This window comes from Prinia subflava, chromosome 7 (assembly GCF_021018805.1).
Source record: "Prinia subflava isolate CZ2003 ecotype Zambia chromosome 7, Cam_Psub_1.2, whole genome shotgun sequence".
Lineage (NCBI taxonomy): Eukaryota > Metazoa > Chordata > Aves > Passeriformes > Cisticolidae > Prinia > Prinia subflava.
The window spans coordinates 37,038,956-37,183,134 of NC_086253.1; the positions used below are offsets into that span (position 1 = coordinate 37,038,956).

The following is a 144,179-nucleotide window of genomic DNA, read 5'->3' on the forward strand; positions in this document are numbered from 1 at the left end:
AGTGGCTTTCACTCAGAACTCTGCTAAATTTGGGAATACAGTCCTTCACTTTTCTCTTGTTTTTTGTATGTCTTGCATATGCGAGTCGAACTAGTAGCTAAGCCTGATTACTGTAAAATTAGCATAGATGATAGACAGAGATGCAAAAGCACACTCTGTGATACTTTGGAAGAATATTTTTTTTAAAAGATTTTGCAAAACTAAGTGGTCAATGACAAATATAAATAGCTTAATTTTTAGACCTAAAATTACAAGTTTCTGAAATACATTTATCTTTAAGAAACTATTGGGCATTTCAATTTATGTCTTAAAACTATTGAAACTTCTCTCAATTTTAATTTACCAAAACACCTCTCCTGTTAAGAATAAATATGAAACTTTTAATATTACTGTTCAAAAGTAAACCACATAAAAGACTAGAATTACAAATCCTCAAATTTGAGACTTCTTATTGCCTGATCAGGAACAGTTACATCTTCCATTCATAAATTTATAGAATATCTCAAGTTGGGAGGGATCCATAAACATCATCCAGTCCAACTCCCTCCTCCTCACTCCTTTGGTGATATTTAGGTAGTAATACAACAAATCATGGTCCGAAACCTAAAGAAAAAGTGGCATAATTGAGACTAATTTAAGGATTCACTAACTCTTGCAACTAAATGGATCAAGCACATTTATGTTTCCTACAACCCCTTGCTTATATCAACCCTAAGCAAGCAAGCTACCTCAGAGAATACATGGGTACACACACGGTGACTGACAGGCTCCTGTTGTGGAAATTCAGTGTTGAGCTCACTAAGCTGGAGACATACAGGGAATCACACCAGAACCTGCAGAGCCTGGCAGACATCGCTTTAATGTCACGTAGAGAACCTGATTGTTTACTGAAAAGTAGTCAAATTCCTCCTCAAATGTTCTTCAGATAGAAGCTTGCACAGATATTCTGCCATGCTGATTTGTAGTATTTGTTTTACTATTAATAGAATACAAGCAATTATTTGAAGACAGAACATTCACATTCACTTTTTGTATCTGAATTGCTCCCAGTATAAAGCGCAATACTTTGAGGTACTTAGTAACACTTCAAGAATAAACTCAAAAGTGATTGTGGCTGTATTTCAGACCTCTTGTGTCTGAAAGCAATCACTGTATAGCCCTCATTTTTTGTTTAAACTTTGCCTCCAGTAGCATTCTCCTAGCCATGAAGCTACAAATGTCAAAAAGGCCATCTGTACCACAAATGAACTTCAACCAGAATGGGGAATCATGAGAAAATTCTACAAATGTGTCTGCCCCAACAACCTCACTCATAGAATCTTAATATATTTTAGACTGGAAAAGATCTGTAAGGTCACCAAGCACAATCACAGTAGTCAACAGTCTGTCCACTTTCTTCGTGGCAAGCACTCACGTCTGAGGGTTTTATCTTATATCCCAGAGTCACATGCTTTTCTAACACATAATTATGGACATCAACTCAATAATTTTGTTCTAAAATTAAAGTTACTATGCTTAGATCTGCAAGATCTGGTCAAGCGTTGGGAAACTATATTGGTGTTGGAATGACACCTGGAAAAACCACGTATTGTTCACTCTATCAAAAGAAAAGACACAAGAAGACAGGGAATGTTGCCTGCAACTACAAGAGTCATTAGTGCTTATTATTACAGCATATCTTAGTATCACACATTTAAGATTCATGTTACTTTACTGAATGTGCAAGATATTTTAAAATATGAATACAACAAAATACGCAGTGCATATTAAAAAATATAAATCTAAAAAAAAATATGTGCATATGTATCTTAGTTATTATATATACAAAACCAGTTTTCCAGAAGGATTCTTTAAAAGAAAAAAGAAATTTAAAACAAAAAAAAAGTCTGAGGGGATAGAATAAAGCTCAAAGGTTAGCAAGCAACTTTTTGCTAAATATGTCTCTTTGGAAATCTGCTGATTACAACAGAAAATTTCATGAATTTAAAGAAAGCCTTCACTTGGTAATTTCAAGAAGAACAATATATTTGATTTATCTCTTGGATACAGTTCCCCTCTTTGGACAGTCTTCTAACTAAATATTTCAGTCCTTAGTATTGTTTGATTTTTTTTTACTTTTTGATATATCTGTTTACATCATTTATTTTTATTTGCTTTAGGAGGGGACAGAAACAGGACTTAAGAGCAGTCTGATATTTTCAGCAGTTATTTCATCATGTATAAGTGGATTACATTAAGATTCAGTATGTGAAAACACCAAATAATGATTTTTGAAAATTTTTAAATCATATAAATTGTGCATGAAACTTCAAACTTTTTTTTTTTTTTTTTTTTTTTTTTTTTTTTTTTTTTTTTTTTTTTTTCCTTTGGTGCTGACAGGTAAATTGAGTCAGTTTACATTTTGGAGACACAGCTTTCCCTCTTTTGTTTCAATATATATACTATAAATGCAATTCTAAAATACAGCGTAAATCAGATCCGAGTTAAGGAAATAGTATTGGAGAAACAAAAAAATCCTGACTTCTCTCATTTGTAAGCAAAATTGTTCCTGGGCAAGTAGAACCTTCAATAAAATGTTTTTCTCTACGTGGAGCTGTGTGCCTTTCAGCACTGCTTCTGCCAAGGAGTACCCAAAAGGCATTTGTTTGCTATACGTGCAGCAGGGCTCCTGCCTATGGGCAAGTCAATCAGATCTAGATGATCTTTAGGATCCTTTTCAACCCAAACCACTGTATGACTCTCTGAACTGTGTGACCAACATGATGGTACTAATTCTTGAAGTAGTGGTCAGCCAGTTTCTATTTGGCCTGTTCAGCCAAATTAAAACCTACCTTTGTGTATTATATTAAAAAATGCAAAGAAATTTCTTCTTGTGGGAAGCATAAACACAGGAAATCAAAAGATGTTGCTACAAATCAGCCCAATATTTCACTGTACATTTTTCTGTTACAATTAGAGCCAATAATGCTGAATCCCACTAACTTATTTTCAATAACTTTCAAAGCCCTGGGAATTAGCTGTGTTTTGCAGTGCAGTGCTCTTATTCTGGAAGCAGGAAGGGAGAGATTTCAGCCACCCACATGAGAATTTGCTTTGTCACTGTTACAGTCTCAGAACTGGAAACTGCAGCACCACCTGCAGCAGGTGAAGATCTGTCATTCTGGGTCATTTTGTAAGTCTAACACCATTTGCCTGTCACTGATAAGCTATGACTTCATCCAGATGTAAATGCTACAAAACTTCTGTTTCTACTCGGACAGCTTAGATGCTGCTCAACCAACACCCTTGACCAGGCATCCTGCTAAACACATCAGAGAAGTCACTTAACACCCTATCTTTTAAAAAGGATTTTACAAATTCATAGCACATTAACAGCTTTCCCTGTTACATACTACTTGGAAATTGGCAGTTAGGCAACATAGTGTCAGTAATCTCAAGTGCAACACCATATGTCAGATCTGTTAGAATTAGCAATAACAACAGATAAACACTTACAATCTCCAACATGCGCATGCTCCGGAGCACACAGGGAGTCATTACACATTAATTTTTACAGGCTGTGAAAAAGATTCTACAAGACCTTGGTGAAATAATACCTTAAAACTCATTCATAGTATTCAGGAAAAAAAAAAAAGTGAGGGCATTCAGTGTTGCTTGCATTTCTGTCCCTCAATTCCTCCACTGAAAACCCAATGTAACAGGGAATTCTCTTCATAAGATTTTATAAGCCATGAAAATTTATAGCATTGTTTCTTCAGGTAAGACCATTTTGTGCATCTGGTAGTTTTTTAATTACATAAACAAATTTCAGTAGTGAGAGGATATCAAAAAAGAAAGGAACTTAGTCCATTAAAGAACAGTTTTCCCAGAGTAAATAAAGCATATTCAGCAGTTTTCATTTGCTCTTCAGCTTTTCCATAGACTTTTTTCTATTGTTTTATTGGATGCTAGATAGAGCTAAGAAGGAACCTGGCCTACATTTATGCAAAGCCTAGTCATATTTCTTCTTTCAGAATATTTAATTAGAAACATATACAAATAGGTTTTTTTTTCAACAGACTAGGTGGTCCTATATTCATGTTTAACAGAAATATACATATGTACACACACACACATATATATATACACCCCCTCTAAAACAGGAAGCTGTAAAGAAGTTATTAAATATTCAACTTCTGGTTTCTACTGGAGAAAATAATCTTAGATTTTATCTTACAGAAAAAGCAAGATATTTTCCTAGTCAGTTTGCCTTGGCAAATGCAGTGACAATTGTTATGTGTCTATTTAGTGTCCTTCAGAGTTTGGTGAAAGATATTTGGAAAAATATCTGAGAAATAATCTGGTACTGAATGCTAAATTGAGTCCATGCTTAAGTATTTTCTTAATTTCACAGACTGTTTTTGTATGCCACTTTCAGGCTTTATCTGTAGGCACTTCAAGTCAAGAAAAGTCTGTTACAATCTCAGTTATTTTTATGACCTGGCAAGGTCTAGACAATACTATCTTGGCAGTATCACTCTGTCTTAGAGCTAATCAGTTAAGGATAATAGTAATAGTACAAACTTCTCCATAAATAAGTAGATCCAACTCACAATGGGTAGTTTGTTGTTTGTTTCACTATCTGGAAAACAAATTATCACAGATAAAGAATATCAATCACTACTGGTCATAAATTACTGTTGACTTTGACAAGCTGTCAGTGAAAAAAGAAAAAGTCCTATTTCAAAACTGTTATATTAAGACAAAAAAAATTTCTTCCCCCAGCAGTAAACACAAACCCTTCAGAAGTCTCAGAGAAGTATCTACACCTGAAAATGATGAGAATGAGACCCAGTTCAACACAAATCTTGTAAAAGATATCTATTCCACAGCAGTAAGAACAGCCCAGGTTGGGAGGGACCTTGATAGATCATTTGGTCCAGCCTTCCATGGGAAAGGGAGCCTAAATGAGATTATTTAGCAGCATCCACTTACATCCTGAAAATCTTTAGTTATGAGGACAGATAATGGTCATATTCCTGAGGAGGCTGCCCCCAGTATTCCAGCATTTTATGAGATATTTACAGCATTCTGAAACTCCTCCCATTTGCATTAATTCAATAAATAATAGATTTTTTTAAAAAAAATCACAGTTTGTAGCACAAAATAGTTGTGTCTTAAAAACTTTTCTGAATGCTATGCCAAAAGAGGAAAACTGGGGTACACGAAGCCATCTTCCTTACTACATTCTAATGTCTGTTTGAGAGGAGCTCCTTGCAAATATCCTGCTTTTTGAGAAATTTTTTCAGAGAACTGAATTTTGCCTTTCTTGTAGCTGGAAAGAAATTCTGGTTCTCTGTAATGCCAGGTCCAAATGTCTCATGGTTGCCCAGGTGTTTCCTGTCCATTGGCTTTGCAAGATGTCTGCACTGTATTTAACTGCAGAAATTCATTTATATGTACGACCTTACAATAAAGGATATTATGTCTCACTACTGCCAATAGGCATGAAGTAGCTTTGTTATTAACTCTGGTAGCTCAACAATTTTTCCATTTTACATTTCTTCCACCTGATGGCCTTCACTTATTCAAAGTGATTCCCGCAGATATCCAGGCATGCATAATAATGAAAAAACATTTTTCTGAAGTAATAGTCCATAAAATACTACCTTAAAGAAAGAGCACTCTGGTGGAAGAAGGGTCATGCTGTTTATACTGAATTGAAGCTTTTTTCAAAGCATACTCCTTAATCTCAGCTTTAAATACAACCATTTAAATGAAACGTAACAGTAAAACATAACTGCCAAGATAAGTCTAAATACATTTCTAAACCCTTCCTCCTCATGCTGCATGGACTACATAATTATAATAAAAAGAATCTCTCTCATTTTAATATTGAAAGAAAAATAAACACCATTGTTGAAATCTGTATTCTTGAAAAACACTGCTCAGATATTTCAAACGCAATCCTTTATCTTATTTTTCACTGACATCAGAGTTCACTCCTTTCACTGCTAATCTTTGTGAGATACTGAAACAGATTGTGAAACAAGGAAACAATTACTATTGCCTAAGGAAGTAAAGAATTGAGATGCTTTCAAGAATCAATATTAATTAGCTTGGATTTGCTTTTTACAGAATTTGTATCACCACTTTTTCATGAATGCCAGACATAGCTTGGTTTTGTAGCACAAACAGAGCTTCTGAACTATGTCAAAATTTCTTTTTTACTATTGCTGCTGAATCCCATTTAAACTAAGTGAAGGTAGTAGTAATCTTTTTCCTAAATGTGCTTTGATTTGTTGCCTAATCTGCCGACAAGGATGTCATGAAAGCTTCAAACCTACCACCTTTATTAAAAGTTTTTGATGAATGAGATATTTTTGTGAAGAGGATTTTATACAGCAAAAATATTTTGGACCTTCCTCTAACAGAAGTATCTTGATATTAATGAAAAAATTAATAATATTTCCAGCAGATCATGTCTGCTTGAAAATCCCATATATTAGTAATGTCTCAGACATGGGATTTCTTCTTTGCCTCCACCATCAGAGTGGTATTCAACAACCTGGATGGAGACTACATTAAGCTATGCCAAGAAGCAGACAAGCAAGTATTTTTACTCCCATTTTTGAGTTTGGAAAGAAAAAAGAAATAGTAGTACTATAGAACAGATTTTAAAAATACTATACACATTCTCAAGGTCAGATGCAAAAATCTCCAAAGCATTTGGAGACTCTTCATTTTGTCAGAGAATTAAAAACACAGTTCTGTTTTCCTAAAAGTGGCATGAACCAGTGCCACAGAGACAAGAACAGAAATGTTGACAGGATCAGTTTTTCTCTGTACTCCTGAAGAGTGCATCCTATCTCTACTAAAGCCTGGAAAATGCAAGGCTTTAGTAGGGTTTGCTTTTTACCATTACTACATTCCTGCTCCCTTGGTAATGGGCCTCATATTGTTAGATATCCTCATTTCTGAACTGACACTCTACATTTGTAATGCAAGGCTATTCAAATTTGTATTGCAGTTTTTCATACAGCTTCCTTTATTCCAAGGAAGAGGTCACAAAAAAATCCATTATAGGATTACTCATCAGCCAGAGACTATTTGAGTTCTGCATATTTATGTCTCCAGATTGAAAGTATGAATCACTCTTCAACATCATTTCTGCATATAGACCACAGCTCCCTATCAGGAAATAGAAATGAATTTGAATTTGATCCACCTGAACCTCATCTGTTCCAAAATCCCACACTCAAACAACTGGCGTATTTTTCATCTGTGTCTCATCTCCTTAGCTGACATGCAAGACCATTTCTTCAAAAAAACCCAAAACATAGTTTGATGACAATTACGGCCAGAAGCACTCTTACTGACAACAAAGAATGAAAAATAACATTTATATACAAATGAAACAGTGATGATAAATTGACCCTGTTAATTCTTTCAGTATCTGTGGAGTTGTTCAAGGTTCAAACTGAAAATTCAGTATTAAATACATACCAATACTACACTTTTGCCACAGTTTTATGATTTAAGTTGAATCTGAATTTTCATGTCTACATCTTTGACTAAAATAGACTTGCTTCAAGTTCTGCCTCTCCTCAGGAAAAAAACTAAAGTGCAAAAATATACAAGAAACGTCATTCAGAATGAAGAATCTTGATACTCCACATTTGATTGCAAGTTAACATATAAGCAGAGCCAAGATTTTTCCAATGAAAGAAGCTTCTTAATCCAGTAAAAACCCTTCTTCATTAATGACTCAAAGGAACAGTAAGCAAGTTTGCTGATGATACTAAACTGGAAGGAGTTGTCAGAGAGGCCCTGCAGAGGGACCTCAACAAATTAGAGGGCCGAGCAATCACAAATCATGTTTAGCAAGGGAAAATGCACCCGGGATGGGGCAGCCCTGGATGTACAGATGGACAGGAGAATGGGAGGCTGGAAAGCACCACCAAGGAAAGGAACATGGGAGTCTTGGTTGACAGAAAGTTGAACCTGAGCCAGCAGTGCTCTGGCAGCCAGGAGGGTGTGACTCTTGAAATGTCCTGTGCAGGGCCCGGAGTTAGGGTCAGTGGTCCTGATGGGTCCCTTCCAACACAGAATATTCTATGATTCTATGATTGCCAGTCTTCAATATGGTCAAAACTCTGAAATGCATGGGAATTTGCCATCCTGCCAACAAACACAGAACTCCCCTTCACTGGGACAGTTTTGTAGATGGAGAAATGTTGTCATTCAGAAATTCACAAAAATTAAGAACTTTTGGAAACTGTTAGTTTCCAATCCATTAGTTAAATCATTGAAGCTACAGTAAAATTTAGCCTATAAAGTGTATGTGTTGTAACTGTTCCACATAGAAACATCCTCTGTTTCAACAGAAATACGACACGGAAAGAACAAAATGTTCTGTTTACTTATAGAGCAGGACACATTTTCTTCTCCATGGGGCAGGACCACAGGATTCTTCATGTGCCTGTGCTTTGCAAGCATCCACTTAAGGGCAAAGCAGATATTTTATGAGTACTCAACACATGCACGACTTAAGTGAATGGGAGTCTCTGAGTAGAGTACCTCTTCTGTTTCCCAGCATCTATCTTCTTCAAGTGTTTTCATTAAGTCCCCTAAATAGTTTTATCTACTAATGCAAAACCTGTATGAGGACAATGTCTTTCTTCACATTAGGAAAACATTTAAGTAAAGCCTTGAAATAAAAATCTCAATTCTACTGCCATTTTATATTGTTTAATGGCTTTACTGCAAGTGAAGAAGAAATGCACTTCTATAAATATTGCATGCAGTGCCTGCTCTTTTCTGAAATTCATTATCTTAGTTCATATGTTTTCTTTATTAATAAATGAAATAAAACCTTAAGTTCTATATCAACTTTATATCTACACCTGAATTAAAATTCATGTCATATTGAAATAAAAATGCAGACAAGGATGTTATATGTGAAACATATATGTCACTAAAATATAATGCTTTTATGATTCATTATCACTTTATATTTCCAAAGAGTCTTTCAGTTTGTAGTTATGTAATGTTAGATTGTAGTTATGTTGTAGTTATGTCAAAAAAGGCACTTAAAATTTTTGACATTGTCTCCACTCAATGATAACAGAGATAATAAAAAACAAATATTTGAAATTAAGGTATAAACATTGTCAATCATTAATTCAAGATGAGGCTTTAATATTTCTTTTGAACCATATTTAAGACAAAACTTACTGCTGTGTCATATTTAAGCATATACAGTAGTGTATTTATGCATGTGCACACAAGTCACAAATACACATCTAATTCAGGCCATGTAATAGTCAATAAAACAGAAAAGAAACAAAACACTATCTACAGCTAAGTAGTACAAGCTGTCTGTCACATCTGAGCCCCACATACAACTTGACAATAACCAAAGCAGGACAGTACTCCAGCCTCCTTTAAATGTCTGACCATCTCTCTGACCTCCTGCTGTTGCAGCATCTAGGAGCACAGAGTTCAGAATTTCTGTAATTGGATCATCCAGGAATGAAATAATAGCCATGCTGGGCCAGAAGGCTGGCAAAAATAAGCTGAAATAAAAACAAATTTGTTGTTTTAGATTTTTATCATTCATTTAAATAAATGCTACAATGAGTTCAATGAGATTCAGTTTGTTATAGAGCCTTTAGAGGTGATATGCATCATGTGAATGATCAGCACATACATGTAGGAAATACTGAGCATTGAACAGAGATTTTAAAACAAAATTTACTAGATATAGATTAACATTTATTTCATAAAAATGAAGAATGCATTGGAAACTCAATGAGTAGCTTTGAGGAAAAACCCTTTGATTACAGCACGTGTGGAGAGGAAAAACAGTTTTTCTAATATATTCCAAAATGTACAAGTTACAGAAGCAGCAGTTAATACTGAGCTATTATGAGACAAATAAAAAGCAAAAAAAAAGTATCTTTAATAGCATTGTTTGTTAACAGCCTAACCTATAACAGCTAAAACTGCTACCTGTTTTAGGTAGCAAAAAATAAAGAATATGTATGAACTCACATCTTAAGGGATGAAACAACATATATTTAATAAGTGCTACTTTGCAGTCAATATCTGGTAGAGAGCTATTACTGAAATAACTTCTTCACTGTGACACCAACATATTCTGTCTCAAAAAAAAAATCCACCTTCAGAAACATGCAAGCTGTTCTTTGCAAGACTCAACAGTAATGTGTTAAATGCACTAGTGCAATAGTTTTCCTCTGCCCTTACTCTTAGAGGATATCACAATGAAATGTAGCTCTGGTAAAACCAAAGATGAGCTATTGGATATGGATACTTGAAGGCAACATTGCACAGATATTAGATTCAGAGATCAGGTCAGGACAATCATCTTCACAGCTCTATGAAGACAGCTGTTGACTTGGAATCATAACCAGCTATATAGTTTCTTGTCAGTAAATAGAAGAATTTTGCATTCAATATGTACTTGCAAATGATCACTTAGGCACCAAATTTAACTTAAGCCCCATATTTTGTATAAGTTATCATCAAATATATGCTCAACCAAGTTGAAACTCTAAGTATTTCATAGTATCATTTAGAGCAATAACATCATTACCCTTAAGAATCTGACCATAAGCCAGTACTGGCCACCAGTGAACCACATCCCCAAGTGGTTTTTCCTATCTACACAAAACTTCCTATCTACACAACTTGTAAATACCTCCAGGGATCATGTCTCCACCACTTCCCTGAGCATCCTGTTTCAATGCTTGTCAACCCTTTCAGAGATGAAATTTTTCCCAATATCCAAGTTAAAACTGCCCTAACACAACTTGAAGCCATTTCCTCATGGCCTATCACTTGTTACTTGGGTGAAGAGACTGACCTTGCCACTGGTGGGATGGTTAGAGAGAAAGTCCCCCTGAGTCTCTTTTTCCCCAGACTAAACACCCCCATCTCTTTCAGCCACATATCATCAGGCCTGTGCTCTCAACCCTCACCAGTTTTGTTACCCTTTTGTGAGCAGCACCTCTGTGTCTTTCCAGTAGTGAGGGCCCCAGAACTGAACACAGCATTTGAGCTGTGGCTTCACCAGTGCCGCGTGCAGGGGGACAATCACTGCCCTGGTCCTGCTGGCCACACTATCTAGTGCAATCTAGTGTACAATATTCTCAAAACTATGTCCCATATTCATTTCTCTTTAAAGCACACATGCTGAAGAAGAGCCCTGCAGGTTGCACATGCCATTCCTAGAGAAGTGAGCCTCAAAAGGTAGACAAACTTGCCCTAAGACATAAATCAAACAGGGCACCTTGAAAAGTCAATGAATTAAATTTCTTCCCATTTTCTAATATTGAAGAATTCTCTGGGCACAAAGTGCCTGGCACAGCTTTAGCATTGCTGGAAGTTTATGCTTTCAAGACTTACATGATATTTTCAAAGTTAAGTTATCAATACATGATTGATTCACCCCTTCCTCCTTTCCAGAAGAATGAGGCTGAGAAAAAAACTCATTAAAAGTATGGCCAAATAGTTGCATTAAATGAATCAACAAAACAGGTGCAATTGTTCAGAATTATGTCTCTCAAAACTCTCCCCATATAAAACAATTTGCTACATACAAATGGACAGTGAGTCAAGAGTAGCACATCTTCAAAAAAACTCCAGTGGTCAATTACTGAAACCATCTTCTCCCAGTGTCAAGATACTGTTAGGCAAAAAATTACAGTACGTCTACACACAGTTCAGTTTTAGTTGTACAGTTGAATTTCAGAGGACATCATGAGTGCTCATGAAAAAGTTTTTGCACTTAGCTTAGAATTAGACCTACCTAAATAGCTTTCATTCAGAGTAAAATCAGAGAGAAAGACAATGCCAAAGAATTCCTAGAAATAATTCCAAAATACAGGCACAAACCCAATACTGACCTAGGAAATGCTGTGCTACCACCAAGTAATTATGTTACAAGCCCATCTCATATGTGCTTCCTCTCACATCTGTGTTTCAGTGGTAAACAGCACTAGCTAGAGATACAGTAGAAAGTAATACATAAGAGAAAAAACAGACTATCATTTTGTTTCATGGGAAAAAATAATCAAATAATTAAACATGATCCTTTTCAAAGGTGTGACAAGTACTGCAAACTTGAAATAAAGAACAAGACAGTAAAAGCTTGTTTTACTTAGCTTTTGCCTTAGGAGGCAGACTAATTTGAGTATTAATAGAATGCAATGAAACAAACAACAAAATAATAGCAACATGGGAAGTCCAATAAACATCTCTGCCTTTTTCCTAATAGTAGTCATTATTACACCTAGTGCAAATGATCCAGTCATCCAAGCCCTTATAAGCAAGTCAAAATATGTTATCAAGCACTCATTCCATATAAAACATAATGAATATAAAACCAATTAAATGTAATTGATTATCACAAAAATAATACATTTTACAGTAAATTAATTAGCTGAAACAGATCAATAGATGTAAAAATGTGTTTAAGAAAAGCTACTGGTGAAAGAGTGGGCAAAAATAGTTTGGCTTTGACTCACAACTCTGAGAATCAGTCTTGAGTAACAATATTTGTAAAGAAACAACCAGCTACCAAATTAAGCTCCCCCAGATCTTACATTTTGGAATCACTTTCCAGATCATTATAAACCACTTAAGTCCTATAGGAATTCAAAGTGTTATTGAATGTTTGTACAGCTTATAATATCCTTGCTAGATTTTTATCTTTCTTTTTCCTTATGATACATGTATTGTGTACAGTCAGTAGAAGTGGAGCTGAACACAAACCACAGTAAGAGAGAGATCAGTGGGAGATTTTCCACTCTTCTATGTCTTTAATATTTACTCTCTACCTAAATTCATATTTGAGTTTCTTAGCTCCCAGGACATACTGCAAAATCTCTATACTCTCAAGATGAAGAAGAACAATGCTATAAAGTACAGCAGGATAAGAAGATCTGGGTGTCTAGCTTTAATTCCTCTCTTTTTACATACACTTACTGTCACTATTACTTACTTTGTTCATGACCACTGAGAAATGCTTTTAGAAAGTAGTTTGGTTTGGACTTTTTTACGTTTTAATGTATAATACTCCAGTAGAAACAAAAGTAGCCCAGCCCTAACAGATTTCAAAAATATCTATCTAAATCCTTTCTTTCAGCACAAAAAAAAACCAACATGGCCTAAAATATAAAGCATTCAAGTGTACTCATAATAAGTCTGCTCACCACAAGACTCACAGATTTCAACTAGTTTAAAAAGTGGTCTCAATCCATACTACGTTTTACACATGCAAGCAATCATATTTCTAGCATCAAAATCCAGGGGATTTAATTTGTACAGGTAAAATATGCTTCTCTGTTATATTTTTTTGCATGAAAAATTATCCCATGGGTGAATTAAAACAAAACCACTCAAGCAAGCAGAAAAAACTGAAAATAGCACACTGGGAAAATGGCAGGCTGCTCTGGATATTTAAGAATTGTTCTGATATGATTACATGCAGTAATTAAATTTAAAAAAAAGGAGCACTTGCTAACTAGCAGGAATGGTCTCCCTTGAGGGTTGAGCCAGCAAAACACTCACAGGGCTGCTGACTCCAGCAGAACAGCTCACTTGCTCTGAGCTAAGCAGAGTTAAATGGATTGAACCCTTGATTAATAATGGAGCTAATAACAAAGTCGGAAATTAACTAGCAAATCTTTCTGCTTTTGATTGAACTATGCACACAATGGTTCATAGATATTTCTACCCTCTTTTTAGACTGTTCTGATTTTGGTGGTTTTTTTGTAAAACAGAGAGAAAATACTAAGTTCCCATTGATTCTTATTTTCTAACAGAAATTATAGGCACATAAAGAGAAGATCTGATTTTGCTCCAGGGCACTCAGGTCACCACAGAGAGCAGATCAGGTACACCTCAGAAATTCTTTTCAGTGATGACTACTTTTGGAGTACAAACTCATACTGTATTTATATCCTTGCTTAGTTGTCTTCCTAGAAAGTGAATACACACAGACACTTAAATTAGAAAATTAAATTAGAAACCATTTCTTTGTATGCAAAAATTAAATTGTTATTTACAAGATGGTGAGGGTTTTCATGTGATATATTATTACTTTGAAATAAAATTTACATATTACACTGGAATAACTCTTAACATTGACTTAGATCTTACACTAAGTAAAATATAGGCCATTTATCTGCATTTTAATTTCTGTTACCTCTCGAGATATTGCTGCCTCATATATATTAGCACAGATTTAAATATCATGATGGATAAAACTGTTGCCACTGGAACTCCTTCTGACTCATGAGAATTAAGGCTTAAGGTAAATGTGTTTGAGAAGAAAAAAGTCTGAAGAAAAAATACATGCAATCTGGTGTTTCATCATTTGTTAAAAGACTGAAAGCTTAAATAACCATAAATTAGAAACCATTTCTTTGTATGCAAAAATTAAATGCAATGGCCAGCAGTTCATCAAACCAAACTAAAAAGTCTATTTATTTAAGCTATCCCAAGTCTTGCTTTTGTAGTAATACATTTTCAGAATGTTATGTTTCAGCCTTGTGGTGAACACCAATATTTTTTGGAGAAAATTGTCCAGCAAATGATTTTATAGAGACTCCGCTTCGTTTTCAGAGACTGAAATACATTTCTAAGCCTTTACTTGCGTGTTGAGGCATATTGAACAAATACATTTTTCTTTTTTGTGAAGTTACTCTCATGTTTTATAAATGGTCTTTCTATTTTAGGACTGTGTTTATTGAAAAACATTTATTCTATTTGTAGTTTTGTGTTTAGTAATAGGTCAAAGCCTCTGGGGTTTCACACTTGAATGAATTACATCCTGGGGAATCCTGTGTACTGAGAAAGCCAGACTAATTAACATAATCAAACATGTCTCACTAAAACCAGTATCTAAAACTACAGTGATGTCATATCCCATTACAACACCCTTTTAAAATGCTAAAATGTACAAACTTGCAATACAAGTGTGGTAAGGACTATATACATGAGGTCTTTATTCTTTACCATTATGATATATATGGTTTTAACTGTCAGTTTGGAAGCCAATCTTATAAGACAGTAAATAACTCTGTAGCTGATTATATAATTATAAAACATTTTGGGGTTATAGATTCACATGTTTTAACATTGAAGCCATGGCTGACTTGAACTGAATCTCAAGAATCATCAGATTTTAACCCAGTGGCTTCTGGACCAAACCCAGAACATGCAACTGACCAAAATCTAAAGACTTTAAAGGTGATCAGTTTTGCTTCCTCTTTAGGTATTTCAATCATTTAACTGCTTCAAAGCAAGATTATTCTTCTTCTATTCTGAATTCATCTTTTATCAGGTTCCAGTCTTGCCAATTTACTACCTCTAACTATTTCAAAGTTTAAAATTTTTACTTTGATTTCATAATTGCTTTTACCTCATACAGGTGTCTAAAGACCTTCAGTTTTTATAAGGTGAAGTTTAATCTTATATTAAAAAGTATTCCAAGCTGTAACATTCTTGTAGTTCCTTCAGAAAACTTTCAAATTTGTCAGCTGCCTTTTTACAGAATGATTAAACATATTGAACCATAATGTGTTTATGATTGGGCATACTAAAATAATAATAATTTCTCATGTCTACAACTATGATATATTTGTCTTAATAGTCCAGAATAATGCTATCACACCAAAAATCACATTAATTAATCCTTCCACTCATATATGCACTTTGGTTCCTCTGTGTGAATAACTTGAACCAGCTACAGTATCTTGCATTCAATTGTATAAACTGTTAATAAACTGAAGTAGTCTATAATATTGACCTATCTTCTTTCTTGCTGTCCTAATATACAAAGTTTTTCAAGTATCCCCATTTTTGGAACCAAAAAAAAAAAATATAGTATACTGTTATGATCCACATAGGAGCATCTTCTTTCAGTAACCTTAAAGCATTTTTGCCTCACAGGTTACTCTTGGTGAACGCTTCTCAAGCTAATAAATACAAGTGGTTTACTTTCATATATACCTAAATTGTGATTGAATCAGAGATATAGTAGCTATGCAGCCTGCTGGTTATAAATAGAATTAGAGATTGACATTAGGATATTTTGGTGAAAACTTCTTTTCAACATACTGATGTTTTCCATTTGTAAATAATGTACTTCAATTAACCTCCAATACTACTGAAAATAAATGATGCAGCTCAGTTTTGTATGCATATGGCACACACTTACCAGCTATCATGTTTTGAATTTTGAGCAATACTGTGTGTTTTTTATCCCGGTATGTCAGGCATATATAAATAAACAACATTAATATTTGAGACAGAAGCTCTGTGGATTCTGATTTTAAAACAGACATTCAAACAGGTCTGACCTTTCAATCCAGTGTAACTGCCAGAAGTATCAAAAGATACCATAAAGATCTTCTAAAGATGGCAAATAACCATTGGTTTAGCTTTATATAATAAGCAGTATTATATTATATACTGGTGTTACCAGTAATGATATGGAAACACTAAAAGGACAGCAATTAAGTTAATAGTTAATGAAAACATTTGTAACAATTAGGAAATATTTTATCAAAGTTTGAAGTCAACAATATATATGCCTGAGTGTTTTGTTGAATTGGAACCTTTTATAAATCAAGGTGAGTGGTTTGAATTCAGAAAAAAATATTTTAATATTCAACACTACCAGCAGAAAATTTTCAAAACTTTGAAAAGAGTCTCAATTAGCAGGATAAAATAATGCAGCAGTAAACTGGCTACCTAAAGCACAAGCAAGCGTATATTTTTCCCACAAGGATTTTGAGAAGCTTGAACTCTGCATATCTAAAGAATAGCCTGCATTTATAATTAATAGAACTGTTCCTATTGGAGACATGGAGAGTTCGTGACAGTAGTTTCAACTAAGAGCACCATAAGAAAAATGCATTTGACTCAGTGCAAACAAATGAAATCAGACCAATTCCCTGTTGAAGTACATAATGCACGGAGATAAATAGCTCCTGGAGAAGCAGCCTCACTGCGTACTCATTTTAGGGAGAAAGACAGGAATCAACTCTTCTAAATATGAAAAGAAAGTACTCCACTGATTCTGTAGAGCACCTACATTAACAGATTGTCCCTGAGCAAATAGAAGGCTTCATTAGTTTGTTTGTTATTGTGTTTTCAGTTGAAGGCTTTAACAAGTTTCTTTCATGATCGTTGTTGACGTTCAGGGCTACAGAGAGAACAAAAACAAAAGGATCAACTGTTTGCAAAGTGGACCTAGAAACTTCGAGCATCTCTTTCTTTATGTAACCACTACTAATTTTAAAAGTTCAGGGAACAGAGGAAATTTTGTTAATGACATTCTAGTGCATTCTTTGCCATACACTTGATAGGTACCAACAAAAAAAATCCCAACTGGCTCTAAAATGTGTGGTAGGCATTAATATTTGGTGATACCAAACCTGAAGAAGAGCTAAAAAAAAGAATAGGGATATTGTGGAAATGGACAATGTAAATGAAGAATTGTGGTGAAAGACACATGTGGGGTATTTATTGAAATTAGAAAGAAAAGGAAAAGACAGTATACCTCCAGATGGAACATGTGATTACTTTCAAGGTTTCTAATGAAACATCTTATTTCTAACTCACACCTATCTTTGAATATAAGCAATGCATAAAATCCCTGTTTCTTATTTCTTTTCTGCATCTCCTCTACTTGACGACCTTTTAATCAGTTTTTTTTCCTATTCTGTCTTAAAAGTTCCTCTATATTTCACTCTCTTTCCATCTTCCTTTTTCTGTAATGAGTTTATTACACTTCCCTCAAATGTCAGTTTCTTTTTCTTTGCTTCATGTACCCTATCTTGCTAAAGCTTTGTTTTTTTCCACATCAGCTTGTGTCTTTGGCACTTAAGTTTTCTATAGCTTTTTAGTTTTAATGAGATAATTGTGTGGGCTGTGCAATTATTGGAGCTGCACAAGTATTGGGGCTGCCATGTAACACAAGTTAGATGCTACAGAAAAAAAAGCAGGCAGATCATACTGAGGCAGTCAAGGAGAGTGAGATAGGCCCAGTTAAATGCTATTCAGAAATGCAGAGCTCTGTCCTGAACTGGTCCTCACAGATTTCTCTTTCCAGTGGGTTTCCCAGGCATGATGTGGGAAAGGCCATTGTCTTTTAGGTTTACAAAGCAGCCCTACTTTACAATCTCATATATATTTTCTCCTTCTGCCGTTCTCTAGGTGTAGCCCTTCCTGACAAATCCTTCATTTGACTTTGTGCACAAACCATACAGACTCCCAGAAGAATTTCTCAAACAATATTTCTCAACAGCAACTCACAAAGCCTTACCCTTGCTAAGGAAAGCAGCCCCTGGTTTGCCTGAAATGTTTGGTTTCTCTGACAATAAATGTAATAACTTTCCTACTGCCACCTGTATTTGTAACCTTATTCTCTGTCCCCTCCGTTTAATGAGTAACTTTTCAGTTTCCCACTTCAAATGGTTTTTCCCTAGTTCCTTCTCATAATCCCTTCCACTTTCCTTCCCGGTCAAACTTTCAGACTCGTTAGGTTTCCCTATTAGTCCACCCTATGGCTTTAGATCATCTTTCTTTTCTGAAAAAGTCAAATAGAACATGATATACTTTCTCTGTGTCAATCAGCACTGTACTTTCAAAGAAGAGACTGAAATACAGAGATGGGTTTCTCACTCCCGCTCGCCCATTTCCTAGGAAATAGCCTACCACCAGATCTACAGTCAAAGCAGAAGCGCCCCTCTTTGCCCAATCTTTTCCGAGACCCGGGGTTCAGTGAGTCCGCCCGACCTCTCTGACGGTCGCTACCCCTCGCAGCCATCGGTTCCGCCGCCCCTCTCCCCGCGGGAGGGCCGGCGCTCAGGCAGGGCCGTTCTGGGCACACACTTCCCCCTCCAGCTCCGGCGGGGCATTCCCCGCTCTCGAGGCAGCCCCTCCAGGGCGCCCCCTCGCCGCCGCCGCCGCCGCTCCCGGTCCCGCCCCGCGCCCTCAGCGGCGGCCGCGCTCTCCGGGGGCGGCCGTGCCCGGCCCCCGCCCCGCGTCCCGCCCGCCCCGCCGCCGGCCGCGCCGCTCCCCGCGCCCGGGATGCGTCCGGCGGAGGAGCGCCGGCTGCCGCCAGGAGCCGGGGGCAGGCGGGCCGGCAGGGGGGCTCCCGCCGCCGCCGCCGCGGCTCGGCGCCGCCGCCGCGGCTGGGATTAGGCTCGCACTCGGCTGCCATGCGGAGCGTCGGGGCGGCGGCGGGGCCCAGCGGGCGCGGGGCGCGGGGCGCCGCCGGGCGCTGAGGCGGGCGGCGGGCGAGGAGCCGCCGGAACTCTCCAGCGTGCTGGGGCGCTGCCCGCCCGCCCGCGGGAGCCGCGCCGCCCGAGCCCGCCGAGCCGCACCGCGGAGCCCCTCCGATGCCTCCGACACCGCCGCTGCCGGGCTCCGCCGCGTCTCCGAGCAGCATGGCCCGGATTAGGTACCTCCGCGCGGCTGTCTCGGGCTTTTATCTCTGGGAAGCTGCGGTACTGCTCAGGTGAGTTGCTTTCTTTGGGGAACTAGAGGTTTCTCCCTTCCCGGGTTTCGGGCGACTGAAATGCCTGGGACGGGTGCGGACGGCCGCCGCGGTCACCGCCTTTCCTCACCAAGAGCGCCCGGCTACCCTCGGCAGCCAGGCTGTGGGCACACGAAGTAAATGCGTGAGCTCCGCGCTTCCTGAGCGGCTTCATAACATTGCGCTGTCCCGAATCTCATTTTGCATTTTACGAGCAGGAGTTTGTTTACTTCCTTCACTTGCTCGCAGATAAGAGTTTCCCTATAAGATCTGTGAATTTTATCACTGTTTTTAGCAGGAATTGTAACATCAATGATATTGAAAACCCTTGAGGTGCGAAGTGTCTACATGTAAAAGTTGCAGAAGATGATCTGAGTTGGGAACATATAAACTTCTTTACTACTGTCAGTTCTTTTCAGGAAAAGGAAAATCACAGATTGAGTTAGGTCAGAAGCCTTGTGCAGAAAGAGAAAAGCACTAGCTGAATGAAGAGAGGATGTGGTCTACAGAAGTCCTTTAAGAGGGAGAGCATTTGCAGTACTACTGACAGTCTAGGATTTGTATTATGAAAGATAGCAACATATCCATAAATTATGACCTGAGTAGAAGACTGAGGTTCATACAGCTTTCTCTGCCCAGCACACTCTTTCTAGGTAAAGTGGTGTTGTTATATCAGTGTAAGCTTCCTTTTAATATATAGCTCTGGAAGTGTGGTGATACCAGGCTAAAATGAACTGGACTCCTCCATGAGGGAAAACTTTAAAAGAACAATATCACATGTAAAGAAAGAGACTTCACTGTCATATATTCACTGCCAATGCAGTGAGCCATGCTTGTTATCAACATTCTAGCTCTGTATCACAATAAACAAACTATGGCGTATAACGTGACAGTGCTGGACTATTTTAAGAATCATGTTGTTATTTAGCAAAGACAGAAAAGGAAACTTAAATTTGAAAAGGGAGTTTGGGGATTACACATGTAAGGGATTTATAATCATGAAGTTAAGTCAGCAGCATGTAGTGTCCCAATGATGGCACACTTCACAAGTGCGCACACATTTATAGCAAATATTTCCTTTTTGAAGTTAATTTAATAACATGTTTTGTATCAATATATATAACATAAATAGTTTATAACACGATTTTATTGTAATTGTGCTGAAAGAAGGAGATTTTAAAAAGCTTGGTCACATGGTATGAAATTGACACTGCAAGGAAAGATTCAATGCATGTATATTACACTTTAAATTTTGCAGTGAGTATTTAATGGTCAGTGTATATGACCAAACACTTGTGTGGTGTAGGCAATACCAGCAGCACTATGCTATTATTATTCTATTTCAATGTACTTATGGAACTTATTTTTCCTCTGCTTCATATTCCATGCAAATGCCATCCTACTGCTGAATTGTTTATCCTTTATTTTAACAATATAAAAGCATTTATTCCAAGGGCGAAAGAAAGCTATAAAGTCAGTTATCAAAAGCATATAGGTATTTTGCATCACATAAATTTGGACTAGTACTGAATTGTTTCCAAATGTTTACAGATATCTAGCATAAATTCAAACTATTCTCTTCAACGTCCAGATAACTGTGGTGTTGTAATAGCCTTTTTCTCATAAATAGTCACTTTATAATAATGAACATGGTTACTGTGCACAAAGGACTATATGGTTGGAGAAAGAGTTCAGAAAGCTGCTCAGAATGCATGTTTCTCTTCTGTATCAATCTCAAGACAAAGACTGCTGATGACTTTAGGTCTAGAAATAATACATGAGAAACCTGAGGCTGTTCAAAACACATAGGAGTCTTCTCCATGCTTTACAAATGGGGGTGAAGTGAAAAAAAAGATTAAAATATTAAAAGCAGTAAAATTCTCAATCCTCCTGGAGCCCTTAATTCTATTTCTTTTCCAACTTAAACCTTGTGAAATGATTTCCATTGGAGCAAAGGGACAAGGAGCAATAGAATGCTGCTTCCACTCTGTTAGACACAGACTCCACCCTTAGCACCTATATAACACTTGATGAGAAGATGGATGTGCTATGGATTTCTAGGAATAGTCAAACCTTAAGTGGCTTACTTGCTCACACATTTTGGAAGAAATTATGTTATCTTCTCTTACATCGTGCAACTTTGAAACTTTTCTGCTCTTCCTTCATTAGGAAACTGAGGGCTGTACCAGAAAAATGAATGAAACTGACAAGAGAAGCCTTCGTTATTTGCCCAACAGCCCTGAGGCTATTTAAAATTAAGGTTTAAATTATATGCCTGTGAAGACAGAAAAAAGGTTGTTTCTCAGTGTAAATTTAGACTTGCTGCTTTAACGAGCAGTCTTGAGATGCATGCTTCACAAGAAGAAACTTCACCTGATTTTTTTTAATAATTAATTTTTCATTCCACATCAAAAGATCCTTCAAATTGCAATGACTGAAACAAGATGTATATTGGTCATTATAGGATCTAGTTATTAATTTGATCTCCAAAGGATGTTGTAGAAAAAAAAATAACAGCAATGAAGGTGGGAAAGGGTCTAGAGAGCAAGTCTTGTGAGGAGCAGCTGAGGGAGCTGGGGTTGTTCAGTCTGGAGGAAAGGAGGCTCAGGGGAGACCTTATTGCTCTCCACAACTGCCTAAAAGGAGGCTGTAGCCAGGTGGGGATCAGCCTCTTCTCCCTGGCAACAAGCATCAGGACAAGGGGAAATGGCCTGAAGCTGTGCCAGGGAAGATTCACATTGGATATCAGGAGGAATTTCCTCATGGAAAGGGTGGTCAGGTATTGGAATGGGCTGCCCAGGGGCTTGGTGGAGTCACCATCCCTGGTGATGTTCAAGAAATTACTGGACACGGTACCTAGGTGTGGGGTCAAGTTGAGAAGGTGGGTGTTCAGTCAAAGATTGTCCTTCATGATCTTGAGGTCTTTTCCAACCCTAATGATTCTGTGATTATCCATAGTCTTTCATATTGTGCGTGTTTGTACTGTTATGTCACAGATTAACACACATATTGATGATGTATTAATAGATTTTAAACATAAACAACCATTAAAGCACCTAACACTCTGGTTTATGCAATGTATTAGAGGATGGAGAGAAAATCCATTATCAGACCCAAAATAAAAAAATACTACTTACTAATATTAATTCTAGTCTGAGTCTGAGTGGGGTACTAAGAGGGTCCAGGTGCAAAAAAGAGGCAAAATCTAGGGAAAATAATGTAATGTAGCCTTAAAATAACTGTAATTTACTATGAAAGAAAGAAAAAAAATCTGAGATACAGTTTGAAGTTATAATAATATTTAAGACTGTGTATTCTTCAGAGTTTTCAATAAAGTAATAGTGTTAACAAAAAATCCTCTGGATCTGCCTGAATTCCAAGAGGTCACAATGAAAGCAAGATCATATTTGTAAAGTAAACGGGAAGATCAGATTTGTGAGTCAAAACCAGTTTCATAACAGCTCAGGAACTTTCACAGAGACCAGCACTGATCTATTAGAACTATGTTGTCAGGGACTTGACAGGGATTTGCTTTCTCCTTGGAGGGTGTAGTGTATCTATTTTATATAAACTTGCGTATGGGGGAAGAACAGCATCAAAAGATGCACTGGGGAAATGGAAAATAGATTCTCCCTATGTGGTATTTCTTTATTTATCCGTATTAGCATAGACCAAGAATCATGCTACAATTAGATTATTGCCTCTTTCCTTATTCTTTTCACTACTCCATTGGACTTACATTGAAGGAAACAGTATCACAGACACAGATAATTGCTCTTAAAAAACAGATTTTTGTAGGGAAAAACCTTCATGCAACCTAACTTTGGGCATATCTGAGTTTACAGTTAACTGATTTTGAAATTGTTCCTGCATTTCATTGCAAATTGATTTCAGGTGAATAGCTATAAGAAGCAGAAGTCATTCTCCTTTAAGCCAATATTAGTTCTTTCAAGTTCCTTCAAATAATGAAAGAGAAAAAATACAACATAATAAATCTGACACAGCATGACAAACATCTTTGAAAATAAAGATTTTCAGTTGTTCTAATGAAGCTTCAGAAGCTTACCGATATGTTAATAATTAGACTTACAATGCTACTCCAGAAATTAAAGTGTCTGTTCAAAACAAGTTGCAAATAAAGGTGTGTAAAAGAAAATCCACTAATGCAAGATGACAGCACTGAGGCACAATACTTATCCTCAGCAGCCCAGATTAAATTGGAAAGATAGTTTCTGTGGAATAAATCAGTTGACAGATTCCAGGTTCAACAAAAAGCACTTAGGACATCTCATGGAGTGGCAAAGGAAGGGTAAGCGAGCTGGGAGTTCAGACTCACAGCAACACAGGAAGGAACAAGATTCTGCCATAAACCTTTGCTCTTCCTCAGTACTTGTGCAGGAGAAGAACAGTTCAAAAGTTCAAATTGATGGGCAAAGGTGGAAATGAAGAGGTATGTCCATGGTCTAAGCCAAAGGGTCAGGTCAGCAGGTCAGGATCACGATCAAAATTATGAAGGTGCAAGACTGGTGAAAGTACGCTTGTGCATTAGCTCATGTAGAGACCACAAGGAGTCTCCCCAGAACTTCTGAGCGTGGAAAAAAAAAAAAAAAAAAAAAGGAAAAACAAACACGGTTAAGAGAAACAAAAACAAGTCCTCAGAGAAGAGAGGTGAACCCCTGCTGAGGGCTCTGCAAAACAAATACAAACAGTTCTGTTTCAAAGTTGAGTTACCAGAGCTCACACTGAGGCCAGCCAGTCAAACTCCTGTGATGAAGGGTCCTTCTAAAAGTCTAGGAGTAGAGCATCAGTACCTTTTAGGAGGCATTGTACTTTCCAAAACTCAGACAAAAGCAACAAAAGGGGGGTTTGTGACCAAGAATATATAATTCAGATTCTCTTGTATTTCAGCTCTATCAATTTCTCTTGTATTTCAAATATACCACTGAAGACACTGAAATCCCTTTGTACCAAATAGGAATTTCTTCACCAGTACAAATTTGATCAGGGCTTTAGTTATCCATTCTTTATTTATATAAAAACTTTGTTATTTTTCAAAGTTATTATCATCTTTATCATTTCAGGAAAGGAATATATATTTATATATTATGTTTATATTTTTATAATTACAGTATTATAGCCTTTAAGAAAATTAAATAACACTTTCAGTTAAAACCATGAATCTTTCAATTCTTACAGTGCTAGTGACATTTTCTTACTTTTCAACTTCTTTTAATTCATTCCTAGCCAACTGATGATAACAACAACTGAAAGCAAGTAATACTGTGAGACAAGTGCTGTGCTTCTGTATGGTGATAAATGTAATAGCTCCTCTATCAGATTAGTTTTGTCTAGGCATCCTAGGAAACATGACAATCAGAAAAAAAATGAAAATTTTTACAAGATTAAAGCTTCTTGTTTTAACAGATTCAGAATACATGCTTCAAATGACCTTACTGAGTGTTATATAATAATACCTATAGGGAATTATTCCTGCAAATCAGCTTTTCTCAAGTAATGAATGATGAAGAGCCCTTTAGTGTGGTGTTGCTTCTTGTCCTCTTTACTGCTTTTCCTACTAAACTTCATGATGTTTAGTGAAAGAATCAGTGAAGGGAGATAGGAAATAGAAGGTATCACTTTCACTGTTAAAAAGGCATCATGAATAGGTCAAGTAAAATGCACCTTTTTGAGGATATCAACTACCAGCAAAACAGGAACATCTCAGAGAGCAGGAAAATACACAGCAAAAAACTATGTTTAACGAGAATGCAGGACTGAAAGAGAAGAACGAGAAGAGCATCAGAAAGCAAAATAGTTTGAACAGTAAAGCCAAGAGAAAGGGTGAGAATTTTAAAGACTGTACTTTTTTTCTAGCACAATCCATTATTTTTTAAGGCTTCTGAGGTAATATTATCCTTTCTGTCTGACACCTTTAGATGATGTGGCATTGGAAATGTAAGTAGAGACAATAAAAAGAAAGAATGAGAAAAAAGTAAAAAAAAAATATAATCTAAAGATAGTGATATATATTTATACAAGTATAAAAGAATGCATTTCATTATTACATTTCCAGTCAGATGTCTAATGAATTGCTCCAATACACATTATTGAATACAACAGCAAACAGGGTAATAACACCTGATCTACATTAACTGGACTTTCCACATAATGAACAGAATCACAGAATCAATTTGGTTGGAAAAGATCTCTAAGATCATCAAATCCAACCTATGAATGAACACCCCCATGTCAACTGGACCATGGCACTAACTTCCAAGTCCAGTCTTTCACTAAACATCTGCAGGGACAGTGACTCCACACTCCAACATTTTTTATACAGTTTTTCTGTACTACCTACCACCCTGTTACTTCTCTGGGCTTACCACTGATGTACAAAATGAATGGGGACAACAGGGAGGGTCAGGGCTATTTCTAGGTAGGAACTTCCCTAAGATCAGTCCTCTTCAATACTGTTATTACTGAAGTTTCTTTCTGGTGACATGAAATATTAGCAAAATGCAGTTTCCAGTTTCTGTGCTTGAGACCACAGAAAAGGTAGAAAATTTCAAGAACACTCTAGTCTGACATGATTATGGTCACTGATGGGGCTGTTGAAAGAGTGGAGCTGCACAAGTAGTGGGACTACTGGCTAATACAAATCAATGGTTAGAGAAAAAAGCAAGGCAGCGGATTATCCCAAGGCTCTTTTAGTGAAACAATAGAGTAGAAGTCAGGAATACTAAATTTTCTCAAACTGTTACTTAGGTTGAGTTAATTGCTATTAACTTGCATGGGATTTTTACAGTTAAAACTAATTTAGGGAAAGTATAAGCAAAATCAAAATAGCTATGAAATTTTAAAAATTAAACTAATTTTTTTTTCTCTAATAAAATTCAAGCAGTATATAACTCTAAATAAGCTTGTAGTTATAACTACATCACCTACTGCCTTAATATTTTGCTCTTTGTTGCATTCCCTCTTTCATATAAGATATATAGATAAACACATTTATTGTAAAAAACTGTTGGCTTATGCTACCCATCACAGCTCAAGGCTTCATGCACTATGTACAGTTTACATTAAGATTCCACTATGTGTAGAGTTTATCTCCAGTTCCTTACAAAATACATTCTGAATGCACTCCCCCTTTCTTCATTTTGAAAGATAAAATATGAACCTAATGTAATCCTAGCATCTCTGAGGATCCACAAGTACCAGAATATGCAATTTCACAGATGACTTTCTACAAAATTGGCCATTTAAAGTTTTGTATGATTTTTTACCAACTTAATTAATTTTAATTTCACAAGTAACCACTCAGCAGAAATACCTAGCTAATACAGTTATACCAGCACGTTTCTCAAAAGTTTCTTTTCTTTCTAAAACTATTATGACTTTGCATCTTAGTGGGAGACTGCTGAGCTTACAGACTATTTTGTGAAAAGTTGGTTTATAATTCTCTGGCATAGAGTGGGACTCAGTTTCTAAAAGGATCCTGAGTTTTTGTCCTGTAAGTCTTGTAGTTTTGTAAAGTGTTCAAAATGTCACTGTCCTTTATTAGATTCAGTAATGCACAGGAGAGTCCATTCCCTGGGCTATATAAGGCTAAGACATCTCCAACTTCAGGGACCACCTAAACTTCCAGGTTTGTGAGCAATATATGTCCTGGCTGAGAGTGCCCTACTAGACAAAACAAATGTCACAAAGTGGTAAACTGCAGGCAAAAAACCCCCACTTTGAAACCAATCATGACTAAAGCACTGACTTCTCAGAGCAAAGCTGTGCCTAACTCCTGTGTTCTAAGGTAAAGGTCAGTTCTGTGCCTAAGCACATATAGAAAACTTCTGTGAAAGGATGTGTATCTGTGGGATGTTTTCCCTGATGCTATTGGGTCAGACCCATTACCTCTGACTCAGCAGTATTAGAACTAAATTCAAAGTGGGCAAATTTCAACATCATATTTGGAATCCATCCCCTAAAAGACTTTTTTTTTTTTTTAATCTGTAATGGTTTTTTTCATTGTTTTATTCTGCTAGAAAGAATTCTTTCTGGATATTTCTTTTCTTTTCTTTCTTTTCTTTTTTTCTTTCTTTTTTTAAGGAGCAGATTTATCAGTTTGCCTAAACTCCTAATTTGCAAGAGTTAAAGTTGAATAAAATATCTTGTAGGTTCCCTGAGTTCTCATACACTAAAAATTGATAGTCAATTGTTTTGAACATAATATTGCAAGTTTTTACCACACAAAATGAATATGAAATATTCCCACTTGAGACAGTAACCTATGATTACAAAAAGTACAATACAACGGAGAACTGAAATTAAAAATACTATTTGAAAGTTTCTCCGTATATGTGGTAAAATTTTACCTTTTATCTTCAAAACTTATCCCCAAATTCTAACACTCTGCAGATGAGCTCTCAGAATATTTCTCTCTTTACCTATTTCTGTTGTTTCTCTACACATATCTTTGAATCCAAGAGTGCTCAAATTTTTATCTGTAATTAAAATGTGAGCACAAAGGCACTTGTTCAGTTTCCCCAAATAATGGTTAACAGAATGCTTTTTGTTCCTTCTTAACAGGGATAACTCCTCCAGGAGAAAACAGGTCTTGCACATAATAAACCTTTAATACTGTTTGGGAAGCAGGCAGTGCCCTCAATGCTTTCATGATCCCTAGAACGGGGAGAGGGTGCTCTACCTGGACCCCTCACTCACCTGGTGGAGGATTTGTGAGGGCAGGGGGTGGATCAGCTCAGGTCATGACCCTTCCTTCCCTCAGTTGGTTTGGGGTTCTTTACACAAAGTCCATAATACTGGGATGATAATTTAAGGGGATGCTGCCTTAATGAAGACTAGAAAAGCCAAGACTAAATAGGTATCTGAGGGGAAGTTTAAACATCACTTCCTGTGTGTAAAAAAGAATGTGTGTTGTGGATCAGGATAATTTCAGAAAAAGCACGAAAGGCTAGCAGCACTGTTTTTTTAACCTTCACATTATTTTCTCTGACTTATTCCGTAAGGAATATGCTTCAGTGCATGCATTAGGAATACTGGGTTCTGTCATTATGTGGCATGAATTCTGTCACTCTCATCATCACCCTGAAGCTCAACTCTGATCTTGTTAAAGAAAGCCTTATACTGATTTATTGCTGATTTATATGGATAGATATTTACTGATTTATATGGATAGAATTAATAAAAAGGAGAAAATTAATCCACATATCTCCTGTAAATTAACATGGCTGGTTGAACATCACCATTCCTGTATCACAAAAAGTTCCAAAGCTCTGAAAAGATTTTCTCACTTTCCAATACATAAAAAGAAGTTTAAGTTGCAGAAAGCAGGAAAATCTCTGCTAATTCTTTGGGGAAGATGTTCAGAGTCTTTGAAAATTAGAATCTCAGACTCCAGTTTCCATTGACATTGGAAAATTGATCATTGCTGGCAAAATAGAAAGAACACTGAACAATATTTAATCAAAGCCTGCCAGCATTTCATAAAACTATGTTGAAAAATGTTTCCTTAAAACTCAATTTCATGAGAACCGTATGTTTTAAACTAGAAATATTTTTTTCTTATTTGAAAACTTCAAATTATTAGTAATAACATTATTAGCTGATTAATCAAAATAAACAATTTCATGAGAAGCATTTGGGGAAAAATACTTTATATAGTGACTTTCCAGGCTATATCCAGCTTTTCTCTAACAGAACTTTTATCAAACATATTTTAGAGAAAAAGTCAAATCTTCTGAATGGCCATCTCACATACTCACTCAAGATACACGACTGATACAAGCAGAGCTTCCCTAAGGCAAACAGAATAGTGTTTCATTGAATTGTGGTTCAGTCTTCAAGAATCTGGAGTTTTCATTCAAGATCAATTTTTTATATCTTTCTAATAAACCTCAATCATTTTATTCTAATGCAAGATTATCTGAGAAGATTTTTATGCATAGTAAAAATTAAGAAGAAACACATCAAAGAACCCATTTTCAGTATTGATTAGGGTTTACAACTCATAAAAGTGGATTTTTAAATCAGAACAAGATAAAGAAGGAACAGAATACACATGACATTCTAATTGGCCATTAATTATAAGAAAGACATCTTCTGCAGATGTACACTTCAGTGGACACTGTTTCTGTTTATACTATTGAGAGTACAGCAACCTAATAAATGCAAAGCTGATGGGGCACTCCCATAATAGTAAAAAATCCATTAGAACTAAGAAACCCAGCAATACGCGTCTCTACAATTTAAAGGATATTTTGAGATTTATTTTAAATACAGAATCAACAAAAAAGCTATAATCTGTAGAATTCAGTTTGCAGAATTCACAGGTTCTTCCTAGATCTAGGAAGAATTGCCTTGAGGAACGACAGTTCACAGTCAAAAGTCTCATTTGAATTAATTTGCCTTTCAGTCATGTTTTGCCTCATTGTCATCAGCTGTATTAACATTCATTATGGTAGTGAAAGACACCAGTCAGTTCCTGTGCAAGTTCACTTGGTTAGGAGAATCATGTATTAACCGTGATAATAAATGTAATTATTCAACCCTCACAGCTTTTATAGAAGAATATCTGGTGTAATACCATAGAGTATTCAAGAAATTATTTTATTTGGTCATTTTGCAATCCATCCATTATGCCAATAACTTTTCTACATTATTTAGTGATTGCACAAATTACCTTTATAGTGAGAGAATAATGCAAGTTCAGACTATTATAAATGGTTTACAGATTCTGTAATATTTAAAAAAATATTCCTTTCCTTTCAGCCAAGTATAATCTATCAAAAAAAACCCCAAACCAAACCAAAACAAAGATAACTGAATTTGAAGAAGATATAAATATTTTAAATTAAAAACTAAAGTTGTCAAAACTTAAACAAATTCATTGGGTCCTTAGAAGAGTGAGAGATTGTCAGAATTTGAATATTTGAAATATTCTCTGCTCCTCTTTGAGTTAACTTTTTCTTCCCCCAAAAGCAGGCTGAATAAATTTAAAAATGGTAAGAAACTAAGACTTGAGTTTAGATAATTTATAAAAATAGTTTATACAACAGGTTACAAGACTATTAAGTAGGTGCTTTTGGGAAAACAGTGAAATATATTCAGGACAGTCCTAATTTATAAAGTATGTTAATTCACATGTTGCATGGCTGAAATTGGCAACAATAAACGTGCCTTATACAACAAAGCAAAATTACAGAGACAATCTGTAGCTTGTTTAATCCATATCTTTATGAAGATAGAAAGCCTTGCCCATAGAATGCTGAAAAATTAGTTTTCTTCTTCTACCTTAAGATTCTTTTTCCTAAGGAAGGTGTAAAGTATTGTGCTTATATATATGTACCAAATCACAAAAAAAAGTTATATAAATTTAAAATTATCTAGACTATAATATACTAGAATGGTGATCATGACCGAATGACTTAATCGAAGACTTCAACTCTCATTTTTCTCTATTTTTCTCTCTCTGTTAAAAAGAGCTGAAACATTCCACAGCAATTCAAAGTTTCTCAAAACTATAGTCCATAATTGACATACTTTATGTTAACATGTGTTAAACATGTGTTTACTTTAACAAACTATTTTACTTCCATGACAGACATGACTAGAGGAAGACTGTAGAGCTCGAGGAGTTCTCAAGTGTATTAATAAATGCAAAAAAAAAGACACCATAAAGGCACTAGAAACATTAAAAAATGCTTGTAACCATTGCCGAACCTACAGGAGCACTAAAATTTAATCTTAATTCTGTAGCTGAAACAGAAAAAGTATTTAAATCTGAAAGAAAATATTTTTCAAAAACATTGCATTGAATATTGCAGAAAATAGTTGTATTGAAATGCAATCCCCTATATACTTAATGTAACTTTTATTTATAACCACTAAAATGATAGAGAATAGATATTGAGCTTAAAATTGAAAGGGGTTTTTTTGTTGCATCTAAGTATTACTTCAGCTGAAAATGTGTCCTGATGCAACTTTACTTATCTCTGCAGCATCATATTGAAAAATTATTTTGACTATTTGCACTTAGTCAAAATAAGAGGATATGAGGGCAACTAGAAAGATCAGTAGAAAATCTAAATGTTACAAAAAATATTTAAAATTTTCTTGACGGTTTCTATTAGAAAATACCTTTTTAAGGTCTTGGTGATAAAATGCTTCTGGTCTTTTTAGCTGATATGACAAACATGAGTTTGTCAAACATAAGTCTGGCAAACATGAGTTAAGAATTCAGTGTTTGTTCTGACAAAATTATTATTATCTAAAGCATTGCAGGATATGAAAATCTGCATTTTCTTTGGACTAGGAATTGTCAATTTTATGACCTATAACAAGTAAGAGATTGCATCTTTAATTAGCAAGAAACACATTATTGTCAGTTTTAGCAGAAATAAAATGAAAAGTACTTGCAATCTCAGCCTTTGTTAACACATTGAAAACTTAATTCTTTCTCTGTCATTTACTATCTTTGTCTTTATTACATGCCACCCTCTTCCTCTATTCTTTCACCACTGGAAACCTTTTTTTTGTCCCTCAGAATGAAATTAATTTATTCACCAATAAATCATTATTCAAATAGAGTTATTTCCATAAGGGAATACAAAGAGTTGGAAGGAAATTATCTCCTTGTATTAACCTTGAACAGTAGAAGGTAATGTTGTTTAATTCAGGCATCTAAACTAGGAGTTCAGTTACCCTGAGTTCACAAAAATGTAAATGTAAAGAGCCTGTTTTCCAAGGATAATTCAGAGAACGAGATGAATTTTGGGTTTTGTTTTGTTTTGTTTTCAGAAAAAAGTATCTCTATGTGAGCTAGAAGGGAAGTGCAGTGACAAATGATTTTATATGTCACTTTCAGTACTGGATCCATGCAGCTATGACCCCTTGACATAGCTCCTGGGTTTCCAGAATGGCCATGGATTTTCATAAGTAAATATTGCTGATTAATGGCCTCCAATCAGAAAATTCCGTTTTTCTTTTCTTTTTTGTGAAGCATTTTAATTTTCAGTAAAAGTAAAGAGATTGGTTTTAAATTTTATTGAAATTTAAAAAATAATTACTTAAAAATATTTATTCTGTCTTCTGAACTCCCACTCCACAATATTTGTTAACCCTCAAGGTTACCAAATTTAAAATCCTTTATTGAAGTAAAACACGGAGACTTGTATTTCTCTTCTAACCCAGCTATCTCAGTTAGCAAGTTTAAACACATCACACCTCAAAAGACTATCTGTGCCATGCCACTTAACTGAACAAATGCATTTCAGTGACAAACTGTGCAAAAATTTGGAAAAACCTTAGCCTTATCCCCAAAAATCAAACAAATTAGTATTGTTTATGCTTTACATTAATGTATTATATTTTTTGGCATACAGTTGAAGGCAGTTTTTGTCTTTCTAAAAAGAGCAGGATTTATTTTTGTAAAAACAGGAAAAGCTTTTAGTTTGGGCAGTCTTGATGCCTTCAGTAATCATTCTTGTAATTTTTCTTGCTTTTTATTTTAAGCTGTCACAGGCTGGAATATTCTAACTCTCAAAAAGGCATTTTTGTCATGTTTATGTACGTCTTGACTAATGCGCCCAAATTCTGCTTATTCTGATCTAAACTCTGATCTTGTTAGTCCTTTACCTCCTTACTTAGTTAGAGACATTACCATTACAAAAAAAGCCATCCTATGCTTCTGACCTCACCTAAAAAGCTTGCTTTCCCCAGTAATTCTACCCAATGAAGTTCTATATCGCTCAGAAGAGGCTTTGAATGCTTTGTTCGTATCACAAAACCTTATTGCTAAAATTTTCAAAATGCAAGACGCCATCAGATGATCCAACACCACCAATTATAGGATCATTTCCTTCCTAGCAGAAGGAAATTGCATGGTTATACTGAATATTTATACTCTTTAATTGCATGGTTATACTGAATATTTTTGTTTTAAAAACTGACAAATTCTATCACCATTGCTTACAGCTATGGAATCAGGGAGACTGATCATGAGATTAATTCACCTAACCATTGCTGGTGAACCAGTGAATAAGCACCACTAGACTAATTTACTGAAACGCTTTTGTGTAGTAATGTATGGGAGATGGAATTAAATGCATATTGGCTGCAGTTTTTGCTTTCTTTCTAAGTATGCAATTAATTTCTTTGAGCTTTTCTGGAAGTATTTTAATATGAAGTGCATTAAAAGCATTCAAATATCAGCTAGAGACAATGGACCACAAACACAACATCCAATTGCTCCAGGGATTTGGCCACACTTGCTGTCTGAGAGAATAAGTTAAATAATGAAATTAAAGACCTACTGGACCATCACAATGTGTGTAACGGCATTGTAGTGTGCATTGTAAGATGAAATGCAAACCTTCAACCTATCTGAATGACTAAAATGGGTTGTGTTTGATACAAAATTAGTAATTTATGATCAGATGAAAAGAATTCCCAAGACAAATGTGACAGTAACTTGGTGTTAATGTAAGATTTTCAAGAAAAGAAATGCTTCAGCAGTTTAGCTATGGAAGGGAGAAAATGAATTTACCATATAATTCAAAAGTAATTTGTATCAGTTGTGTTCAGAAGTAAGTCTTCAAGACTCTGGAGACTTCTCTCAGGCTTATTTGGATAAATGAGCGGATTGTCCTAAATTGGACTTGGAAACATCTGTCTAGGAGGTTTCCAGTGGAAGCTATAATTACAGCACACCATATTCTTTCTTTATCTCTGTCACCTTCCTGTAGCAGCAACAAAATGAGAAGACTCAGCAAATGGTGTAAGATGTAATTTCTTCCTTCCCCTGTATCTATATTGTTCTTATTAAGCCCTTCTGGAGTGATACAATCTTTTTAAGGGAAATGCTGATGGTAATCCATTACTTTTTTCCTTCGATATTTTCAAACAAATGTATATTTTTTAAGGCTGAAACCACACACTGAAAGGAATTTTTTAATAGCACACCTTGAAGATGAGTGTTTAAATGAGGGGAATTAGTAAAACCCGCACCTTCTGTAGTACAAACATAAGTGTGGAAGGAAGTGGGCCTGAAATTACCATTGAAAATACAACTTTTGTAATAAAGCTTATATAAAGCACTTTCATATATAAGGTTTCTTTCCTCTGTTTGTGCTTTGATAAAAATGTCCAGGAGGTTGGGATAGATAGAGACAACAAGAAAGCAGTAGTTCTTCAGAAAAAAAACAAAGATGACATGGGCAAGCAATCTGATTTTTGCAACCTTAAATGTTTTAGAGAAGGAAACATTTGTGGAGATTGTAAATTGCCTTTGAAGAGTTTTTCTCAATTTTCTTTTGGAGGAAGGGAAGAGAAAGATGTTCTCTCACAGACAATTCCACTTTAAATAGGCATTTCAGGAGCACAGATTCACAACCCATGCTTTATCTTGGTAACTAAATTGCCAGATGACAGATGAGATCATCCATTTAAATTCTGTAGATTTTGATGCTCTGGCTGTGTAGCTATGTTAAGTATATTTTTTCAGACTTCTGTAGCAACAGCGATTATTTTAAAAACATAAAAGAATCAATAATAATGTAAACATATTCTAAGCAGGGGATTTAAAAAGAACTGAGTCCCATCACCTGCAATCACAGTCATACATGTCACAGCATCCTAAGACCTATCACCTTGAAACACAGAGGGCTATCTTTCTCAGCTCAAAGTGTTAAACTGTACCTGAAGTGTCTCAGTCCTTGAAAGTTTTTAATTTTGATCTAAATTTATTCCTGGCTACTTCACATCCATTTGCTATCATGACAAGATTATAATTTAGATTACAATTCTTTATTCTTTGCAGGTGCATGTCATAGACAGAACATTTACCTCTCTTTCCTAGTTGTGGTCAACCTCTGATTTTTTAAGCTGCTTCTAGTTTATGGGCAGCTCAAATGCACTTTCTATTCTGGAGCTGAAGTCCCTACTGTGCAAGGAGCTGATTCTCATACAACTCCTTAGTAAGTCAAATATCCCGCTGTGAAAGGAATTGAGCAAGATGAGCCAACATTACAGCTGTAACTTGCAAACCTCATTACAGCAACTACAAGCCTAAAACCCAGCCTCTGTGTAGAAGCAATCATTTCACACTTGGAGCTATGCCCATTGCTTCTCTTCCTTGAGCTCCTCAAATCAGTCAAGTGCCTTTTCACAGTCTGAAGATATCTTCATGAGATTTGTAACATTTGATCTGAGTTTAGCCTGCTTTTCTATATATCAGAACTCATTCCTTTTCACCAAGCTAGCCATATATGAAGAACAATACCTTATATTTTGTTAATTGTTTCTTCTAGAAAGCTGTATTGTCTTGGTTGGTACAGTTTGATCTTCTTTTAACTTATTATTGGATTGTGTGTCCAAATTCCCATTTGAATTTGTTTATCTCTCATTGGTTTTTCTTCTGCCTTTCTTGGATTTGGACATTAGATAAATGTCCAGCATTTTCTGCTGCCTTGAGTTATTTATACACTTCAATCAAGCTATTTTTTTCACTCTTCTTTTTTAATAAACTAAGCAGATTACGTTCCTAAAATCTCTTACTTGCAGCAAATTTCCCTAACTCTCAGGTCATGGTTTAGTGACTTTGTTCAGTACCTTTCCAAATGCTTTAATGTCCTTTTAAAACTCGGACATGGAATTTGATGCAACATCCCAGAACTGGTCTCATTAATATCGCATAAAATAATAAGTGACCTTCATGCTTCTGCTCACTCTTTCAATCTTTCTGCACCACTGGATAACACAGTACCACAGTGAGAACTTTACCACAACTGTGCTGAGTTGTGTGAGGAATTCTGAGTCCTTCTTCACTGCCTTCTCCAACTCTGCCCAGGTTCCCGGTTCATACAGCTCTTAATATACTTCCTCTAATTGTTTTAAACTCTTCTACTTAAATAGGCTGGCTTTAGAAAAGAGATTGTTTTCCTCAAGTCATCAGAATTTATGTCTCTGTCAATTGTTTTTGCATTTCTTAGTTTTAAACCATCAATTGTTTTTCATTTTCTTTCCAGATTATAGATGACATTGCTGAACACCATTCTTAAAAGTAGGTTTTTTTCTGAAATTTAGGATGTGGTAGCTGATCTAGAGAAGCTGCATCTTGTCTGTGTCAGGCTGCTTCTTACTCTCTAACATTTATATCCCACTTGAAATATCTTCAGCTTGACCTAACAGTTTCTGATTCAAATATGACTTTTTGTAGGTAAAGCACCTGTGATTTCAGATTGTTTCCTGTTTCAGTGATTGAAATTCCAACTTGACATGCTTCAAGGCATTTATGCAAACTGATCTGTCAGATTTTAGGTAAGAAAAGAAGTTAATGGACAGAACAGACCAGAGACAGGAGTAGTTATAGTCCTTGTGAATCTAATTTTCTGATGATTTGGTTTTGTGTGACAGCTTATTTGAAACAAAAATTCTTAACCTAAGTTTTGATGGTGTAAATTTGTCTGGTCACAAATCATTTTTTAATGCATCTTTTGACATCTTCAATTTTTTTCTTCATTCTAGTCCACAACTTCAGTTAACAACTTCCTTTTCAATTGCTTCTGAAGGCTTAATTTACATTTTAAAATGTTCAGGATAAATGCAGGAAATTGAAGTCAAGTACTGTTCTAAGTCTGAAATTGGAAAATGGTATAAATCCTTATAACAGTTAATAATATTTGCCAATAGCTCACATGACAACTCAGAATCACTGCCAGGGAGAGCATCCTTGTTAGTAACTTTTCTCCATAAAATACGAACAGACCAGAAGACTGTGAGGTTTTAATCTCTCTGCAATAAGAGACTTCAATAATGGGAAGCTTCTACCTCTGAAAAAAGTCTACAGCTTTCTTTCTCAGTAATTTAAAGCCACAGAATGACTTTATGCTAAACACAAGTCCATCGTATCTTGCTGATATTAAATTCTTATAATCCTGCCTGGTAGAAAATGCATGTACAAACTCTTTAAAGAACTGTGACAGGTCAGAATGAATGCCCTCTGGAGGCACGCAAAGCCATTCCTGGACTTACGCAATAGTTGTGTACCAAGGACAAAGCTGTGTGCATTATTAACACTAGAAGAAGCTCAATTCTTAGTTCATGAAAGGAGTATACCCTCCTCTAACCCCTTAGCCAGAGGCCTAACTTTCAAAGTGTGCAATAAAACTGAAGAGCCCTTACCATGCAGAGCAAATCTTCTAATTTAGAAACAAAAAATCCCTTCCTAGAATCCACTGCTTTACTCAGGTTTCACTACATTATCAAGTCTAACTCCTTTTTAACTAGACAAGTATTCCACCTGTCAGTTTTGATTGATGAAGGTTTTATTTGTCAAACAGTATTCTTGAAATATATGTATTCAACAAAAGTTAAATCAAAATGGCAGAATTCTGCAGAACTCAACCAGCCTTTACTCATTAACCCCAAGTTTAGTGAAAGGGAAAACATTCCTTGAAGAAATATTTAGTTACAAATTACAGCTGGCTTCTGTTTATACAAAAGGTATTAATTATGCTGAAAGTTTTCTTTTCATAAGCAGGCACTAAATTATTCAAGATATTCTGAGACTTAAAATTGATTAATTAAAGCAAATATTAATGATGCCATCATATGAAAATGAGTAAATTTGAAATTATAAATGTCACTGAGAAAATCCATAGTCACAACAATTACTAATTTTCTCAGTCAGAATCAGTTACCCTAATTTCAAAGTGCTTTATTCCGTGGCAAATCAAGAACTAAAAGTACAACAAGGAAAGATTTACAAAAAATTCAGTGAAGTAAAAAAAGTAAAGAAGCAAATTCTTCCTTTAAAGAAAATTATATTCAAGCTAACAATAGGCCTTTCTATATTTGTGTTCTGGATCATTTATGTATATTAAAAATAAAATATAGGATTTTATATCCTGTAGTATAGAAATTTTATATAACTATAGATTAGAAATATAAATTCCTTATAGAAGACTGCTAGAAAGGAATCTAAGTATTTAAGTGTATATACTAAGTGTATACACACAGTAATTCGATTCTCCTGCCTTCCAAGTGGATAATACCCAACATAGGATAATCTGACTCTTCTATTTTATTTGCTTTATAGACATTAGTGATGTTTTACACAAACATTAATCACTACAAGTTGTAATAATGTGATGAATCAGATCCATTTAGAATGATTGATAATGAACATTATGGCAATAGGATAATTTCAAACTGAACTATAAAAAGAATATGTTGAATACTTACTTTCTCAGAAATGGAAATAACTAGATTAGCCAACTAGGAAGGAGAATAAAGAAACATTTTTTACTGAAAGAGATACTAAAATATTTAAAACAATTTAGAAATACCCAACAATTTAACAATTTAGGAACCATTTAAGAATATACAAATCAACTTACACATAGAAGAAACACTAGCTAAGCAAGTAAACTCAAGGCTAAAATTTAACTTTCTGATGTAATATTACAACTTAATTTCCATTTTTAATTAAAATGGAGCAAACAATAGCATTCTAGAGTCTTCTATTTTCATGTTCCATACGTTCCCAAATTTGTAACTCTCAAGGACAAATATGAAATCTTTTTTTATTTAAGATAATAAATCCAAATTTAAAACTTGAAGACAAAATTTTAGCTGACTTTCTAAATGGAAATTTCTTAATAATTTTGTAACTTTTAACATCCTGAGTAAAAGAGTCTTGAAAATAAAGAAATTATATTCTCAGTCTGTGCTCCACATGGCCTCTGCATACATACATACCTGTATGGAATTTTTCCATTTTGATATTCCAACCTTTGCTAAGAAGCAAAGTTTAGCATGGGTTTTTTTATTAGTCAGAAAATTGCTAAAGGCTTTACATTATTCCCCATGTTTACATCTAAGCAAAACCATATTTAAATAGTTCTAAAAGAGTGAATTGATAAGGAGACAATGAATTGGGTAAGTAAAGAAAATTTAAGTCCTTCTGTAACAGGTTTTTGACTTGAATTGAGCACAAACATGCAAAGCTGTTTATCTTTTTTGTGACTCCAAAAGCCAGAAATGGTTTGAATTGCACTGTGTATCACAATGTTACTCAAAATGTATGTGTTTTCTGACTGTTTTATTTTTCCAGTATGTTAGAAAGCACTCAAGTAAGAGTCGTTCCACAAAAGAAAGACTTCTCCTTTGGGTCCCATGGCTGATCACAGTGCCACTATTCTGCTCTCATAGCATGTGCAGAACACACTTCAGCGTGTCGGTGGGAGTTTTGCATGCATATGAAGAGGAAGCCATAGGAAATGGCTGTTGTCATATGGCCCTGAGAAGAAATGTTTATCCTAAAAAAGTGTCTTCACTAAGTTGTTAGGGTTTTGTTGGGTTTTTTTTTTTACCCACTGTAGCAGCCACTTTTGTTTCAACAGAAAATGAAACTTGAAGACAATGTTAAAGAATACCACCTGCCAAGAGACTGATCTGTTTTATTACGGTTATGTATCAGCATAAAACAAAAATTGGTGATAGTATTACTATTCTAATCAAGGCCCTTAGTACTTTTTTTTTTTCGATCCAGGCTTCTGTCACAGCACACCCACCTGAAATAGATCAATCTCAGAACAGACTCCAAAATATGACATTCCACATACACAACTACTCCTGTAGATGACGTTATTTAACTCTGTGATAATGATATTGATTACTGCTGACTGAAAGTCATTAATCTTTAGAAGTTCTGAAGAAGAAGTAACCTATAACTGCAGCTTAGTGGAATAAAGTTTATGTGTTAAATGACAGGTATAGAACAAACTTAATGTTTCCATTTCTTTGCCATTTTTTAAGTATTAACTAGCTTGAAAGACTATCTTAGCGTTCCTGTTTTCCTGTTCCTGCAAAAATGAACTAGGCTTGACTAAACAAAATCAAAGTTTTGCTAACAAAACTTCTAACAAATTTTTGCTTGTTTGTTTGTTTGTTTTCCCTTGCTGTTAGCTTGGTAGCCACAAAGGAAACAGACAGTGCAAGATCTCGTAGCATGCCAATGTCGCCATCCGATTTCCTGGATAAGCTAATGGGCAGGATGTCAGGCTATGATGCGAGGATCAGACCAAATTTCAAAGGTAATTTCAAAACTAAACTTCCAGGTTTTCAGTATGTAACTGTTACGGCTCGCAAAATTGTAGTTTCTGAAACAAATACGAAAACTATGAAGTACATTTACCAAAAAAAAAAAATAAGTGCCTTCTTTTGCCTTTCTTTTGTATGTATGGCAGCTGATTTCAGTAGCAATACACACTACACGTGCCACTGTTTCACAGCTGCCTGATTTCAGGCTTTTCATAAATATACTTTATCCTTAGATATTGGGGTGTCTAATATGGCTTGTTAGTTTCTTTCCTTTCCTGAAATGCTTACTGATGGTTCAGACTGCCACCTTGCACTGCCATAGCATGAAACACTCTGGAAAGCAAGTTCTGTGAAAGACTGGCCAAATCTTCATATCTGTCTGGTTCTAAAGAGTGTGTTAATGACGTTGACTATCAAACTCAAGAAAGCTTATCTTAGTTATGAATTCTACCCCAAATTATATTCCTCACTCCTGGGTCCCATCTGTGCCTTGAAATACCAAAAGGACCATCTTTCCTCTTCTTTTTCCTGTTCCCAGTTCTCCATTGAAATTACAAGTTCTTAGTACATGGAATTTTGTCTTGGCATGTGCCTATTATGCACTTATCACAAAGGAGATTCAATTAAAACAAAGCAGATTCAAAGACTGAAACAACAAAGTTTGCAAATAGAATGACTACGTCTCCTGAGGGTATTAGCATATTACCCAGACTCAGGCATGTTAGAGTATTTAATGAAAGATTACAAAACCCATATTTTTATAGGAATATGCAAAATATCATACAGAAAAATTTCATCCATTTTAACTTTTGTAGTCTGGGAAGTTTAGGTAAATTTGACCATTCTTTTCTTGCAAAAAAGGAGTTCCAATGTTATAGTGGAAACACATTTATTACTGAATCTTTAAAGATATCAGTCTTTAAATTGCCCAGAATATAAATAATGTTTTGAAAGAATAAAACTATTGTAAATAAAAAATATATTATTCTTTGCCTTAGTTGCTTTCTCCTATGCCTGTCTTCTTGAGTCCAAGAGATTCTCTTAGCTCTAACATTTCACTATAAGTCTTTACTCCATGTTTACTACAAAAATTTTCCTTCAAGCTGACAGTACTTTCTCCTCCAAGTCATCTGTCACTGCCTTTCCATCTTAATTCTTATTCACCAAGAAACGTTATAATTTTTTGACATCTCCAAGTTCCAGAAACTTAAATGATTTTGACTGTAAAGCCAGTGCTATGTGCTGGTTTCACCAGAATTTGCCCAGTCTGATTCATGAGGACCATGTAAGAGATTTGTCAGATTACTTCCTCATCAGCAAGCCATAAACAGTTGGTTGTGTATATATAAACTTATTACCCAGGATTTACTGCAGCTAGAAATGTTTTGCTCTTTTTAAGTTAGTGATGCTGGTATTTCTTATGAAATTATAAAAGTACACTGGAATTTCAAATACATCTCTATATGATTTGGGCATTGGAATTTATAGTTTGTCATGGATAGCATCCAGTCACAGTCTTCTGATGAGGCAACAATGAAGAAAAGGCAGATGGTTTAGAGATTACAAAATTAAATGCAATACTTCTTGAAAGTATGATTCAAAGGATTTAGAGCCTTGTTTTGTGACTATTGAAACTTAAAGAGACAAAACCTAATTTGACGTTGTGCCTTTTCAAAAAGTGCACATTCTAAATCTTCTGGATAGCTATGCAGTTTGAACAGATCTGCCCAGAATGATTCAGACCTACCATTAAGAATAAGTATCTCCTTAAGTGACTTTGCCACTTTTTGGTTCGTTTTAATACTCCTATAAGTGCTGGGGCTTAATGCATTTTTATGGTTTTAAACTTGTAATAGTTTTAAAGAAAGATAATAAGAATTAATAAGATAACTCAGACATTAATTTTAAATCATTTTTTGTTCTGGTAAAATTGCTATTCAGACAGGATTTTTAATGACCAATTTTATTCATAATTAATCTTGGTCAAGAAGAAAAAATTATGTATTTTGTCTATGTGCCCTGCTTTTGGATATGAAATACTGCATATAAGTTCTTGTTCAAAAAATATAATAGGGGAGACATGGTATTTATTCAGCTGTGGAATACAATAGGAAATTGAGAATCATTGTAAAAGCTTTGTTCCAGTTGCAATTTTTTTTTTATGTTATATCAAATGGATAACAAGGTGCTTCTCTTACTCAGTGTCCACATCACAGACAATATCCATTCCTGCAAATACTACAGTCTTTCAAATTTGAACACAATTATGTACCTAGGTATAAAAAATATAAATATTAAAGTAAAAATTTGGGCATTTACATAGGAAAATGCAAAGGGTTATTTGCCCTGCTATTGGCAAACATTTTTCAGCATTAATTAGTTTAGAAACTTTGAAATCCAGGACTTAATTGAAAAACAAAATTTAATTACATATGTTCTCCTAATCCCTTCTGGAAGCTGTTTATAATTTTGATCTTTACATTATTTTCTGGTAAAAAAAACTTCTGTGTTTTGGAACATTAAAAAGTATAATTTTTTTGTTTGCTTTAAATTTGTTGATTATTTTACTGATTTTATTGCCATGTGACATACTAAGACATGGAGAAGTGTTACTTCCTTTTGATCTTTACGAATTTGTATATTTGCAGATTACTGCCTATTGTGTACCTTTTCCAGTATGAAGGGTCCTCTTCTACTTTAGCTGGTTTTGTGTGGCAGTTTTTCATAGAATTTTCCATACTTTTTGACTTTTTGTCATCTTTCTCCCTAATATATAAATATATTAAGCTATGTAATGTATTTATATAATATTAATCTGTATCTCTTAATTATTTCATTCTTTCTCATTATTTCTACCAGTTTGGCTGGTAGGTTTGGTAGGGGTAAGATTTGCAGGGATAAAGTTCATGTTCATGTCCCCCACCGTCATACCTGAAGTCTGGGGCAATTTTTTAATTCAAGTTATACTTGCTGGACATGATACATATTTCCACTGATTACAAAAAATTGACACAGGTGATAGCTGACTCACAATGAATTGTATTTCCACAATTCTGCACAGATTTTTATAATGTTTGGATTTATGTCACCTCAGCTGGTCAGTTTTTTCCTGTTCACTTGGTCTGAAATGTCTTCTACAATGCTCATACAAGATTCCAGCAGAATGGCTCTAGTGTTTGGCACAGCTGGCAATTGCAGACAAATGCTACTTCAAAGACTTCATTTGGTTTTTCTGCTCTGACCTTCCTCACTTCCATGGATACTTTTATACCTTAATCATCTTCTTTCAGCTTTCAGATCTTGGCAGGTTTCTATTTTTAATGTCTTGTAGATAGCGATCATGGTTAGCTTTTGTGTCTCTAGTGAGTTTTAGCTGTATTTCTTTTCTGCCTCTCTTTAATCTATGTTCAGCTTGCCTGAATTCCTGTGTTCAGATATGACTTCCAGTTTTTACTGCTTCTCATTCATGGTTCTTTTTGTCCATGTTTTGGGAAGTTCGTTTTTACTCTCAGCACAGTGTCTTTGAGTTAATGGTAAAACATTTGCAGGCTACTTTAGCTTGTACTTTGGTGCTTTTTTTAACTAACTATTAAATATTTTATTGTAATTTGAAATTAGGCATCAGCATTGTAGTGATTTAGAGCTTTCTTTTTCTTAATAAAAGCAACTATGTTAATAAAGCAAACTCATATTTTAACTTATAGTCCTATTTTAAACAAGAGAACATCACATCAAATTTGAAAGGATGGCAGGTACTAGAACATGGAAGTGTTTGAAAGAAAAGCTGCCTTGCAAACAATTGACTAACATGGGCAAGGAGTAAAGTTTCCTCCCTGACAGTTTTTAGTGACTCTGCCTTTGTTCACTGTCCCTGCTTTTCTTTTTTCCCTTGACCATTTTCAGGAGTTGAGCATGGAAAGCTTTTACTGAATTCTCAGAAGTATTGGACATACTCAACAACTCTGAATAATTAACAGCGTACCAAAGTGACTGCAAGTGCTACCTCCTTACCTGAGAATTCTGCTCCATAGGTGTAGTCTTGCGTATTGCAAAGACTGAAGTACATGTAGAAGTGTTTTGTTAGAATTGCTGTACAAAACAATTTTTGCTGTCAGGAAAGGAAGCTGCATGTTCCAAGTTCTGTCATATTGGCAGAAGTTTCAAAGGACATTCTGATTCTTCAAATATTTAATGTGAAATTTACTGGTCATGTTAGATTTTGCTAGTTGCAAACCACCAATAGTGGCAGAACAGTTTCTTTCTTCAGTGATACTAAAAAAGAGATATTACATAAAGGTTTATAAGACCAGTCTTCATATTCCATATACAGATCTCTCATTGTTAGGCTGCTTACAACTACAAAAACAATCCAGGTTCTCCAATGATGAACTGCTTTATAGATATAAGAATATTGAGTTGTAGGAAGGTAACAAAAAAAACTTGAGATGGAAAAACCTTGTTTCTATTGGACATGGACTGAAATTGATAAGGAATAATGGAAAAATTAGCATGCTTTGCCACAATGACATTTTTAAAGAGACTTCTAGAAAATAATTTAAACCCTTTTCGATGAAGAGGCAATTCATTGTTCAGTTATCATAATGACTGCTTTGCCACTACAGATACTTCAAAATGCAAGATAAGACAAAACAACAGTTCACTGAGGACCTGTAGTAACAAAGAATTCAGTTATAAATGAACTCTTAAGCATTTTGTGAATTTAAGAGAAATGGGAATAGAATCTAAATGACTTTCCTGTAAGCAGTAGAGATAAGAGCAGCAATAATGCATTTCTTTTCCCAGTGATGACAGATAACATTGAAGGTAGAAGCTGCCTTGAGTGAAGAAAGTGACTTTTCCCCCTAATTGTTGTGAGAAGTGACATGCATTCTCACTGAAATATTTTTACTATATATTTCAAATGGGATGTTGTTGATCTGGGTTTTGTTTTGTTTTGTTTTGTTTTGTTTTTTGTTTTTTGTATAGAAGCATGTGTGCAGGTTTATACTGAACTTTGTTGCTGTGGGATTTTTAAATTGCTAAAACTGGCCAGAGAAGTAGTGTGCTTTTGAGAAAAAGCAATAGGAAAACTATTAGAAACCATTCAATTTAATCATGCTTTAAATTAGTTGTGAATATAGCATTGTTTCTTCCAAATTCAGTAAATATTGCTCCTGAATGGTTTATATTGAATAATCAATCAATAAGCAATAATTCTGGAACAGGGACTGGTAGATTTTTTTTTCTCTTTTGCAGGTCCTCCAGTTAATGTCACATGCAACATATTTATAAACAGCTTTGGATCCATTGCAGAGACAACCATGGTAAGACACTTTAACTCAGAGAATGATTGAAGTTCAAGTTAAATATGTTCCATGAGCTCAAAAACTAGCTAGGTCTTCCCTTCACCTGGACCTAAGCAAAGAAGGAAATCCACCTCTGAGAATGGAAAGTGAGAATTCCTAATTTGGCAATTGTTTTTTTCTAAGAAAAATTTCATCATTATACCATCACACACAAGTAAAAGTAAAGCCAAGGGTAGAACTTTTTTTTATCATTTGTTTTATCATTTATCATAAGTTTTAGTTGACAGTAGCAATGAAATAATGATCAGATAGATATTATTTTTTATAATGTTCCATCTTTCTAACCTCAAAAGTGCTAATTCATTAAGCCACCTTGTTAATAATATTTTTAAATTTCATCATATACAGTGCATACAGAGATGTACTGTATATTTTATTTTTAAAGTCCTTTTTCCATAGAATTAGTGCACTGAAATAATAGAATGACTAAAACTTTGAACTGGTATATAAGATTTGGAATAAAAAGAAGTGGATTTCCTGCTTTTGTACATACACTTAAAACTTGCCTACTAAAGAAAGACAGATGATACAGTACAAAAAGAGGAGATTTTAACAAAATAAGGAGAAGAAGTCAGAGTGTAAAGGTAGCAAAACTAGATATTGAACTATGAATTTCTGAAAACCCCCAGAATAACTTCTAAATCTAAGACCTGTGCTAGTAACTTGGCGAACAGATATAATAACCTAAATTTAGTGAGGGGAGATACTGGCATTCCTTCTCTCTACAAGTGTTTCACATTTTTTTGAAGAAAGTCAAAAATACCTCTTTGAAAACAGCTACATAATAATTTTGAGGCAGAGAGGGTTAAAATACAGAGAGATAACAGAACAATTGTGGGAGTTTGTAAGATTCAAATATAAAAAATACTCTGAAATCCCAACATGGGTCAGGATATGTATTTGGAATGACAGAACTGAATTGATATAGTAAAAAAAAAAAAAAAACCCAACAAAAAAACCCAAATCAAACAAACCCAAAAACAAACAAACAAAATCCTACCAAAAAACCTTAACATGACCAAGGACCTGTAGGTAGGAAAACAATAAGAAAAATTCATAGAGTCTAATATTTATGCTCCTTATCTCCAAGTGGTATTAACTACTGCCTGTTCTTTACCTACCTTGAAACATAGTAGTAGATGCTACTGAGAGAAGTAGATGTACTTTTTTTCAGCTAGAAAATTACTTGAATTTGTATTTGGGTGCCTTTCCAGATTGCAAATCCCAAACAGATTGACAGGGCATCCAGAGAGATTTATTCAAGTTCAATCAGAGGATTAAGCAATACCCACATGATTAGAATAGTGTTCCACAGCTACTTCCTAATGTCTGTATGAATGAATCTGGTCCAAAAGAGGAGATAGACCACAAGGTCAGTAAAGAGCAAAGACCCAGCCACTTGATTGCTGTTTAAGGGATATATATAAGACTTGATTGGTTAACACAAAAAATCGTCCTGAGTTTGGGAAGAGGATGACTAAATTCATATGTCAAGTGTATTTTCCCCCAAAGACCAGAGAATTATAAACATTTCCTTTCAGTGCAACATCATTAAGTTAGTACAATATTTCTATTTTATAATGAAACTACATTCTGCTCTATGTTACTTCAAAAGCAAATGGAAACAGTCAAGGTAGACAGTGACCTAGTCTGTAACAAATAGTTCCAGGTAATGTAATATGTTACAGAAAATACCAAACCTGGTCAGAACCACAAGGTTTTTCATTCTCTTGTTTTTATGCATTCAAAAAACTGGACATTTAAGCACAACCTTGACCTTCAGGATGGTTGTGTTTTATTAATAATATATTCACTGATATATCTCAAAACAGACTTCTATTTATTGTCAGCAGCTGATGACCTCTCAGAGACTCAAATCTTTCTTTGTCGAAGAACAAAAGTTTTTGTCTAGATAGGACTTTAAATTTTGTGGTTTATTGACTTTTCTTGTCATTGACATTGACAGTGAACTCCTGAAAAACACGAAAATCTTTCTATCTTTAAATGACAATGAAAACAGTCTTGCATTATCTCACAAACTGAATTTCTGCATGGTTTAACAAAAGTCAACTTACTTCAGTTCAGTGCGTCTTCAATTTTCCACTATTTTATCAACTGAATTTACTGTATTCCTTAAAATTTAGGTACCTGCATCTTAACTCATTAGAACAATTTTTAAAACTCAAAAAGGACTTTCAAATTATTGATAAATACCTCTTTTTCCAAACTGTAAACAGAACAGGCTAAGTAAGCAACAAGTGCAAGTTTATTAGCCACTGATACCATGTATCTAAAACTTCCAGCTGATAAGGGGATATGTATATAATCTACCAGCTTTAAAGAAGCCCGAGTACATTGCGCCCTGTCCTTCGATGTCGCTGCAGTTGCCCCTGGCAGTGTCTGTCTCTATCCAGGCCTCCCGGGGTCCCTTGCTGATGACCAAAATCTTTGAGCTCCCTCCCTCTGCTGCCTCGGCTGTGCATAACAGAGTAAACAGGCAGGAAAATAAGGGGTTAAAAACCCCGCGTCGCTTGCAAGGTAGCCGGGTGTCAATTTCATATTGCTCGGCTGAATCTCTTTCGGTAAGGACGCGGTGTGTGGCAGTGTGCATTGGGAAGGGCAGGGCGTGGCTCTCGGTCAAGCACTCAAAGTTCTCTTTAGCTCATCTACATCTGCACCTGCTCAGGAGAGGCGGAGAAACAAAAAAAAAAAAAAATTGTGCTCCTTCCCTCCTTCCTTCCTTCCTTCCTTCCTTCCTTCCTTCCTTCCTTCCTTCCTTCCTTCCTTCCTTCCTTCCTTCCTTCCTTCCTTCCTTCCTTCCTTCCTTCCTTCCTTCCTTCCTTCCTTCCTTCCTTCCTTCCTTCCTTCCTTCCTTCCTTCCTTCCTTCCTTCCTTCCTTCCTTCCTTCCTTCCTTCCTTCCTTCCTTCCTTCCTTCCTTCCTTCCTTCCTTCCTTCCTTCCTTCCTTCCTTCCTTCCTTCCTTCCTTCCTTTCTTCCTTCCTTCCTTTCTTCCTTCCTTCCTTTCTTCCTTCCACACCTTCCGCAACTTTTGCACCTTCCGCACCTTCTGCACCTTCCTTCCTTCTGTGGGTTCCAGTTATTTCATATTCTCTTTCTTTTTCTCAAAATACAAATCAGATGGTTCACAGCAGGGAAAAGAATGCCACCTCTTGCTTGGAAGCTGTCATTGTAGTTGAACCTAGGTTATTTAAGAGACCATATGAGCAATTACATTTATGTCATGTATGCTCTGAGGAGGCAGGCAAAAAAGTAGACTATGTAATTGAAAGCTCCCTTAAACAAGTTTTTATCTTTGGCACCACTTAGGATCCAGCCTCGACAATTTTTCTGTGGTACCAAGCTGAATACTAGCACTAGATCTGTGCATACATATCTCTATGATATTGACAAAGTAAGAATTTCACACTCATCCTCTAGACACCTAAAACTCTTATGGTTTCACACATGCAAAGGAAAATATAGGGCCAGTGTTTCATACTTTACATGTTGCTGTTATTCTGGGCTTTTACACGTAATTTAGAAATCCAAAAGAATAAAAGATTAAAAAATTGTGAAAGCCCAGAATAAAATTACTATTTCGTTATAATGAAATTAACATATTCAATACAAAGTAACATGTGAAGTTTTTCATTTGAGATAAACAGTAACATACCTAAGCACACATAACCTTAAAAATCTGACAAATTAGTTGGATTGCTTCATCACATAAATTAAATCTATATTGGCAATATGGAAACCATATCCTACAAGAAAGCAAAATTTTTTTTTACTGGTGCAGTGGAACCTAAATTTTAGCTTTTATCACAATACCGTAAAAAGTTTCTTAGAGAGTTTTGTAGCTAAAGCTGTGCTCAGGTTGTATTCACACCGTATCTCCTAAGGCTAAAAGATTTTGTGATCATTAAAAGCAGTGTCCTATATATTGTTAGCAATTCCAAAAAAAAAAAAAAAAAAAAAGAGAAAAGATTATTCAGTCATACAGGGTAAGAAGAATATCAGTGCTAATATTTTCAGCTGCAAATGTTCAGAGTCAGAATACTGAATACACAAAAGAATTAGTCCATTTGGTACGTAGTAGGCCATACAAAAATGTCTGCTTTTATTCTAGGAAATGTGACTGATAAATGTGCTCAAGGTTTTCTGGGTTTTAAAGGTCAGGTACAACTCTGACCTTATGCAGACTTACAGCACTTTTTACTCAGTGTGTGCTAATACGCTTAGCATAGTGCATGTGCTCGAAGTGCATTGAAGGGAACACTCACAGAGAGATGTGACGGCAAATAACAACAGTGCAGACAATTAACACTGAATTAAGTAATTTAATTTTAATTTAACACTCTTAATTAATCTCAATTAACAATTGAAAATCATGTCTCTTATTTGGCCTTGGCATGTTTTCACTCAGGGGTATATCTTGATTCAGTTTGAGAAGAATTGAATGTTGATAGGAAGCATGTAGTCCCCCTACTAATGAGATGATCTTGCATTTACAAATAAACTGTGCTTTTAAACCACACCAACCCATTTTTAAGGCACCATAACTACTGTTCTTTCATGAGCCACAGCTCTTGAATTTCTTTAGCTTCATCTTTCTCCAGCAAGCATTTCTGATTTTGTTCTATTTTACATATTCTAGCTTGTCTTTCAATAGATTGCTTGGAAGAAATGTTCCCTTGTACACATTACAGTGCTGAAGAGTTTCACCAAACATTTTTTTCGCAAATTAATCATTTAAGCTGTTGTCTCAAATACAAGGAAATAAATGCCTTTCTTTACTGAAAATAATTGAAAAATCTGTCCAGTATATACAGCAATGTGTTAATACTGAAGTGTCAAGAAACACCTGTGCTTTGTATCTCAGATGAGTGAAAGCAAGGCCTCGCAATAATGGCAAATTTACAGTTTCAGAATTCAAAAAAAAAAGTTAAAAATAAAAATGTTTCCTGGTTTGACAGTCAACTCCCTCCTATTAAGACACAGAAAAATTGATTGTTCTTGTGCAAGTTTGAACGTCAGATTATATAACATCCTTTATTTTTCATACACTGCCCTCTACCACCCTGATCCTGAGTCATAGAGTCAGGAATAGACAGAGGTTTTACAAATTCTAGTGTGTCTGCATCTGTCCAGTTTATTATATGTCTGGAGTAATCCAAGCAAACCCTGTTGCTGAACCTGCATTCTCAGCCGAGTGATCATATCACCTTCCCAAGATACAGCATCTATTCCATAAGGATGTTTTATAGGATGCAGCCAAAATATGATTGGAAATACACATCACTACATATACAAGATATGAATTTGTAAACATAGCTTTTATTTTATTTTTTTTTCAAATTTAAAAAGGAATTTCTATTCCCACTGGCTGTCCAAGCAGAAATGAAAAACACTTTTTTGGATACTTATGCTCTGGAACTTTTAGTCTAGGATAACTTTTTAGAAGGGAGTCTTGGAATTCCCTGGATATTGTGGTGGAAGATACCGGGTAAAACACTGGCTGGCTTTACAACAGCATAATGAAGTGGAAGGGGACAAGAAAATACAAGGCAAATATAGCACAGCCACGTCCCAGATGTCTCACCAAGTTGCAAGGTGTGACACGGCACTAACTGCTTGCAACAGTGGATCCAGGGTGATGTTTTGTATTGCACATCACTGACAGGTGTTGAGAACATGTTTTCAGGGGTGCTGGTTAAGAATGAGTTCAGTTTGAAGCTGGGCATAGAAACAGGAGAGTCAAGTATCTGATTTGTTAATATATCAAAAAAAATCTCCATACTACTACCAAATGCATATTATATCTTCTGCTTCAACTTCCTGGTCCTGGAAGAAATATCAAATCAAATGTCAAACACAGCTATCTATACCAACTTCAGGTATAAACAAGTTCTGAAAATGTTTTATAACCCACTAGTCAGAGATTGTTTCTTAGGTCCAGAGAAATGGTAGCAGTAGCAGCCTTGCTGCTTATGTGCCAGGTGATATTTCTTTAAATTCTTGTTTACATTAATGGAAACCTAGCTTCAAATATTTTTTATCTCATTTGAAGAAGAAGCTGAATCCAGACCTACCTTTGCCTTACTACTCTTAGATAAAAGTAATTTTTCTGGTTTATCAAAAATAGATAAATATTTAGCAGGACAGGTGTTATAATCAGCTCATCCAGACATACAGATGGTCCATTTTAACAAACATTCTTAAAGAATTTGCAAAACACTTTGTAATACAGAAAGATGAAAAGTTCCATTTATAGACACAAAACTTTCTATTTCCCAATAGCACTTACTACAATTATTAGGTACAGAAGACGTGAAGTTACCTCCTACATCATCAGCTCAAGCCCTTGCTACTGCATACAATGCTGCTTTAAGTACTACTCATCACCTGTTCTAATGCTTCCTAAACCCCAAATGGTTTCTTTACAAACTTATCAAAGGTTTTTCCAGGATCTTTACCTTCTTGTTCTGAGGGAGACTTAGCATTTACTTAATTTTTTACATCCTTTGTTTACCTAAAGTAATCTAATCTTCTAGCAAAGCTGGGGAACAGTTCACACCACTGATTTCCCCTTATCTCTGTTTGTTTATATTGGTTCCTCTTCCTCTGATAGCTCTTTCTCAATTAAAGGGAAAACCATTTCTTGTACAGCACTACACTATGAAATCATGTGGCATTACTTCCATCCCTTCCAGTATCTTCTTACTTACTTCCACATTATTTTATTAGTCTTTTCAATATGTTTGAAGGCTATTATCAGGTAGTCTGTTCCCGAAAATCTACATCCTGGTATAACAGTTGCAGCATTATCTAGAAAAAGCTGTGAAAATATCTAATTTGCAAGCAGAGTTCTACTCAGTCACTATTGTAGGAAATCACAGTATCTGTGAAAATAAGATTGTGACATCACTACATAGGTCTGTTCACATCATATGAGGTATGCAGTTTATGAAGTTTCTTATTTTGTTGCAATCATGAAATATGAACTCCCTTGGGGTTATGATTATGGAACACTTGTGATGTTTCCTAGAATTATAAAATAGATACCAGTGTAAAAACATTATAAAAAATAATTAAATCAAAGGACTAGGTCAAAAGTAATAATTTAAAAAATATTTTTAGTGTAGCTGCTTCATGATATATATTTAAGCAATGGAAATGAATCTCATCATGACATATGTGGATTTTGTCCTTAACTCCCATTAATGCTAACAGGACGTAAGTCCATAAATCCCCATCCATCACTATAAGACTGTAGCCTGTCTCCCTCAGTTTTGCATGAACCTGCAATTTGCTAACTCTGTTTACAGTAACAAAAGCTACAGTGGACTTTAGAATAGTTGTTGAATGAACCTGAATTAAGAAAATGAAAGATTTTCGGATTGTCACCTTTGTTTCTAATTTCTCTTCTTGCGTTTAGTAAATATGCCCGGAAAAGTTCCCAGCACAAACATTCTACATGACCTCAGAATTCTTGATTTGAATAAGTTTCAAGCCATCATTTTAGCATCACTTAAAAAATCCGTTCTCCCATCATGTCTTCATTCTGTTCCAAAAACTTGGTACTTCCTGCTCTCTGAGTGTGCATATGCTGGGTGTGAATTTTTAATTGCAGTAGCCAAAGTAATCACTCAGCATGAAAGAGCTGTATGCTCAGACTTTCATACATCAAATCCATGGTGCAAAGATATATTGTAAATCATATATTGAAAAAAAGTTGAAACCATTTTATAATACTTGAAAATGAAATAGTAAAGTTATACAGTTTATCAAAAGTTCTTGTAGGAATCTGGTTTTTACGTAACAATTTTCTTTTTCCATAGACAATACACAGCATGCTATTAATTATGGACATTTAAAGCTAGCAGAACAAGAAGTATTATAAGTCTGTGATTCAGGCTTTAATTTTCTTTAAAAGTCAATATGATCACAGTAAGGTGTGGTCTGATAAGCATTTTTTACTGACATGCTACTCCCTATGTCATTACTGCCATTATATCAATAGTGTAAGACCTCTTTCCACCCCCCACCCCCAAATCCTTTTAGATCCTAATACCAATTTACAAGTTTTAAAAAATGAGCATCTCTCAGATGTTTTGATTTTGTTTTGCACAAAATAACCCTTATGACTTCAGAATCTCAGACATATTATGTGGACCTCAGCAGCACCAGCCATCTCCTTCAGCACAGAAATTGGATTATCTCTTCTCTCACTCCTAAGTGCTTTCATTTGACCCTTTATCTAATTAACCATCTTACCCAGGAAGTGCTGCTCTGCTGTTGAGATTCATCAGACAGGTGTCTCTAGACAGAGATCTACAGATTGACACCTTCCTCCCTTCCTCCCTTCCTCCCTTCCTCCCTTCCTCCCTTCCTCCCTTCCTCCCTTCCTCCCTTTCTCCCTTCCTCCCTTCCTCCCTTCCTCCAAATTGCAGGTAATCCCAACTCACAGGCTTCTCTGCTCCTTTGCTTTTAGTGCTTCAGCTTGCAGAGGCTTTGAATTTCTCAACAATTTCATCCAGGGCTGAGAAGCACTGCAAAGCCAACAAAAATCCTTCTTGTCATGATACAACCCCAGCCAGCAAAGCAGTACTGCACAGCCGCTCACGCATTCCTCCACCAGTGGGATCAGAGAGAGAATTGATTGGAAGGGGAAAAGTCAGAGAACTCGTGGGCTGAGATAAAGACAGTTTAATAGGGCAAGCAAAAGCTGTGCACACAAGCAAAGCTAAACAAGGAATGAATTCACTGCTTCCCATGGGCAGGCAGGTGTTCAGCCATTCCCAGGAACACAGGGCTCCATTACACATAACAGTTACTTGAGAAGAAAAACAACATCACTCTAAATATGCCCCTCCTTCTTCTTGCCCCCCTACCCCTTTCTCCCCCCCGATATATACTGAGCATGATGCCATATGGTATGGTGTATCACCTTGGTCAGTGGGTGTTAACCATGGCAGCTCTGTCTCTTCCCAGTTTCCCATGAACCTCCAGTCGCTTCACCAGCACGGCACCTGGAAAACCAAAAAAAAATGCTTTGGCTCTAAAGCACTGCTCAGCAATAACAGAAGAACACCTCTATATTATGAACCTTGTGTTCAGCACAAATCAAAACATAGCCCCGTACCAGCCACGTGGAGTAAATTAACTTTACCTCAGCTCAAACAAGCTGCAGCCTTCTCCAGACTTCAGAAAGATCCCAACTTGCAAGCCTCTAAGCTTAAAATTTAATTTTGCCCAGGAGCAAATTTAATCCCATATCCTTCCTTCCCAGAAGAAAAAAAGAAACAGGTAGCCACCTCCTCAAGGCATTTCTCACTGGAAACTGAGGCAGTGTGAATAGATACTGACCTAAAACTTTTTTACAAGAATGAAGATATTGAAGGTGAATTAAAAACAAATGTATTGAACACACATAACTGAGAAAAAGTAGGTATTCATTATTTCTTTATTACCTATTTTGATAAAACAATAATCTTCAAAAGCATTCCTGGAGAATCTGAATTTATTCCCTTGCTTCAAAAAATAAGCAGTCTTTACATTGCCTGATTTTTCAGTCACTAGGTTTCTTTTCAGTTAATGGATTTTCAAAACGTAAATGTATAAGAACATATGCAAGCTAACTTACTGACATAACAGGATTAGTTAAAGAAGATTTCCATCTACAAACATTGTAAGCTACAATATGTGGGATCTCTCACAATCTTCTTCTTTTTAATTCCTCTATCTTCTTTTAAAAGATTTAAATTGAATGAGGGTTTAGCTACTTAACTCCTGGCAGGATTGAAGGGACCGAATACTGAAAATTTGATGTAGTCAGCCACTATTAGGTCCCTTGTTTGCAATATATTTTTCCTTATTTTTGTGAATGTGGCTGCTCTACAGTTTCAGAAAACTGACTATATTGAATACATAATTTGCATTTCTTGTTAATGGATATCATATATATATATATACTATACACAAATATAAGAACCATTTTCAAGGTATTTATTTATATTTTACATTGGTTAATTATTTCATTAATTTTGGATAGTTTAACTTCAATTTTTAAGTATTTATACTAGACCTTACAAGGATACAAGACTATTTCCCTGCTTAGCCGAATGTAGGGAAAATGTTTTAGATTTGTGCCGGTGACTACTGTTCTAATATTACCCTAGTGTTACAAAGTACAGTAGTTGAGATCTTTTAAAATAAGGATTCACTTTTCAATTAGTAACCTTTACTTCTACCCCTTTCATCATGGACCTCATGGAAGCCCATAAAATCGGCATTTCTTGTTTCTCCCTTACTACTCATCTAGACCCACGTGTACTTGTTCACAAAGTTAACTTCTTCATGAAAGGAACAGGTTAGCAAACTGATACTGAACCAAGTTTGCATCTGTTAAAAATTTGTTTAGTTGTCCGAGTGCATTTAGTGTGGCTTTAAAAATCCCTAGGGCTCCCTGAGTTATCAGGGAAGGTAGACATATCACAGGATTGCAGGTGACATGCATCTTTGTGAACCATCAGCCAAAAGGCAAAATATCTTAGGGATTTTCAAATGCCACTAGATGATGTCTTTGGATAGACAAAAAATTGTTCTCTTTTTCCTCTGTACTGGTACAGTTCAAATACAAGAAATTCAAATACATAAAATTTTATGTGTTACCGTGGCATCATTGTAAAACCGCTAAAACGTGATTTTCCTGATAGACTTCTCAGTGCATTTCATGCATATCAATGAATTTAAGGTCAAGTCATATCTGATCAAATTTGTTTAAAGTTAGAAATATATTCCTTCCCATAGCCCACTTTAGCAGGTGTTTGGACTACAGGAGTTAGCAGGTTCTGCTTCTGGACTTGACCTAGATTAGTTTTACCTTTTATTTTTCTTTACTTATCCTATTCTAATCAATGTCATATTTGTCTGCCAACACAAGGAAGGCAGCAGGGAAATTTAATATGGAATTCCCAAAATTGTATTTGATCTAATTTGGTTATACTTCCCTGAGGAGATGTAACAGGGTGATTTCAAATATATGTTTTCAGTACAGATTTATAAAATTAGCCCATTCAGTCTATCGTTGAAACCAGTCATATTCAAAGGGCTAGCATAAAATTCATTAATAACAAAATAGAATATATAGCACCAAAAATTCACGTGAACAAATGAATAATCTCAGAAAAACTTAACTTTTCACTTAGCAAGAAGTACCTTCTGTTGTTAGAGCAAAAACTTCAGGGACGCATCATTTGCTTGCAGAAAATAAAGCAGAATCTTTTGTCAACTGAGAACATGGCAAGGACCAAATTAAGACAGAGGCTTAGTGTATGTTGTTTGTTCATGTAATTGGGGTGTCCTTTTTCATCTAATCCCTTCTACTACTGCTTGAAAGTGCAAACATTTTAAAAGCTCCTGAGCTAAAGCCTAAAGAAGTAATTACACTGAACAAGTTTCAAAATGTGATTTTAATGTCATGCATTAGGATTTAAGAACACACAGCTTCCATTAAGTATGGGAGTAGTAGATTCAATCATTAATTAATAAATATTATAGTACATGCAGTAGGAGCTACTACAAACATTATTATACAGTATGTCAGTACTATAATTAATCTTTTTAAGAATAAACTTCCTAGATATTAACTACCTTTGACTTACGATTGTATGTGAGCACAGAAACTAAAATCCAGTATTGCCATAGATAATAAACTCAACAAATTAATTCAATGCTAAAATAAACTAAACCCATCTATTTGCAATGTTTTAGCTCTAAAAGGTATGGAAAGTAAGTAGATACTGTAGCATATTCAATTTAACTGATTTTGAATGTTTTGTAAAAAAGACAAGGGAGTAAGTAGGGCAAAAATCAAGGAGCTGTCTCAGAAACTACTGACTATATTCTTTTTTTAGCTATGGCTTGAATGACAGAATCTGATAGCTCTGTGCTAATAAGCATCCCTTAAATGACCCAATACTTCCTCTAATGCAAAGACAGAACTATAATAGTTGCTGTAGGTTCTCATCCTCCATCATTTGTAGTGGTGGCAAATGAGATAGTACTTGTCCCAGAAGAAAATAAAGCAATAAGCATTAATTTGTGCCAGTCAGAATGCTAACAGAAGCCATATCACTTCAGAATCCAAGGGTATGAAAACAGGTGGCATACCTAGGAAGAGCTCTTGGTGCAGAAGTACTGTGTAAATTTATTTGCTGAACACTGAATTTTAATTTTGTAAGGAAGTCTGAAAGGTCTAACATTACAGGTAACAATGTTGAAGTACTAGTTTTAGCCAGCTCTTTGCCAAGTGAGTTCTAGTTCTGTTTACTTCAATATAGGTACTGATGGATAGTTATTGGAGTCAAACTCTGAAAGGAATTAGGCAAAACTGAAATAAATTTTTAACCAAACCATTCAGAGGACACCCATTAGGATATCTACTAGTTTTGAAACACATGAGAAACAGACAAAACCAAACTAAAACTCCCAAAAAACTAACTTACCAAAAAAAGCCCAAAACCCTAGAAATATTAAAAACATTAAACCTTAAAATCTACTGCTCAGAAGAGCTGTTCATCCAAATGCATCAACTGTCTTTTCTGAATAGCTCAAATAACTTTTAAATCTTCCTGAGACCAGAGGCAAGTTAGTCCTCACCCAAACCTCCCATCCTGGCTGTCCTACTTAATGGAGGGAGCAGGAGCGCCCATTATTTTCAATCTAGACTAGGATTAGAGCTTTTATCCAGGAGGGGAACAGGCTTTATTGCTCATCCTCAGCCTTCAAGGGCTGAAATCTAGACATCCTAATCACTCACAAAGTGTTTAGCCAACTAACTTCAGGCAGGACCAGACAGAAAAGTTTTCTGTGTGTTTGAGTGTAGAACTGAATGCTTTTCCATATACAGAAGAATCGCAGGAGTGGGAGGATTAGAAACAAAAATTGCAAGAAGAAGTCATTTTCCTAAGGGACATCCATGAAGATATTGCTGTCTGAGGGAGGGATCATGTGGTTCTAGAAAATTCACAAAGTTGCTTCCTACCGAAGGAGTGGTCCCGTACTGCAGTTGCTCTCAGCCTTTCTGTGAGTTTTGTAATTCCAGAGTCAGAACAATAAGGACATCCTTAGTTTTACCCACTGCCAAAATCCGTTCTGGAAAGAGAGATTCCACATATGGAAATATCCAGCAACAAATTGCCAAGAAGCGTTCTCTGTGCCATAGACAAATTTTTTATCATAATTAACAGTGTATCTGCATTGCTTCCTGTAATGAATGCCCTACAGCTCTTCAGTACAGAAAGGCATGTTCTCAGGGATGTTTGGCATTAGTCAAATGTTGGTACTCTGACACAGATTTAATGTGTCAATTAAAGCTAAGTTCTAAGCAATTGATTTAAATCACAGTTAATTTCTCTTTAGCTGCTATGGTAAATCTTTGACAGATTAATGAGTTACAGTTAATGGTGGAGCATGGAGCTTGTTGCAATAGGTTTTCACTCATTAATTGAAATGCCAAACAGCTTAGATGTATGCACTATCCTTGCTGCAGTTCAGCCCTGTAATCGCAGAATCATGGAATGTTAAGGGATTGGAATGGAACATGTAGTTCCAACCCCCTGCCATGGGCAGGGATACCTCCCACTAGACCAGGTTGCTCAAGGCCTTATCCAACTCGCCCTTTAATGCTGCCAGGGTTGCAGCATCCAGAACCTCCCTGTCCCAGTGCCTTATCACTCTCACAGTAAAAATTTTCTTCACTCAGCCTTCTCTTCTTCAGCCCCAACTTTCTCATCCTGTCTTTATAGCAAAGGTTTTCCAACTTTGTGGCTCTCCTCTGGACTTGCTCAAACAGCTCCCTTCTTGTACTAGGAACATGAAAACTTTAAACAGTACTCCAGTAATAGTGCAAAGTTGTGAAAAAAAAAATCCTCTTATTTGCTATAATAAATAAGACCAATGAAAATATCACCAGTGTCTGTTAGCATAAGAAAATAGATTAACCATTTCAGTTCAGTCTAAATTTATTGAAAGTAAAGGAAGGATATCCTTGTCTTTAGATTTAAAGTGCTTTTTCTCTTCCGTTTGATATACTTACAGAAAGCAATCAAGTAATAAATAATTTATAGCACACGTCCTTTGTATTATCAATTTAAAGAAATCCAACTCTTCAACTCTCACAAAACTGACTAACCTGTCCAGTCTTGTATCATCCTTCCCTGCACTTTGTCTACCATAAGTAGTCTCAGTAATGATGGAATTCTGACTATTAAACACAAGGAAATACAAGACAATCCTTCGGAATACAAAAATTGTATTTGCAACTCTCAAATGTGACTGCGAATTTCAAGGTTCTTCTCCTACTTTGATTTTGGAACAGCATTGGTAACCTGCATGGAAAATGACTTGACAATTTGAGTGGCTTACTTTAATTTAAATATTTGAGTTTCTGTCCAAGAAAAGTTTTGTTAAAGACATATTGAAATTGTTAGTTGAAAAACTTTTGGTCCAGTCTGAAATTTTCAGTTATGTAAAGGAAAACTAGAGAATTCCATCAATTTGGACAAAGTAATTACCTAAAATGCAGCCATAGCGCTTAACAACAGTGAATAAATTTAAAGTGGAAAGATGTTATTACCACAAAGTACTATTGTGCCACAGGCAATCCTGTCTAATTATACCAGTCAAGACAGCAATAAAAAGCATGTCAAGTTACGTGTTTTCAGACACCAAGACAGTAACTTTGGAAAATCTCAGCAGTAAAAATGAAAACTATCACCGTGTTCTGCAACATATAAGCTTTCCTTGTACAGCAGTGAAAATGAACTTTCATTACAAGTGTCATAGTTAACACATGAAGAAAAAAATTTCCACAATAATTTATGCATGAAATTCTGAAGACTTGGTTCAAATAACAGCATACAAAAATTATGAGAGCAGGTGATATTCAATGTTCAAATGAGGGGCATATTTTTGAATCTCTCAGATCTAGAAGGATTCCATATGCAGTGCATATGAAAAATGCATTAAAGAAACAGTGAGAGTTAGGAAATTAGTATCTTGAGGATTTGTGCAAATATCTCCATAAAGCTACTTTCTGTATGTTATGGTAATGTAGCTCTATCTGTACAAGTATAATGAAGTAGAAATCAAAATGTTCCCTAAGTGTTTCAGATTTTACTGTGTACTGGAAATTACTAATCAAAACATTAATACTTAGGTCCATAGCAGCCTGAGCCTTGGCATGGACAGCAAATGGCAATTGCCTCCAATTTTTATTTTGTTGAGCCTTATGAGGCAGATGAACAGTATCCTGACCCTCTAAGAAGGGTCACCTTGTGGCTAAGGTTTTGAAGTGTGGTGGAGCAAGTGCAGACCCATGTCCCACTCTCATTCTGTGGAACCAGGCTACAGCAGCTGTTCAGACAATGCCAGCCTTGAGGTTACAGATGAGGTTGTGGAAGTCACCACAACTGAAACGATGATTTCTCCCTTCCCTCAAGAAACCTTTCTGTCACAGTTATTTGAATTAGGAGTCATCCTTTCAGGCAAATAGCACATGAGAATACAGAGCCTCTTGTAGGATAACAAATCAATTCAGGCAGTTTTATTTTGGTGTCTGTGTTTGCATCAAACAACCCTACTTGTTTAAAGCAGTTAGGCCTTGTGTTCACAATATGTAATTATAAATTGAGATGATGAATTCTTGTCCTTTATAAAATAGCAGTCAAATATATATCTTTCCTTTTGATAGATAAGGGGTTTTGTTTTTGGTTTTGTTTTTGTTTTTGTTGGGGTTTTTTGTGAATGAGTGCCAATTTAAGTCAGAATTTTCAAGGGAGAGGAAAATGAAAAATAGCTCCAGTTGCTTCAGTGAGAAGTCTAACCAGGACTTTTTTTTGATCTGAAAAGCTGGAAACAACTTAAACCAATAAACTTTACTCATATTGACATAACATAATATTGAAAGGATTCCATCCTTTATCATTATCAATTTTCCTTTTTCATATGGCCTTCCTGCTATTCCTGAGTTCTGTCTCACACATATGAGAAGACCTTTACTCTGCAACTAATCCTGTCCATAAACTCTTCATTTTCTACTGGAAAAGGTCAAGTGAATAGACATACCTCAGGTTATATAATTTAAAGTATAAAGATTTATATGGTCTCTACCCTATTTGAAGAGAGAGAGCCCTCCTCAGACTGCTGTATGGCAAGTTACTGCTCACAATATTCAATAGAGAACTGAGGCGCAGGAATCTTATGTGGTGGGTCTAAAACAAGTAAGGATTAGGGAGAGGAAAAAAATCAATTCAACTTCCCTTACTGTGGGACAGATTCTCACTGACAGAAAGAGGGAAGTGGGAATACTCCTGCCAGGGTTTGAGGAGAAAAAGGTAAGACCACAAAGCTTTTTAAGCTTCTCATTTCAAATTCAAGACAAATTTGTGATAGGGGTAGAGTTATATGGAATTATATGAACTGTACATGGAAGTTAGATTTCTTTATCTGAGGATTTTTTTCGATTGCCCTGAAATGCATCTTTATTCTTATCCATTGTGTTCCCACTAATATAAATAGGTATCATTCTGGCATTCAGCTAAGTAATTCTTTTGTCATCCACAGATGGACAGGGGATTACATGCTAAGAAATGAAATAAAAGCTAAATCCCTATGCTTGATAAAGCTGTGCTTGTTTTCTCTTTTATTCAGGATTACCGAGTGAACATCTTTCTCCGTCAGAATTGGAATGATCCACGCCTCGCATACAGTGAATATCCAGATGACTCTTTAGATTTAGATCCATCCATGCTGGATTCAATTTGGAAACCTGATTTGTTCTTTGCTAATGAAAAAGGTGCCAACTTTCATGAAGTTACAACAGATAATAAGTTGTTGCGAATTTTCAAAAATGGAAATGTACTTTATTCCATCAGGTGAGTCTCTAATCTAAAGATTTTTTTCAGATAGAAGCTCAAAAATATAATTAGGAATTGCTAAAACATATATTCAGTTGCTAGTCATGCAGAGCTATTATGTGTGAGTTTTGAATGCAGAATTTTGTCAACATTCACTGTTAATATTAAAATAGAAAATGATCATTCATTAGGCATGCACATAGTAAAAGTAATAAGTATCTTTCCCATTTTAAAGTACAGGTACTGAGCCTAGAGGAACTAGGACACTGCATAGAAAAAACAATCCTGTAGTGTTATAATCTGAGTTGGCCTATGTATGAGTTCCACAGTCTGTAGCCTCCAATGTCATAACAATCCAATGTTACTTCTTCTCCCCCTTTGTGGATATTGCAGTTGCACTTCAACATGAAAACATAACCTGTTTGAGGAAGTATGACATTTAAAGATTAGTCATTTACTGCTGGAGATGGAGAGAAAACTGGAAAGTAAATTTTTGAAAAGGTTTTAAGAACCTGAAAGCAGCAATCATAAGAATTGAGAAAATCTAATTATCCCACTTCTCTTCCCACCACTTTCCTTTTAATGCAAACATCAATAGGCATTTTACCATAGTGTTGAAAAACCTGATCTAATGAGAAACACATTGCATATAAGTATGCTAATGCCCCACTAGACACGGTATAGATTTGGTATTGAAGCAGTGACTCACTAGTGCAAAATGTTACTCTTTCCAAAATAAATATACTATTGTCCACTCACTGTTTTGCTTTGCATGTTTTTTATGAATGAATGTGTAATTAGACTCTTTGAAGAGACGTCAGGAATCTGTAAACAGCTTGTGTGGTGGAGAAAAAGAACGCTTTATGACTTGCATGAATGTGTCAGTGGCTAGAGAGCCTCCTTCCTCCTTCCCTCCTTCCAGTGCAATTAGGCAGCACTTTTTCAAGCTTACACAAGGAGAAAGTGTTGGGTTAAAATTATTATGAGGATTTCATATCCAAAAGGAGGTTACTCTGCCCATCTGGGAACATAATCGATCTTCAGTGTCACAACATGTATTCTGTCAGTAGAAACAGATGCAAAGTAGGCTAAAAGGATTCATTCTCTGTATTCAAGTAGAAAGTAGATCTAAATCAATTATCTGCAGACTGACTGAGTCACCCCAAGAGGCACTGGCTGTTGTTCTGCTCTAATCAAATAACTCCCTGCCTTGCCCTACTCCTTACAAATACATACCACACACAGTACTGTACCCACCACTCAGCTGAAACAAGTTTGGATTGCAACTTCAAGACAATTCAGACCAAATTCATGGCCTCATGGAATGGGATGAAAAATCCAAAATCTGAGAAATATTATCCTATTAAAATATAGAGGCAAACATCAACTCTGCAGAAAGCAGATACCACATATCTCCTCTGTTTCTTAAGAAGCCAGACAGTTTATGTTGCCTTGAGTTAATTAAGGAAAATATTACAGTTTCTAAAACATGTTTTAAATCATATCATTGGCATCTAGTTTAGTTATGTGCATTTAAGTGAGTTAATCTGATAAGGGGAGACACGCTAAATGCTAATGTGCTGATATTAAAAGGAAAAGTAGTTTCTAAATTTGCTTCTTTCTTTCATTCCCTAATTTCTCCTCATCCCTAATTGCATTGGAACAATTCAGACAGGAAAATAATGAAAGGTAACAGTTACCAACTCAATGAATACTTAATATAAAATACTAAAATATTTACTGAAGCACAAAGTCCCGGTGCCTCTGAAATGACTTGCTGTGTTACCAGCCTACTAGCCAGAATTTGCCTTTGGAACTATTTTTAACAGCATGGGAAAAGGGGGTGGGTCTGACTTCCCTCCTCAAACTCTCCCCAAGCAGTCCTATCACTGTCTGGCTAAACAGAGATTATTGTAAAAATGCATCAAGGAAGTTTGGTCAGAAAAAAAAAACAGGTATAAGAAATATACAGCCATACTTGCCAGCTCTTGCCCGGTTCCCTTTAGCCCCAGTGCCAAAAGCAGAGGAGAGGGGGATCAGAGTACACCCATGCCAGAAGAGTCTTATGTGTCAGCAGCTGAACAGAAGCTCGTCAGGTTTTTGTAGGACATTCTATCAACTGAACTGATTAATGAAAGTAGAGTCATGGCCCTGAATGATGTATGGATACCTGGCCATGGCCAGGGAGGGAAAACATATCCCTTTATCTCATAAATTATTCTTTCTATTTCCTTAGAGAAGTTCTACTTGAAAGATAAATTACTGTATTTATCTAAACTTTAAAAATACTTCCTTTTCCTATAATTTGCAAAGAATTTCACAGGAAGTATTAGCACTTACACTGATGCACAGCTACAGTTCAAAATTACAGGTATATTTCAGTCTACCATCAATATCATAAAATGTTTCTTGAAACCTTTGTATTGATAGTTTAGGCACCTTATTTTAGGACAGTAACACATAAAATTACTTTTCCATTATGCTTTGCAGCTGACATATATTATGAAATTCTTGCAAATTTGGGTAAATTTTATGCCAAGGATTTGAAATACTGGAAAGAGCAATAATTCTGCTGTAGCACAAAAAGGCACACTGTTGCTGCATTCCTTTAGACTTCCAATTAAGTTAGGCAACACTATGAAAAAATGTATTTTTCTAAGAGTCTGTAAATTTTTATCCATGTTGTCATACTAGGCTGAGTTAGCTGGGTTCAGAGATCTTTTTTGAGAGATTTCTATTGAAACATGTATTCTATTTCAAATTGCTTCCATTGTATTCATGTGTTCTTCCTGCACACTTCTATGGCTTTTTCGGGGGTATATTTTTAATGGGTTTTTTTGTGTTCTTTCAGATTGACTTTAATACTTTCCTGTCCAATGGATCTCAAAAATTTTCCAATGGATGTGCAAACATGTATAATGCAGCTGGAAAGCTGTAAGTTTGCGTAATGTATTATCCTATACATACTTTTACAGGGATTACAACACCTATACAGGAGGTAGGAAAACCCCCTTGTAGTGGTACAAGAACAAATTTTCAAAATGAATCTTCTATTTAATCAATAGAATCTGTGAAATATACCTGATTTTAAGAGGGAGAGGTTCTTTCGTACCTATTTGAACTGAAAATCGAGAGTTCTGTGTGATTCTCAAGTTACCATTAAATTTAAGTACCCAGTGACAGTTCATACAAAATTTCTGCATATAGAAAGACTTTCACCATAAGTCTTTCTGTGTTCATACATACAGGAGGTGAATAATATGGGAGAACATGAAGGAAATGTAAAAATAACATAAAGAAGTGATTTATGGGATTTCATGTGAAATAAAATTGTTATATTCTAACATGATATATTTTGCTTATCCAGCTTGATATCTGGTTCCTTAAAAGAGGATAGAAAGTGTGAAGCAGCTATGCCATTTCAAGGCACAAACACACTCACAAGAGGAGAACAGCTATTCTGCCTGATGCATTATATTCTCGTTTTCCTTGTGATATGAAGTACTTGGGAATCGCTGTTTTCCTTAAAATGAGAGGACTTTGAAAGAGAGTTGTTGGAGAAAAGTCCTCCTAATGATGCAAAGAACAAAAATAAAGTAAAACATTCTCTGAAAGCTTCCAGCAGTCTGAAGTTTATGAAAATAAATGACAAGGACAAGACAGATTAAGAAGTATTCATCATTCAAAAGATCTAGATTTACAGTTTTAGGACCAATAAGTAAAATATTTCAAAAATAAAAGAACTGTCAATATAGAATGAACATACTGGATTATTTGAAATATATCATAGATCAGAAACACAATACACATAATTTTATTAACGCATTTTTGGAAGGTTTTTTTTTTCTTTTACTGGAACAAAGCAGCACCTAAGGGAAGGGGAGGTAATTATCTATCAGTCAGTATGTCAGAACTGTTTGTTGTATGGTACATTTTTATAGAATATTGCAGGGTGACTATAAAAGCCAGATCTATCTTTTATTACAATGGACAGATGGCAACATTATGAAGCAGTCTTTCGGTATGAGGACAACAGCTGAATCTGTCAGCAGAAATTTTTTTGACTAAAATGGAGAGATCATTATTTGCTGCAAATGTCAAGGAATTTAGGATAATATTATATCTCTAGGATTTGAGCAAAACTCCACAGTCAATCTTAGCAGATAACCTATGTCCCCTGTATAGTTAATGTGACTAAACACAAGGTTTACAGGAGGCACTTGCATCAGAGTACATGCAGATGGCAGATATACTAAATACAATTATGCTTCAAAGAGTCATAGTGTTTGACTGAACAAGCAAAATGTGTCATTAAAAAAATGTTTTTAAAAGTTATGAAATTTTTGCTTTAACAGCTTCATAAAACTCAGCTGCATTTTTCCTCTCTTTCAGCTATTGTGAGGACAGGTCAGAAAACAACTGAGCATTCTTGAACAAACAGGCATCTGGTTTGCTTTAGAGAAACCTTGCAGGAGCGCACAATTCCCACAAACTACACCACAGGGAACCAACATTTATTAGTTGAATAGCACTCTAGATGTTCTACTGTATTTCCCAGCAGAACATTTTTCACTGAAGTCTTGTTTTTAATCATTGAGTTCAGTGGGAGTAAATTCCCAGCTGCACATTCACATGGTAAAGGGAGGTAGTTCTCACAAAAGAAAAGCTGAAGAAAATATAGATGACTGATTCAAATTCTTTATTCACAGAGATCAAATCTGATTTCATAAGGAAGTTACAAGTAATAAAGTTTTTCCCATATTGCCTTGTTTAATTCTATTTTACCTGTAACTTCAGATATCGAAAAACAGACTATGGGAAAAGATGATGGCCTGAGGCAGAAAATGTAGCAGCATGTGGGAGCTATGGATATGCTTACATGTCTGATAGCAGAATAACCAGTCAGGTTTGTAAGAACAAGGCAGCTGTTCCCTGAGATTATTTTGGGACAGATCCAAAGCTGATATGTACCATGACCTAAGTTCCAAGATCTTAGAGCTTTGAAAGCAGAAATTCACCTGTCTGTAGCCAGTTTCTCCTTATAGGAAAGGAAATAGAAAACTTGGAAGTGTTGCAAAAAGTACCTACATGCCGGGAATAAGAGTAACCAGGTAAAAAAAAAAAAAAAAAAATTCCAAAACTTAGGAAAGGATGAGCAGAAACATTCAAATTCTAGACTCTCTGACTAAGAAAAGGCATCCACTTCTATTTAAAATTACAGAATTAAAAAGGAGGATGGGTGCATTTGGCATTTTCCCAGGCTTCACATCAAATTTCCTGAGGTAAGAACTGACATAACCCTGAGAGCCTGAATCCATCCAAGCATCTCTAATTTCTAGGCCACAGTGTCATACTCTGCTCTGGCTGTCTGCCTTGCATTTTTTGGTGCACAGTAAGACAATGTAAACAGAGGGATCAAAGCACTAACCCTGGTGGTTAATGCCTTGTCTGGGGAAGTGGAAGGCATTTGGGTTCAAAAAGAAAACACAGTCCTCTCATCTCCTGAGTGAATGATCTGACCACCAGGCTATGTTATAAAAAACAACGTGTTTGCAGGAGCAAAACAGCAGTAGCCATGTTTCCAGATGTTTCTTTTTGAAGTGGTGATCATCGCTGCTTTTTCTGCTGAGTGCCAAGTTGTGTAGGACATTGTACATTATGAATTTACAAGGCCCATTTGTCTCACAGTTTCTGTAAACAGTATCTGGTCTTGCAGGGCTTGCTCCTGCATGCATCACTGAGCAAATTAGAATAAATCACTCATCTTTTTTTTAATCATCTTATCACTGGGTTGCAAAGACTGACAGTTGTAAGAGACAGACTGGGTTTTGTCTCTCCTTTAAGTAGTGTTTTCTTTCAGTACTAGATACTTTCCTTCAGTATTGATACTGTTGCTCCATCATAGAAAAGTCTAAGAGAAAAAAATCTGAGAAAATATGTATAGCTTTTTTTTCCCCCCAAATGATATCTGTATTTTTAGCTGGCTCATGTCATGTTTTCTCCAAGGTCAGTCTGAGCAACTGGATTTGCCCCTGGTAAAAGAACTTCATTAAATCATGAAGTGTCTGAAAAATATTTAAGTGGAAATGTCTTCTATTTTAAAGAATTTATTTTACCAAATGATTTCTCAGCAGCTAGAATGAGCTGCTTTTTTATCATAGAAAGGGAACAAATGAAAATGCACTTATGAAATAAGTCCCTCTACAGTTCTATGCCTTACACCAGGGCAGCCTATAGGCATGTGGGATATTTTTAGTTTTATTCTGCTTGAATAAGATACAAAGAAATGTCAGCTAGATACATATTTATTTCTTTGGCCTGTCTCCCAGGAAAGAAATGTTTTTCTTTCATATGCTAAAGCTTGTTTTTGTTTTTTAAGTTTCACTTTTACCTCAAAGCGTTCCTTTATTCATAAATTACAATTATAACTTCATGTGACATTTATTATTCCTGAATTTTCAAAGAATATTGAAAAGACTAAGCTACAAAGGAAAAAATATACTATGAAAAGCAACATAGGTAGGTACAAAACCCTTTCTTACCTCATAATTTTAATTTGATATTTAGTTTTAAATTAAACAATAGCCCTTTTTTTTCCCCTTTTGTTTTATGGAGGATTTTTAGTCTTTCTAAGCAATCATGTTCTTGTCTTCTGGATTGTTAAAGAAAATTCCCTCTGTACTACATGATTCTTATTTTTGCAGTTTCTTTTCCCCCAGTCTCTAATTTGGAGTGGAAAGATGGGTGTGGAGGCTGCAGCAGTACAAGCTATTGCATTACAGAAAAGTATTTGCACATTTTTCCTTTCCCACAACAGCGCAAAGACAACACAAGAAAGATAAAATAACTGGAGTGTATTTCTCGTCTGCCAGGGAATCCTCAGGTCTCTACCTGAGTGACAGAAGTTATGGGCACACTACGTCAATGCCTGTCTGTGCCAGAGGGTGTAGAAACTGCTTCTCTCCCTTGCATTTCAGTAGGACAAAAACTGCCAGCTGCTCAGGCTGTGGTTTTTATTCTGCAGACGGGTGACTCAAACTCTTGTGTCTGTCTGAAGCAAGACATGACACAGCCACAAAGATCAGGATACCTATAGTCTTCAGCTCTTGACCAGTGCAGGGTGAAAGAGCAGTAGTAATTGTACAGCTGCTGCTGACATACAGAAACTAGAATAAAAGTGACAGCTGAACACCTACAGGCTTCAGCAAGGAATAGTAGCTTTGAGAGATGTGCTGGAGTGCTGAGCTGAAATGGTATTCTTTTCCAAAATTCAGGCTAAGAAGAATAAGCCTATAACTCCCCAGGGAGAGATTCCTTCAGAACGACTTAGAGGGCAGTGCGAGGGGTAGACACTTTGCAAAGCAGCTCAGAAGTAAACTGAATAAAATCCTGCTTTCTTGGAACTCCAGCACAAATTTAGCCTTGAAATGAATCACAGCTCATTTCTGAAGCTAATATATTTAGTGAGTAATGTAGGAGAATTTGTTCTAACCTCAAGCCAAAACCATATTCATTAGCTCTGTCATATCTTCCCCCTGCTATGTTGCTGGGAATTTAGGGCACAATTCAAATGTCTGTCATGCTCTTAGGAGCAGTAATGTGCAGGCAGCCTGTCCTGGAGGCAAACTGGTGGGATGCCTAACAGAGGAGTAGTGGAATAACCCTACTCAATATGACTGTAATTCTTGCTTCAGCTGAAGATCTAAAGAGCTGATGGGTTTTACTGACTAAATCCAGTGTTACTTTTGGACCTGTACCTTACTAAAAACTAAAGAAATGAGAATGGAATGAAGATAAATCACTGGGATTAAAAAATAAAAAATAAATTCTGCAATTGAAGTAAACTCTTTTACAAAAGATACTCTGCTCAGTTGTTTCATGCTGTACATGTGTCTGTTTATTGAACATGGGGAAAAGAAGTTAGGTTTTAATATACCTGTAGGTATTTTAAAATGACACAAGGGAAGCACAGCCTTCCTGTAATAAAACAGAATTATTAGAAAATTTACAGGATATATTGATATTCAGCTGTATCCCAAGTTTGCTTATGGCTTGGAAAGGTGTATGTGCTGCTAAAGGTGGACAGACAAAGCAAATGAAACAGTGTCAGAAGATGAGATAAAGGAATTACACTGAAATTGCCATGACAATGATGGTTCAAAGGTGTAGAGTCTCTAAAGGTACAGGAGAGCTGCTTGCCTTGAATAACATGTATTTCTACAACGGTATAGTCCTTGGAGAAGCAGGAGAAGAGATGTTAGACACTTCAACAATTCTTCAAGACAAACTTGTTCGATTTTCATGTCTTGTCTATGGTTAATGCCTACCACTGATACTGAATTAGTTGAAATAAAATCTTCCTACTCTTAGCATGGAACTGATATAAGTATCTTGGTTCCAATAAGTTCTATAGAGTAATGTGGACTGATGTGGGTTGAATGGGACCGTGTTTATTTAAGGCAGCCTTTAGTCCTACATTTTCAAAATCAGATGAATGAAAAGCTGATATTTATTATTATTATTGATATTATTAAAGGTAGTGAAAAAAAAATACAAAGGTACAGTCTAATTCTTTCTTTCAGGAACCTCATATGTGTTGATAACGTCTCAACATCATTTTTGAACAGATAATTTTTTCTGGGAAAGATAAGTCAGACCAAGGGAACAGTTTGTTTTTTCTTTCAAGGCATTGTAGATGCCCTTGATACTTAGAAATATGTCAGCAGGATCACATTCTTTTTTCCTGATTTTTTTTCCTGGAACCTGTAATTGAAAATGCTGAAAATTTTCACTCTAAGTATAAAATTTTCAGTGCTGTCTAAAGGCTAAAGTTACTATGTCTGCCTTGTCTACCATCTGCCAGAGTTTTGTATAGATTACATCAAATAAATAAAATGTCACTACAGTTTAATTTTCTTTGACGTCCAGTTATTCAAAACCCTCCATCAACTATTCCAGGCACAATTCCTGAGAACTACTTTTCATCGATGCCTTATCTCTTCCATCTTCTCCCTCTGCTAGTGTGACAGAATTTTACTTTCATTTTGTCACACTTATCATCAATTCTGTTGTTTTCTAAAATCATATTTCTGCAGACCAAATCCAAGTTTCCCAATTGTTTCAGGCCCTCTCCCCTTCTAGCAAATTCTAAGTTCTGCTTAGTTCCCTAGTTCATCATATTCATCACAGGCAGAGCTCTCAGTCTGCCAGTATATTCTTCATTATTTGATTACCTAGAATGATGTCAGGCTCCTGGAAATTACTTGTCTCTTTAAGAGAACTGTTTGCACAGAGGCTACAGTGCCATGCATTCACACAGTGCTTGAGGTTTTCTGAGAAATACTCCCCCTGGAAACGTTTTCCTCCTGGATGATGTCTTTGTCATATAATTAACAACAATTTACCACCTGCTTTTACATTTTAGACATGCAAGACCTCAGACTTTGAGTTTATAGAGAGAGTGTTAGTGTAACCTAACCAACTCTCAACTCCGTAATTCCTGAGCACCACTGTTCAAACATAACAAGGTTGTTTTACTATCCTTTCTTTATAGTTCTATGATGATACCTTCTAGATTTTGTATAATTAATATTATCTTTATTGAGTTAAGTAAGAGCAAATACTGCACAGTAGCCAGACGATAAGAAATACATTGCCGCCATCTTCTTCAGCCACAGAAGCTGGTGTTTGTCCCATAAAACACAATTTAACACCTCTACTTCCTTTCCCAACCTTCATTCATTCATGCTCTGCAAACCCAAACCCTAGAACACTGCATTTCAGTGACAGAAGTCTTTACTAATATAATTGATTTAGTGAGGACCATGCTAGATTATAGCCTCCATCGCTTTCAGATACTCATGTAGAATAAAAGATTCACTTTTTGCATCACTGAGCTGCACCCTCATATACTACCTAAGCTGGTGACTGACTGTCCTTTTTTCAACAACAAAATTTATCCACTAGGATTTTCCTACTTTACACTGTACTTCCCAGTCACTGGTAATAAAAATATCTGGTAGCAATTTACAGTAGTCACCAATACCACCTCATAGTCAAAAAATAAAAAAAAACAAAAAACACACCAAAACCCACTGGTTTAATGAGAAGCTAAATATCATGTTGAGTTGCAGTTAATCCCTTACAGGCCCCAAGGAGAAATGTCTTGTTCTTTATAATTGCTACATATTTCAGTGCAGTTCTCACAAGTTGCATAATAAGTCTAACAGTATAACTAACACATCTAGCACAAGTTTGTATGGGTAACCACACATCCATTCAGAACAAAGCCATCACATTTCAGGACCACACTTCATTGCTCCATTTGCACAGTGATGACAATGCAATGGAACAGAACTTCTCAGATCGTTTATCTCATACACCATTTCGAAAATACACACAGTGTATTTCTAATCTTCAAAAGCAGACCAGTATCAGCAATAGGCATTTAGTTTTTTAGTTAAATTTATGTTACTGAATGACTTCTTTTTAAAAAATTCCTTTAAAGTTCATGCACATTTGTTAATTAGGTAGCAAGCAGCCAAGAACCAAAAGCTCAGGTGGACTTCAGGTTTAGTATTTCTAGAACAGGACAGGGACAGTTACTACAATTAATCAGCAGAAGTCCAAAAATTAGTGTGCCAGAGGACTGTATTTTAGTCTCATTGCATATATATAACAGTACATACCTAAACTGCAAGAGTATAAATACTACAGTATGGTAACCACTGATTTAAAGAGTGATTTCTATAGAAATGTCTTTTTCCTCTCCTGCACAATTCACACAGTGTCATGGACATTCTGAGTGTTAAGCACTGTGTTATTCAGCAGGTCTTCATCATAAAATTAATTGAAAAAGATACTTTCTTTTGATTTCATTCAAGCTGATTTAATTTAACATACTAGGGGAAACATTATACTGTTTTAAATTTATTTGGTATAACATAAACTCACATCTCTATATTTAAAGACACTTAATTTGTGACTATGACCTTGACTTACAAAACTGAAGTTACAGTTTATTGCTATATTTAGGCATTTAAAATGTAAACATGAAAAAAAAATACTACAGCAGCATTTTGAATATGCTGCTACTATTTGTACTATATTGCATTATAGAAGAACTAGTGGGCAGACTAGAGAATCAAAATTAAAAGCATGCACTAGATATGAATGAACCTGATTTAGTGAAATACATTTTGACACAGCATTTGTTTCTTGCCAGTTCAATGAGTTTTACTCAGACAATACCACTTCTGGCCATAATCCACATGCTTCAAGTGGTAATCGGCTTTACACACAACTGCTTTTTGTCTGAATTCATGCAAAGTTTCATAAGATATATACTTCTCATTTTTCACAGTTTATGGCATTTAATAGTGAATTTTAACTGTGTTTATGGAATATTGTGCTATCAATAAGAAAAGAAAGTGTTTTCTTGCACATTTGATATATGCTTGTAGTGGCTTGAGCAATGTCTGATCTTAACTTCTTATTTAAAAGGATATAGTGGTCTCATTTTTGTGGTATTCATCTAGCCTCAAAGAATGTGCCAAGTAAATCAACTGGGATCCTGTGAATACCCTGGTTCTCCCCAAGGTTCTTCCCAAAAGAAACATCAAGAATTTAGAAGGAAGAGGAAGTGTTGAAAACATTTTTACATTTGTAAATGCTAATTCTTACCTCCTGGATTCATTCAACATAAATCAGAAAAGATGAAGTATATCTCAGTTTTCAGGCCAGCAGATCAGGTCACTGAATGCCATTTATAGCTGTATTAAAAGTGTAACAAAGTAACTGCATATAACAGAGTAAGATTTATGCCCAAACAGCAAAGAGGTTACTTTTTTTGCTGAAACTCAAAATGTCAGTAATTTTGGGCAGACAGTTACTCTTAAAAACTTCTGAATAATATACTTTAAACAGTAATTTATAACGGAAAGGTTAAAAGAATTTCTGAATCTCAACAGGTTATTTTCAACAACTTATTGGACTAAAGCAGAAAGGAATTATTGCAAAGAAGCTGAAAGTTATATAAATCAGATGAAAAAATTCTCCTTTTAGCTTCTAGTTTCTTCTAGTATATGTGACTCAAACCTGAATGAGAATATGTCCAGTTTTTATGTCCAGTTGTAATAACTAGATAAAATTTATTTAGAAAGAAAATTAGAATGAAATGCCTGGGAAAGTTAACATATCACACATTCAGAAGAAATAGGGATATTTTCCCCAATGATATTTTGTGCAAATATTTAACTGAGAGAGGGAAACAGAAGGAAAAAGTATTTGTCCTTTACAAAGTCTAGGCCTTGATTAGTATGTCTTTTGCTATTATATCTAATCTTATACACATGCATAAGGTATGGATAAGTTCAGGAGACTGAATATCAAAGCTGAGTGCTTCTTAATATCATTATATGTCACAGACAGTTAATATGAGAAAATTATGATCAATTGCTTCCCATGTGTTGTTCCAGTTTCAGAGAAAACCAGTTTTTCAATTCAACTAATACTACTGCAGAATTTTTAGTTCATTGTTGTCTTTGAACAATTTGCACTTAACCATTCAAATTGACATAAATCCATAAATATAACATTGACAATCCACATTCCACCTCAAGTGGAATGAAAAAGCAGAAAGAGAAGTGTGAAGGGCGTATTTTATTCTTCATGGGTTGGGAAGAGAAAGTTGTTCCCAAGCACCCAAGAGATTTGGATGTTTAGCTAATTTACATGCTTTTGTTGAAAAAATTAATAGACCATCTAGTTATTAAGATTTAAAATACTTTCATAAAATAGCTGTTTTGTCTCTTCCAATTCAGTATGGTATGGAATGGCAGATAAAAATTTGTGATTAACAGGTATAAGCAGACCCTCTGTATTACCTTCTTTTTATAACATTTACTTAAAATATTGTAATTTGATGTTACTGCTTTTCAAAGTTTTGACTTAGAGTTTATATGGGGTTTTTCTTTGTTTTAGTTGGATACACAATGAATGACCTCATTTTTGAGTGGCAAGAAAAGGGAGCAGTTCAAGTAGCAGAAGGTCTCACGCTGCCACAGTTTCTGTTGAAAGAGGAAAAGGATTTATGTTACTGCACCAAGCATTACAATACAGGTAGGAAAGTGATTAAAACTGAAAAGACATTTAACACTTATTGTTATCATAAATGTCAAAGTTGGGGTATATTTTATATATTTTAAATGTTCTCACTGAATTCAGAAGAGGGTTAAAACATACAGGGTGCATTGTGTAAGGTAATAAAGTCTCAAATAACTGGCAAACAAACCAAAACTACCTTAAGACTGAACAAACTTTAATTTTAAGTATCTTAAGAAAATATAGAGTTGAAATAATTCAGAAACTGTTCAGTCAGTTTCTAGTTCATACAGCAAGGGGGCAGTGTGAATGAGCTGAAAGGATTCTTAGTGTGCAATGGCCAGGTGTCCAAACTGGACATGAGCATGCAATGATAGGAGAAGGATGAATGGATTCAAACTGAAAGAGAGTCAATGTAGATATCAGGAAGAAATTCTTTACTGTGAGGGTGGTAAGGCACTGGAACAGGTTGCCCAGAGAAGCTGTGGATGCTGAATTCCTGAAAGTGTTGAAGGCCAGGTTGGATGGGGCTCTGAGCAATCTGGTCTAATGAAAGGTATCCCTGCCCCATGGCAGGGGTGTTAGAACTAGGTGATCCATAGGATCTCTCAACTCAAGTCATTCCGTAATTCTCTAATTCTCTGATTCTATGACACTGAATTGAAACCTTGGTTGAACTGAGATATTTAGCTCATCTCTGAGATTATTTGAAAAAGGACGGTATTGACATTAATAGTATAGTTATTATACTTTTAACTCTGAAAAACTATATGAATAACTGAACAATCACAGGCACAATAATCCTGAAAAACAAAGCCTAAGAATGCACAATTTTATATATTCTCTTGAGAAAAAAAAAAAGTTAAACTCTTCCATTCTAATCCATATATCTTTTAATTTTTGCTCTCCAGTGTGATTAAACTTGTCCTAAAATTTAAGATTAGAATGATTCATTTGGATTTTGCTGGTATGTCAGGGAGAGAAAATTAAATAGGTGGTGTTCATAAGGAATGTCCTGCTACTATCAAAATTAAGGAGGAGTTCTTTCCAACACTGAGTTTTATCACAACTGAAGTGGTGCCCTAAGAGAAAGAAAGGTCCTCTCATAATTTCCATTTAGATTAGGAAGATAGGTATCTACTGATAGAGATATTTTGAAGCGTACCCTAAAATAAATTGGAAATACTTAACATACACTTTTGTTGTACAAATACTAATATCTGGATAATCCTTAAAAACCTTCTAATATTTGTGATATGTATCCTATAGCAGAGGAATTTTTTCACTCAAACATTTCTTTGTTAATGATAAGATAGAAATTCCTCTCATTCCTTTTTTCCTTTCTACCATAATCCTTATGAAAAATAAGAAAACATTTTCATTCTTTTACACTGGCTCCTTTGAGATATACAAGCAACTTACCTTTTCTTTTTAGGATTCTTCTGCTTTTGTGCCATTTTAATGACTGTCTGTAATTGTATTCTATACCCTGTATAAGATATTAACTAATGAGAAGTCATGGTATAGAGTATTCTGCTCTTTTTTCTGAAGTTCATTTGCATAACATGATGCATCAAAAACCTCTGATAAATTAAGACTTTTCTGTGATGCTTAACCTGATACTGAATGGAAACCTGGTTTAAAATTTCAGAATTTCCAGTGATTTTCAAACACTCCATCCAAAGCTGGGTTGTACTCTTACTCATTTGTCTGAGAATTTACATTATAATCATCAGAGTTTAAGCCTTTTGATTTTGACTAAAACTTCATATTTTCAATATTTTGAAGGAACAGCAATTTTCAACCTATGTTTCAAGCCTATTTAACTTGGTATTAATTTCTATTTAAGGAAAAATAGGAAAATACACTACACCTAGGCACACCATACCAGGTTACGTGGGGTCAACTTACATGTCCTGTTTTTTCGCTGTGGCCCTAACCTGAGTGCAGAAGCAACAGATGTTATTAACTGCATGTGAGGTCTCATGGTTCTCAAGAAGTGGCTACAAGTGTGTTTGTCTCCATACAATTGTGTCACATTTAGGTGAAAGGAGAAGTTTGCTGCGGTAAGTCTAGAGGACAGTGTGGCTAATCAGCAGCCTGTTGTATTCTCTATTGCTTTGGCCAAACAGCATCTCTGTGGCCAAACAAGCTCTAAGGTGTGAGTGCAACCCACCGCCCTGGAAAGATGAAGCTCATGCCTGTACTGAAAAAGTAATTGGACCGTTTAACTTGTCCACAAAAAATCAGAAACTTTGGAAGCCTGGATGCAGTTAGAAGATGTGAATGTTAAAAGATATCACCAAAAAATAAAGGAATTGTTCAGCTGTGGGACCTGATGTGCAGGGGGGGATGGGCAGGGGGGAAAAATGTGATGCTGATGCTGAGCAGTAGGTGGAAGGGTATGTCCTCATCAGAGGAAGAAGCAGAATGGCCTGCTCTGAGTTACAGCACCAAAATTACAGGTACAGAACTTTGTCAGGGCAAATCAGAAAGAAAAGGTGTTTTTATCCATAAAGGACTACATTTATTGGGATAGTCTCCTCTTTAAGATAACAGTATTTTGTCCAAAGTATTTTTTTTAAATTCAAATCTTCTGTATGAAACAAATTTAATCAGATTAGAGGGGTCTGGTTTCTAGGAGAGTAAGAATTCCTTTCATTTCTTTGGAACAATCAATATTATTTACCACCATTTTGTAGGTTAAAAACCCATACACATTATATTAAAAGACAACAACTACTATTTTCACTATGTCACTTGGATACATGATCAGTAATGTGCTTTCTTAAGGCTTCTACAATAAGATACTGCAGGCAGATATGCCTTTAGGAATACCTCCACAAGAACCCAAATTTACAAAAAGCAATTTTTAAAACATGATGTGAAGCCTATTTCTCTGGCCTATGACAAATTAGGTAAAATGAATTCTTAAAATAATGCTAAGCAACTGCAGCTGATATGCACTAAGAGACCAAAGAAGAGTTTTCAAATTAAATTCAGTTACAACACAGGATGGAAAGCTCTTTTGAGACATCCTGTAAAACAGAAAAAATCCCAAAATTCTCCCTGTGAAGCAGATTAACATGAAGCTTCAGGACAGTATGTGGAAATTCATCAGTGCATGTCTCATCAGTGTTTCATGCCCAATTGAAAATGGTTCACTGTAACCAGAGCTCAAAAAATAAACTCTGTCTAAATAAAGAGACATAACAGTTTCAGCAACAGTACAGGAAAATTGCTCATCAAGTCTTGTGTTCTGAAGTGACACAACAACATTTCTGATAATTTTCATGTTTTGCATCCACAGGCATATCTACAGTGACCAATTTGGAAAGTGACGTAGAATCATAGCAACCAGAAAAATCACACATGAACCATATACATTGCAAGGATGGTCTTGCTTTGCTGCATTCCTATGTGACATTAATAGCTTCTCTGGGCTGTTATGCAACACCTAAATTTTATTTCAATCACAGATAATTTCAATCACTGCTGCAAAAAGCCCAATATACAGTGGCATGGATTTATACATAACAGCAGGCACAAATGAGTCTTGGCTTTATTCCTGCATCGTGGGTAGTGCTTTACACCTGCACTTGAGTGATGCTGCTCAGAAGTGTCTTAGGTCTAATAATGCCTTTTGGGTCAGATAATTGGATGTAGTGGTCCTGGAAATAGTGAAGCTATGACTGCTACACTCACAACCAGATAGGTTCTGTACGTGACCATTTCTGATAATTGCGATCTTGATGAACAGTGTGTTTCTTTAGCTCCACACTCCCCATCTGACTTCCTAATATGCATATCCCAAACACAATTTTTTCTCAGGATCCCGTTTGTTCCCCCATATTCAAAAAAGGTTGCTTAACAACCTGTTGATTGTAGCCCTTCTAAGTCTCACGTTCAACCAACCTAGTGCCTTATATTCAGCCATTTTACTGCCAGCTGGATGACAGTGATTAAAGGAGACATAACTTCGATGTTTTACTCCAACAACAACTCAAACCCTTACTTGTCAGAATAGAAGATGTTGACAAACACCTAAACCACTCCTTTTGAGAGGATAGGAGAGATTTTTAAGGCATGACCTTTTAATTCCCTCAGGTGTTTTTTCATAGACTATCTCTCCAAAGAGGAGGTTTGTACCTTTTACCTAGGAGGTAGTCTATAGGTGTGAAATCTCTGAAGCTACTCACTCTTTCACTGAAAAAGCAGAAATCATAAACGCTTTGAAAAACAGAGTCTGTGGCAGGCTGAGGATGTGACCACCCCTAGATGCACAAAATGGCACAGTCTGACACCAACGAGGCATTTTTCTCAATGGCAGAGTCCACAATTGTCAACCCTGCACTGATCAAAATTTGAGCATTCTACTTTAAAGATTCATTGAATAGAAATTCATCATCCGTCCTGGAAGTGGAAACATTACATCTAGATGTCTCTCAAGTTTATACTCCTCTCCCCTCTGCCCCTGCTAACATGGTGCAGCACATGACAAGTCTTGCACATCACAAGACTTCAACTTGCTATCTTTCAGGCTCCCAGGCCTGGGAGACCTGCTGCCTACCCAATCCAGCCCCAGCCTGTATCAGGGCAGGGAGTTATTCTATCCTCATCAGAGATCTGTGCCTTTGTCTTTGTCACGATGTTGTGCTGGGTTCTCCAGCCTGCAAAGGTCCTGCTCAATGCAGCTGAGTTCTCCATTCTGAGGGACACGAGAACTGCAAATGCAAATTTATCTGAAAATTTAGCTGAAAAAGGAATAGTTTTCCTTTTCCATATTTATTTTCAACTGTCTTTTACTGCAGTCATTATCAGTCTTACACCAATGTCAAGCTCACCACCTGCCTCAGTATTTTTTTCCAAAAAAACCCTATGTAAACACACTTCCTTCCTGTCCACAATCTGTGTAGTCAAACACAAGTGACAGCCTCAGCACTGATTTCCTCCAATATACTGCTGATATCAACAGACTGTGACTTGAAAGAAAAACTGAATGGTACTAATTCCCAGAGTAATTTCCTGAATCTTGGCTTTAGATACATAGATAAGTGTCGTGTAAATGAAAATTTGTCTAGTTCTATATGTTAGACACTGGTTTGTATCATTCAGGCTGTATGAAGATAGATACGGTGTTTTATCTATCTTAAGATGTGGAAAAAATTATTACTTTTATAGGCAAAATACATTCAAATTGCAATTTATATTAAAGTGCAAATTAGCAAGTTTCTAGAGACTGCACTTACCAAGTGCTTCTTTTTTATTATCCCGACTTCTTCTTAGAAAGGGGTGAAAATAATTTCAGCTAAACTTACTTATATGTAATCAGTTTTAGAGGTACAATCTCTTGAATCTTTTGAAATAATGAGCTTTGCATACACATAATTTATGAATTTTATTTTTTTTTTAAATGTTATCACTGGAAGGCAAAGGAACAGAAAGCATTTAGCTGTATTTCAGTAATAAGTAAAGCAGAAAGTGTCACATTCTTGGAAGAATAAAAAGAAATGTCTTCATAGAACAAGGTAAAATCAAGTGGACTGCTTTTCTTGTGGCAATTCTGTTAATGACTCAAACATGAGAGAAAGTAAAGGGGACAGTATTGCCTCATGGAAAAGTCAGTTTATATATTTCATTCTCCTTCATCCTCTCTATGAAAATCATCTTCTATTCTGACTGCAGTGTTATACATAACATGCTGTTGCCAAGAGATGTTAATTGCAATCTTATTTTAGCAGATGCAGAGAAAACAGAAAGCACACAAAAAAATGCAACAGCAAAGGGCTGGTGGTCTATGTGATCCTTCTTATGGCAATACAGTTTTATTTCCTCCTGTCTATTTTCTGCTAGGACCCTTTTTTCAGTTAGAAGGTAAAATTGTCCTCAGATTTTTTTCTTCCAACATTAATAACTTCAAACATTAAAAAATTGGGGGGTTTGTTGTGGGTTTTTGTTTGCTATTTTGTTGTTTTGTTTTGGTTTTGTTCAGTTTGGTTTGGTTTTTTGTTTTGTTTTGTGCTGGGTTTTTTTGGTGTTTTCTTTTTGTTGTTGTTGGGGAGGTTGTTTCTTTTATTTTGGTTTTTGGCTTTGTTTTGGGGGACTTTTTTTTTTCACCAATCCATTTTGTCTGAAGACAGTTGGAGCCAATACCCACACTCTCACTAAAGGCAAGGACCTTTTCCAGGGTAAATCCATCCTGTGTATGAGATAAAACATCAGGGTTTATGTATGTAGGGCTTTTAATAATACATGATGAATGTTTTTGTCTCAGGACAATACTGATCAAACTTTGTCTGTCTTGGGCTTTAACACAGATATTTACAGGACTAGCTTTCTACTACCTAGCATACTGAAATTCTCCAGCTCAGGAGGCGACAAGTGTCAGAGCCAGCATTAAGGAAGGGCTGGAAAAATATGGCAAAGGGAAGGTCTAAGATGGCTTGAAATAAGGTCATATTTGCAATATATATTATATGTCATGAACTATCCTCAGTGTGCTTTGTCCTGCAACAGATATTTATGTTAAGTAAATATTTTCCTTGTAGAGAGAGTAGATAGGAATACTCATAGCATTACAGTGACAACCATTTAGTAAGAACTTGTGAATCCAAGGTATTAAATCCAAGGATTAAATCTATTAACTTTAGAAAGCAGTCAAAGGCATAAGATGCAATAGTCATATTTCATCAATCTATACAAAATCTGTTTCTTGAGTCCACCTATTGTTTCATTTTGGACTAAGGGTCTTTAACTTTTATCTTGAGAAGAAAAACCTATCATTCTTTTTATATCTATAAAGAAAAGAGTGTCAGCTAGTTTTTGCAATATGTTATCTTTTCCACATAAGAGGACAAATTCTGTTTTTTACATCTAAAAATGTTAAACACAGCAGAGGTTTGGAATAACACCAAGAGGCAAATACTCTGTCTAGTGCAATTTTCAAGCTCATTTTGAACTTAGGATCTCTGTCAGGATATGAGGAGTAGAGGAATTGAGATTCTTAAGAGCTGGCTTTCCAGAAGACAGACAAGTGGGAGAAGCTCTCCATTGTATTAAGAGATCTAAATCTAAGTCAGCCATTTAGGTTAAGTATATCCTAGCCACTGAAGTAGTCTTACTCTCCCTTTCTCCTTTCCTGCTGTCTCTGTTTTTTCTCAAATTTCTTGCTAAGCCTTTGTCTCCAGCTGTTTTTCAAGAGGAAAAATGAAGTGTTGTTGCAGAGGAACATCATCACGCTCCAATTGCCCCAGGATTCTGTTAGCAAATCTCCATAGCTAGCAGTATTTTGATTGCTAGACTGGCTGCTTGTTGGCTATCAGTCACTGGTAAAATCAGAATTGTGTAGTCTACATCCATACTGACAGATGTATTGGACTAATCAGAACCTGAAATATTTGCTTCCCAGTCCCAAGACATATTCTGCAGAGGACTACAAAGATTTGTTCAGTTTTGCCTGTCTCAGTTCAATTGTGCTAAGCTTTAAATAATCTCTATTTAGCAAGCATAAGATTCTTATTTTAAGTAGATTCATGTAATTTCATTAAGCTTTGGAGTATTTTAGCCACAGTCTTCTCTATATCCATAAGATATTTCACAATAAATCTTTATTAGCATTATTAATGGCCTACAAGGTCAGACTACCATTTACTACTATCTAAAGTAATATCAAGAACCTTCAGCAGATAACTCTCCTTTCCGCATGGATTAACAGTTGAACTCTGCATGCTTAGTTCTTTTCTCATTTGTTTATACTTGTTCATTTTATATTTCATTATGCTATTAATTATTAATTTCATAGTAGTTTAATAATTTTTACTCCTTTCTTAATTATTTCTCAGGCACACTATTTCCTTGACTCAAAATCCTGAAGTAATTCTCCCTTATTAAAACTTTCTGCATAGCTTCAGAAACAGCTACTCAGCCTTCCTGGGTATTGTAACATGTTTATAACATTGTAGGGGTATAGTAAGAAAAACTTTCCCCAAAAGACATCTTAAGGGCTGCTAAAAGGAGACAAACACTTTTTAAGTCCTACCAACTCTTACCTCTGGGACAGTTTGAGACAGATGAAACTATAAAAGAGGATTCTTTATGTCCTGAATTTACAACTTATGCTTGCTTTCTCTTGCACATCCCATACAACTGACAGTGCCTTATAATGACACAAGCATTCTACTGCCTGCATAGCCCATTTTTTAAACAGCACACAGCCACAATCAGAGGAGTCTTTGTAATGTGAGGATGACCTGAAGTAGAAAAATTCTCTTCTTGGGTTACTCACAGTTGGCCATGGATGAAACAACAACAAAAAACTTATGTAATCTAGATACTGACTCCAAAGAAAAGCAACTTATGCTTTCTGGGAAAAGAAAAATCTCATAGACTGACTACAATTTTATTTTTTTCACTACACTAATGGTTTCAGCACAGACAATGCATGGAAATCTTGCCAATCCAGCAGCTCTAATGTTGTTACTAAAAAATATCGGTAAGAGACAAAAATCGCACCATCGCATGCATATACATCAGTACATTCAATTCACATGCATAGGTACAATACTCTCATCAAGTCAGCACTTTTGGGGCCTTTCATGCTCTTAAATCCCTGGTGAGACTAGACTTACAGACACAAAAAATGTAAACCTCAATTCAGGAAAAGATATTTCTTTTGGGAAGCCCAGTGTAGTTTTTCTTTCTTTTGCTTTATAAAAATGGGTTGTGTGCACACTTATATTTAGTTTTGGTTTGAAACTACCATCAGGACTTGCACAGGCTCAGCATAGCCACAATACCACAAGGGATTCCTATTCTCCTGCTAGGCAGTCTCTGGCATTCACAGTGCATATAAAAATGAACTAGATCTTACCTTTCATGTACTGCAAATGCATTATTAGAATAATGCTCTTAGTTGCTTGCCTATCTCATTCCCCAGCTGAGATGACTTTATGGGTATGTCTATTCTGATCCATTCAAGCATCCAGTCAAATAGATTAAACCACAATTAACCTGGCTTTGAATTTGAAATGGAATACAGGAAGAGAAAGGAGGCCCACAGCTGGATACTGTCTCAGGTGGGAAAAAACAGCACAGCCTCTGCTGGCTGGAGCTCACATCTGCTAGTGCAAGTGTTTCTTTTTCCACTCAGCTGCATCAGCCAGGTTTATGCAGGTGGTTCTGATTTCAATCAGGAAGGGCAAAAGCTAACATCAACTCTTTCACACTCAGACAAGGGGCTGCTGCAACTGCAGTGCTGTGATTGACTTCCATCTGCAGCCTTTCTCCAATACTCAGTACTGGAGTGTCTAGCTGGGTAGCTACCAATCTTCCTGAGGAGCTGCTATATATTAACGTTTCAGTGCTGTACTGGAAGAGAGGAACACAGTAGTCTTGACCAGGAAGCACTGGAAGCATGCCTGGCAAGTCCATAAACTCTCTGGGTCTAAGACAAAGGCAGGACTCTAAGTCACACATATTGTGGAGCTATGCAAAGGTGTTTTTCTACTTTGAGACGCATTCCACCTTTTTTTTTTTTCCATTTTTTTGTTTGGTCTTTGTTTTGAGGGTTTTTTTTCCTTGCCTATGTTATTTACAAAAAAACACTAAACCAAGCAAATATGTCATTGTATAATTCCTCTAACACATCATTCAGTCCTGGTTCTTGCCTCTTCATTAGCCCTGCTTTTTTCTCTCCTTTCCTATGGTTAGAATATATTCTGTTTGCACTTCTTTTATTAAGAATCTCTTTAATTTTTTAGGATGCTGTTGCTTGCAACTATTCCTCTCTTCCTCCTTTGTTCAATTAAATCTGTCAAATTTGCAACTACATAAAATAATCCATATCAGAGCTACTATATTATTTACTGTTCACTGTTTAGGGACACAGAATTTTTGTGCTGAGTGGTCTGTAATAGTTCAAGTCCACTAGAGTCTTCAGGAAAAAAACTCAGATCTCTTATCCCACATTTCTCTGGATGGAAAAAACCAACATACGAACAATAGCTAATGTTTATTGACACTTCATATATGCATATATTGTGCAATCTGATGCTCCTTAGTTTTCCTTCTTAATTTGTTTTGAAAGGAAAACATAGGACCCTATAAGAAGAAAATGTTGCGTGCTGAACAATTCTTACTGATATGATGCCAAATAAAATGGCTTTGCTTAGATCTAGATTGGACTGATGCATTTCTGTCACTGCTTACCACCACGATTTACTGTGATAGAGTATGAGACAGAGACTGCTGCTGTCCAAGGCTGCTGAATTAACAGAATGAAAGCCACAAAAAAAAAAATCTTCAGGGTAAGAACCAGTTTGAAGCAAGAATATGATTCTAAAGGCCAGTCTGTGCAAAACTTTTGGTTATATGGGGTGTACTGAACTGCTGAATGAAAGACTAAATTGCATAGGTAGAAGACCGTGGAAGACCAAATTGCACTTTTGAAGACCATGGAAGAGAAATGTAGTTGAATAGCCTGGCCTTTTCTGAAGTAAACACCAAAATTCCTATTCAATTTTTCAAACCAGGATTTCATCCCATGACTGAGGCAGAAATTAGTCTTGAAGCTAGGGTAGCAGATGGTTGAGCCAGGATCTGGGACACAGATTTTGGGAGTGTAGATAGGATTCAGAAAACGCTGGCACTTAGGAATGGAACTAATAATTGAACTTGTAGATATAAAACTCCCGAGATACAGAATGTAACCTTAGAACTAAACATCATAACAAATATCTTTCTAATTTTTTTTAGTGCCTCATCAGAATAAAAATCTGCTAAAATTACATTCATTATTGCATCATAGAAAAATGGCCTGTTAAAACTACTATTATAAAAATAACAAAGTTCAGATATTTAATATCTCTAGAATAAAAATATTTGTCTGACATTGTCTGAAGTTCATTTCTGTATGCCTAACACTATTGTCACAGCAGAAAACACAATATATTAGGACAAAATAAGCTTATAAATCATTACATAATTTTTTAATCTGATAAGTAGCAAATCTTTATAAATGTTGAAAAAAATTGTATAAAATGGCATTTTGGCAAATAGAAACTGATTAGGAGCGTTATCTGTCAAAAATGAGGGGAAAACTTAACCAAAGTGTTTCATACCACTTAAGAAACATATGATGATATAGTCAAATTTAGAATTAGGAAACGCTTTCACTCAAAATAAGGAAGAAAACTGAATTATGTGTATTTTTTGCTGTGAGAAACTGTTTTATATATACACAACTTACAGTAGCAGCATTCCCTTCAGCACCATTCTTATGTGAGTGATATGGCCATTGGTAAGAATTAGAAAGTCTAATGAGGCTGGGTCAAGATCTGTGAAATCATCTACAGCTTGTGGGGTGGAAACAAAACCCCAACCCCACAACAATCTGGCTAATATAAAAAGATTGGGTTTTGAATATTTATGAGCTACCAATAGATTTTTTTTTGTTGTTCTGGTTTGAATAAGTTAGTAGAAGTTGCTTTATATTCAGTACCTGGATAAAACTAGGTCATTTAATTACCTTTCTAAAGTTTCCTAATCTCTGGTCTTTCAATTGGTATTTGAAGCTTGATCATTTCTCTTATGAGCTGGGACAGTTCGAATGGGTACATAGGGAGAGATTTAGCAGATTTTTCTACTCATAACCTAATTCCCATACTGATATCACTATATTTTCCCCAATTTTCAGTTTAATAAAAGTAAAATTAGGCTTAAAGTTGAAAAAAAATATAAATTATATATTATACAATGGAGAAGCAAGCAATTTTTCTTGTACACAGAAATATTTCCCAATCATAAGCTGCAAAAAAGTGTGATCTCACAGAGGAAATTTCTTATTGGTATAATGAATTGTGGAGGTTTTTAATAAGAAAATAAGAATTTCAGACCTTATCAAATTCTTCATTTTATAGCTATTCTACCCCTTTCCTTTCCAGTAGATACTTCTGTTATAATGGGGACTGTCTTTATTACAAGCCACCGTAGAGAATTCAAAACATAAATCTTTTTCTAGTGAACAAATATATTTGATATAGCATACATTCTCTAGGAGTGTGCACTAGATGTTGACAGTAAAAACATTCTATTTCTCTTGAATGTTTCTGCTTTGTTGTAAAAAGGAAAGTTTACATGTATTGAAGTCCGCTTTCACCTTGAGAGGCAGATGGGTTACTATCTCATCCAGATGTACATCCCCAGCCTCCTGATCGTGATTCTCTCCTGGGTGTCATTCTGGATCAATATGGATGCAGCTCCAGCCAGAGTGGCTTTAGGCATAACAACTGTGCTGACCATGACAACACAAAGCTCAGGTTCACGAGCATCTCTTCCAAAGGTAGGCTAAATTTCCTTTGTTTATACCATATTAATCATAATGTTATGTGACAAACACTTTCAGTCAACCTTATGTGTTTTAATTATTAGCATGCAATCATTTTCTAAACCAGATAAATAGTTTTGAAATATTTAGGGGCTTTTTGATTCTCCAAACAAATATATTCGTTTTCTCCCCTGTCTCAACTATATAGCCAGATACATAGCTAGTTAATTCCATAAACCTTAACAAGTAGTGAAGACAATGTTATTTAGTATTAGATAAACCCTGCTTAAAAACTGACCGGGTCATCCTTTTTCACATTCCAATATCTGATGACATTTTAGAAGATATGACTCAAATTATAAAGGCCATAGATTCTTAGCATAGATTCTCAATTAAATTCCTTTCTCAAAACTGTGTAAATTATGAATTAGCTCACTAGTTGCAAACACATTTACGTTAAAATGTAGAAAAATGTGAACCTTAACAGCTCCAAACAATTGCATAAAAATTATTCTCAGTGTAATGAAAATCAGTTAAAGTTTATTTCTATTTAACTATTTCCTTTTTCTGAGTTGTAATTTGCTTTAAATATTTTCAGTTTCATTTAAGGCCTATTTCCTGAACATCTTCATGTGCCATTGCAGCTAATAGAATGTATACAGTAAAAATGCACAAAATTCAATTCTGTATTAGCTTCAACATGATATTTTTGATAATTAACTTTTTTTTTAAGTAAAACAGACAGCCTTAACAGATTTGATCATGCTTTGTGTCCCAAATATATGCAACTGAATGCATCCTGTTAGCATCAACAGATAAAATGGAATGCTCTAAAACTTAAAAAAACAACAATGTAAGAGGCTAACAGAGAGCTGCAGATTATTTTTGTCACGTTTTGAGGCCTGAAGTTAGCTATGTTTGCTTATATAAAAAGTTCTTGTAGCTCTGCAAAGACCAAGTAGGCCTTACTATCTTGGTTTGGATCATGTCCTGCATCTGATCTTGGCAATAGGATTGCAGTGAGCTCAAATCTATATTTGATTTTTAGTACTTTCACTGTGTCAAAACTACAGGACTAATTTGAAACTATACATTTGATTTACTGTGCCTATATTAGCAGGGAATGAACTCATTGGACCTCTCCACTATCTCCTTTCTTCTACCTTATTTTTATTCCAGAAACTTTCAGTCACATCCATTTTAAAACAGGGATTCCCACTGGTCCTACTACAATTATTTTTTGCTTTCTTAGTGTCATTCAAAGATCTCAGCAGGACAAATGAAGAAAGAACATATATTTTTTGAGGATTATTTGGTTTGTGATGCAATACACAGTGCACTATAAGGAACTGTTAATGATTTAAACACATTTTGTAAAAGAACACACTTTTTAAACAAAACTTTAAAGTGTATAGATTGTTGTTCTTATTATTGTCTAAATTCCATGCAAAGGCTTGTTCAATAAAAGTATTGTTGGTATGTGGAGAGATTAATGCACTTTCTCCTGCCATGAAATACTAAACTTCACCTCTGTGGTTTTCACACACTCCGGGTTCTCCTGTCTCCTCTCACAGGTGTCATATGTCAAAGCGATTGACATCTGGATGGCGGTGTGTCTGCTCTTTGTGTTCTCTGCACTTCTGGAGTACGCAGCCGTAAACTTTGTGTCGAGGCAGCATAAAGAGCTCCTGCGGTTCCGGCGCAAGAGGAAGAAGAGCAAGGTAGAAGTGGCGGTGTTCACGGCTTTTAAAGGGTCTGGCTGAATTATTCCAGATGCAGGGTTAATTCGGGAAACACACTGCAGCTTAAAGTGGCAAGAGGAAAAAAAGGGGAACACAGCATAAAATACACTATAGGCAGAGGGTCACTACAAGGACTATGAATTGCATAAATCCAACTGGAATTCTCGAAACAGGGATTAAGAGGGATTTAAATGAGGCATGGGCCATGTGGGAGCCATCTGCACAAGCACGAATTTCACTCTGTTAGAAGAGTTAGATTATACTTCGATGAGTGAATGTTACTGGTATTTGCAGCACTTTTTCTACATTGGGATTCAACAAATGTTGTTTCCTAATTTTATTCTAATACTCAATTCAAAGCCCCAACAGCTGTGTTTCATGCAAATATTTTTTTAATACACAAAGTACTTATTAAAGTAACATTATTGTTAGAAGAACACGCATTTTACTTTAAAAGGCTGGTAAGTTTGGGGTTTTTTTTCTTCTGTCCTGTAATTTTGTTTTAGCTGTTCATAATTAGTAAGAAACTTAATTATAGTAATGGTTATTATTATTTATATTAGAGCTGGAGCTATACAGACTACCAGTAAAATAACTCACTACCAGTGTATAAAGCCCAACAGCTAAGGCTACAAGTTCAAATTCTGAAATCTGTAGTTAAATCAAGCAATAAGGGAAATTTCTTACAATGTGTAACTCCTACTTCAGATTTTACAAAGTGTAAATAGTTCTCCAGCCTACTTATTAAATGAATACCCCCCCCGATAGCTTGTCACTGTCAGTCACTATCTAGAATATTATTAGTGGATGAAAGTCTGACCATAGCAACATGATTCAGTTAGCCATCTTTTATTCCTGAAGACTCAGTCTACTGCTTACAGCACCAGGAGAAGATATTTTACAAGTTTCCCTCTTACTTAGAAGATACTGAAAATCTGCACTGCTGTAAAGCCTACCTCAGCAGTCTCTGTTAGTGAGACTCCATGTTAAAAGGCAGGCCGGACAGTCAGGTGAAAATGACTTTTTGATACATTTGTCTGTCCCTGTGTGTCGAGTCCCAGACTTCTTCAGCTGTGTAGAGAAACTCATGTACTGTAGACTAGAGGATGATTCAGATTGCAAGTACCTGCGTTCAACATTTGCCCCTGTGAAAAATGTGCTCCCTTCCTGCTCGAAACATTGCAGCATGGAGATTTTATCTCTCAAAAAGAAATTTGGATCACATCTTAAACACTCTGGTATACGAATAATAAATTATACTTTACAGATTAAAAGCTGCAGTTAAACTTGCCTGCCTTACTACAAATGTTATTTGTTCACCACAATTTATAATATGAAATGCAGGCCCTAGGGTCATATTTAAAGTAACTTGGTTTTCCTTCTTTTGTCTTTTTTCAAAGTCGGTGACTATAGCTCATGATTATGAAGTTTTCTATAACTTCATAGGTCAAACAGCCACTGGCTCTCAGGGATTAGATTGTATTGACTTTGAAAACTACCATGTATTAATACATGTTCATTTGACTGTAAAGTCAAGAGGTGAAAAGAAGTTATGTAAAAAGGCTGCATTTATAGTAAACTTCGGGAGCTTCCTTGAACATTAAAACCTCTTCCTTGGTGAAGAGAAAAACAATATTCTATTCAGTATTTATGTCCAAAACTATTAGAGAAATAAAGCAGATAGGGTAACTTATTAGACTTTTTCATTCTGTGTGCTTTACCATCTTGGAACATTTTACTAAGACCGGATTTTTCTACAAGGTGAATTCTAATTGTTGAATACAGAATTTTTTTCTTTTTTTTTGCCACTGGTATTTTATCTACAAGAGTACAGCAAAACTTCTAGTGATTTGATGTGATGTAAAAGTGCAAAAATAGATCAGTCTGGAAATGTTTCATTTCAAGTATGTGTAGGGCATCTAAAGAATTTCAAAAGTCTATTTTCTTTGTAATTAGAAAGATATGCTTTTTGCAAGAAATATTTACTTTTACCAAGTACCCAAAGCAATAGTCCTGTGATTGAATTTCAGTGTCTTTGGGAGGTAAGTGGATCCATTGTCCTGACTTAAGTAAAGTTCAGTCATACCTAATTCATTCCAGCCAAAAAATTCCACAAGCTCCCTTGAAATCTATTCCAACTGTTTGAAAAGTTTATTTTGCTAATGTTTTTTCGGCCTGTCATGGCTTGTCTAGAAAAGACACAGAAACCAGACAATTTCATTCCTTCATGTCACCATTTGCACATATCCATTCAGTCTTTTCTATAAATATTCCCAATGGATACAGTTTTTGTTTTGGTTTGTTTTGGGTTTTTGGTTTGGTTTGGTTTGGTTTGGTTTTTTTCTCATTCACCTTCCCTGGAAATTCTCCTAATAAGTCCGTATAATTCCTCAAAACTATGTTTGCAACGTGAACAACATGAAACCTATACAGTAGCAGTTGAAAGCAGCCAAAGGATCAAGCCATGCAAGTAATGCACTTTGTTTATCCAAAGTGGTTTACCATTTGCCTTTTAAACAACAGCATGTTATTGACCCATATTATAATTGTGATCTTCCATATCTTCTGGGTCCTTTTCCAGAGAAACATCCTGCAGAGACATTGGCCTTCCATCTAATGCAAAGCTGATTATTTCTGGCTAAATGTCATACTTACCGATTCTCCTGTACTTTTCAGATGCTTTGTTCGAATCATTAAATTCAATTTTATTTCTAAACATATCCTCAAACAAATTTTCAAGTTTTCATGGTTTGGAATATTTTTGAAATTAATTAAAACTATGGATTATGTCCTTCTGAAAGCAAAGAGGAGCTGGAATCTCTCTCTTAAGAAGCATATGTTTGAACTCAGATAAGACCCCTGCAGTACATTCTGTTGTTATACAAATTACAGTTATATACAGAACTGCAGCAAGACATTTTGGCATCCAGAGTTCATCTATCCTAACTATTTTCCTTATGCTTTTTCCCCTTATAGCCATTGCCTTTTTTCACACCATCTAGTTCATTTGTGGCCTCCCTTCCCAGGCAACAGTAACAGCAGCATCAGCGGGAATTCTTAGGTACAACTGCACCATCTGGCCAACATTTTTGTGGACTTCACTCAGTGATTCCAAATTACTTAAAGGCAAATTTCTTTTCAGAGGCCCAATGCAGTTTGTACAGAACTAGCAAAAATTTTGAAGTGTCTGGGATGGTGTTATGAATTCACTTATAAATGAAAGCTGTTGTTGCAACATAATGTTCAACCTACTCAATGCTGTTTTTCAACAAACATCACAGTAGGTATAGAAGACTTTTTTAAAGGGTCTAATGTCTTTACGACTACACAAATGGCATAATAAATTCTGAGAACAGGACAATTTTTGTTACCAGTTTGAGACTTCATTTGATATCTAGTATATGAACCAGCTTTTTGACAGAAAAAGGAAACCTGGCCAGTGAAAATAATTATTCAGAAATATTATGGTAACAGAATGAATGTTAATTATTAATTTCCTTCCTAACAGATAAAAGGAAAGAAAATGGCAAAATTAGAAGTCATACAGGCATACAGAAACACACCTATGGTCATTGGTTTTTATTAGTTGCATTTACATGCTATGGGAAAAATATTAATTCTGTACATATGCTGAATAATAACAATTTAATTTTAGGTTAGCTGTTAATGTATTTAGGGTTTTGGAATATACAGTCTATTAGTTCTATTTTCAAAATCTAAAGATCACCGTATCTTTAGAAAGGAAAATAGACATGCAAACTAGATTGTCTTTAATGATAATCACACCTTTTTTCTTTTGTTTTCTTTTTGGTCAACCATCCGTTTTGATGAAAGTATTTTGAGGGAGTTCTTGATGGAAATGAAATCAGTGAATCATTACAGCATAGCAATGGCTTGAGATGTGCAGAACGTATAGACGGGACTTTGCCTCAAATCTACAGTACAAATTTAAGGGTAAACTATGAAGAAGATGTCCCATTTGTCATAATGTGGTATCCAACCATTAACAGAGGCCCTGTCCTTTTGTCTATAATAACATCTTCCCATGTGAACTTCATACACCTTCATTGCTACCTGTATGTGATGACGTGAAATGTTAGTAAAGGTACCATCTTGTTAATTTAATAATTCATTTTGATCTGTTTAAATCTAGATTGAAACATAATACTAAAATTTTGCACTGTTTGTAGTGCAAAACAACTCAATACCACTTTCCTTCGCAAAACTGAGCAATAAAATGTTAGTGTTCAAATTACCAAAGTCAAGGCTTCAAATAAGTTTTCAAGTTGTTACAATACTTTGCAATCAAACAGCTATGGAGTTATTTTCAGCCTTTATATACATGTTATTTCTTAGTAAATGTATTACTAAGCACATAGACAGAAAACACCATAGTCACAAGACCACAAAACTTACAGTTTTCTATTCATTTATAGCTAAGTATTTTGTAGAACAACACTGATACAGAAGTAAATGAAATTATTTCCTTCAGACCACTAAAGAATTCTAACTTTCCAAATAAGTCTTATCTATTTTTTCCATTCATTAATTACAGTAACTTTAATAGAAATGATAAAATATTTTAAGGTAACTTCATGCAGAGCAACTTTCAAGTTGTTAATTCTAAAGCTGAATGGGTGAAAAATGCATTCAAATCAAACTCAGATTTGATTTGCATTTAAATCAAAATTAAACTCAATTAAAGTTCATTAATAAGTTTTCAAGTTTTATCAAAGTCTATTATAAATAGTTTTCTTTTTTTTTTAGTGGTAATACCATAAAGGACACAAAAGAAACAAAAGCTTCCTTATCACTTAAAAGAATAGTTCTGTTAATTCAACCAATATGCAGGACTTTTTCAGGAAGATTTGTTGTAAAGGCTCTCTACTGTGTCATACAGGGTATTGTCGTTCAGAGGGTTTCTACATCTGTAGACTGAGACACATGCATTCTTGAGAAATATTTCTAGTCAAAAAGAGAGACTTTAGCCAAGACAATAGAAAAAAAGAAGAGGATTGTCACTGACATAAATGTCTTCAAAAAAGCACTCAAAGCCAGCATTGATAATAACAGTAACTGCTTCTTTCCTGCTGTGCACAAGTACCCTCAGATACGAATTTGAGGCCAACCTAGTGATTTTTTGCATTATGAATCTGTTGCAAAACTTGCAAAACCACATTTTGAATATGCAAGATGCTGCCCCTGAAAAGAATTCTGGCAGCTCTTGGTATGCCCAGAAGGCGTCCTTTCCTGCATATCCCCCAGCCCTAGCACTTGGGTGTGACTTGGCTGGCTCTAGCCACCCTGCCTGCCCTCGTGGAGACACCGTCCAACAGACGCTGGGCAGAAATGCTGGAGTCCTACGAGGAGCTTTGCATCAGTTCCACAAGAGAGAGCATTTCCAAGCAGTCTGCTTGCAGATTAAACACAGGAGGTCTGCAAGCACAAAAATAAGGAGAGACCTGGCCTTTAAAATATTCTAGGGGATCACTCCATTCAGGTAAACCTAAAACAGAGACAGTAGAATATGTAGTGCCTAATCCCGAAAACACCCAGAGCTGAAATCTGCTACTCAAAAGAATCATTTTATTATCTTTCTCAGCCTGTGCAGTCATAAGCATTATTTTCTGGAGAAGCATAAAAAGACAAAATTCTGAAATGTATATATGAAGGTGTATAAATGGCAAGTTTATAGTAAATTCTCACAGTACATGCATTTCTATCTTAATATTTCTCTTAACTGGAACACAAGACTACACCTATTCCAGAATACAACTACATTTAAGATGTTAGTTCTCATTCTTATTAGACAGGAGAGGAACACTATTGCAGTAATTAAATCTCCGTTTTATCACGTCATCGAATAATGGTCCTATCATTTTCTATTTCTTTTTCATTTCCACAGTAAAGTCATTCAGTGATTTTTCCTCCTCCTTTTCTTTCATGTTAATTTTTCTTTATTTTTATTTCTTGAAGGCAAATTCTAATACAGATTGTAGATGTGATAGTTTCATTGAACTTTATCAGTCTCTATATTTACTCAATTTACATATATAAAGAAGAATTTCAGTTGTGTGATATCTACAGCTCTGCTGGTTGGTCATGCTGATGGCCAAATAGTTCACTTCAAATTTAGTAATTTATCTGCATTCTTTTGTAGCTAAGATATTCAACTTATATTGATACTAAAACTCAGATTTTTTTTTTAAACAAAGTAATTAGGAATTATTTGATGGAAGCTTTAAATGTGTTCAAAATCAATTCTTCATTGAAAAGTGTTTTCAGATTTTCATAATGTCACATTTTCAAAATGAAAAATTTGGAACTTTGGATCTAGGTTGTGCTCATTGAGAAATTGCATTTGTATAAAGTAAGTGGATAAAGTAAAACAAAAAATGCTTCCAACTATTGAATTTCAAACAGAAATTTTTTGACTTGCTTAGGCAAATAAATATTTTTTAGACTTTTATTTTAATTTAAGCTAGGAAGAGCTTTAAAACATCAAAAATTCTAAAGAAACAGCTGCTCAACTCTTTATATACTAGTTACAAAAATTATTTTAAAATACTTATTGAAGAATTAATGCAATAATTACTATATTTCATAAAAGTGTGAAATCCTAAAGCAACTAAGTGAAATAAGACACAAAAAACTGACATTCTTGAATTTAAAATTACAATTGAAAAAATGCAAACTCACATAATTGTTCTTGAGTAGTCTATGTAAAGAAGGAGTACACTGGAATATATTTCAGAACCGAATTTAGCCCTGACTTCACAGATTATGTATCATTTATTTGTCTGAATGTGTGCCTTTTTATTACTTGAGGATACCTAGGTAAAGAGAAGTAAAAAAGATGTCTCCAGACACAAGCTACATTTTTAAATTGTATGCTGTGGAAATATGTGTATCTTCAGAACATCTACTGTTTCTGTGCCATGTGATTAAGAATCACTTTCTTTTATTGCTCCCTAATCCTGAATGTCTTTGCCAGTTTTCCCCTGAATTGAGAGAAGAATGAGTCAAAAGAAAAATCCATCCTTTAGCTTCCATTTCCTTTATTTTTAAACTAAGACACTTTGTGTACTGTTATCTTTATCTGATGCATTCACTGGGAACAGCAGAAATTAGGCCCACAGATAAGATTAATTAAATTATAAATTATATAATTTATAATATAAGTTATGTTAATTAATTAATTGATTGATTGATTAATATAATTAAATTAATAAAGGCCAAATAGGCAGAATTCTCACTAATATAACGAATGTGCATATCATTAGAGATTTTATGATGAGTATCTCTAGAGGCCAGGATCCTGGGTTGTAAGGCAGTGTACAGACTTAGCTGTTTTCTAAAAGACCAGGGTGAAATTTGTCCATTTGAAGACTGCACATATTTACTGCAAATGGCGAAACTTAAACCAAATCAGAAGTTATGTGCCCAGTTACCACTAGTTTACTAGGCTTTCTCATTTCTCTAAATAGATTACAAAATCTATAAACAGTCCAGAAAAATTATGTGCTTGTTAACAATCCAGAAATATTTTTGGCAGACTCTGATAGGGATGAAATTCAACAAGTAAAGATAAGGTGTGGATTCAAGAACTCAATAAGGTAATGGTGCCACTGCTACTTAGCAGCAGGTAAGATTTCTATAAACAACAATTAAAAAATAAAAACTTCTTGCTCTTTTTCTTTCTATTTTTTTTCCAACAGGATGATGATACACGTGACAGTCAGTTTAGCATTACAGCATATGGAGTGGGCCCATGTGTGCCAGCAAAAGACGGAATAACACAAAAGGGGCCAAATAATCCTGTTCAAGCTGTACCAAAAAGCCCTGAGGAGATGAGAAAGGTATTCATTGACCGGGCCAAGAAGATAGACACAATATCCAGAGCTTGTTTCCCATTAGCCTTTCTGATTTTCAACATTTTTTATTGGGTAATCTACAAAATCATCAGGCATGAGGACATTCACCAATAACAAGATTCAGGCTTCCAGTACATAAAGATCTGGCTGTCACACTCAATAGGAGGCTTTTTGTTAGAAATGCACGTCAGAGGAGTGTGGAAGAGATAAAAGCAATGATGGGGAGAAAAAGGATCCTACATAGCCTGCAATGACCAGCTACAGTGGGATGGAAGAATGACAGACGGAGAAGATACATCTGCTGTTGCAAACTATCCTTCTCAAACTAAATATTAGCAACTTTTGCATTGAAAATCACTCTGTAATGAAGCTTTACTGCCAAGTATTTATACATACTGTTACATAGTGGTATAACTGTACAGTACTCTTTGATGGTCCTTAAATTTTTTTAATATTAGTGGCTTTTTAATTTTAAAATGTTTCCAGAATACCCTAGGTGAATCCCACAGTATTACAGGATAGATTAGTGTTTGTAAGTTTTATTTTCATTTAACAATATAATAGCAAATTACTGATTGGAGAAAGCACTTTAAAGGACTTGGTCTAGTCTTAAGGACAGTACTGGTGTGTTTACAGTGAACATATTTAACATATTTAATTAATATAATTTATTCAATGTACTTCATATTACTGTTCCCCTGGAAGGTGTATGTTGAAATAATCTCAGACAGTATAAAGTATACAGTCTACATTTCATATGAGAAATATACTAAAATTTGTAAAGTATTGATTCCTGCAAAGGATATTTTTCTTCCAATTACTTATACTTTGATAATTGAAGCATATTCTTTAATCTTTTTTTTCTCAGTTCATAAAACAGTCACAGCTTGTGAAATAGACAAATTACATCAATATTTTGAAATGTTTCATTTTGCTTCAAAGCAAAGAGATCTCAGAACAAAACTGAAAGCAAAGAGTCAACTGCTTCACTGAAGCTTGTGGAGGATGAATACAGTTATGTTTATGCACGTTCATCTCCTATAAATTACATAATTACAGAAAGTTTAAGTTATGAATGTGTCAAATTTTCTGACTCATTCCTTGAAGTTTGTTAATATGACTTACATACTGGTTAAGAAGCGCTTCACAACTTTGTAAAAACATGCAGCTCTTCTAAAACGTAAAAAAAGACCTGGATGGTCTTTTACATTTACTGGATTTCTCATTAATAAATAGAAGAACATAAAAACTCTTAGGAAGATCTTCCCTGCTTAAGTTTAAATAAGCCATATTAGTTGCTTCTTTGAATTGTAACACCATAGATCAAATTTATGACACAGTGTCTAGACAAAAGTATCTACTTTTGTCAATCTATTGGCAAAACAAAATCATGCTGTGATATGGAAATATAGCATTTAGCATTATTAGATACTCTAAATCCAATAGGTGAGGTTGAGTCTCATTGCAAAATATTTTTGTTTTGAACATGTTTAAAATTTGTGCTTTGTTGATGATCAGCATGCGTCTACAAAAGCAGAATCAGCTGGAGGCAAACATCTGGTGCACTGCCAAAGGCATGGTGCATAGGAAGTAACAGAAGCAGTGTAACTCTGCGCTGTGGGTTGTAACATAGCAACCTTGGTTTGCTATTGTCCTTTGGTTTGTTATTGTTTTCCTCCCAGGATTAGTTACAGAGATTCTGTAATAACTTCTCTCACATTTTGTTAAATTGTGTCAGAAAGAACATGTAAAACCCATCTTTATTTTAAAACTATTATTCTTTTATAGTTTTGCTTCATTTCTAATCTAAAATTAATTCAATTCACCTTTTTTTGCCTTGTTTTTTCTGATATTGTCTCTCCATTTTAATTGATTTCTTTATGTGCATGTTCCAAAAAATCTGATTTGCTTCTGAAGGTGTGAGGGAGTATCACAAATTTATGGCTGATATTCACCTCTCTCAAAATTACGGCTAGTTATATTGTATGGAAAGGGATGTTAACATGTTCCTGTTATCAGCAAAATCAACTGTATTTTGTTTAAGGGCTGTTTTCAAATGCGCAGAGCATTTGGCATGTGATTCTGTTTTGATACAATGGAACCAAGATCTCTCTGAAGCTGATGGTTTTGTGGACGTTTTTAATGGAACCATAACATTGACCAAGGTAACAGAAGCTTCTGTAGTCCACTAATACTGTGTTTTTCAAAAGAAATAATAACTTTAAATTTAAGTTGCACTTAGATCATTCCTAAGTTACTTAGTATAAAGTCACATGATAGAGAAAGAGAGAAATGTTATTTAAGATGATAAGAAACTTCAAGGCACAAATACCTGCTATTCACCACTGACAGTGGGAATAGTCCAAAACTGCCAGCAGGTATGCCAGCCCTCTGTGCAAAGCTTGAATCAACAGCTACTGACATCAGCTAAGATTACTGTAAGAGGTGATTCTTTTGCATCTGCATAATGGAGCAGCAGGAAATGATGTTAAGATGCAAGAATTGAAAGGTGCTCTGCAGTATTTGCCAGACTGCAGTATTTATGTTGCATTCCAGTCAAAGAGGCAGTGGAAATGCAGAAAAATAATCATCAAGGAGAATATGCTTGAGGCAAATGGTATCTTGCAGGGTTCCTTTTACATATGAAAAAGACCCCACTCATTAGGCAGAAGTAATAGCTACCTCACTTCACTATCACTGGACCTGGGCTCTGCAGAGGACAAACCATTGGCAAAGCCACACGAGAAGGCTTCTCATAAGCACAACCCCTGTGTGACAGGATAATGCAGCTTTGTCTCAAGTCATCATTCAAAATATGTGCAGATTCTTGTCTTCTCAGGTCATGTTTTTGTAATTTCTGTGGACCAGCCCTATACTTCAAAAATTAAGTACGGGCACTAGAAGGACATTGTAAGAAAATGAGAACAGAAGGATACACTGTAGGATCTGGAGGAGTACCCCAGTAACAGAGCCACTGAGGAGCTGACACAGCCACCATAAAAGGGAAAAAAAGGACTAGGCACCCTTAGCATTTTTCCCAATCCTGCCATGTCTCTATAGGTATACTTGCTCAGATGGAAGCAGTAACTACAGGGTAAAACAACTTATATCATCTGCTGCAAAGCTTATATTGTTTTGTGACAGTAGTTTCTACCTGTGCAGATTGACTTCCACACCATCCTCTTTCTTGATGAAAAGAGAAGTGGAATGGGAAGATACAGGATGAAAAGTCTGGGCTGTGCACAGCAGAATGGGGGCCATAGGGAGAGAGAAAGCCCAAAGCAGAGCCTGGAATCTCTTAAATGACTGTTTTTTAGTTCTGCACTAAAGAGAGATGAGGCCGAATCCGTGTCACTCCTCACAAGGCAAAAAACTTCAGTACCTTGAGAGAGGAGAAAAAAATCCCCTTAGAGGTGCAGTACAAATATTCAACAATCACTGTACCAAACTCCTACTTAAATTCCAAACGTCAAAATGCATTTTATTTTTAAAACTAGATTCAAATATCAATACAATAGGCTTGCATGGTTAGAGGGATGGCTTTTTTCTCTATAATGCTGATAAAATATGTGAAGATGAAAGGGAATAAGGAATACTAGTATTTTACTACTTAGAATTCATCTATTTTAACACCATAATAAAGTACATTTTACTTTCCAGGACTTTTGACAACAAGTAGTATTATTTAAACAGGTTAGTATAATTCAGGAAGAACAGAGCATTTACTTAGGATTTAATTTTTTTCAGCTCAATCATATATTAGTTTTTCTTGGATTCCTTTTCTTATAGTTCATTCCAAAATCTGTTTTATAAAGAAGCATTTGTGATGTGTGAGAGATTATTCTGTTTACTCACTAGGCAGAAATATTTAGGTGATTAAATGTGCACTTTACATTTAAGGAGTGAGGTATTGTTTCCACTTTGTGTATAATCCCATACAGAACTGTAGACTGATAATGTAGATAAATATAGAATATAATAAACTGTACAAAATCTTATTTTTTTAACATAAAGATAAAAAGTCTTCCTTGATCTTAGAAAAAGTATTATTTTCAGCAATAATTTTATAGTAGAAGGAAATTAGTTTATTTATATGATTTCCAGCCCAAGCCGACATGATTAGTTGCAAAAGATACACTTTTTGTGCACCTTCTGCTCTAGTTTGAGCTATCATAGAAATTAATCTAATCCAACAGAATAGAACTTGGCCTGAAAATGTGAAACTGCTGAATGAGCTGGTAATATATACAGTACCCCTGTGAGGCAGTAAGATAACTTTATTTGTATACAGTAAGATGTAGTTCTTACTGAACAATCATATGGTTATTTAGGTGATCAGATTTCATAGCTTTTTTCCTTTTTGAGACAACTAAGAAGAAAAATATAAATCTCAAGCCAAACTACTTGTTAGTAATAAAACGGGTGTTCTGTTCTGGAGTGGTTACAGAAAAGGTGTCTTCAGGCAACAATAACCTACAGTAACTACTGAAGTACTATCGGTTTGGAAGGCTTGTGGAAGCAGGTTAGATTGCTAGAAGCAGTGGATTAATGCCAGAAAAGTGTTGGCTCATCCTGTCATCTTGACATTCTCAAATATTACTGCACTTCTTCACTTTCATCTTTGTGAAATATTTCTTAACGTAAGAAACATTTCTTACGTTTGTATTTTAATGTACGTCAGAGTGATATTAACGGATGAAATGGACTGAAGTAGCTACTGATGTTCCATGAATGTGGAATTGTGAGCTGTATAAAAAGAAATTGTTCCATAAGCTTTTGACATAAAGGTTTAACAATATATGGTATTTTGTGTGTTAGTGATCCTGACTTTTTAAAGGCTACAGCAAGAAAAAAAAAAAAAACAAACTGATAAGATAGTGTATTAATAACTTGTCTGTGAGTTTCAAATTATTCTCCTGTGAGTTCTCTCTGACAGCAATTTAATCTCAAAGTACTTCCTTTTTTGGTAAAAATCTATAAATGTGTTGTGCATGGATTTGATTATATTCCTTTTTATTGTATTACAATATCATATTACACTTAAACTGACATTCTCCGCAGTCAGAAGTGTTAAAATGTGAAAATTACTGTGTCACCCATGTCATTGTAGATATTTTGTTCAAAAAAAATAAACTTATCTTTTTTCAGAAACTGTGAAAGAATTGTTATTATTTTTTTGGTAATGAATTTAAAGTCAAAAGAGGGACAGACAAGACCACTGGAAAAAAGGATGAAACCCTCAGCAGTAGTTACGGTGCACCACCGTTAAATATGTCAGGAGTAAAAGCAAGAGAAAGAAGGACTATAGCACCTTTGGTTGTTATATGGGCTCTGTTCTGAAAAAAACCTTATTCTGAAAACTCAGGGAAAGTTATCTTGCTAAATGCCTATTGCAATAAGTACAGCCAATCCAAAATAGTCCTACTGAATTTATTATCAAAAAGGCAAAGATTTTCACTTGCAGCAAAATAGCTTTATGAAAATTTTATAGATCTCTGACTCCCTCGTATGTATTCCTTGATGGAAAACTTGAAGTTAAGAGATAAGAAGTCATTTGAGACCAGTCTGGGTTCTTCTCATCTCATTACAGCAGTGGTGTTATAAATAGCATAGTCAGTAACAGCCACGTCTTTAGGAGACAACACAACTGTTTGTCACTCCCTGCCCTTGTGACAAAAGGTAACATCAGTTCACGCCTCTCAATTTGCTTATCATGTCGCTGTGACACAAAACAGCAACTCTGACATACTCACAAAAGAAGTGTTTCCAGTATCAGTTGCAAGTAACTCAGTTCAGCAATCCTCTTGGAGCTTTGTAAGATGAAAATTTCTCAAAGGAACAGCCAAATGAAATAAGAACACCAGGGAAGCCGTAGCAGAAATCTTGAGTGAGCCTTCACAGAGCCTGCAGAACTTCCAGATCTTTGCTATTTGTGACAGCTGTTGCTCCAGCAGATCCATACCATCTTGTCTTCCCTAAAGTAAAGCACAGCTGGTATCTCTGTCCTTGTTCAGATATAGTCACAAACAACAATGTCATGAAACTACTGCAGTAGCAAATGTTTTCATGTTGAGGTACGCAATTCCCAGAGCATGAAAACTGCAAAAGCACCATACCAGGTGTTCAACAAGCAATTAAGAAAGAAGGTAACAGCCAGGTGCTGTGACCTGAGAATCACAGGAAAAAGAAGTAACAGATCTTAAAGAGATCAGAATGTGATTTATGGCATAAGTTACATGGCCCTCTCAACAAAATGTTCTGGAAAAACAGATATCAAATATCCTCTTTTCATGATTGTATGTATAGCGACCTATTAATTTTAAAAATACCTAGCTATTTAAAAATATTTAAAAATATTTAATTTCACATAATCCATGCAGTGGATTTTATTTTGTATTTTCTATACACTAGCAGGATCGGAGAACATACTTTTTTTATTCTCTGAATAAGACACAAGCTTGTGAATTTAAAATCCAGGACAACAATCCTCAAAAGTCACAGACCTAGAATTACAGAGCAATTTTCCTTTTGGAAATGAATCATACTTTCTTAAAAATCCATTAATACTTAAAAAAATTTAATAAGCCATTATATATTTTATATATAATGTTTTATCATTAACAAAAGTATACTATCTAAATTTTATATTTAATATTTAAACATTTCTTTCAGTGTTACAAAGTCACAGATTGGCTGAGGCTATATGAGGCCTCTGGAAGTCCTCTCACGCAAATCCCCTGCTCAAGAAGGGCAACTTACAGCCCGTTGCCCAGGGCCATGTTCAGACAGCTTTTGCATATCTCCAAGGATGATGACTCCACAGCCTCTGAAGGCAACCTGTGGCAGTGCTCAGTACCTCACAGAGTAAGGAAGTGTTTCCTGATATTCAAAGGGAACATCCTGTGTTTTGGTTTTTGCCCATTGCCTTCCATCTTGCCACCGCGTACTGTTTAGAAGAGCCTGACTCCATCACCTTTACTTGCTTCACACAGATTTTCACACGAGTTGATGGAATCCCCCAGAGCAGGACACTGTAGTCCAGGTGTGGCGCTACCAGTGCTGAGCTGAAGGAGCAGTCATCTCCCTCGACCTCTGGCAGCACTGTTCAGGCAGCCAAGGCATGCATTAGTGGTCCTTGTCACAAGGGCACGTTTCTGGCTCGTGTTCAGCCTGGGGCCTGCAGGACCCCAGGTCCTGCTCTGCTCATCCCAGCAGACACAGGTGCTGAGGAGTTGTTGGATCCCCAGGTGCAGGGCTTTGCACTTTCCCTCGCAAGGCTGAAAATACTTTTCTTGTACTGTTAGCCCCCATCTAAGTAGTCAGCATTTAAAACCTCTACTGAGGTATTGAGTTCAGCCTCAAACCCAATTATGTTTTATTTCCTCTCTTAACAAGCCAAATAACACACTGGCCTGCCTTCAAAACTTCTCAGTGTTGCTTTGATGTGTTTAGCTATTCTCATTAGGCATGTTCAGTAGGTACAGAAGGAATTAAATGGTTGTTTTTAAAAGCACGTGATACAGCTGCTTTTCCACCTGAATATGAGGAAGAACTTTACTGTGTGGGTGAGTGTGCACTGTACCAGGTTTTCCAGGCAGGTTGTGGAGCGTCCCTTATGGAGATATTCAAGAGCTGTCTGGACACATCCTGTGCCATGTGCTCTAGGGTGACACTGTTTAATAAGCAGAGAGATTGGGCCACATGAGCCCCTGTAGTCCCTTCCAACCTGACTCTGAATGAAGGAGGAGTAAACCTCATAACCAGATCAGAGAAATTCCACACAGTACTCGAATTAGGATTAACATACTTTAATCAAGAGGTTATTGGGCATTATTACAAACCTCAATTGTAGTTCATCACATTACACCCGAAGCAGGCGTCCCTCCCGACCCTCTCCTCCTTTACTGCAGCGCGGTCATGGTGGTTTCTCAGGACGGTGTGAGTGACACCACGAGATGGCGCCCCTCACACGGATCGGGCACGCCTCGGGAACACGCACTCTGTTCAAGGACAGGAATCTCGGCCAAATGCTCTTCCTGAAGACATTCCACCCACTGATAGCCATTATTAGGAAGGATATTTATAAAATAACATTACTATTAGTGCTAAAGGTCAGAATTCAGTTTGAAAGTGATGGAAAGATTTTGAGGTGATGCTGTCTTAGAAGCACAATTAAACATTGAAAGTCTTTGGAGTAGATTCCTCATGGTAAGGATGCCTTCGGAGTGTAGGTACAGCTACAGCTAGAAATGCATCACTTGTTAGATGTGCACAACAGCCATTCCACTTGTTAACAGCATGTGTATTGCCATGCTGTCATAAACACAAAGAAGGAAGTATAAAAAAGTTTCAGGGTGACTTAACTGTGGCTTTCCAGTAGCTGAAGGAAAAAGTAGCTCTTGAAAAAGAGAGAGACTTTTAACAAGGACATGAATTTTTTTTACATAGGTCGAGGGGGAGTGGATAGAAACTGAACGACAGTAGGTCTATATGAGATATCAGGAAAAAAATCTTCCCTGTGAGGGTGGTGAGGTGTTGGAACAGGTTTCCCAAAGAAGCTGTGGATGCCCCACCCATGGAAGTGTTCAAGAGCAGGTTGGATAGAGCTCTGAGCAATCTGGTCAAGTGGAAATTGTCACTGCCCATAGCAGAGGGGTTAGAATGAGGTGATCTTTAAAGTCACTTCCAACCTAAAGTGTTCAATGATTTTATGATATATAGGTTTCACTCAGGAATAGATCACTTCATACTATCTCATATCTAAGTTGAGGTGAGCCCATAAGCTTCAGCAAGATTAACAATGTAAATGTGTAACCCAGTTTGTCTTGTGATAGCTTGTGTGTCACCACCCTCCTGCTTTCCTAGTAGACTTCACCCCTTTACACATTCACTGAACAAATATGGAAACAGCAGTAAGAACACCCTGAACCTTGGTCTGCAATGATACTTAGAATACTATTAGAGATAGATACTACAGAATAGTTTCAAACTAGAATAGATGCTACATTTTACCACTAACATCCATTTATTGTTTGTCCTTCATTTCTCAAGAGAGTACAACATACAGTTTCTTTCATGATTTAAGTGCTAATTAAATAGGACCATAATGAACACTATTAATTTTGAATTTAGTACTAGTTAATAAATATCTCTCCAAAACGAAAGAATTTTGTGTTTAAAGTTCACAGAAGTATTTACAGCTTAAAAAATCAATGAATATTGTGGTTGTTAAACTCTTTTCCCCACAGGCTTTCCAGGCTCTCCTCAATGATAATTCAACTGAATTACTTTACACTTTGTATTTAACTTCATTACAATAAAAGGTCAGTAAAAATGAGTCAAGAAGGGTATTTGTCACTTCAATAGGAAACTTTTGAATTGTATATGACTGTGGTCAGACATAATGCAGATACAATTTTATGCTACACACAGTTTTGAGAAAATAAATTTAAAACCACTCTCAAAAACAATCTGTCCCCTTTCCAGTAGCCCCAGATTTAATTAAGATTTATAAGTACAAAAAATGCTCCTTTAATTTTGTTATTGGAAATATATGAGACCAAGGAAGTTTCTGAAGAGTTCTGAAGCAGTATCAAAGCAGCTTCTAGGTGGGGGAACAGGGAAAAGGTGCTACTGGTTGTGGCAGTTGTTCTGTATTCAGACAAAGTCTTGATATAAGAAGGTCCCTTTCTGAGAGCTCATTACATATTGATTTCACCTGTGAGTTAATTCCTTTATTTATGAATGACACCTCCAGAATGCTGCTTTCATTTAAAGGCAGCACATTCCAACACCACCCTATGACACAGGGTGAGTGTATTAAACTGGTTTGTTATCCCTGCTCACCTTCTCATTATTTCTCCCCTGTGACTGGCATCAACATTTCACACAGCTGCTCCACTTGTAGAACAGTTACATTGTCTTTCAGATTATTAAACCTCTAATACTATATTTTTACTTACAGTATTCATGCTTGTGTTCCTACTCTGACACCCCTGCAAAGGAAAGTATGGACTCAGATTAACATGAAAACCCCAAGCATTCTCTTGGCATAAGAGTTACAAGAAGATTTAGGTACTTAGATCCCTTCCTCACCTCTTTTCATTTGCTACCTAATCCTGGAAATTTTTTTTCAGTATTAGCAAGTTCAAGTTGTTTTAAGTCTTGCATAAGTATCTTTTTCACTATGTATTTTCGAAGTAACAAACCTGTGTCTAAACTATATCACAATTTATAAATTCTTTTATTCCTTCCTTGTTTTCACCTGGAGGGCACAGTTCTTTTGGGATGTCCAAAGGGACTGCAGGACAATTAATGTAAACAGACAGAAAATCCTGCATGCTCTCTTTTCTTGTCTGCCCTCATAATCTCTCCTGAACCTGTACTAGCTCTCCTCCAACCATATCCCACTCTCTAATACCAGTGAGATGTCTATAGGGTAATTTCAAGGTACAACCAGCATTAGCTCATCTGTGAATTTTCTAGGGTTACTTAACCTTTTATAAATTAAAGCAGAATATTTTACTTGTAACCACCAGAGCAACATAACCTGCATGCCTCTTGGGGCATGTGCAAAACCATCCAAAAATAATTTTTTTTCACAATACCTAGCCAGGCTACCAGACTACTCTGAGCTGTCTACCTTGAAGAAAAACCTTGTAATATCACCTCTGTGGGAATGTTACAAATTATGCATGCCTATCCATCTTGCCTGATATAAGTCTCCATTGAAAAAGGTAGCTCAAATTGCAGTCAATAGTGTAAATCAGTGAGTGACTGAGTTAATTCTGTGGCTGCAATTTTCTGATCTTAATATCCTTGACAGAGTTTTAGTGGCTGGAGTTTCTGTGAATCTATTTTGAACCAGAATTTGCTGTCAAGCCTGTTTGGGTACCTACCCATAGCTCTGTTTTGTGGGTCTGAAGTCAATGGAAAAATGTCTGAGAAATTGGATCAGGATCGTCTACCTTCTTACAAAAGGCAGTAGTTATATATCTCATTGTAGCTGGAACTTTAATTATAGTTCTTTCAAAGGCAATTGAATCATCATCTTTGACATAATCTCTCTGAAAAATTTCAGTTTACTTCAGACCTTAAACAGATGTTCCAAACTCGGGGAGTTGGGCAAACTGTGAGTCCTTTCCAGTGTTTAATTGCTGTGTGCCTGCAAGTTAATGAGCTATTTATCCTTTTCATAAAAATAAAGTGCAGCAAAATCTAAATTGAACTGGAATATCTGAACCAAACTTGAACATCTGTAAAATATGCTTGCCATCTTGCCTCTCTTAATTCTACTGCCATCAAGTCTAAATATTCCTACAGACCTCAAGAGTTGCTGGTTTCAATTATATTGTAACATTTAAAATACTAAAATAAACATGGAAAATATTGTCAGAGATGGTAACATAGTATCATGCAACATCCAGAAACACTAACAAAAAAAATCTCTTTCCATCATACAACTTTTTGCCACTTCTTTTATCTTCTAATCTGTTTTTTTGTTGTTTGTCTTGTTTGTTCTTTATTTTTTTTTTTAATTCTAGGTAAAAACCTATGGAAACAAACCAAATATTTTTGTTTGTGTTGTTTATATCTAGACAGTAAATATTCAGCAGAGATCAGAGCAAGGAAAGAAACACTTAAATCACCTTGCTCTAGACAACATATTTGCGTTAAGATTTTTTTCTTTTTATTTCAATTTTTAGAGAATACTCATAACTATCTTAAATGGGTTATACTTTTTTTTTCTTTCCCACTTGAAAACCCAAATTGAAATTTTCTATATCAACATTTTAAATCCATTGAACAATAGCAACTCTTGTTTTTCCCCAGACAGTAATCTTATAAAAAACAAAGCAAATCCTTTATGGAGGGAAGTGGAGTTCAGAATCTGCACGTACCCTCCAAACAGATATACCATTGAGCAGAGATATTTTTGACACTGCTCTACGTCCAAATATATAAACAAACAGCCTCTTTGGAGTTTCTGTGCTGATAAGAACTTCCCTTTGGTCATTAGAAACAGGGGAGAAATTTACACAGATGATGAAACAGATTTTCCTGCAGAGGAATCATCCTTGGATATTGTAGAGAGTAAAAATTACTTATGAAATAGATCTGTCTAAATAATTGGTTTTCCTATAACTATGGAAATAAAAAATTGAACAACAATCAGCCCAATGTTTATTTTTAATCAAAGTAAAATTCATCTTTATGTGAAATCAATAATTTTATTGGAAACATAAATAGGTGAAACATAAAATACATTGAGTAGAATTCAAAATTATAACATTATTATTTTCAGATATTTTGTAGCGGGCTGACCCAGTCTGAATGACTGATGCCCACCAACACTGCTCTGGCACTCTTCTCCTCAGCTGGTCTGGGAAGAGAAAATATTTAGGAAAGGTTCATGGTTCAATATAAGGACAGAGAGAGATCATTTAACAGTTACTGTAACAGGAAAATCTCAGAGTTAACTTGGAGAAATAAACTGAACTTATTACCAATCTAACCAAAGTAGGACAGTGAGAAGCAAACTCAAATCTTGAAAACACCTCCCCACTACTCCTCCCTTCTTCCCAGGCTCAACTTCACTCTGACTTTCTCCACCTGCTCCCCATCAGTGGCACAGGAGGATGGGGAATGGGGGTTGCCATCAGTTAATCACACAATGTCTCTGCCACTCCTTCCTCCTCAGGAAGAAGACTCCTCAAACTCTTCATCTTCTCCCATGTGTGGTCCCTCCGTAGGAAGACAGTCTTCCATTAACTTCTCCAACAGGAGTCCATCCCACAGGCTGAGAGATACATTTGAAATATTCCGTAACTCAATGTTTTGGCTAAGAAAAAAGGTCTAATATCATTTATGTGATGCAAGTTTATAAGTTCATATGTTTATATGTTCACATATATGTTTATATGTGTACCTAAAATGTGCATTGTAAGTGAACATAAAATCATAGAAATAAAAGAGATTTCTGAGCTAACATAGAATCAGATATGTATGTGTGGACAGACACTTGTTAAATCTGTTTTAAAAGAACTTCAGAGCTTCTCAGCAGCTCATTATTCTTAGTCTTGGAAGTTTTTTCCTATATATCTTGTATAACTCCTTCTTTTTGCAACTTAGGTTATTATTTCTCATTTTATCTACAACAAACAGGGAAAGCATTACTCCCTTCTTCTTTGCTAATGGTTTATTTATTACATTCCTTCTCCACATCATATTACTTTATTTTACTCTCTTGTTTTTCAAGAAAAAAAAATTAAAATTACTTTTTCTTTCATTATGGATCATGATTTCAGAGTTGAAATCACTGTTGCTTCCCTCCTATACTTACATTTCAGCCAATCCTCCGCCTGTTTTGGAGAGGAAAAAACAGAACTGTACAAAATATTGTAATGAAAGCCTTGCTAGTGAGGTGAAGAGGGATTACGTTCCATGTTTTCATTATAGAGTTCTGTTTACACATTTTCTTTTACACAGCTTCATGCCTCTGCTGATTCATGCTCAGCCAGACTAATCCATAGATTTTGTTTTGTGCACAAATACTAGTAAGCCTCCTACCTCACTTATTTGAGCAAAATATTTTGCTCACTTCTTGTGAACATTCCCTTTAAAATTCCTTCCTTCAAAAGTTTTGAAAGTTTTTAAGGCTGTGCCCGTAGAGCTGTCCCCATCACTCAATAATAACAAAGTTTCCTTGTCATAGCCAAGATACATATTATTCACATGCTGTAATAAGAGTGCTTTTAAGCAAGAAAGCATGAAATTTTGTGTAAATATTCATCTCATGCCATTTCTTGCTTTCAGAAAATAAAAACCAGATTTTTCCATCCTTCCCTTTTCATACATACATACTCACAGGTACAAACAAATTTCTTATAGAGGATTCTGTCAGTGTTAGAGAGCTATTGGAATGTTCTCAGCATACAGCTGGCACCTAAAGAGGAGGGGTTTCTTTTACTGAATGAAAAAAATTTGTGATAAATGTTAGAAAAACATCCTAGGTTAGTTCCTCAAAGGGCTTCAGTTGATAATACTTTTTTAGAGAGAGAAGAAAAATCTGAAATGCTGATTAAAGCACTGACACATTTAGAACATAGTATTGTCATTTACAGAAAGGCATCTGGATCTAGTGAGAAGGAAAGCCTTTGAAGAAGTTGAAATCAGAAATCTATGGCACCTCTATGGAAAACTATTTTTAAAGTTGTCTTTCACTCCTAGAGATTATGTAATTCAATTTTTTGAGTTTTTATGTAATTGAAATAATCTAAGTTGCAATCAAGTACAGCAAAACAATTTAATATTTTTACATTTGGTTTTCCAATATTTCCAGGAATACACCCACACCTCTATTCTCTCCTTTCTGTTGCTAAGGACAATGTGTTCAAAAATCAATATTTATTTTTAATTTTTCTCTGAACCTGTCAAACTGTTCTGCATGTCAAGAATAGTTAAATGGGACTGCTAGTCATTTCAGAGAACACATGGGGGGAAAATGGGAAAATGACCTCTTCCAAAATCCAGAAATGTCAGTAAATGCAAATGCTTCCCTTGATGTAATTCCAAACATCATTAGTAAACCAATGTTAAGGATTTGTCTTCAATCATTACGGAAACAAGAAAAGAGACCTGATTCTTAGTACATTTTTTCTCATATAGTTATTATCTGTGCAAAACATGTATAGAAGAAGAAACTAATTTTAACATTGCAAGGGAAGGTAATGAAGTATTTCCATTATCAAAAGTAAACTCTTTGATGTAAACTGGGGGCTGATTTTATACCAGGTGTCTCAAATCCATTGTGGAATATTGGTCCTCTTAAGCACTTTCAAAGAAAAGATATTTGCCATTAATTGGCGATGGTGAATTGTCCTTTTGCTTCCCTCTTCCATATCAGTTGTATCTCTGATTTCTATGTGAGAAAGGGAACATGAGGTTATGTGCCTCCTGGGAAGCAGAGTAAGTAGCAAGTAGTAATAAGACACTGAGAATTTCAATATTTCAAAAAGAGTCTTTTTTTTCTTCACCTTAATTTATTTTTCTAGTAAAATTCTTGTCTTGTGATTCATACTTAGTGGCTGTCAGGGTTTACTGGATACACTGAAATAAGTGACAATGTTATTTTGGAGGTGCTGTATCTGTGATACAGAGAAATGGGTTCTGTTGAAGCAGGAATGAAGCCAGAATTCATTACATAGCATGGTAGAAAGAATTCCCATCCTTTTTTGGGCTTGGTTTGTTTACTTGTTTGTTTTCCCTAGGATCCTGGCATTGTTGTTTCCACTTATAGCTCATCCAAGAGGTTCTATAATCTTGACTTTGCTCTTGTCCATGTTTGCAATAGGATAAATTACTGCAAAAATACAAGACTATAGAGAAGAAAAGCTGGTTGTGATCACAGTTAAGGAAACAAAATAACTATCTCAAAACTAATTGTAACTTTATAATGATTTCTTCCTTTTTTTTTTTTTTTTTTTTTTTTTTTTTTTTTTTTTTTTTTAGCAATAAATAAAGGGAGATGATGAAAAGAGAAAGGGGATAACTGGATAAAATTTCCACATAAGTATAAAGCTTCAAGAAAACACATTACATTGAACATGGAAATTCCCCTGGGTGATTCTGGACTCCTGTCACACCAGGGCCATTATGAAATCATAGGCATATATATTCTTGGTCACAAAAACTCCTTCCAAGAAGTGGATGCAGTTGATTAAGTTACATTTAATAGCTGCTGCTTGGTCAATCTTTTGACTGTTTAGAAGCTCATGGTACAATGCCAGATAAATATTAACAGTGCAGGTGATCCATCACAACAAGTTCTATAACTCCCCAACAGCGTGTGAGTTAAAATGTGGTTTCACAACTTCCAAACACAGCTGTTTGGAAATGTTTAAAATAGTTTCCATAAACTTCTCAATGGCCTTTTATGCTAGAGAAGAAAGGAGGAGCCAACTTTTATTCAACAGTATAAAACAGAAAGTCCTCAAATTATTCAGTAAACTAGAATCTGGTCTATTTAAATACCCAAAAAAAAAAAAAAAAAAAAAAGGATTTAGAAATTACTACAGAACAGCAGTATCATGCATTCTAGAAGAGGAAAAGGCAAAAGGAATCATATGAAGCATAATCAGATACACTTTTATTAGGAGAAGATCCCTTTCAACAGTCCTGGAACTGTTCTGAATCAATATGCTCAAACACTTAAGGCGATCCAGAGGAGGACTACTTAGGTTACAAAAAGAATATGAAAAGATTACAAAAAGAATATTAAATTTGTCTTTCATATGAGATGACTTGAAGAGGTTTTTTTAATCTGCTAATAGAGCAACAAACATATATGACTGATTTGCAGAAAGTGAGCATATCCTTGTAATCCTGATGAGAGATAAACACCAAGAACAAAAAAAGAACTCTTCTAAGCTAAGAAAGAATGTCAGGGGGGAAAAAAAGAGGCCATTAGTATTTCAGAATTTCTTATAAAAAAAGTCATAACCCATTGAACGTTCGGTATTTGGAGCAGACTTCTAGTGAAATCTGTAGGAGTAAAAGCCTTGAAACAGAGAACTTGGAAGCAACTAGAGAACTTTGAAGGAATATAATGTTCTTTCCTACAACAGAATGGGATTTCTCTCAGCGGCTTATTTCCTTCTGGTCTATTGTTTCCATTACTGTGTGAATATGTTCTTGTGCGCATATATGTACACATATGTGTATGCAGATAAAATTTGCAGTGTGTAGAAACTACATGTTATTGTAAAATGCATTTTACCCATGACAGTGTTTTTTTACCCATTGCAGTGTTTGATCTGACTGTATGCATGTGAAGAGTAAATAGAGATATGTGAAAGGTTGGCGAGGAATTAAATGTCATAACCTTTTGCCACTGCAAAGCAAAATATGTACTTTGGGTGTATAGCCCTGAGTCAGTGTTTTTATTGACATTAAATTGTTATACAATATTTTTATTTTAGATAAACACAACGACAAAGCAAGAACAAATACACTTTTCCAGGAACCAGTTAGGATCGAGCCTACCTTAGTATACCCTGAAAAACAGCTTATAATTTAAGAGTGACTCATTTGGGCACCAGCTCTGTAGGATTGTTCAATTCCTGCTCTATCATGGGCTTACAATTAGTCAGAAGAAAGCCAAGTGAGGCCTATTTTTACTATTGTTAGTTCAACCATAGTGTTGATGGAATTACTGAAATTGGTATTAACTCACTCACTGTATTGAGTGCAGCAGAGTTTTCAAGAAAGTGTGATAAAAATCAAGGCAGTTCAGCAATTCAATGACAGTGAAAGAGGAGCTGTCATCTCTGCCAGCCTCTTCCCTTGATACCCAGATACACAACCCTGTCCTCTCCCTCATGCCAGCTCTGTGGCTGCCCTTCAGAAATCTAACTCAGCTCACTAAGCTCACTATTTCTGTTTTATCAATAGAAACAGGGAAGGAAGGGTCAATTACAGGTGCTCAAAATCAGGACCATGGGAGACAAGGCTATGCTTTTTAGTATTACATATTCTTCAATTTATTGGATCATGTGAAACTACATTCACGGTCTTCAAAAGGGATGGAAAAAAAAACTATTTCTCAAGAGCAATAACACCATTTCCACAAATGTCTTTTATGATTCTATCAAATTATTCTATCAAAACATTGAGGAACAGGAAGGAGACCTAATTTTTCAAGGATTATACAAAAAAAATACACTCATTTACATTTAGTATTAATCTTTAGTTCTAAATTAATTCTGGATGGATAAAAATTTGCATGTATTTGTGTGTGTATTTTATGTATATAAAGAATAATCGAGTTACTTATTTCATGTTTCAAAATTAGTTATTAACATTTATAGTCAAAAGTACCTGTGGCATTGGTGATTAGATTATGCAAAATAGCAATCCAAACTAACAAACTAAAGAAGCAACATTATGTGCTCTGTAGTATTGAAGGGTTTCTTGGATATGTCTAAAGGAGCCAAAGAAATTCTAGTACTTCTTGAATCAGCTGGCAAAGGCCCTACCCAAAGCTCTTCTTAGGCTAGCAATCTGTTAGGCTCAGTCCTAAACCATCCTCAAATTGAGTTGGATTAGTTTGAACAACTGGATATTGACTGGTCCATTTTGACTCAGATGTTCCTAGGAACAAATACATGAATAGTTCAGCTAACAGAGCTGAAGGAACTGTAGTCTCTGGCAAAATTTCATAATACTCTTCCAGGTTTGAACAATTTCAGCCAGCCTACTGCTTTTTGTGATGTGGAGCTATGCCTGAACTCCCTCCTGAGACACAGGGATAGAACCCATGGCTTGCTATCTCCAGCACACCCATCTAGTTAAACCTAAGCTGGTCAACCACTACTATTGCAAGGAAGAACCTGGAAATCATCATTAAAATCCTGAAGTTTTTCTACACTAAATTCCACGATTTTTAACTCTATCTATTTTTTTACGGATACTGCATCTTTTCTACAGTATCCATCTCCACATTATCTAGCAGCTCCATTTGTATTTTTACACTACCTATTTGGGTGGAAAACATAATTATTTTTCTATATATGAATAGAGAAATGATGAATAATTACCATGAGAAATTGCTTTAAAAATTTAAAATGAAAAAAAGAATTCAACAAATTACTTAATTCTAAGCCAATAGCAGCATCATGTCCCATGCTTAAGTTCTTTAGTGATGCAATGTTAACAAAAGAAATATGGGATACATTTAGTGTTTTATTTTACTGCCTTCATCCATCTTTTTAATGATCAGTGGTATTAGCAAGAGCAGTGCAGCATGCTTTCAGCCACTCCCAACAGAAAAACCCTGGAACAACCTAGGAAGTTGGGACAACTTTCCCTTCTCTTCCTAAAGAATCAGCATCTATGTACCGTGCATTTGAATAACATTGTTTTTCAATAAAACATGGTAAGGTTGTGATGGTTTATTGGCATTTTTTTTTTCTATTTAACTGATAGAACAATTCCTACAATGTACTGTACATATATAGCTCTGCATGACTTTATGGAAAAGCAGTTCCAATGGTTTCTTCATTCTGTTTTCCTTTTTAGTACCTTTGTATTTTCTGCATTTGTAAAAGTTCTTTGCCAGAGAAAGAAATGCTTTCTTTTTCTGAAATGCTAAAATAGCTAGTTATCATCAGACCCATGGATTACATATTAAACTATGGGTTTATGCCTCAGCAGAAAACAGATTGCAATCAAACTTTTATGAGTATCATACCTTTTCATTTCCCTTAAACTCTCTTTCAATTCCTTAGTTATTTTTTGTTGAAAGGTTCCCCATTGTGAAGGGAATTGCATAAAAAGTACAAGTGCTGCAGTTGTACTGAGGAAATATTGTTGTGCTTTGTTATGAGTCAGACTGGATGGAGTCAAAACATATGACTTGGTCTTAAGAAACTCTGGCTGAAAAACAATCAAATTCACAGATATACATCTGCTTTTATAGAGTGTATAACATCTGGACTGAAATTTTTCCGTCATCCAGTTGAAAGTTATAAATATTCTCTTTTTTTCTTTGTTGGATCTACTGTTAACTACAAATATATGATTTTAGCCCTTAGAAATTTTATAGAAAAATCTGGAAACAAATTTCTGTGTAAAAATTATGATGCCTAGTCATAATACCTTCTTTTGGTTCCTCTTTCCCACGGTGTCAGTGGTAAGTTTCATATAACTTCTGAAAGCTTTATCTCACACCACACAAAGTCCAAAGATCAAGTTATAGACATGAGCTTCTCTGTCCCTGCAGTTAAAGCCACTGACATGTGCTCTTCTTTCTCTTCTGGCATCTTTAGTTACACCCTTCACTTTATGCAACTTCCTCAAACTGCAACATCAAATATGGACTTGCCCTATGAATACCACTTCTTTTCATATCTGCATGATAGGAGATGTTTTGGAATGTTTTGTGACAAAAAGAGAATGATGAAATTTACTTAACACAAAAGCGCTGGATGAAAGTACGTGCACAGTTTTAGAAAGTCAAATTTTGTATGGCACAGAACTTTAAACCTTGATTTTGCACAATTATGGCATTGCTCTTCAGAAAAAAATAGTATTGAAAAGGGGATTGCTGTGAAAGGTGAGAAAAATTGGACACCAAACTTATGGCTAAATGACATCTGAATATGGAGGTTTTTGAAGCCTGAAATAAGCTATTCTTGTTGAGTAAATCAGAATTTTTTCTTGAAAATGGAGAAAGATTTCATTTAATTGTTATTTCTCTCTTTTGTTTTGTTTGCTTATAATGTTTTCCTGAAAAAGTCTGAATGAACTGCCTTGAAAAACATTTTTTAAGACAGTACATAGCCCAGTAAGTTAGTGTAAAATAATTTGACTTCTTGTCTTCAGAGAAGAGTGGTGGATGGTTATGGTGTGTTTAAGAATAATAAAATACAAACCAGAGTGAGATCACTTATCCTGAATGGTTTCTTTCTGTTTTATCATTATCTCAATGGTTTCATCTACTCATTTGAATGTCAGCTTGTTTGGAGAATGTTGATGTACTACTGTCTCTCACTTGCTTCTTTCAACTCAAAAATACATAAAAGCAGGTTTTAGTGCCACTGAAGAGTCTTCGTACCTGTCATGAATGGCTCATTTCACACAGTCTAGGAAGAAGAGGATGGAGAATTCTTTCTTCCTAAAAATTCACCTGATGAGCTGATGGAGGAGGAAAATGTTGTACAACCTTGTCTACAAAATAGACTTTTTTCTTGTGGTTTTCTGCTCGGTTAAAATAAACATTTTTAAGCTAAAGTGATCTCCTAAATTTAGAACTCTCGGTTGTGTACATATTCTTGTGGACATTATGAAAACAAGAAGTTCACTGTTACATGTTAAATTTATACACAGTAAATCTGCCAAGAGTGTTTCCAGTTGACTTAGAAAAATGTCAAGCTATTGCCTTGGAAAAGAGGATATTAAAATGCTTGTTGATAATTTTGTTTCCCCCTGGAAAAAACATTGAGGAGAGAAGCCTTCCCTGAACAGTCACATAATGATAAGTGACCATGTGTTTCAATTCACAGTTCATTCTAGTTAAAACATACATGAAATTGATGAATTACTGATATGCATAACTAGCTGCATCTTGCTCAAAGGAAGGTATGTAGGGCAATAAAATCTTTAAGCAAAATACAATATCAGGTCAGTTTACAGACCCCTGATCTTGAATGTACTCATCACATTCCTGCAAAAATCCAGTATCACCAGGTGCACAGTTATGACAGCAAAACTTGATCTATGACAATTACTGTTGGAGCTTTCATTCACAAGTGTCTTTGTTTTCCACTAGGCCCAGTAAGTAGATGACTTAGGTGAAAATAGGTAAGAGCATGTGTTATAGCTGAATATCACCTGATTATTTTGAATTGTATTGTTTACATACACTTATGTACATGTATGTCTATATAAGTGTGCTTATATAATGTATGTAAACAGAACCTTGCATATTAGCTACTTGAAATATTTTCTATTCCCACAAGCAATTATTAGCAAGAATTCAAGAGTATTACTCTGTATTATTAGGAGACTGGAAACATATGCAGTGCTACGGGCGAATTACCACTATATGACTGACACAAAAAAGGTTCACTTGAAAGAAGAATTTCTGTAAGAGTCTCTACCCTAACTGAAAAAGAACCTTTCTACATCATCAGTCCATTCCTGTATCCCCTGCCTTCTTGTAGTCATAGCTGGCATAGAGAAACATGGTTTTCCTATGTTGTTTTGTTTTCAGTCTTCCATAACAAAAACAGAGAGAGAAGTCATGCATGGTATTAAACAGTTATTGCAAAATGAATCATTATCTGACATACATCAAAAAAAATTAAATTATGGCATGTTCTAGCTACAGCATTTGGAATCTTGCCATTTGCCAAATTTATTTTCCATTAACTTTCTTGAAAACAAGTAAATGTCCACTAGTTTTGTTTAGATACTTGTTACTGTCAGATTTCTTATCAATCTTAGCTATTATTTATCCATATAGTAGCATCAGTATTTGTTCTTTGGGATCCACAAACTTCCTACCACCACATGAATATATTCTCCTGTAAATACACACACAAAAAAGGAAGAAAACACTGAAACAAACAAAAAATAAGGAACTTCTTGCTGAAAAGAAAAACATTTAACAAAACCCTACTTCATAGAGTTCTCTAAAAAAACTTTAAAGGTCTGCATAAGACTGTCTTCAAAGGTCTTGACATCAGTCTCTCTAAAACTGATGGGGGAATTGGAAGGGCCTCAAATTCCAAAATTTACGCTATGAGCAACGAAACATTTAACTGCTGCTTAATTTGAAGCAGAAAAGTAATCCAAATGACTGTAAGCTCCATGTGCCTGTGTCTGCCTGTTTACTTACTTACCTGCCTGCAGCTAGCAAAATCTTTTCCAAGCATGGAAACCATTCTCATGGAGATGTGTCTTCAGTAGGAAACTAGGTGTGTTGTCACCTAAGGTAACAAATGCCTAATAAATTCCTAATGAAGACAGGCAATTTGTGGCTTTCATACATTAGCAATTCACCACAGCAGATTGTGCTGCAGCAAAGGTCTGGCTTGATCTCTAAATTCATGTTGAAACTCTGAACAGATTTATCTTCATAAGGACTTTACCTTAATCTTATTTATCATATGCTAGCTAAACTGAGTAGCGATTCTTTTGAAGAAAACAAGATGTACAAGAATTCATCTGTTCACTTGAGATCTAAATTACAACTCACCTGAAAACAAGTCTAGGATTACACTGAAAATAGTCTGGTGATCTTTATCATCTTACTGTTACAAAAGAAGGAAGCTTCTTGAACTGTTAGGATGCAAATAACTCATAAGGACCACAGGAAGGAGGGGAGTCGACTAGGTGTTGGGACATATATTGGTCCCTTGTTAAGGGCCTTCTTGGCAAAATTTGCTAATTATACTGAATCATGTAGGAAGTTTTAAACAGAATAATTTTTTTCTTGGCAAGCAATCATAAGGTTAACATTCTTTTAAAAATCCAAGCCAGGATTCTGGTGATTTGCCTGATTTTCCAAATGAAACATACACATGTAGCGTTCCTAGAATCCTGTTTGTTATGCTTTGGGGTTTTTTAATGGAGTTAATTACCTGCTTTATTGCTTAAGAAAATGGTAACTTGAGAGGAATTGGGTTTTATCGTTGTTTTGCTTTGCTTCATTTTTACATCCAGTTGCAGACCTATGCTGAATTAAAAGCTCAGTAGAGGCAAGATTCTTCAGTTTTGCTTTTAGGAAAACTAGATTAGCTTAGCAGTATGCCTTTGGGTGTCTCTTTTTATTTTATATTTGTTTACCTGGTAGAAAAGATGAGGTTCCTTGTCACTGCATGCATTTTGCTTGTAGTAATTACCCTGAGGTAAGGGCTTACTTAATAATCAAAGACAGAGTGAGGTTTTTATAATTGTGGGGTTTGAAGTGGTGGTTGTATGCAGTTGGTAAGTGTGAAGCCTGATGCATGCTCGGTAGTACTCTGAAATTATTACTATTTATTAAATATTAAGAAATTCACTTTTCTCTTCCAAGACAATCCACCTGGAACCAAGTTTATTCCTGTCTCTCTTTCAGCTAAAATTTTTGTGAATAATGTCTCTAGGGACATTCTGAGTAAAAGTTTAAAACAACTCTGCACTTTATCCTGTAGTACCACACCTTTACCATGGCTCCTGAACAGAGCAAGCTAAGTCAATATAAACCTAGAGGAAAGAACTACACATAAAACCTCATATACTATAATTATTAAATTAATATAAATTTAATTAATTTAGTTAAATGGCAAAGTTCATCAGTAATGTCCAGTAAATGTGTACATGTTTTTATTCATACACCTCATAAACCAAAGAATATCTCTCTTTGACAGTTTTATTCCTTGGATATATTTATTGGAGAGTCTGGCAGACAGCTTGTAAGCAACAGAGAACCAAATTTGGACAAACTTGTCAAGAGTACCAGTGTAAATGAATCAGTTTTGATTAAGTGATTACTGAAATTCACTAATGCAGAGACTGATTTAATTTACAAGAATATATATAAATAAGTAATAAATAGAAAATGTAAATAAATAATGAAACAGAACTCAAGGACAGAAAACTATGAGATCATGGGCTCTGAGTAAAATTAGTACCCTGGTATCCTGATTCTGAAAGACAGAGGAAGTAACTAGGAAAAAAACAGTGCAAGGCAAGCACAGATTGAGATAGAGAGATATTAGAATAGAGATATGAGATATTAGAATTAGACATATATTCTCTAATAATTTCCTGGCTTCAGTAGTTTTCAGTTTATCAAATTTCCTGAGCCTCATCTAGTTTATCTATTTAATAACACCTCCGAAGTACTTGCTTTGTGTTTCTGAGTGTCTTTGCAGTTGTTTGCTTGAGCAAATGTCAATTTTTAATATAAAGTATCATGTAGAAAAAAGTTCAAAATATATACAACACCACTGCATGATCAACCACCTCTGTTTTAAACTACAGCTTTATTTGTTAGCCCCCAGTTCCTGTCCTGTAGAAGGCAGTGAAGAGATCTCTCTAGCTTCTACATAACTATCTCCAGATAGTTATGATTCTGAAGAGCTTTACCACATGCCTATCCAGTCATCTCTCAGTATAACATCATTCAGTTTAATCATTATACATTCTGAAACTGTTTTATGTCTTTGATCGTCCCTATTGTTCCTTGAACTTTTTTGATTTCTACTGTAGGCTTATATTCTGCAGAAGTGAGACGAGGAAAAAATCACAGAATTCTAGGCAAAGATGAAGCGTATATATACAAAGTGGCATAAACATTTATTTGGCATTTGCTCTTGCTTCCTTTTGTAATAATTCTTAACATTCCTTTTTGTCCACTGCTGAATGTTAAAGCAGTGTTTTGATGCAGCTGTTTATCATAGCACCAGTTCACTTAAGAGGAGCAAAGTTGCAGATCTCCGGGTCTCATGTAAAGCTAGGATTTTCTTTCCTCATGTGCATCTTGTTGTATACATCTAACATGAATATTAACTGCCTCTTCATTACATAGTTACATAGATCTCTAAGCTCTGTTGGCTGTCTTTAATTGCTCAAATAAATAACATTACTGGAATAAATATGCCCTAATAAATAATATTATCTGAAAACTGTTTCACCCACTGAGAATATAATTTTCTAAATGATTTAAAAACATGTTGATAATCCAAGATGCTATGGAATGCAGTGGAACTACAGCGGTAACCTCTCTCTCTTGTAATGAAGGCGTAGAAATTCTGTTTTGTTTATCTTTTAACCAGCATTTTATCAATGCAACCTTCTCTCTAATTCCACGATAACTTAGTCCTCTTAAAACTCTTTGGACAAATACCCAACAAGTCTTTGGAGAGGTAAATTAGCAGTCAGATTACCTTTAGTTACATGTCTGTTGAGCGCTTTGAAAATCTTCAAGAGCTTTCCAATGCTGGACTTCCCTTTAGTAAAGCTATACTGAATCTTCCCAAAGGATTGCAGTCACCCATGTTTCTACCCTCAATTAACTCAATATACATTAATATTGTGATTCCTTAGATAATTAAATGTTTAAGTATTTTGCTTACTTAAGTCACTTTTTAAACAGCATGAAACTATCTAAATGGGTGAAGTGCTACATATTTTTCAAGAATGTCCTGTGCTCTAGTATGAACAGGCAATATGATTCTTTTACACCTACACAAAATATAAAGGTGTAAGTGCACCCCCAAACTCCTAAACTATCACAAAATGTTATACTGTAATGGTGATGCATTACAATGACTCATTTCTAATAGCTAAGCTTCTGTTAGAACTTGGAAGCAGCTCTCATACAAAGAAATATTTAGTCTGGAGAACTAAAGTATGGTGTTGGGTGAGAGAATTTTTCATCATCCTTTGAGATCATTACGAATTTCTGAGTAGCCAACAGCTAGAAAACCTTGGCTTAGAAGTGACACCATTTGGTTATTTTATCTTAAACTAGATAGATAGATAGATAGATAGATAGATAGATAGATAGATAGATAGATAGACAGATAGATAGATAGATAGGAAAATAAAATTAAAGAAACAAGACAAAACAAAACATGAACAAACTTAAAAACAATATTAATAAAACACACTAATCAACTGTCAGTGATTCCCAGTCCAATTTCTTCTTGGAAATTTTGCAGAGAAGTAGAGATATTTGGATCACTCCTCATACAGCTCAAGGCTCCAGGAAACAATCTAGTACTAAGTGATTTAAAAGCTTTGCTTTAATATTCATAGAAGCAAAGATTCTCAAAGCTTGTGGTAGCCTTTCATTGTGTGTAATGCTTATGGGTATGCTTTGATTTTGATAAAGTCTTCAAAGTAGTTACAGACTATCAATTTTTACACACATAGAAAAGCACTAAGAATTTTGTAACTTAGCTGATATTATGTAGGAATAATGTATTATTACTACAGGAAATTATGTATTTGGAAATACCAAAATATGTAGTTAGGGTGGAGCAGGACAAAGGAATAGGAGACTTTAGAAAAGACAGCATCTTCCAAGACATAGGCACAGAAATGGAAATCTTGTCCCATCTGTGCAATTCTGTCATTTCAAGGGAAATCCTAGAGAATTTCACAACATTTTAGAGCCAGTGGTTACCTCTAAAGTAGCTTTTTTATTTCAGAACAAAAGCAGCCTCATGAAGGAAGTGCCTCAGTTGCTTCCAACCATCACATGCTGGTTTGCATTGCAGGGCAGTCTCAGAATGCATGAATTGATACAGTTTTGGGTGAGACTGATTTAACAGTGCAGGACTTCACTTCCACATCAGAACTCTTCAGCTGATAACAGACGTTCACTTCATTCAAGCTGAGAGCTTATCTGAAGTAATTTCTCTCATTGCAAATGATGTCCTCAACAATTTGCTACCAGCTAAGGCAGATGTAGCCGGAATAAAAGGGATACCAACAGCTCACACAGTGGAACAGTGAATGTGTGCTATAGCACTCAAGTACTGTTTTGCTCAGCCTTCAGAGTAACATGTTGCAAAACTTACAAAATTTATAAAATTGAATTGCTATGATTCCACATGCAGACTAGAATTAAGTTTAGCTTATGGTAATACTTAAAATGTATGCATGGAATTTACTCTTCTTGAACCCAAAACAGATTAATGCTGGGCAGGAAAAGTAGTTGAATATGTGCAGGAGGTGTGTTTTACACATTTTGATAATCAAGCATGGTACTTGGCCTGAAGTTTGGTTTTCCTCAGTTCAACTTTTGAGTTATATGCCAGGTAGTAATAAATACTTTGGTGTTACACCTGTAAGACATAGCAGTCCCAAACTGAGTCACTTGAACACCATTTAAGGTCAAGTCTTCAGCTCTTTGTCTCTCATGACAGACTGAGAAATCATATTATCTTAATGCAAGTGTTGAATTTTAAGGCATCCAGCACACACATGCACACACAAAAAAAACCCTGATTGTACTTTTCAAGCCCTTGCAGGTGTGCAAATATGCCAGAAGTGTACATATATCAGTCAGTGACTATAAGCAAGATTCAAGATTGTACCCAAGAATCTCATACACCACAGTCAATTCTGAAATGAACATAATAAAAAAGATTTATAATTTTGTCACAGCTAAAAAGTCATAATTTATCTTAATCCCAGACATTTTAACAGGTTTTGCTAAGCATTATTCCATTTGTTCATGAACAGATGTTCAGCATAGACTACTTGGTGAAAACATATTTACTCTACTTGACACACAAAAAGGACCAATATTGGCAAGTCTGTTTAAACAAGAAATCCTCTAGACTGTGGAACTCCTGAGGCAGCTACAAGATAGATAACATCTAGCTTTTGGAACTAAGGCAATGAGGAAATTGTTCCAACAAAGCAACAGTGAAACATACAGAGTTATTACAGACATCCACGTAATAACTGGGATATGGTAATTACAACGTCAATCAAGGTGGAACATGATCAGTAACAGATGAAAGGGAAGGAAAAGATCCAAGTAGAAAATGTTAATTTAATTCAAGTGAAGACTAAAAAACGGTAAATACAAAAGGAATTTAGACAGATGACAACAAAAATGAAAAGTTCAGCAGCAGTAAAAATTAAAATTTTATAGTACAGGAAGCTGTACAAAAGATTCTGCAGATAATCAGAGTAACCACATAAGGTACCCAAGGGAAAATGGCTTTGCTGAGACAACAGGATAACTTGGCAGTGGCCAGAAAAATGTGAAGGAGCTTTACAGCAACTAGATACAGTGTTCTATTATGTGAGTCCTTGCTGTCCAACAATTGGACATAAATTCGTAGCTTAAACTCTCCTATTGCCCGATTTTCCAAACACTACATAGCTTTTCAGGCACTCTATACTTTTCTAGACTAACCTCTCTAGCCCAAACATCATTTCAGCATGTAAAGGTATCTTGGAAGTTTTACAGTACAAGTAAAGTGAACTTTGACTGAAGCAGAATGAAATTTTATGGAAACTGAGAAGGGAGACCTGGCTGCCATAGCTGTCAGTAGGAACTATGGTACACAAAATTTCAACAGCAGAGAGTGGAACAGATGAGACAGTGAGTGTTTTGTTGTCACATTACCATGAGTCACATCTAATGGAGTACTATACAGGGTGTTAAAATCTTAATAATTATTCCACAAAAACTTGTCAGATGAGAAAAGCTAGTGCTTCTTGAGATGGATACACTATATAGATGTTTTTGGAGAGGACTGCATAACTGGCAAGTATTTATTGCTTTTCTGAAAATCTGTTCACAAGTAGGACATGAAGAGTGACTTTTCCTATGTAACATACACTGCTGTGATTGGCAAGGTTTCAGTAAATTTGCAGTAGAATATCCAAAGGTACAAAGAGGGTACTGTGCCAAAATAAGGTGTCTAAATGGTTTAGACCACACAATACCTTCATGACAGTCTTGGGCAGGTATTCACAACCATACTGAGCTGATGATAAAGACTGAGCTCAGATGAGTTGAGTGTTAGCAATCTCTAACCTACACTGGTATTATCAGCAGATTATCACAAATATGCCTCAGGCCTAATGATGAGGACATTATTTGTCTGAGGTATTTTTAATGGGAGATGTCAGAGGGAGTGTATTGTGATACTATCTTTTCAAATTAGTCACAAATAATTATCAGAAAACTTCCATTAGCAAGAGGTCCCTTAATGTGAGGCTCAGAATCTGGCATATCAACATAAACCATTGTCAACCAAAATCTCATTAGCTCACAGAGCTCTGTCTTGGTCTCACTGCATGTCTGGTGGTGCAATGGTGCAACAGCTAGGAAGAAATATAAGAAAATATAGAAACCAATGGAGCACATTCTAATGTGATGATGAATCCCATGAAGGTTAGTTACAAAATCCAGAGGACAGACTAAGGACCAAGTCATGACAGCTGGAATGGTAGGAGGTGTAAATCAAAAGCAATCCACAGCAATACTCATCCAAGGCTAATACGTAAAGTGACATTACAATGAAGAGCTGTTCCTATGCATGACTGCCACTTAGGATCAGGAAAGGGATAAATTTGTTGTGCCCTCCCTTCACAATTACTCCTGACAGTGAAAGAACAGTGGTGTAAATAAGATAAGCATAATGACCTATATGACCCCTTTGTTGTGTATTCTAGTTTGCAACAATTTGGGGGTTATTTTGTGGAAACACAAATTTGATATAGCTGCTTTGTAAATGCTCTCATAACAGGAAGAAAAGATAGCTGTACTTCATGGCTTTCAATTTTATTTTTTTTAAGAAAAGGGAAGAAGAAAAAAGTATAAGCACTGTTTCACATCTAAGGAAATAAGCTGCTTCCTTGGTCTGATTAAGATCTGGAAATTTTGCATGCCAAGAGAATACCTTTTTATCTAACATTGAAAGAATATTTGTGATTTATTTGCCTAATGCAGTGGTATATTTTACCTGAGTCCACACACCTGGAATAGGTTTAATTTTTCCATCTCAGATAAAATTGCAACATTAGCTAGAATTTTCATTAAAATATATACTATACAGGAATAACATGCATCTTAAATGAAATGTGAAAGTCTTCCTAACATAAAAATTCATATAATTTTCTGTCAGTAAGCTAAGAAACAAAGTGGAATGCTAATATTTATGATGTGTTTTAATTTTTTCATGCTGCTACAGCTGTCTTAGACTAAACAAAACAGTTTTATTTTAAAGGAAGAGACTGTAGAGTTACTTTAAAGAATTAACAGAACTCCTTGAATATTTGCTTATAAGAAACTAATGGGAGATACCAATATTAAATAAACATACTGAAAGACAAATATACACATTATCTAAATAAAAAACAAGTTAGAAGAATAGGATGGCTATATATTTATTTAAACATGTATACATATCCGAGGTTAACTATTTAAAATAATAAATATCTCCATTATTTTATTTTCCTACATATTATTTTATTTGCTTTCCATTTCCTTGTATTAAGGAATAGGGGCACGCAATTTGTACATCTAAATTTATACTTCAGTGACACAAATTTAATAAATCACAGTATGAGACAACAGAATATATTTTTAACCACTGAAATGAACTGAAGTTCTATACTTTGAAGTAAAACTCTGAAACACCACATTTTCTTTACTGAGGTTTCAAAAAATATATTTAGGAAAAGTAATGAAGTCTGTTGATTTGTTTTGTATTTAGTTGGTGCCAATTCTATAACCAGCATTAACAAGAAATTATAAACAGGGATCAACAGATCTCTTCTTCAGTGGTGTTACCTTTCTCAGGAGGATCATGACCATTCCAACATCTAGTAAATTACTTCTGAAGTGTGAAGAGTACAGGAAATTCAAGCTTATCTAACAATGAATAACTCTAAATTCCAACAAAAAGTCACTTATTACAATTAACCTAGGCAATTTTATTACCATTCATAGCTTTTTAATTTCTTTTTTACATCATTTTTGTCCTCATATCATATATCAAAATATTTCCTTGCAAGTTCATCTCCATGTTTTAACTTCATACTAGTTTATGTCTCATTGTGTATTCTGTAGATGTTTAGATCATGCTCTTGTATTTTCTTCACTCTCACCATTATTATGCATAAAGCTAAATTAGTTACAGATCAGCATACTCTTATTACAAGGGTGTTCAGATAAAATGAACACAAATAATGGCTTTGTATATATATATATATATTTTCTCAAAGTACTTCAAGTTGCAAGTAAACATTATATGAGTAGGTTCACTTGAACTGAAGCTGCTTATCTACTTAAGTTTAAGCACGTCTAAACATTTGCAAGATCTGATCTTTAGAAGATTTCTTTAGAAGAGGAATAGCTAACTGTATATTAATTGTATATTAAGAAGATCCCTTGTTTTTGTCCCTGAGGCAAAAAAGTTTTGACCTGTCATAGTTTTCTAGTTTATAAATGAGAATTATTTCAAAGTTATTTGATATTTGGAGATAAAAGAAGCAATGAAGCCCTGTATCCCTCTAATACTCTCACAGTACTTTTGGCATATGTAATGGATGTTTTAGAAGAGTTTAACATAAAAGCAAAATTTTTGCTTCAGGATTTATGGTATCACATGAATTTTAAAAGTTGTAATCCCATGAAAATTTTTCATCCATAAGGACTCAAGCCAAGATCTGCCTAAAGAAAAATAAATCGGGAATCACTTCATTGAAGTCAACAGATATGTTCCAGATTTAAAGGGCTGCAAGTAAAAGTAGAGTTTGGCTACACATTTTAGTTAGAATCAGAAATTTTTAAGAGTAGGTTATTTAGCAAATAATTTTTATATAGTTTTCCCCTGGAAGGAAATATTTATAGTTGTTATGCTTTCATTTGGAAAAATATGATTATTTATCCCAACCCTTGCAAAATGAGGCTGATGGTTTTGCCACATAGGATGAACACAAGACTGAGTCATGGTTACAGTATGTTGGGTGTGGCTACAAAAGAAAGAAATATTCCTTACCTTGACAATATTTGTTTTTTGGGGGGGAGGTGAGGATGGTGCAAATATGGGTGATTTTATCAGTGAATGGGTGTGTTTCCAGCAAATTAGCTGGGTATGCCAGCTGAGTAGGGTTCTCTACAAACATCTGATACCAGAACATAGTAACAAAGACAGCAAATAGTCTAATAAGGAATCACAGGAAATCTTGAAGTTACAGGAAGACCCTTACACTAAGTTTGAAAGTGTCTAAAGTATCTGAGGGAGGAATACAGTCTTCTCAACAACAGAAGTTTTCCAGGTTCCTGCTATTGGGTGCAAGGATAAGTAGATCACACACTGTTTCCATCTAGTCTTCCCCTTCCACCTCAGCCTCCCTCCTCCCTGATTTCCACAGCTCATGCTCCCTGTGACCACAGACACACTGCTGTCAATACCTATCCCCTCCTTTCACCTCACAGAAGTTACCTGAATGTGTGGGTTATGTGAGCACTTCTTTTCAAATTTCTGAACTTTAAAAAGGCATGGACTATTAAATGCAAATATTGACTCGGGAAAGTAACGCCGTCTGCTTGTGCACATGAAGATTTGATATCCTTCCCTTCTTCAGACTCAATTTCTGTGTGTCAGGTGAGAGCCCCAGCACGTCCCCTGGTGTCCTTTGGAGCCAGGGCTGCCAGCTGGGCACTGGGAGTGCCTGGTGGCAGGGGACAGCCCAGATCCCAGACCCGCAGACGCTCAGGTGGCTGCCACTGTCACCGGGGCTGGGCCTGTGACACGCAGGGGCCCAGAGCAGCTCCCGAGGCCCTGCCCCACCTTCCCCATGTTGCCTGGTGGGACAGGGCTGTGCACGGTGGCCTGCAGGACCCACAGACGGTGAAATATTCTGGACTCGCAGCCGGGGGTGAGACACTCCCAAAGAGGGGAATCATGGTGAGATGAAGAACCATCCTCATATTTAGCCCCAGTGTCAGAGGGGCTCAGAAGGGGTGAAGGCCCCTGGCCAGAAAATATGCACACAAAGCCCTTCACCAGGAAAGCAGCATTGGACAGGGATGGATACTCTCCAAAAGCACGTGGAAGCAACAAGAAAGTTACAAAAAGGGTCTCCTGCCTTGAATACAATTACTTTTTCTTTTTTCTTTTTTTTTTTTCTTTTCTTTTCTTTTTTCTTTTCTTTTTTTTTTTCCTGGTTAGTGTTAGTCCCATTCCTTGTTCCTCTCGCAACGTCCAGTGATTGCACTGGTGATGTGGGAGCTATTTCACACATTCTCAAAGGAGTTCTAGCAGCATGTAGTACACCTGATGGTGACCTCTTAGTCTTCTGGGGGTTCCTTTTTTCTCTATATATCACCACTGGTCTGTCTAACCTGCTTTAAACTGAAAAATTACTAAGATTACTGAGAAACCAAAAAGTGTCTGATATACCTTGTGCATTAATTGGAGCAGTACATTCTGCATCAGTCTGCCTTTTCAATATCTGCTTGAAATAGGGAACTACTAATCAGCCCTTTAAATGTTGATGCAGGCCTAAAGACCTTTTCTCTGCGTCAGGGCTTAGTAGATGGCATGTTTGCCGAGATGATACATAGAGCATAGGGCAGGTGCTGGAGGTACAGCTTGTTCTTCCAGATCTCGGGGGAGAACAGGAAGCTCTTAAAAGTTTGTCTCTCTAACATTTCCCTTGTTAGCACGCTTGCTCTGTATTTGTTTTGTATTCACCTCTGCCAGTAAACACCTTTCAGCATGACCTCTAGTAATAAATTATCTTATGAATCAGGATACTTGGGATGGACTTTAAAGTGGAATCCTACTTTTTGTTGAGTCAACCAAAGATAATTTTCAACCAGTAATGAACATGTCCCAGAGAAACATCTTCATGCCAGAATTCAGTCCTGATGCTTTTCAGCTGAAATTCTATCATTTAGTTCTCCTGTGAAGATTCTCACTCCTCATGTGAGGAAGTGTAATGGCACATGTGAGGGAAACTCAGGCTAATATGACTTCAAGTGTCTCTTATTTTCTTTAAGTTCTTGTTTACAAAAAACACTGCTGGGTCACATGAAACCCCTCAGAGTTCTTCCCTGAGGGCTGGCCACACATTGCAACAGAACTGCAAGTATTCGATACTCTTCTTACTCCTTATTGCTGCTAAGTCTTTTTAAAGGTGAACACACACAGACAGGAAAAAGACAGACAAAATATTGTCTAAGAGTCAACCTGCATACACTGAAAATTTTCTTCCAGAGACCCAAAATTAATTTCCAGGAACCCAGTTCACACACTACTTCAACAGCACATTAAAGAATAAAAGATAGCAAGCAGCATAATGTGTGCTAAGTATTTCACCTACTGTTCGATGAAGGGAACAGGAATTAGTCTGCAAAAGCTAATCCCTCTTCTTAAGACAGTGTTTACCTCGATTTCCATTGGATTTTCTTCCAAACTCAAATGTCCTTTCTTTGACACCTCAAAATCCCTGTTGGCAAAAAATACTTTGTTTAGAAAAAATGTGCTTGTTAACTATAAAAAACAATGAAACCATGGTTTCCAGTGAGCTCATGGTCAGGTCAGTCATCCACAGAATAATGGACTTTAAGCCTAGAAGGTACTATTATGATATATGTTATGATCAGATACACACTGCAGAGCAGATCAGTAAGTAAATGCTGCATTAAGTCAATAACTTGCTCTTGAATTGAATTGTATCACAGTACAGAAGAGTTTAACTTCTATCAGCTAAATTTTAAGAAATTAATGGGACCATGAGCTAGGATTACATGGTGGAAAGAGAGCTTGGAAGAGAGCCTTTACACCTGGGTCCACAGGTGTAACTAATAAAAACTTCAAACTCATTTGGCAAACCAAATTTAAAGAGAAGAGCACTGGTGCTTCTGGAGAAGAACACCTACAGAACTATGCTTTCAGCCTCTGGACTATGCATTTTTACTCAAAGATGTAAATGTCTTAGCTTCACCTGCAAGTGTGTACACTTGTCATCCTGCAGGATGGCTGTGACTGCTTGAAGAACACTATAATAATAGTGATATTCTTCTAACATGCAATCCAAGATTTTTTCAGGGTCAGTCTATATGTATTTGTTCTTGTGCCAGCATTGTTCTTTAATTTAAACATATTTGTTCCCTCATGGTGTTTATCCTTGAGGAGAGCAATCTTAGCCCCTCTCCACCTTCCTTTTCCAAAGTTAAATAAATCACACCCTTCCACTATCTTTCTTACTTAGGTTCTCCCTTCCTGTTGTCACTCTTGTCGTCTTTTCTGCAAATAAACTAGCTTCAGTTTAACTTTTTGCATATCTGTGACCAGAGTTTTAACTATTCCAGATGACTGAAACACCATCATCCTGCTCACCAGCTCCCCTGGAATTCTCCTGGTGGGGAATATTTCAGTCTTTGCCTTTTTTCCATGGCTCCATCCCTTGAGTAATTTACATCCATGACTGCCATCCAAAATGCATTATTGTTCTCTTCCTTAGCTACTTACAACTAAGAAGATGCAATCTTAGAGCAAATAGTTTTGTTATCAGCCCCCAAATCATGTATTCATAACTATGCTGAATCACCGCCATATAGATGATATTCTGAACCAAATCTCTTCTGAACAGATCAAACAGTAGCAAGAGAGATGCATGCATGGCTAAGAACAGTTGAAGGCATGGAATGAAATTGCTAAACCTTCTTATTTAACCACAGCAGGATTAAGCTTAATGCTTCCTCATACAATAATAAGCATTTAGATGGAGAGAAAAGCCAAACTTGGCAGCATCCAAGTACAGAAAAATACAAACAAATATTGTAAATCAACACACAATGTCTTTTTTTCTGGTAATTTTTTTTAAAGTTTGGTAATGTTTTTGTTAAACAATAAAGTACTGAACTTACTAAAAATTCTGCATGATTTCATATCTCAGAAATAAGGAAAGAGCAAAAAGAAACAAAATTTTTACTTCCCAAAATTTGAACATATACATAGCAAGCACCAGCTTGTGCAGAGAAGTCTGTTGTGCAGAGATTAAAGTTGTAAAAAATAATTTCATAACTTGCTGACTATTTGCATCTCCTACCTCTTAAATAAACTTTCTTTAGCAGTGGAAGGTTTTCTCTACCTACCCTTGTAAGCAATAGTATTTCAGTGCAATGGGAATCTAGATGCCTTTTTCTATAGTGAATGTCTCAATAACCAGAGTCATTCTTCTCCTTCTAGTTTTTAGTGTCTCATTCTTTTCTTTCTGCACTTTCCATAAGATGGACTGTAACAGGAATAGTTGAGAGCCATCCCACACCCAGGAAGTTTGAATGCTCTCTTGGGAGGTAAAGGACATGATTTCCAATCCCAAAAATTTGTCATAGAAAATACCAGACTCTATATTCTATGTCTGATTATCCCAACCTTCTGACAAAAGAACAGATAACCTCTCACTGGATTTGTGAATACACTCGCTCCTTTTGTTTTTCTGACAAAACCTGGAAAACATTCCTTTTGAACAAGCAGTTTTACTAAGAAGCGGGGAACGAAACTAAGGATCAAGCTTATTTCAGTAGAGCAAACAACAAAACATATCCATTTAATAGAAAATATGTTTTTCTTTTAATTGTCTGGCTAAGCAGCCAAAAACAGAGAACTTATTTTTTACTCCCTTTTCCATATCTTAGTCATTGCAATGTCCTGCAGCTGCATATTTTGACACTTTGACAGATGCTTCCAGATCTGCCCAATAGCCGAGAAATGACTCTCTTACTTGGAAGTACAGTCTGAGGCATGGGAACACATAATGCTTTTTAAAGGGGAACTGAACTAAGCTTTCCCTTACTTTTTAGATCATTATGTGTATAAAAGGGAAAAACTGCTCTGCTCTGCCTTGTTTCTTACTTCTCATTGCTACCACTGGGGAGTATTGGCCGTTTAATCTGATTCTTTATGGAATTTTGTTATTATGGTATTACTTATTATGGAGCTGTGCCTCAGGCACTGACTTCAGCTCTTTCTAAAACTGCAGACAATCAGCTAGAATTTGCGCAATGCCGATTTCAAAACAAGACTGTGTTTGCTTGTGCATTCATGCAAATTTAAGGGCAAGATATATACCACTTAAGGATGAGTGCATTTGACAGTTTATATTTGAAGATTACACCTCAGTGTCACAAATCAAATCCTAGATTTTTCTTCATTTTCTTCACATCAATGAAGAAACAATCTGCATTTACAATACCACACCTTCTGTATTCAGTATGGATTTTTGTACAAAATGACCATTTTGTTCAGAACTCAATGCATCTGTCTTCTTTAAAATGCAACCTTTCAGTCAGCCTTACTTGCTTGTGTTCTGGGATGCCTTCAATCCAAAAGATATCTTCTGGCACCAGACATCCCCCAAAGAAACACACTCCTAACTTCCTCAAAGAGGGTCACTACTGTCTTTTTTGAAATGTTCTTTATGAACTTTTACTCAAGAAGCAAGATCTTTGTTTTCAATTTTAGACAGTTTAGTTCCTGTTATTTTCTGTAAAGTTCTGCAAGGTCTTGAAGGTTATCTGTCCTTTGTTCTAGCTGAAAGAATATGCTTTGGTAAGTAGATTTAGCTAGAGATCTAAAGATGAAGTCAGTTCAGGCTGTTTTAAGAACATGGGGCACTTACACTATTTTTTAAATTCAAGTACATTGCATGTTAGTTCTGAATCCCCAACAGATTAATTCTATCCTATCAAAGTAGTGACTAAATTTGCATTAAAAGAAAATCTGAATTCTGTAAAGAATGTTTCAGAAGATTAGTATTCTGAGGCCATATCATTCATATGATTTATATAAGGATAGTGTAAGCAAGAAGAATTGCTTTTAATTACAACATTCAGAAGTGAATTTTTGGTTGGTTTTCAATGATAATATGATTTATTCAGTATCTCTGAAACATTTTTATAATTGTGGCTAGTTTCTTTTTCACAGTTAAAGGGTTGTGCATGAACATACTTTGACTTGACAGCACACAATTATATGATGCAGTGCATACAATAGCGTATGTGATTTTATCAAAGTCAGAAAAAGAGCTGTTAGATGAAAAGATTTAGAGGAACACATCTGTTTAGGCCATTTCAGTGGTGCTATCCATAGGATTATTAAAAGGGACATGTTACTCAAGATACAACTAAAAAAAATCAATAAGGGTTTTGAGAACAAATTTAAATGCTGATTCAATCTGATGAGGATGTTGTCTTGAACACAGATAGACTTCAGTTATGGCTGTCAGGTTTTTCTGGACGTCTTTTTCCCTTGCATTGTTGCTTCCTGATGCAAGAAAGGAGGTTACAATTGATCCATCAGTGTTCTGGCTCCTGAATGCACAGAAATACAACTTTGCTGAAAGAGTAAATAATATTTTGGGGTTTAAAACAACATCATCCACCTGGAAAAGAAGTCTACTTGGATTTTAAGAACTGCTAATTTTTCATGCTAAGAGTTATCAATTTAGTTGCCTGTGAAGTTTTATTGTCATGTTCCAAAAACTCAGTAGAAGCCTCTAGGATCACTCATTCATGATGCTGTGCTTTTCCATAGACACCATTGGGAGCATTTTATTCTTTTGCCTGTTAGAAAATTTATCACCTGGTAAACTGCTCTTTTTTGGACATTTCCTCCTTGCCATATGTTTTTATTTGTTTGATACATGAGGCAGGGCCATCCTACAGACACTTGCGGACAAAGTAGATGATGAGTTGTACTCTGCCAACATCACCACTGTACAGAAGTGCTCTTCTCATGGCATTACAGAGCCTGGCAAGTGTCCTTTTTAAGACTACAGGGAACCTGTCAGTGAAGTCATATAACAAGGCATAGAATGTCTCTGCTACTCCCTAGAGGAAAGCATAACTGTGGTCAGCATCCACACACGTGGTAAAGTTCATAGCTCCAGGGTGTTTGCAATGATGTTTTTGCTGCCTCTGAAAGGACTTGCTAAAGTGTGTTGAGCCATGCTGCTGGAATGAACTGATGAAATCATGAGAAGCAACCATTCAGTGTTATATTGAGATTGCCAGCAGACACAGTACTTGACTCCTTTTCACCTGAAGTGACTTCTGGGGAATACTTTTTTCTGTGATTGTTTTAGGTTTTTTTATCATGCTTAATGTCTCCAGCCTTTTTGGATCACAGTCAAAACATCTGCACAGCCATCAAAAGGCCACTCAGTAGTTTTTGAGTTAAAAAAATTACAAGTGGAGATGATCTATATCAAGAAATATGTCACTTGATCTCCTAATAGGGAGTGCATCTAGCCCGGTGCTGTGAAAAAATGCAACACTCTTTTCGTAACTGATAGTCAATCACAATTACAGATTTAATTTACAGTCTCTGGGAAAAGGCTGGCAACTTTTGAGACTTTGAAGAAATTTCCTCAGGTGATCCTAGGCTGATTACAGATTGTCTTCTTCTATATCATTAACATTCTCAAAGTGAAGGGCTGTACCTCTACGTCAGAGTTTGGTTTAAGTAATTCACAATCACTGATTCTTGGGATTCATGTTGCAAAACTTCAAGATTAACTGTTCCACTTAGCAATGTTCCAGAAGTAGAGGACTTCTTTCTGCTTCTCCTTCTGAAGTAAAGCTCAGAGGAATGCTGGGAACAGCCTGTACTGCTGTTCCTAGAACCACAAACACAATTCGTAACTTTGGGAATTGGGAAGTTGCCAGATCAAGCAGAAATATAGCATTATCAGAGGTAGTTCCCTTTCTTTCTTGAGACTAGGGAAATTAGTAAGTCCCCATCCCTCCTTCTCATCATTTAAAAAATGTACTTACGTATGCAATCAGTTTTCTAGAGAATCATTTACAGATGCTCCTTCTGCTCCTCTGGGCAGTCCCTTCATCACTGTAAATAGACACAGTTTCAGTTGGAAAATCTTACAACTAAGACAAGGGGCAGACTTCAAGTGTTATTGCAGTTCCACAAAATTACAGAATGGGTAAGGGACCACTGGAGGTCCTCTAGAAACCTCCCTGCTCATTCAGGATTCTCTAGAGCATGTTACTCAGAATTGTGTACAAACAGCTTTTGAATATCTCTGGGTAGACTCCACAACCTCGCTGGGCAATTTATTCCAGTGCTGAGACCCAAACAGCAAAGTTCTTCCTCCTGTTCATGTGAAAAGCTGTGTTTCAGTTTCTGCCTGTGGCCTCTTGTCCTGTTGCCTGGCACCACTGAGAAGGGACTGGTTCTTGACACCCTCCATTCAGACACTTACATACATTGATAAGATCCCCTCTCGGTCTTCTCCACTCCAGGCTGAACCAGGTGTATCATCAGCATGCACTCACGAGGTCAATAGACACATGCAATAACATGAAAGAGAAGTAGAAGTTCCTGAAGTCAAATCAGAATGAAACAATAAAACCACAATGATACCAAATAGGCAACATATTTTTCAATTAGCTTGAGCATGCTACTGGAAATTTTTCAGAAGCCTATGCAAATGATGTGGCTTTGGTTTACCAGTATTTTCTGCGGAAAAAATGCTATTCATGAAAAATTTAGATCAACTTTAGTGAAAACTGCTTGCAAAGTGCAGAATAGATTCAGAAAACCTCAGAGATCTGATCTTCAAAGTATTCTTTCCCTGATTACAAAATCTTTTCTTTATTCAGTGGTGATCCAAAGGTGTTAAAAATTTAGGAACCAACTGAGGAGGTAAAATCCTGCTAAAGACGCATATGTGAATAGTCACATGAATGTACTTGTGCTGCAAAGAATCTATAGACCAGCTATTAGCACATAGATACTACAACTAAATTAAACACCAGTAATAAATTCATTAAGTAAACCAAAATGAAAAACAGACTCTCATGTGCCAGAGACAACTTTTTTTTTTTTTTTAAATCTTCCATCTTCCAAATACAATTATACTATCTTCCTGGAGTCATCCTGAAGTAATAATTCATTTCATTCTCATTGGCTGTAAACATCCTGGTATGACACAAAAATATTTAAATTCTTTTTTGTTTATTACCTTTTATTGTTCCATGACTAGGATGCCTTTAGAATGAGTTTCTCTGAGGTGAGAGAGCCCCAGGCTTAATCTAAAATTATTTCACAAGTGATTAAGAGCTAATCATTTATGTGATATCAAACTTTTCATGCTAACGTTATCTCACTAACTCGTCTCCACCTATGTGTATGTATGACACACATACACATGCACATTCTTCTCTTTCACCTCAGCATAATTCTTGGATCTCAGGATTATAAAGACTATCAAGAGGATACAACAGTTTTTATGTCTCAGAAAAACGAATTTGCTTATCAGAAATCTCCACTTGTTGCATAGGGCGGGCACGGTTACATTTTCACTGTTGATCCAGAAAATCTGGATTTCTTGAATGGTCTATGTCAAATCCACCAGTGGGTATCTGCTACTCCTTAAAGCATATAAAATTATGTGGATGCCAATGTTTAACCACAGAATCCCTCCCACTATTGTCACTAACATGAGGTAAAAGATGTCTTACAGAATACAGTGCACATCAAAGATTTAATTCAGTACTTTAGCTTTGAGTCATAACTGTGTTGAGACTTTCTGTGAATAGCTCTTAGGGTACAGAAGATGGCTATAATGGCCACTGCTCAAAAGTCAGCATATTTGCTTTATTTACAAGTACACATCGACAGTCTGTGAAGTATTTTCTGTTGGGATCTAAGGGATCTAATGGATTGTGTGGTATATATCCATATTTTTATTGACTATTATTTATTGGACAGTGACTGTACTAAAGACAGTCTATAAACACTAAAACTAAGTTGCTAAAATTTAAATATTAATTTGACATTTTCTGATCTGTTTGTACAGTCTAGTTTCTTAAGCATTTGGGCATAATTTGTGAATCTATTTTTCTCTGGAAATTTGAAAGAAACAGATGTTTAGTTGCAATTTCCCTATCACAGAATACTCCATTTGTATTTCACATTTGTGGTAGACTAAATTGTTGTTACCACATACTGTGTGTTTATTTACTTTTCTCATTTTCAGTCTCTCTCTCTTTAGTTCTGTTTTTCTTATTTTACTTTAATTCCGACTACATATGCCATTCATAATCACAGAATTAAAACTCATTCATCAAAAAATGCTCCCTGATTCCATAAAAACAAAGAGAAGAGCTGTCTCAAAGTAGCTTGTTACTTAGCTGTGTTTATTTACCTCATTTTTTGCAAAAGTATTCCTTTTTAAATATTATTCACAAGTTGTTAATGTCAAGATAAATGATATCTTCTGCTGATACACCTTCTGGCTTAAATGACCAGAAACTGTTCCATATAAAAATTCAACTCACAGATCTTTCGGCTTTACTTCTCTATCTATTATTTCATTCTTTGTTTTTCTTGAAGACTAATTTTGCAGTATCTAGATGTAAAACTTAATCCACAGTTATGATAAAATTAATTTTGTGTTGGAACTTTCCACTTCTTTTGGGGTTACTAATTGCAGGATTTTTTTTAAACCCACAGGGTGAGAAAGGATTCTTTGTGAGAAATTACATTGTCTAGAATTTAAATTAATCATGTTGGTATGCATATGAACAAATAACAAAAATATCTCACATAAGCCTGGATGTTTCTGCAGCTACATAAAATGATCGCTTAGTTTGAAATACACAGGCATACTTCAGGAAATGCTGAAGGACTACTTAAAGTGCCCTAGCTTCAAAAGAAAGGCATTCCCTCACACCAGTGTCAGTATCATTGTACAGCGTCACAGTGTTATGGTTAAAACACTTTCTGTGGAGATATGGAATTCAGTCCATTCATTTTATGGAAAACATTTAACCCCTTAGGCCCATATTCTATGTGGATGCTTTAATTGCTCGGGTATTCCACAAAACAGAAGACAGAATTCAGTTTCAAACAGCTACCAGTCTTAATCTTAGCAAGATGGCACTCATTGAAAATAATGGTATCTTTTGCATTAGAGGAGTTTTGCCACCAGAAATACAATCCCTTACACAGTTCAGCAGGACTTTTGAGAATCATATTCTTAGATTTAGAAGCTCAAACCATCTACAGATCCACTTTTGGCACTATAATGCTTTTGTAGATCTTGGCCTGAAACCCTCTGAACCTTGACTTGAAGCAGAACAGTACTATGAGAAACTGTAGCCATCTGCTATGGGAAAGCTACCACTGCCTTCCACTCCAAAGCTATCTGCATGCCAGGACCTATTGGTGCTAGTAGTGCTGTACCAGCTACCATGAGGACTGCCTCCTCACCAATACCAATGGCTGAAAGATGTAGGGCAAAAGGCTAGTATAGACACAACTCTGATTGTTTAGGCTGATTACCTGTTCTCAGAGCAATAGAAGGAAGCTGTGCAATGAATTTGTGCAATAAATCAAGTGTTAAGCAAAGTGTTTTCCCAGTTACTGATATTTTTGCAAAGTTTGCTGATTTCTCCAGCTCTCATTGCCTTTTGAGTTTGCTCCTGTGTTAATTAACCTGTGTCAATTCTGCCTGATTAGTCATAGACCTAAGTGAATCAGCATAAAATAATTCGTGTGTATCTTAGCTCCATTGGATTACACTTAGTCACGCAATATTTGATTTGTCTTGGTTCCTAGTGTATGATTTTGAATTTGCACATAGTTGATCTCAAATTTTTGGACATCTTTGCTGGTTGTTGAGTTGCTGCCTTGAATTTATCTGCTCCAGATGCCAGATGTGGTTAATAACTTTGAGCTAGAGCCCAGAAACTAAAAAAAAAAAAAAAAACCCAGCAAAAAGGCCAAAACAGATATGGAAAAAAACCCCCTTCAGCGGTGCCAAGATCCACCCTCACTTTTCATGCACAGAAGGTACACTGAAAACTTTGAGTAAACAAATGCTCCATCTACATGCTTAACACTGTGAAAAAATGACCTTAGAAAAATTGCAAAAAGGAAACCAGAAGGCTCCAGCCTAGCAGTAGACTTTTTACTTACTAGAGCCCTCTGATTCAACATATATAGAGTTTACTTGTATCTTATTCCCAGGAATCCCCTACCTGACTTGAAGAGAACATATTTGTACCTAAAAGAAGACGTGCATGAATTAAATAAACACCTGTATTTACTTGTAAAAACAAAAAGTCCAAAATGAAATAAATAAATATATTCAGGAATATATTGATAATAACAGGCATGATAATAAGGGTTATGGTACTATTTTTATTCTTCTTCTTTATGAAGAATACTCTTTTTTTTTTAACAGAATTCGAGTAAGTGATCAGCTTTACAGAGACACAGAATATTTTTAAGTGCATTTTTAATGTCTTGTAACTCTATAATTTGTGAAAATAACCCATGTATGAAAGTCTGTTAAAACAAATGCAGTTCTTTTCCTTCATTCCCTGTAAAATACTAGATTTCTGATGTTTAAAGCCGTATTATTAACTCAGTGGTTAAACTATCTGTAGGTTGTGGAATCTGATCATAGCAGATTCTCATAAGAGCCACTAAATACCTGCAGCTTACTGGACTTTTATTTGGAATCACTCAGAAACTGGATTTATGGGCTTGGCCTTCATCTCATGAAATCCAGGAGGAGAAAGAACAAAAACTCTTACTGTGTAAGTGTAAAAATATCATACATTGAAATTTCTTTTTTCTCATTTAAACAAGCACAATTTTTTAAGGTATGGAATCAGATTAGTTGGTCAAAATGCTCTTTGAGATGAACATACATATGCTTTTCTTGACACTGATCTCTGTCAGTCCCAGCTAATGTCACCTAAATCAGAAAAGAAATTATAAACTCACTCTATAAATACTGTTGCTCTTCTTACAGCTTGTAGCAGTTTGGGTATTTCATAATGGGCTAATTTATCTTTCAAATAGAAATAAATTACATGGAGAACCAGCCTCTTTCCTAGATATAGAAAGATATGCAAGTTATGTATATTTGTATAAACACACACAAATAGACATTAATTATTGAGTGCATATTGATATAGAGAGGACAGAATGAAATATACCTAAATTAGGTAAAAAACCTCAAACATTCTTCAAAATTGAGGTTTTCTCTGTAAAAAGTGATCTGAAAAAAATGTGTGGAATAGATTTAGTCAACTTTATAGACATTATAGTACTGCCATAATACCACAAAGAGGATTTTACTCATTCTGAAGAAAGACCTATACATTCTAAAATCCTATCTTATATATATATATATATATATATATATGCTGTACGTCTTTTACATTTTGCTATCTCACCTTCGGTGATGGTAATTTTGTGCCTAAGTACACAAGAGGGTGCAACTTCCAAATGCTGGAAGTGAAGCAACTAAGGCAGAAGACCAACTTGGGTTAACAGGAATCTTCTTTGGAAATAAGGCAAAAAAGAAAGGCATACACACAGTGGAAGCAAGGTCAGGTGACACAGGAAGAATAGACAGATGCTACTTGCCACTGTAGGAGGAAAATTCATGTGGCCAAAGCTCAACCACAGTTGAAGCTGGGCAGAAATGTAAGGGACAATAAAGAGATCTTTTTCAAATCTATTAAAGGCAAAAGGTGGTGTAGAAATAACATCAGCCCATTACAGGGAGAGGATGGTCACCTCACAAGCTGGAGGTGGTGCAGGTGTTTAACACAGACAAGGCACACAGGTGTTTTAACACATTCTTTGCCCCTACCTTCACCATGGATGATGGAGCAAGGGGATCTCAGTGCCCTTGAGCTGGAGGGCCATGACTGCAGGGATGATCAACTCCCAGTCAACCCTGAAATCATGCATGATCTCCAGCTGGATCCCTACATATCTATTGGGTCTCGTGGGATTCAGACAAGAATATTCAAAGAGCTGGCTGATGTCATAGCAAAACCTATCTCGACGATTTGGAGCATTCTTGGGAATCCAGAGAGGTCCCAGCTGAATGGAAGCTGATGAACATTGTCCCAGTTTTTAAGAAGGTCTAGAAGGAGGACCCCAGACACAACAGGCCTGTCGATCTGACTTCAGTGCCTGGTAAAGTTTGGAGAGGATTTTTCTGGATGATATTGGAAAAACATAAGAAAGGCATCATTTCAGTCTGGAAGAAAAGAGACTGAGGGGAGACCTCATTGCAATCTGCAACTTCGTTATGAGGGGAGAAGGGGCAGCCACAGATCTCTTTTGGTGACCAGTGACAGGACCCAAGGGAATGG

The 144,179-nt window shown here is 35.7% G+C and overlaps 1 protein-coding gene across 5 annotated transcripts; it reads left to right on the plus strand.

The window, feature by feature from the left end:
* Positions 1-19,183: 19,183 nt before the first annotated feature.
* GLRA3 (glycine receptor alpha 3) lies at positions 19,184-99,037 on the plus strand. Of its 5 annotated transcripts, XM_063402185.1 has the most exons (11): positions 19,184-19,537; positions 40,535-40,662; positions 45,926-45,993; positions 62,752-62,975; positions 65,809-65,891; positions 75,939-76,076; positions 88,181-88,395; positions 89,955-90,101; positions 93,957-94,076; positions 97,765-97,767; positions 97,841-99,035. In XM_063402185.1, the coding sequence occupies exons 1-11, from the start codon at positions 19,419-19,421 to the stop codon at positions 98,108-98,110; spliced, it is 1,515 nt and encodes a 504-aa protein (XP_063258255.1). In that variant the 5' UTR covers positions 19,184-19,418; the 3' UTR covers positions 98,111-99,035. The 5 variants fall into 5 exon arrangements, with proteins under 5 accessions (XP_063258255.1, XP_063258252.1, XP_063258251.1 ...); XM_063402182.1 differs by lacking the exons at positions 93,957-94,076; positions 97,765-97,767 and having other exon boundaries at positions 19,184-19,480; positions 97,841-99,034; XM_063402181.1 differs by lacking the exons at positions 93,957-94,076; positions 97,765-97,767 and having other exon boundaries at positions 97,841-99,032.
* The last annotated feature ends 45,142 nt before the right edge of the window (positions 99,038-144,179 follow it).

Bases quoted from the DNA above. Each gene is read 5' to 3' on its own strand.
- GLRA3 (XM_063402185.1), top strand. From the start codon at position 19,419: ATGCCTCCGACACCGCCGCTGCCGGGCTCCGCCGCGTCTCCGAGCAGC. The intron at 76,077-88,180 runs GTAGGAAAGTGA...TGTTGTAAAAAG, and splicing joins CACCAAGCATTACAATACAG to GAAAGTTTACATGTATTGAA. The intron at 88,396-89,954 runs GTAGGCTAAATT...CTCCTCTCACAG, and splicing joins CACGAGCATCTCTTCCAAAG to GTGTCATATGTCAAAGCGAT.